The 144,179-nt window shown below is 39.6% G+C and overlaps 1 protein-coding gene across 2 annotated transcripts; it reads left to right on the top strand.

Moving 5' to 3' along the window:
* The first annotated feature begins 68,523 nt into the window (after positions 1 to 68,523).
* Positions 68,524 to 115,745, top strand: Slc39a8 (solute carrier family 39 member 8). Of its 2 annotated transcripts, XM_090356749.1 has the most exons (9): positions 68,524 to 69,166; positions 69,402 to 69,874; positions 88,232 to 88,394; positions 93,241 to 93,410; positions 95,582 to 95,704; positions 96,401 to 96,568; positions 112,712 to 112,919; positions 113,073 to 113,257; positions 115,426 to 115,745. In XM_090356749.1, the coding sequence occupies exons 2-9, from the start codon at positions 69,656 to 69,658 to the stop codon at positions 115,573 to 115,575; spliced, it is 1,386 nt and encodes a 461-aa protein (XP_090212875.1). In that variant the 5' UTR covers positions 68,524 to 69,166; positions 69,402 to 69,655; the 3' UTR covers positions 115,576 to 115,745. The 2 variants fall into 2 exon arrangements, with proteins under 2 accessions (XP_090212875.1, XP_090212874.1); XM_090356748.1 differs by having other exon boundaries at positions 68,524 to 69,874.
* The last annotated feature ends 28,434 nt before the right edge of the window (positions 115,746 to 144,179 follow it).

The raw sequence follows: 144,179 nt of genomic DNA on the forward strand, positions 1-144,179 counted from the left end.
GCCACTGTTCTACTTCTAGCTTTTTGATGGCTCATCGGGAATAAGAGTCAAAGGGCTTTTTTGTTGGCTTCAAACCACGATCCTTGGATCTAGCCACTGGGGCCCAGTTTTCTATATTATTTTAGTTATGTGGTCCTTTCATTTAAGGCAAATACAAAAAGAAAAGAAAAAGACAGCACCCACTGAAATTACTGCACAGTTAACAGTGAATGAATAAAACTGAAATAACACAAACACATGTGTTACAATTAACTTAAAATTAAGTCACCATTAAGATAAAATACTTTTTAATATTCATATTATGTTGATGCTATGAAAAAAACTTTAGCTTTTTCCTTTGAAATAGATCATAATCTTCTACATTTATGAATTGTGATAGTTAATTTTTTAAATTTTCCTATGTATTTGAGCCTAAGTGGTACAATTGTTAGACTGATTTCTCCAAACAATCAGAAAGGGTTTTTATCCTTTAAAAAAAACTTATGTTTTCCCCCCTTCCCTTTCCTATCTCAAATAAACTAATAAACATATATACAATATAACAGGTAACAAAGTCAGATGTAGTAACAATATTAGATTAACCAAAGGGCAAGAAAAGAGAAGAAAAATAACACAGTACATTAAGAACAATAATCACACAAGGTAAGATGATTGGGAGGGAGGGCGGGAGGGAAATGGGGACAAAAACATGAGAAGGGATAATGTGTTGAGAAGTAATGCACCTACTACCTGGCGAATGTAACTCGACACATTACCCCAGCAATAAAAAACATCTTGTGGTGTAAAAAAGAGAAAAAGAAAAACAAATGAAACTATCACATGATCTAAGATCCATGATATTCTGCAGCTCTGTCTTGCTCAGACCCATATTCCCAGTACTCAGAATTGTGCCTGGCACACAAAAAGGACTTGGCATGTACTCAAGTTAAATATTGCAAAAAACAAACAAACAAAAACTCTAAAAACCCACATGTTAATGAGCTTGAGGTAATCCCTTCACAAAGGGTATACAAGCTTTACCCCATGTTTATTAACTGTACAAAAATAAAACTGGGGAGGACCGGGAGTTTGGCCTAGTGGTATAGTGCCTGCCTAGCATGCACAAAGACCGGGGTTTGATTCCTCAGTACCACATACACAGAAAAAAAAAAAAAAAGCTGGAAGTGGTACTGAGGCTCAAGTGGTAGAGCTCTAGCCTTGAGAAAGTCTAAAGACAGTGCTCAGGCCCTGAGCTCAAGCCCAGGATTGACCAAAAAAAAAAAAAAAAAAACACTGGGGAGGAGGAAAATAATTTACAATCACTACTCTACTAAGATGAAACAGCAAGTTTCTCTACTTCAGTCCTCCACATGTTCGATGCCGCTTTTGAGGAAAGCTTATGGCCCTAACTGTCTCCTTCTGGCTTACTTAGTGGTTCTATTTCTAATAATATGCATAGTTCAATACTATGTACATATCTTTACTTCTTGTCTTATTAACTGTACACCTTCATTTTCCCTCTGACAGGTGAGCATTCAGTCACACCACTATCATATTTTCTTTATCCTCTTCTACAATTGAATCCACTTAGAATTCAAATGTTGAATATTTGTATTCAAGTTCTATCTGAAACTTGCCATTGATTTCTTTGGAGAAGTAGAAATGATGAAACCTCAGAAATAACTGGGAAAATAAGAAATGAATTTGGGGCCAAAAAATAATTTATTAGCCACAAAATAGATAATTTCTCATATCAAGGCATGACGAATGAAAAATTGGCTTTGTACCTACTCATGCAATTTTCTTTTATTTGACTTATTTATAGAATGCGCACTGATGTCTTCCACTTAAAACACCTGTAAATGTAACAAGAGGTGAGTATTCCTTTAGTCTAACCTCTCATTTTCTTTTGCAGAGAGAAAACAGGACCTAAAGATGTTTCATTAGCAGACCCAGTGTCTTGTAGCTTAATCAGTAAGCATATGGGTGCTGTGTAAATAAAAAGTAAATGAGAAAAATCCTTATCCTTGTTTCTCTTTGGGGCCACATTAGAAGTCAAGAGGACCCAGAATGAGACCACACCACTCCTTACTGGATAAGTCAAAGCAAGAAAGGATGAGAGACATGATGACTCTTGAAGGTGGAGTGGTTAGCAAGGTGTCGAGAAGGAACAGCGCACATACAACAGCAGTCAAGTTTAGAAAACTGATGCATTGGGATGACTTGAGAAACGAGATGAGTGAGCAATAGCAGGGCGGAGCAGGGGGGGGGGTCAAGTATGCGGGGTCCAGAAGGAGAATGACATGGGCAGTATTGCACTTGAGGAAGCAGATTATTATACTAGAATGAAGTGGAGCAGAAGAGGATTCGCCAGGAGACGAGGCAGGGGTAAAAGCTAGAAATGAGAAGAGGAAGGGATGGATGCTGGGGTTGTGGAGGGATAATGATACAGTTTGGTGAGTGAAGGAGACAGTGAGTGTAAAAGAAGAAAGGATCCTGGGATGTTGGTTTGAGAAGCCTACTGAATGAATGGCCAGCACCTCATTCCCTATGTATTGGGGGTAATTCCAGTAAGAGGAATTGGAGGGGAGATGAGTCAGATGGAACCCAAATGGGAACATTCATGCAGAGACACTGAAGTGTATTGGTTAATCAAGCTGGTTTTGGTGACTTGCCCTAAAGTGTTGGACTCCTTCAGTTTATCCGATATTTAGTAAATACAGTATGGCTACCTAAAAACTACTACCCTTCTGTTTCAACACAGGACTAAATTACCTCTCTGAACAAGCCGGACTATTTCTTGACTATTTAAATAAACGTTTGAAAAGAAACAGTCTACTTTCTCCACCCATCATAAAAGAGAACCATAATTGCAGGGTAAACGACTGATAATATAGTGTTTTTAAATAATCAGGAAATATTTAAGAGGTTATGTGTGCTTATTAAGTTTAGTTAAATGTCTCCAATGGAAAATTGGGTAAATGCATGGAGAGAAATCATGCAGATACTATTATATCTAAGGGATACTATAACCTGGCATAAGAGTAAGAAAATGAGTTCAATTGTTGGTTACTGTGCCCTTAATTTCTTAGTTGCACTTAGTCACAATTTACTTCTAACATGCTTTTATAATGTATGTGCATATGAAATATTCATTGTTCCTTTATATTTCCATCTTTGTCTCTCAATATATATCAATACATACCAATTGAAATATAATATATTTTCAGTTCAAACTAATAATAAAATTAATAATTTTTACAGAATAAAAGTAATAATTTAAAATTTTATTTTACTTCTTTAACAAAATTTTATGGAAGCCCTCAGGTTATTTTTTTCACATTGAACTCTTTCTGCAGGGGTGTGCTCAGCTTAAAACAGGTCTTTTTTTAAAATTCAAGTCTGCAAAAAGGAAATTTAACCTTAGAAATGCTAGTGAGCCTCACGAATGTGCAAAGATTCCCATCAAAGAAAATGCTAATAGTTTTACTAAGTCTAACATGAAATGTATGTGTTTTCCATGTAATTTTGACCAGGACATTAGGGATTAGGACAAAGTTAGAGTGTTGTTTCTATCCAGAGGCTACAAAATGAACTCATCAAGTCATGGGAGATAGAAGAACTTGCCATTCTCTACATCAGAGCAATGCAGTAGAGTCTTAGATTATTATTCAGTTATTTTACCTGACATTCACTGCTGCTATATTCCCTTTGAGTACTCTTCACCTGAGGCATGTTTACAGTGCCATGGTTATATATGTATGCCATTAATTTCCCAATTTGTTGGCAACTGCAAAGACATATATGCATCTATATGCTCATTTTAAACTTGGATGGATGTTGTGAGTGACATGAAGAGAGGTGAGAGTCACAGCAAGAACTAAGTGGCTATCAGCCAACTGGACTGAAATGAGTGGCAGTCAATAAAATGGTTCTGTCTTCCCACTGTCTGTCTCAGGGCCTCTGGAGCCAGAATAGCTTTAGGGTAGGAAGAAGTGTTGCCATTTTGTTTCTAATCTAGACAGTTTATTCCATTTCGTAAGTTGTATCCACAGGAGTAAATGGTCAGATACAGTTTCAAGGTCAATTTTCTGAAAAAATGCCACAATTGAGAAACAATAAACTTCCCTGTGAGGAGACTCCAGGTTATAGAGTATTGTAAAATCATTAAAACATGAAATCAGAAAGGACAGCAACTTTAACAGAGATTTGTGGGTGAAGCCATATTTACTTCTGTAGATCAGAACGTATTTGGCTTTTACACATCAGTTGATGAGTTTAAATAGTTATAACGAAACTTTGAATTAGGATGCAGTTCTTGGACCCTTGTTTCTCTTCTTCCTGTCTTTTTTTTCCTTTCTTCTTGGTAATGCTGGTATTGAAATCACAGTTTCAATGGAGAAATTCTAACTATGAGTACAAGAACCATGTATCATTTTTATTATTTTTTTGTTAGCTTGCTTGACAAATATCTCCAAAACTCAGAAACAAAAAGGCACTTTTCCAGTTCATAAGACCCTGTTGAGGAATCAAATGTTTCTCTTTTGGAAGATAATAGTTATTTTTAATAACTAATCTCTACATGCTGTGTAACTGTGTTTTTCCAAAAAAAAAAATGTAGAAGTAGAGGTGTGGCCCAACTGGTAGTGCCAGGAGTGGAAAAGTTAAGCAAAAGGACACGATGCCCTTGGGTTCTAGTCTCAGTAACAGCATGAAACCAACCAACCAATAACTGTGTTTTGCCTTCTTTTGTACCAGGCAAGAAAATATATGATTTTGTTTTGTTTCCTATTGAGAAGCGCTACTCATTAAAACAAAAATAATGCAAAAAGCACTTCATGGAAATGAGCTTTACATCTTGAGGGGCTCTGGGGAAGGGAAAGTAGGAGAAAAAGGAGGGAGTACTGATGTTCAACAAGAATTGTACTCATTACTTTACTATGTAACTTATCCATCTATCACCTTGATAATAAAATTAAATTAAAATAAAAGAACTTCATTTTATTCATCCAAAAAAACACAGTGCTAAATGTTAGCTATTTCTTTTCAGTACTGATATTATTTTTAGAATCTGGAAATATTCGATCTGATTCTTTCAATTGATGTTTCTTTTTTCCTTATTGTGATAGGCTCTTTTATAGAATAAGTTACATATAATATTTACATCCTTCTTGAAAGCTGAAAGTACTCTTTAAAATTTAAAATTTGAAGAAACAGGATTGATAGATAGCTTTATATCTTTCAGTGTCTATTGAAATTGTGGGTCACAATTAAAGCTAGTTTTTTTTTTGTGTAAACTAAAGAGAAGCAATTTGCAATGGATAATTGAACGATGTGTATGTATATTATTATTTCAATTTTAAAATCATGCAAAAAGTTAAAGTAGATGAAACTTGTTCTGCTGTTAACTAAATCTATGTTGGTTGCTACACAAAATTTAATATTGTAAACAAATATTTTTCAGCCACAATCTCTACTCTTGTGATTTCTATTAGCTTTCGCAAGTCATCTCTTACATATAATAAACCACCATTTATATTCCTTATATATAAAAGTTATGCTTTATATTCTTCATAGTAAACCAATAAAGTCTTATTTTGTGACTTATTTTCTACACTATTGGCTTATTTTCAAGGCCAGGTCTACTAACCTCATCTAAAAAAAATCTAAGACAGTGTCTTAACACTCTCTAACACATACAGATATGAAGTAATTGTATTGTCATAAAGAAAATATTGATGTTTTCCCTTAAATATAGTAAAACACTATATATATATATATATATATATATATATATATATATATAAAGAAACCTATACGAAGATCTAAAAACTCCACCAAATTATATCTCACAAACATACCCTTTCTCTCCTCTCCTCCTCTTTCATTAAACTTATAGAGGGCTCCTCACAATAGCCAAACTTTCTTTCCAAAGGTTAAATGCCTCTAGTTTTTTAAAACCATTAAGCTGGACACTGGTGGCTCTGTGTGTAATCCTAACTACTCAGAAGGCTGAGATCTGAGAATCATGGTTAAAAGCTAGCACGGGCAGGAAAGGCTGTGAGACTCTTATCCCCAGTTAACCACCAGAAAACCAAAAACAAAGTGGCGCTGTGGCTTAAAGAGGTAAAGTGGTAGCCTTGAGCATAAGAGCCTAGAGCGAGGGGCTGGGAGTTTGGCCTAGTGGTAGAGTGCTTGCCTAGCATCCATGAAAGTCTCCGGTTTGATTTCTTGGTACCATATACACAGAAAAAGCTGGAAATGGTGCTGTGACTCAAGTGGTAGAGTGCTAGCCTTGAGGAAAAAGCCCCAGAACTGGCGGGGGAAAAAAAAAGAAAGAAAGAAAAAAGAAAGAGTGCCCAGGCCTTGAATTCAAGTACCACAACCACCACTACCACCACCAGCACCACCACCAACAGCAACAACAAACCACCCCTTTCCTTAGTAGTCACAGAATCTGTTCAAAGGGATAATATGCTTCTAATTGATGATTGACCAGCTCCTTTCTAGTAATACTATAAATAGGTTCAATATTGAGTACAAGAGCACAAATCACAACTAATTTCCAGAAAACAGTGTAAATTGCCCTAGTGTGCTTTACTGAACACCAAGAAGCAAGCAGCCCTGACCGTATATAAACGTAGATGCAGAAGAACAATAGTGTCTTTTAGCACTAAAGCCCTATTATTTCTTCTGCTATCTACATGGCTCAAATATAACAATCCCATCACCTTACATAATGCATATTGTACACAGAAAGTCAACAAACAAAACACCCTCCCTGCTGAAAGAAACGTTTATGTGAAATTCTGCATCTCCATTGATTCATATACATCCATTCCTGTTGATGGGATTCCTTGAAAAGGAACTCAATTGTTAAACTAACTGCACTGTAGAGAAACTTCCTACTGTAGTTATCCCTATGTTCTGAAGAGTACATCTAATAAATTCTCAAAAGAGGATGATGCTTTGGACACATCAAAAATCCAAATAGCAGAGCTTGGGTGGGAGAAGGGAGGCGTAACTCAGCAGTAGAACATACCTGAGGCTCTAGGTTCAATCCCTAACACCAAGAAATAAACACTGTATATGGCAACTCAGATTTTTATTAACTTAGTGTCTTCAAATGTTAACTACTTTTCTTTCTTTTTCCCAAGTTCAATCTAATTGAAGGTTGTGAAGTAACCACTTCCCCTCAGAAAGCCAGAACTTTCACCTCTTCTCAGTAGGGGAATACCTCTCACAAATTAGGTGTAAATAAATAAAGGCTTATTGGCTGAATGATATTCCAAGCTCCTTGGAGCTGCCAATTTCTTATCTAAACCTCCTACCTACCACAATGAGGAATCCTTGAAAGTCCACCGAGTAGCTTACTTCAATTATCTGGAAGTCTAAAAGCAGTGGTCAAAACAGCCTGCAGACACACTAGCGTCTCCAACTAGCATCAGAAAAAAAAAAATGGCAAGGAATACGATCACTCACTCTAAAATTACATCTCTCTCTTAACCTGGTTCGGCTTTAACCAACAGCAACTCGGTCACCACAGAAGATCTTGTTTAAGAGGTAGAAGTGAAAAAGGAAGTGCAAAGATCAAAGCAGCGTTTATGGAGGGGAAGGACCACTTCTGTACGTAGACGCCAGTGTTCACCGAGTTTGAAAGGCAGGAACATTGACTCAGCTCCAAGCACTGCCATTTGCAGAACACAAGGGACAACAGACATTTCAAAACAAAGATAACAGATGGCTAAGTCACCACCAATCTTTTATAGAATTACCCTACTTTTCTTGAGAAAGTCACTTTTGAAGAAGATTACTTTTCACCAGCAAGTTGGATTTTAGTTCCAACATTAAATCTGTATATAATGTACTTTCCTTTGGACCTTAGTTCTATAGACTGAAAACTAGTAAGACATTTTATCTAAACAAGAGAGGGAGACCATTTCAGAGTCGCAGGTAGGTCAGTATGGATGAATAATTTCAGGAGCTTTCATGGTTCCATTCATTATATATGTTCTGTTTTAGCAACTAAACTAAATGATAAATGTAAAATGTTGTAGGAAACAAACATTTAAAAAAAACTTCCTAACTTCATAAACTAAAAGAATAGTCTGCTTTGCTTTCTTTTTAGTTTTATTGAATATATATAGATATAGATATACACACACCAACACCGGTGTATAAACTTAGAATCTGGATGCTGTCCCTTAGCTTTTTCTCGTAAGGTTGATGCGCTATCACTTGAGTCAAAGCTCCATTTCTGGCTCTTTGCTGGTTAAATGGAGATAAGAGTCTTATGGATGGTCCTGCCTGAGCTGGCTTTGAGCCTCAATCTTCAGATCTCAGCCTCCTGAGTAGCTAGGATTTTAGGTATAAACCAACCAGCATCCAATTGGTTTAAATTATTCACATCATTTTTAGTGTACCAAACAGTAAAAGGATTTATCTCTAGAAAAAAAAAAAAACCAACTAAAATCAAGAAAACAATGCTTAGTGAAGGACTTTATTTTAAATGAGCTTTCCTTTTAAGGTTTTGACATCTGTGACTTCAGTTTAAAATACTCAGGTGTATTCATAGGAATTCTGCTGGAAAGCCTATTCCTGAAGATCTTGCTCTTAAGCCTTTGCATTTACCAAAGATCATCAGTACACACGGGCATTTTGATGTCCTGGTTATTAAATGTTTTACTAATACCATAATCAAGTCTGTCATGAGTTTTTTTTTTTTCTTTTTAAGGCCAATTTAGAGTCATTAGTGGAGAGCTAGCAGGCAACAGAGGACTCCTGTCACAAAGCCTTACCACCCTAAATACAACTAACACATGGCTTAGTCTGCCCCAAAACCACACAAGGGAGGAATTTATCTTAACAAAATAGAAAGCAAATTTAACAAAGATGTTAAATACAGGCCAAACCAAATTCAATGTGGACACAATCAAGGGAAATCAAGAACCAATCATCTAAGGAAAGGAAGACTTTTCTGAAACTTACCAAGTCAAAACACATTTGTAAACTAAACAGGTTCACTATTATCCATGCCTTTTGCTTAGACTCAGTCTCCCTACTTCACAAGCAGCCCATTTTTCACGTGCAAGTCTTTCTGGGGGCAATGGTGTCATGAGTTTTTAAGAACAAATAAATTGAGCTAAACACAATCATTTCATAAACAGCAATGTTTAACATAGTTCACACACACACAAAACTCTTCAATCTTCACCAAATTCTTGATAATGAAGTCTCAGTTAGTTTCAGAACAGACCAAGAAACTGAGGCCAACATCCCTATCAGTGTCTAGTATCCAAGGCCAGCAGGAAACTTGTATCTATATCATTATTTATTCACACCATTATTTTTGTTTTAGAGGGCATGCCTAACACGTGGTGCCACAGTCACAGAGTTTTATGTAATCAAGTGTCTAAAAGGTGCCCTAAGTAGGTAATTTCACTCTCAGATGCCAGGCCCTGCAGGATCAGTCTCAGTCAGGCAGGGCCTTATTCTTTTGAAAATTAATGTGCAGGTCTTTTAGCAGGTGAGAGAGAGAGAGAGAGAGAGGAGAGAGAGAGAGAGAGAGAGAGAGAGAGAGGGAGGGAGGGAGGGAGGAGGGAGGGAGGGAGGGAGGGGAGGGAGGTGAGAGAGAGAGAGAGAGAGAGAGGAGAGAGAGAGAGAGAGGAGAGAGAGAGAGAGAGAGAGGAGAGAGAGAGGAGAGAGAAGAGAGAGGAGAGAGGGAGAAGCCCGGACCACTTCTTTTACAAGTGGTAGGAGGAGACCAAGGTTGCCTCCTCATTTGGGGGGCTCTGGGAAGGGCTTCTCCAGCCAGGAGGGCTGTCAGGCACTTCTGCTTTCATTTCATGCAACGCCCTTAGGTGAAATCTGGCTCTGCACTGCACCAACCACCTTCCCTCTCCCCGCGCCAAAGCGCACCCCCATCTTGTAGCAGCCCCCACCCCCACCCCCTACCCCCAGCGGAGGGGCTGGAGTCGAGATTTAAAAAAAGAAAAAAGTTTGCAAGAGTTCCCTTCGGGCTGGCGTTCCCGCGTGCAGAGGGGAACGAGGAATGACCGCCGGGGGAGGCCGCGGCCTCGGGCCGAGCAGCCCCTGCCAAGTCCGGATGTGCCCGGTCCCCGGCTTGCGGGTCGCAGGCATGCCACCCCCCCAGGTCCTGTCACACACAGATCGAGGGTCCCCCCGCCGCCTCCCCGCCAGCGATCGAGGCCGGCGGAGAGGCGGAGGGGGGGGTGTGAGGTGGGCTGGAGGGGTGCGGGGGCGGTGGGGGGCGCGCTCGGGCGCTCGTCCCGCGTGGTCCCCGCTGGCCCGCGGGGAGTTTGGACTTACCCTGGTGGCGAGGGCGGCGCGCGGCCTCTCCGCGCCTGCGGGCCGGAGGCGGTGGCTGGAGGCCGGGGACCGGGCCGAGGGCGCTCCCGGGTGGGGGGAATCGGGGTGCGCGGGGTGGCGGGGCCGAGCCGGGCGGGTCAGCGCCGCGCCATGACCGCAGCGCGGGCGGAGGGGAGCGCGGGGCGCGCGGTGGCCGGGCGGTGGTGGCGGCGGGGCCGCTTTTCTGGCCGCCGGGACTCCGGCCTGGACGGGCGCTGGGCTCTCGGAGCCGGGTGCCGGGGCTCCCCGGGGCGGGTGGCCGCGTGCAGGCCGAGGGCGGCGGCGGCGCTGGCTCGGGAACGACGGGAAGGGCAGGGGAAGCTGTCACCGCGTCGCCGGGCCGCTCGCTCCGGTGGCGAAACCTCCTCTTCCTGCCCCGGCTCGCGGCTCGACTTCTCTCTCGTTCTCTCGCTCACTCTCTCACTTCCTGGCTGGAAATTCCCACTGACGTAGAGACGGGAGACAGACAGACGGACACTAGCGCGCACGCCGCGGGGGCGGGAGGTGGGGTCGCCGCCGGGGGTGGGGGAAGCCCGTACTTTTTGGGGGTGCCTCACACCCAGCACCCCCTCCCTCGGGCCTAGCCTTCCCGCTCCTCGGGGACCGCTGGGCGAGGGGGGCGCGCATTGGGCGGCCTCGGATGCCATTGGGGTGTTCCTAACCTGACATTGCAGAGCCCCGAGGGCTGGAGAGGGTGGGGACACCTAGAAAGCCATTGCGGAGGCTGTAGAAGGGGGAAATGAGGGGGGGGATCAGAGCCACCCCCCCACCACACACACCCAGGCAGGCCTGGGCAGCTGGAGAGGATAAAGGCTGGACATGAGTCCAAGCATGCCAGCTATAAAAAGAAATCTCATCTGTATATTCCGTGTGTGTGTGTGTGTGTGTGTGTGTGTGTGTGTGTGTGTCGCCCGCGCGGCTCAGTCACACTCCTCTCTACACAGATTCAACTGGAATTTTGGTATCATCACTGATTTGTCCCGAGAAGGATCGACTCCTTACTGGTTTGGGGTGAGGTCTGAAATCTGGTTATGCAACAGTTACTCAGAACTTTCCTCCTCCTCCGGGTATTGCCAGGCCTTTGTGATCCTTGTTGCACAGGGAATTAGGGTCACAGGAGGGGGAGCCCATGGTTCGGGTTCACAGCTCATAAAGAAATCCTCAGCTATAAGAAGGGCATTTTCTTTTCTGGAGCGTCTGTGACCCCCAACCCGCTGAAAGGCCACTAAAGGGTTGACCGTTCTCTGTGGTGTGGGCCTTTTTCCCAGTCGGACACTTGTACCAGGCAGGTATCTTGGAATGATTTTTAGCTCTCCTACAACAAGTTTCCTACAGAAACCATTTGAAAAGTAATTGTTTACACTGTGTAACATTGAATTGTTTACATTTAACTTTGAAGCATCAGGAATCCAGCATTGCTATGGTGCTGAGTTTGACCCTGTCATTTTTGAACTCCTTTCTTTCAGGAACACCTCCTATCCAGCGGTTCTGTGTAGTTATAAGAACTCAATGGGTGGAATAATTATTTTTTATTGGTTGAACCTTTCCTATAATCGTGAGACAGCCCAACAACCTACTTTCAAACTATATTCCATGTCACTCCTAGAGACCTTTAAACAGCTAAAATCCAGAGGATTCATACAGATGGGAGGCAATGACTTCCCCAGTTGTTTAATTTGTGTGTGCGTGTGTGTGTGTGTGTGTGCCTGGGGACTATCCTTGAGCTTTCTCAAGGCTAGCAATCTACCACTTGAGCTGCAAACCCACTTCTGGTGCTTTTTCTGTGTATGTGGTATTGAGGAATTGAAGTTTTGTGCATGCTAGGCAAACACTCTATCACTAGGCCAAATTTTAGGCCCATTTTTTTTTTTCTTTAAGTAGTTGTACAAAGGAAGTGTCCTTGAACAAGGGTGATGACTTGGTTTTTTTATAAAAAGGAATTCTGCTGCAATTTATGTGACATTATTAGAAATTATGTCTTTTACATTTTTACGAGCTTGACATTCAGCTTCTATAAGGTGATTTTTGTTTCGGACATGAAAATAGCAATAATAAAACAAATGCCTTTATACCTGGCTCTGGTGAAACAAAGAATAAAGGGTTTTCTTTCGTTCTTCTCCCTCCCCCCCCCCCCGCTTTTGAACTAGTGTGAGTACAGATATTATATTTTTCAGGGAACAGCAGCTCTATTGCCAAAGGTATATAAACAAAAGTACAGCATTGTGTGATGTATTTGGGAGACAGTAGTTGAAGAATAGTAATTAGGATTAAGTTTCAAAGTCAAAATAATCCCATAGAATGTGCTTAAAACCAAGGATGGGGTGTTAAACAGATGTATATTAGCTTCTTAGGTGGATAGTAACAAATTCTCATAGGTGGGATGCCTTCACAGCAGGAATTTATTCTGTCACAGATCTTAGGTCTCCAAGTCTTAAATAAAGATTTCATCAAGGCTAGAGAGATCTGAAGGCTCTTTCCAGCTTCCAGTGACTGGCACTGGCTATACTCTGTCAGGTGCCTTTCTTTTCTTGTTACCCCTGTGTCTATGTCTCCTTGTTTTTCTTGTTAAGAAATTAGCCATTGGGCTTGAAGACATTTTATCTGGTAAGACCAACACTTGTCTTGACTACATGTACAGAGACACTATTTCCATAAAAGATCATGTTGGTTGGAACCTGGCTATATCCTTTCTGCAGATGTAATTCATTGCAGTACATCAGAGAACGAAGTGCCCTGAGCTTGCCTTTGCCTGACTCCCCAGCCAAACTTGTACTCTTGCTTTGAGGTTCAGTGTTTTCTCTATACTCTAGAAATCTGCTTCATGATGTTTCTGAAAAATTCTCCTACACTTATGATGTCAAATGACAAAAAAAAAGATGCTTACATGAGGGATTCAGGCACTGATATTATGGAAAAGACAAACTGTGTTTGTCTGTATAATCTCTGAAGTCACACGAATTTCCCTTCTCAGGAAGCTGAGTGTGTGAAGAGAAGTCCGAGGTTGAGATATATTCAGTCTGCACATTACCAGTAGAAATGGAGTGTGGCCTAGTGGTAAAGTGCTCGCTTAGCATGCATGAAGACCCGGGTTCGATTCTTTAGTACCACATACATCAGAAATGGTGCTTTGGCTCAAGTGGCAGAGCTGTAGCCTTAGAAAAGCCCAAAGACAGTGCTTAGCCCTGAGTTCAAGCCTCAGGGCTGGCCAAATAAATAAATAAATAGATAGATAAATAGATAGATAGATAGATAGATAGATAGATAGATAGATAGATAGATAGATTGCACTGTGTTTGAAGAGGAGTCAAAAATACAGAGACATTCACTGATGATTGCAAATCCCATGACCCACGTGAATAAGAGCAGAGGGGTTGGAGGTATAGTCCCGGTGGTAGAACATCGACCAAATGAGCAAAAGTATCAGTTTTAGTACTGAATCTCAATCTCTCTCTCTCTCTCTCTCTCTCTCTCTCTCTCTCTCTCTCTCTCTCTCTCTCTCTCTCTCTGTCTCACACACACACACACACACACACACACACACACAAAGGACAGGAGGGAATTATGTTGAGTTATGAAACTATCTCACCATGTTTAGAAACAGATGGTCACAAATTTTAGCTTTAGAAGTGAAGATGAAATGAAAAAAAGCCTCCATAGACTTGAAATCAGACATGAGATGGAGTCCTAGAGTCCTAGTTTCTCAAATTAGCTTTATAACTTTACCAAGTAGTATTTACAGCTTCAGTTTCTTCATCTGTGCAACAAGATACCATTTTACCTTATAAATGATATGCTGCTTGTAAGGAATGCTTTGCACTATTAATATTTTATCTATTTACACAACACATTGTATCTATCTTGCTTTATCTGTACATTGTGCTGTATGTATAAACACATATGTTATTATGCCACTGTAACTCACAGGTCTATAGAATAATGAGAAACAGAAAATGCAAAAGGTGTAAGTGCAAGCAGCTATTATGAGAACTTATAGATTACAATTCATTGAAATTAATTTCTACATAGTCTTAAAGGCCATCAGGCATGCACTGTCCACTACCAAAGCACACATTTTATCTGGTTACTTCCCTCCCTATTGATAGCAAAACATTTCATTTCCATTAAAACACTCACCACATTCTGGTTGCAGCTAGCAGTTAGCATTCCATTAGACACTGTAAGTGGTTATGAAAGAAAAAGAAGATACAATCTCTAGTCTTAAATCTTAGAAGAATGGTCTCTTATCTAATCGCCAGGACAAAAGTGATTTGTGCAACAGGTTTTATCACTAAGGGTGAATCGTGTGTGTGTGTGTGTGTGTGTGTGTGTGTGTGTGTGTGTGTGTGTGTGTGTGAGGGAGGGAGAGAGAGAGAGAGAGAGAGAGAGAGAGAGAGAGAGAGAGAGAGAGAGAGAGAGAGAGAAGGAGAGAGAGAGAGAGACAGAGAGAGAGAGAGAGAGAGAGAGAGAGAGAGAGAGAGAGAGAGAAGAGAGAGAGAGAGAGAGAGAGAGACAGACAGACAGACAGACAGACAGACAGACAGACAGTGGGGAGGAGAATCTTCATTGTCCAGGGAACCCAGAGTTTCATTCCCTTGGCTAATGAAGGCACAGGGAGATGGAAACAGCACTACATTTGAATTTGAAAGAAGAATGTCACAGATACTAGGATCTCTGCCATTTAAGTAGATTACTTATACACTACTGTTGCTGGCTGTGTGGAGCTGAAAAGACACAAAGGAGTACGTGTAGTTGTAGCAGGCAGAGAACAAATGCTTCCATAGAGTATAAGCAGATAAATAATCACAACACCAGGAAGATTTCCTGGTAGTGAAACTTTCAGGCTTTGGAATCTGGTGCTGCCTTCCGATTTGAAGCCAGTTCCTGATTGACTATAACTACTCTAAGCCTTTCTGTAAGTGGCATGATGATTATAACACACAGCTTACAATGTGCTACAAAGATCACATGAAACGTCCAGGCACAGGTGATCATGCCTGTAATTCTAGCTACACATGAAGTGGAGATCTGTGGATCAAAGTTCACAACCAACTGGGACAGACAAGTCCAAGGGTACACCCCTCCACTTCCAGCTTTTTGCTGATTCATTGGAGATTGTCTACCTGGGCTGGCTTCAAATTTTAATCCTCAGCTCTCTGCCTCCAAAGTCAGTAGGATTACAGGTATGAGCCACTTATGCCAGGCAGTTTTGCTATTTTTTTTGTTTTTTTTTTTTTTTTTTTTCTAAAGAAGAGGAAAGAAACTGAGTGAGCATATGGCTACTATTTGCTTTGCATTTATAAGGTTAATTGATTCTCAAGCAATCAAATAGAGTAGATGTTTATTATCTCCATCTTTTGGGCAGTGCTGGAGCTTTGATCTATTTTTTTTTTGTTTTGTTTTGTGGGTCATGGGGCTTGAACTTGGCCTGGGCACTGTCCCTGAGCTCTTCAGCTCAAGGCTACCACCTACCCTTGAGCCAAGCCCCACTTCCAGTTTTCTGGAGGTTAATAGGAGATAAGAGTCTCAGATTCTTTTGTGTCTGGGCTAGTTTTGAACCTTAATCCTTAGATCTCAGCCTCCTAAGTAGCTAGGATTACAAGTATGAGCCACTGTGCTCAGCTGATCTTCTATTTTTTTTCACAATATGAGAAAACTGGACACTTTCCCTAAGCTTTCACAGCTCTAAGCAACGGCAAGCCAAGATTTCAGTGCAGTAGATCTGACCCCAGAGTTCATGCTATTACTTTGCTAAACAATTATCAAATGAATTGAAACACAACATGCAAAAAAGTTTTAGAAGATAGAGTCTGTGAAGATGAGTTACCAGACTGTATATATGCAGGCTGAGAGAGAGGACAAGTCACAGAAAGCTCTGGGTTTTTCATCTTGATGACTAGACTGCTACGACTCTAATGGCAGATCTATGGGATGTGATACGCTCAGTTTTAGACACAGTGAGTATGATAATATCAGTATGATATCCACGTGGAAGTGAGTAATGTTTGATTGGAAATTATAGCCTTGAGGATTGCTCACTGAAAAGCAAGGCTCTGAGATTCCACATCGAAACCAAGAGATAGCTTCGAAGATGCAGTTGTGGTCATGAGAGCATTTCTAAAACACAAATGAGCAAAGAGAGGAGAGAAGGAGAAAAGAGGGCTAAGGACAGAGAGTTGCTAAACAGTATTTATTTATTTATTTGTGTGTGTGTGTGTGTGTGTGGGGGTGTGTGTGTGAGAGAGAGAGAGAGAGAGAGAGAGACAGAGAGAGACAGAGAGAGAGACAGAGAGAGAGAGACAGAGACAGAGAGAGTGAGAGAGAGAGAAAGAGAGAGTGAGAGAGAGGAAGAAGAAAAAGACACAAAATAGTGAAATAGTAAGTTTTCAGTTCATAATAAAGAACTTGTCTGGCTTGTCTGTTTAGTAGAGTCTCCAGTAAACCAAGGTGACTTTTCATATTCCACAAAGCCAATGTAACTCTTTTCAGTGGAAACAGCCCAGCTCCTATGCATTGCACTAAGACAGTGCCAGTCTTGTGAATGGTCATATATCTGGCTGTCAAATTTTTTCGTAAATGATAGTTCAATGTCTTTGTATATCCCTTCAATAGAATATCTGAGGGGTCAGAAATGAAGCCAGAAGGTGAGGGAGGTATGTTCAAACTCTCCCTGCCTGGTTTCATTTAGACTGTGATCACACTTCTCTCAAACCTGGATTGACTACTAATCTCACTGCAGAAGATCAGTGTGCGGTGGACTCACCTAGGCCTTGAATAATATTCCCAGGAAGCCTATTTCCTCTTGCATCATGTTGCTCTTGGGAAAGAGTGAGAGAGGCTCCCTTGGGGGCTGGCAGCAGGGTCCAGAGGGACCTCTGCTCTTCCCATTTCCTCCTCACCCTGAAATATATTCCTTTTTTTTTTTGCCAGACAACCTAGAGATGCACATGGGCTGTCTCATGAGGGATACATTTCTGTGGCCTATTCAGATGTAGAAGGCCAGCTGAGCCTGGCTGTCAATGGAGGAATGTGTGTTTTTTGGCCCTGTTCTAAAGCTATCCAGTGGAGGACTCTTGAAAAGGGAACTGTTCTCAGCACCAGTTGCGCACTCAATGCATGAAGAGCTTTTCTGTGAATAGGGAAATGGCCTGGACAGTAGATTACCCTCTTCTAGGTAAGATGTGATTGTTGAGAGATGCATGTTGGGAAATTTGACAGTTTCAGACAGATGACCAAAGATCTACTTAAGGCAGTTTGAAGTGAACATGTCCGCGCAGCGAATGCTGGTGGGGGTTGACTGCAGTACAGTGAAACCCGCAGGTCCTGAGTGGAAAAGACAGTACCCCAGACTCAAGATGACCAAGTACTCTTCACTTATTGGGATTCAGCTCAAATGCTGCTTTCTCAAGGGGATCTTTTTTTGAACGCTAGCATTGCCTGCGATTCTCTTCTTACTCGCTTCTTTCTTACATTGTTGATAGCTCATTAAATTGAATCACCGTGTCCTGAAACAATGCTTAAAGAACAGTAAAAGGATATGAGCATTTCAAATATATTATACAATAAGTGTTAAAACAAAGCACATCTTAAAAAGCAAAACTGACAAATTGCTAAATTGACTAATGTCTAAGATCCTAGAGGAGGCTGAGGTTTGAGAATCCAGTGTAAAGGCAGCTCATGCAGGCATATCTGAAAGCCTCTTATCTTCAGTTAACCAGCAAAAAGCTAGAAGTAGAGGGATGGCTTGAGTGTAGCGGATAAGTCTTAAGCAGAAAAAAGCAGAAAAGGAGCATAAGGTCTTTAGTTCAATCTCCAGTACCGGCACACAAAAGAACCCAAATTGACCCACGTAACTGTCTAAAATTATTTTAATAATAGCAATAGTTGACTAGAAAATAAACACCCCCCTCAGGAATACAACTAAAGGGAAGCATTTAAGGAGGGGATTATCCACTTGCAAGTAGGCAGAGTTGAGAGAACTAATTAAGGGAGGCAGTGTACCCCAGGGCTCCCCAAAACAAGAAGCCTTAACCTCCCCAAGGCCTGAAAGGACAAGTGGAAAGAATGATTGCTAAATCCAAGAAAGAGCTTGTGAATATCAAGAATTCCAAAAAGAAAGTGTGTCTTCCTTAGAGAAAACAACCAGCAACAAGATACCAAATGGTAGGGAAAACTTATTACCCAATCTCTCCTCCCATTATTCAGAAGTTGGAAGCCAGAGAAAGACACAAAACCAGATCCAAGATGACACGAAGTGAAGCGAGAATCCGAAGAACAGAATCCTAACCCGCCAGTATTTGCTATATTGTGATAAAACAAGCATCTAGGCAGTCAGTGTGCACTGGTACCATCAGCCTTGTTCTGTAGTATTGTAGCCTAACAGGAAGGGAAGGAGGCTGTGAGATGGTGTCGAGTCATGCCTGCAAATATTACATGATGAGAATGCTGTGGAGACCACAGTGTATAAGTTGAAACATCCATCAATCCAGTTCCTGTCAAAGCCCTCCCTGTGAGGTGAGATCTCCTGAAGACTGCGAAAGGACCGTATTATTTTAGCCCCCCGGGGAGGATCATTTGGTCAGATCAAGGCCCTCCTCAGATGAAAATCACCAGGGGCTTACTTGATTACTCATGGCAAACACCAAACTCCGTGGTCTCAAAGGTGCTTGGTGCTCCGAGCATGCATGAGCGTGGATTTCTTCTCTGCTTTGTGCTGACTACTCACTGTGCAACAGCAAATACTCATTGACCATAGCAAGGCCCTTTGCTGTCTTTCCACCCTCTGGAGCTCGTTCTGATGTTTTCTATGGCACAGCCTTCCTGCTACGTAGCAGTGTCCCCTTGAATGTCTGTACAAAGCTAGAAGCATGGCTGTATCTATCCATTTTACGCAATCAAGGCTTATTTTATTTTTAATGGTGTAATCTGGCCATATGCAAGTGATGGAAGCAGCAAACCTTCCACTATGGAATTTTCTTTAGTAGCCTTGGGTGGCAAGTATATTTTATCATTGTTCTTCAAATGTATAACTCTAGATCCACAGTTACTTTCTCTCTTGTTGAGAAGTTAATCTACACTGGGCAATTGATTGGTGCTATGATTATCATTTAGGAATTCATGCATTTCTGGTGTGTATGCCTAGCTAAGCAATGTGTTAGTTTTCTAAAATGTGTTCTGTAGTGTTTCTCATATTTCCATCAAAAAATTTCATTTTGGTTATTTCAGTCAGAAAGGGCATGCTGTCAGAATCATGGAATTATTACGTGCTTTTTTAACTGATACTTTATATGCTAGCACCCAGCATGTATTCAACCTCTTGAATTTTAATTATATCTTCTTGAGTGAATTTACTGCTTTTTTAGAAATGCTTTTTTTAATACCTAACTCATGCAAGTGTTGTACTGCCATGAAACACCTGTTTGAAGTGTTTATCTTGGTTCTCCTCTTTGGCTTACTGGTACTATTAGAATAAGTTGTTATTTTCTGTTTCCTGTTCTGTCCACACTGACCTATAATTATAGAGCAAGTCCTTAGGGTCTAATGCAGCAGCAAACCTTCCAGAGGAAAGTTTCTGCTCTTGTGGGCTGGCCGTGTACCAACTGGCTGGCTGTCAATCCCAGCTGGAGCTTGGGAAGGAAGTCTAACTGTTCTTGGCTCTTCTTGGATGCCTACTTGGCCAAAAGAGTGGGTTCAGATCCCTTCTGTATTGGACTAGACCAACCTTCAGAACAGCTCACATGGTCAATTGTATACAGCTCCTTCTGAATTGTATGGCTTCGACATATAGCTTCCTAAATGTGCAGCTTCTTGAATGTATAGCTCTGCAAATGGTTCTCAGGCTAGCTTCCCTCAAGAACTGAGATTCAGACTTTGGTTCTTGATCCTTGTATATCTGTATTCCACAAGCTATAGAATGCTGATCCAAATGATCCAATTAGTGACTTAATCATATTATTAACAGTGCAATGATAAAGAGAACTTCAGGGACAGTGGGGAACAAAAGGACTTTGGCTCTATTCTTTGAAGGAATCTCTGCTTATGCCTTTCTGTATCATTGTTAGCAGTTTCCTCATGCTGGTTCTCCTCTCCACTAAGACATGGTTTCCAGCTGAATTCCAGACAATACACTCCTTTTCCTTGAGACACACAAAGGAAAGGAGAGATTGAGTCATTCTTAAAACTCTCTTTTAACATCAAAGAAGTACTTCCCCAGAAGACTTCATCAATGTTTTCTTTGATTTTTGGCCAGTTTGATCATGCACATACTATTTTTTTGTTTGTTTGTTTGTTTGGTCAGTCGTGGGTCTTAAATTCAGATCCTGGGCATTGTCCCTAAGACTCTGTGCTCAAGTCTAGTGTTCTACCTCTTAAATCACAGCATCACTTCCGGTTTTTGAGTGGTTAATTGAAGGTAAGAGTCTCTGTGGGGACTTTTCTCCCTGAGCTGGCTTCAACCTGTTATCCTCAGATGTTAGGCTACCCAGTAGCTAGTGGCTACAGGCATGAGCCACTGGTACCTGGGGGCTTAATTTTATTCAAGAAAGAATATCATTTATCATTGTAGTACTTTCACTGAAAAAAATATTGAGATATGTGATCATCTATAGATCTTCTATAATTCTATGTTCTTATTGGATTACAATTCTGCACCCTGTTTGGTGAGTGTTTTGCAATTGCAGCACATTGCAATTTTGCAGTTACAGACATCAGTACATCTTGAAAAATTCAGTGGATTTTGCCGACATATAACATGAACTGATGAATACAATGCACATAATACAGCAATATAAAGTTTTATATAAAACTAATATAACATAATGAAATTAAGATATGACTATTATTAAATTATGCCATAAAATCATTTCCATCCCCATTATAAAATACTAATATAAAACGATATCATCGTTCCCCACCTTCTTTTGTAAAGAAGTGACTTCTTGTACTAACCCTCACCTTGGCCCCTGTCCTGACAACCAATGGCCTGTTGGATGTCCCTAGAGATTTGTGCCGCTTCCCAGCAGCCTCTGCTCTGTCTGGCCTACAGTTACCCCATCCCACCTACCACCCTGGGCCTGAGAACATGCCACCCAACTGTCATGGCGCCAAAGCATAGATTAGAGGGTAGTAGCCCAGGCCTTTAGATATGAAACATTCACCAAACTCACCTTTTGCTCCAAATCTTATTGAAGAAAGGGAGGCAGGGCTCTTTGCCCAAGCCTACAAACTCTTGGCGAGGCTGCCTATGGGGCGCCCGTTGGCACCGTCTGCTCTGTAGTGGGACCCTCCAGGGGATCCATGCACCACAGCCTCTTTAAGGGCAGGTTTTCCATTGTCTGCAAGTTGTATATCTTCAAAATCTTGCTGTTCCTCCATAACGTCCACCTTCATGGGGCCAGAAAGGTCTGAGGGGGCCTCGACAGCCAGCGCCTGGGTGACTGCCAGCCCAGTGCTCTTTCATCGGCCACCTACTGCATTGGGCCAGGGCAAACTGTAAATCAAATCATCTGTATTGATAGCTTGTGCTGCTTCAGTTCTTTCAGGGCTTCCTGCACACAGGCCATCTTCTTCTCCTCTTTCCCGAGTTGCTCCTGCAGCTTTTTCTTTTCCTGCTTTTGCATCTCACTCCACAGCTTCGCGTTTTGTGTTCTGGCAGAGTCCAGGGCCAGCAGCGGGTGTGGGTAAGGGCTTTCCAGGTTCTCGGTGTTATGGGGATCCGTGACACGCCTGACCCTGGCAGCTCTGACTGTGCCCAAAGGCAGGGGAGGCTCAGGGTGTGTGGGGTCTTTGGCTGCACCCTCAGTTGAATTACAGTTCTCAGCTGTGCTGGACTTGAGGTCACCTCCCTTTTTAATGTTATTTTCTTGGATTACGTGGATCCTGCAGGATAATTCTGCTGTAGATATTCTTGCAGTGGGTTTTATTTTTACTGCAGCTGATTTGTTTTCAAAGACATCCTAGCACTGGGATAGTACAGGTGTGTGTGTGTGTGTGTGTGTGTGTGTGTGTGTGTGTGTGTGTGTGCGCAGGGGGTGAGGGAGACACATTCCAGACTATTCTCTCCATCACCAGTAACTATGACTATTTCCTACGTCCCTGCACCCCAAATCACCTCCATTCTCTCTGTCATTATGTGCAGCACGGCTTTCTCTCTCAACTGCTGCTCGTGGTATAAACACCAGTGCTACTAGGCCGCGTGGAATGTGGGTGTGGTCTCAGTTATCGTATCCCATTGGTCAGAATGAAACATGGAAAAAAAATAGGAGGCGTGGCCAGGTAGCAAGGGCTCAACAGTCAGCCACGCCTTCAGACCCTCCACGACTGACTCAAGCCCACCCACATGGAGGACAGTTAGGGACCAGCTCTAGTTGGGTTCCTGCACAACTGTAATATGGGGCCTGTCCATGACCATGAGATCACTGAGTGATCCTGAGAGGTCACTCTGAGGCCACTGTCCTACACACTCGTGCTGCAGACTCTCCTGACTAGAATTGGAGGGACCCAGATCCCGGAGTTCCGGTGGTGAATAAAGACGGGACAACACTGGGTCGTCCCTTTCCTCATTCCACATGTGGGGATCAGCGGCTGCATCTCAGGAAATTCTGCAGTCTAATTTTTCACCTACTAATTTAAAAAACTGATTTTACCTAGGCCATAATAAATTATGCAGGAGTCTAGGCATTCACACACAGTGAGGCCAAAGGAAGATACTCTAAGGAGAGGAACATAAAGATACAATGCCTGTGTGCATCCGATCCAGCAAAATAATATTTATCCAAACCAACTCCAGACAACTGAAACTAGAGGATTTTTTTCGCTTGGTTTTTTTTTTCCTTTCTGTTTTCTTATATTTTTGTGTTGTCTTTGTTTAGGTTTGACCATTGTAATACTAGCTTTATAGAATAAATGAACAAGCATTCATGGTTCTGGGCTTTGAGCAGAAGGGTTTGGGGTAGAAAACTTTGCTCAAGCATTTAGCATCTTGTTATCAACAAGCTTAAGTGCTGCTGAAGGAAGGAAGTTGAATGCAGGAAATCACTCATTTAATGATGTGATACACTAAAAAATATTCTTTCTACCACCAACACCAGATCATACATCAACATGTCTTTGTGCGTAAGCGGTATAAATACGGAGTCAAAATATTGTATTGGTTTACTTGAACGATTTGCATTATCAACTGTATCTCCTGTTCTCTCACATGTAATTAGTGAGATTTATTGGCAGTTTGTAAAGCCTCTAGCATAAAAATGCTTGTCAAGCTAAAACTCACATGCAGAAAGTGCTTGTTTTTACAGCTAGCCATGTAGAAAGCTAGCCATATACAAAGAACATCTAAAATTCTTTGAGGTCTCCATCCATTAACAGGAATACTGTTAGTAGCAAAGAAATGAGCAGTGAGCAGGGGAAGATTTCACAAATCTCTATGAGAAAAAAGCAGAAATGTAACTTAAACTTCCTACCTCAGAAGTGAGTACAGTGTTCCAAGGAAGAAACAAATACCATCAGTGAGAAATATGTAAACTGGAGGGGAAAATTTTAAGGCAGTTTTTAAAATCTTATGCAAAATTTAGGAATGGAAAAGGGAGACTTTCTACACACTTAGTCTGTGAGAGAGCAAATGATTAAAACCAAAGAGACAAAACAGGAGCAGCAGCATAGAAACCTGAAAATGAAGGAAGGAAGGGAGGAAAGAAAAAAGAACAAAAGGTCCAAGATAGCACAATAAAAACATCAGTTCTGATAATAAATTTAAATGTTATGTATACTTAAATTAAAATTTAAGTTTTTAGCAATAAGATTTTAAAATTGTCATCAGATGTTGGTAGCTCAAGCTTGCAATCCTAGCTACTCAAAAGCCTGAGAGTGTTATTTTGAAATATTCATAACTACATAACTTTTCTCATCTGCATTTAAAAATTTTGAACTATCTCAATCCACCTTTGAGTTCTAAATTTTCCCTGAAACATTAATAAAAATAGATTTTGGTAGAGTTTTATAAAAAGTGTTTTGGGTCACAAGCCTGAACATATTTTTCTTCTTCTGGGAAATAACATATAACAATGACCACATCTGTTCTTTAGAATTTTGAATCATTGAAAAACATGCATGATTCACCATTCATTTTTATAAAGTTCATTCTACAAGAAGAATTTAGGTTAAAAAGAAAAAGGCATAAAACTAGTTTTAATAACATTTCTAATAAAAATGTTACTGATGATGAGGTAGAATTTTATAGGAAAAGAATGCTAGGAGTGTTAATTTATAGACTCTCAAATCTCTCAATAGAATCAATGTCTATTTTGAAAAATTAAGGTAGCTTTGTTTCTAAGATATTAATCCATAATTTTAAACAATAATCCACAACATTAAACAATGATTCTATTTTCTGAATAGCAATATGTATATAGACCAATGAATAAGATGAGAAGCCTTTATGTTTTAATTAATTAATTAATCAACTTTCTTTCTGTCAATTGTGGGGCTTGAACTCAGGTAGGACCCTGGCCATTGTTTCTGAGCTCTTTTGTTCAAGGCTAGCCCTCTACCCACTGCTCCACTTCTGTTTTTCCGGTGGTTAATTGGAGGTAAAGTCTCTCATGGGCACTTTTCTGCTTGTGGAGATGGCTTTGAATTGTGATTCTCAGATTTCTGCCTCCCAAGTATTTAGGATTACAGGTATGAGCCTCCAGTGCCCAGCTTACATTTTTACTTTAAAATTTTCATTTTTGCCCTTCCTTCCTTCCTTCCTTCCTTCCTTCCTTCCTTCCTTCCTTCCTTCCTTCCTTGTTTCTTTCCTCTGTCTCAGTCTCTGTCTTTCTGTCTGTCCCGCTCTCTTTGATATTAGTAATAGGGTTTAAATTTAGGGTCTGGGCTCTGTTCCTGAACTTTATCACTCAAGCTCATGCTCTATCACTTGAGCCACAGCTTCACTTGTTGGCTTTTTAGTGGTTAATTGAAGATAAGAGTTTCATAGACTTCCCTGCCTGAGCTGGATTTGAACTGGGATCCTTAAGATCTAAACTTCCTGCATAGGTAAGATTATAGATGTGAGCTCCTGGCTCCCATTTCTTTGACAAATGTCACTAGCATCTGTGTAATTCCACTAGCAAAGATTTGAAGACTTGAAAAGAACGTAAGTAACACTAGATTCACTTTGCTTTCAAGTACAAAATCATGTCATCCTATTGTCCTAATGCCTTTTCCACCCAGGCGCCACGCCTTTTCTTTCTCCACCCTCCTCCCTCCAAATCAGAATCTGTGCTTCAGATAGATTTGCGATTTGTTCAAATAGACATCATACTGCTTGCAATGTATGCTGCCCCCTCCTGGCAATTTTGGAAGGGTTGGGATCTGACAAGCAGAATCCTCACCTTAGTTCTAATATTATTTGTAAACCACTCCCAGACATGGCTCTTCATGCATTTTTTTTCTTCTTGCTTTAGAAACAACATCTTGAGGGAGCAAAGAAAGCTCAGGTAGACGATCCATTCATTATACTGGTGCTCTTTAAGATGCAGAGGTCTAGGAAAACATGAATGCTTTGATGAGCTTGGGCTTCTGACTGTGCATTGTGCATCCAAGCTGCAGTCAACACAAGCCATGCAAGCCAGGACAGCTCTCTGGAACAACTAGTTTTTTTTTTTTTGCCAGTCCTGGGCTTGAGCTCAGGGCCTGAGCGCTGTCCTTGGACTTTCTCAGGGCTAGAGCTCTACCACTTGAGCCTCAGCACCACTTCTGGCTTTTTTCTATGTATGTGGTACCAAGGAATTGAACCCGGGTCTTCGTGCATGCTACGCAAAGCACTCTACCACTAGGCCAAACTCCTGTCCCGAGGAACAACTAGTTTTATGATGTTAAAATCCAGTGGAAATACTTTTGCCATATTATTATACCATGTGCTTTAACTTTCACTGAAATGATCCATCAACATTTGCGAGAAAGTTGTGGCCAATAAATTATGCCACATATGTAATAATATTCATAAGTTTTGACTGGTGGCTTGGCTCAAGTGGTAGAATTCTTGTTTGGCAAAATAACACAGGGAACATGATTAGTTTATTTTGAATTGTGAGACAAAGAGTCTTTTTGTCTGTTGTTCTTTGGGAAAGCTGCTAAAAGTAGATCAATCAATGGTGTACACATGTACACACACACACACATATTTGCCTGGTGTAAAAGAGGGCCAACACCCATGTAGGTATACAAGTGCATGTGATTTTTTTAGGGTATTTGTTTATTGGTTTATTGTTTCCTTTTCTCATGAGAATGTGGTTAGTGTGGTGATGACTTGATATTTTCATGGGTCCATATTCCTCCACGTAGCATATTGCCTTTTAGGAGTTAAATGCTCAATACATGTCAGTGAGCTAGTGCCTAGGTGCTTGCCCATAGTTCAGATACTACATTATTATATTTTCTCAATCTTTACAGTGCCCTTGAAATCCAACAGGATCTAATGCTGTTCCAGACAATGTTCTAGTTTCGAAGAACATTCATTTATAAACACATCCATACACACACACACACACACACACACACACACACACACACACACACACATATTTACACTGGAGCAAAGAGTGTCATAGATTTTCCTGTCTTGGTTGGCTTCAACAGATATCCTCAGATCTCAGCCTTCTAAGTAGCTAGGATTACAGGCACGAGCCACTGAAGCCTTTCTCCATCACTTTCTGAATGAGTCTATGCAAAATAAGTTTTTCACAGATTTCTTTTCTAAGGGTAGCTCCAACTCAGAAACGGTGAGAATTTCAACTCCTGCAACTTTCAACTCTGAATCAGGGGACTTAAACATTTTTTAAAATAAGGTAAGGACAATTCATTTTCATGGCCATTTGATTAAATTGAGGAAATGGTTGCTTAAACAGTTTTCTCCTGAAAAAAAATACTTTCTGGGTGCTTACTCAGGAAGAATTCCTGACACTCATTCTGATAGCTCCAGAAGGGAAAAAAGTACTTTCCTTGAGTCAGTTTTCAAAACAAACAGAAAGCAAGCAAACACCAGCAACGAAGTATGTTTTCTGAGACCACTTTGTGAATTTATGGAGGAGGTTGGATCATTGACTTGTTAATTTTTACTGAACTTACCAACTCCATACCTGTTTATTTTTGTTTTTAATTAAAATGGATGCTGGCTGTTTATAGCTTGCCTAAAGTCAGGAAGATTTTTAGAATAGAAAACCACCTCCAGGGGAGAATTATGCAGCTTTGGATGAGTAACTTCATCTCAAATGGATAACTTCAGAGTCAGCTTTAGCATCCAAAGTCACTTTTTCCAATACATATGCTGCTGAACTTGAGCCAGCTTTCTTGTTGGGCTTAGGACAGCCTTGGGCCTGGTGACAGGAGAAAGGAAAACACCTGGTCTTCCTTTGAAACATCACTATTTATGGAAACTGTTTGCTAGAAGGTTGTAAAGGGTGGTGGAGAAGCTGAGGACTTTGAATTTAAACAGATTCAGGACTTTGACTTAACAGGTCCCCAGATCATGTTTTTAAGTTAATGGGCTAGTTTAGAGCTGGAGTTCAATAAACAATCGGCTCTACTTTCCCAGATTGACACCTCGTGGAGGACAAAGTCTTGGAGGTGTGTATTTGCCTGGTGTAGAAGAGGGCCAACACCCAAGAAGATATTCTTAAATGCCTGTGATTTTTTTAGGGTATTTATTTATTGGTTTATTGCTTTCTTTTCTCATGAGAATGTGGTTAGTGTGGTGATGACTTGATATTTTCATGGGTCCATATTCCTCCACGTAGTATATTGCCTTTTAGGAGTTCAGTGCTAGTGTCTAGGTGCTTGCCCATAGTTTAGACACTACATTATTATATTATATTTTCTCAATCCTCACAGTGCCCTTGAAATCCAACAGGATCCAACACTGTTCCAGACAATGTTTTAAAGAACATTCATTTATAAATATATCCAATGAGTTTTAGCAGCTGTTGAATGCCTGAATGTTAATAGACATTACTGTTTTCTCATTTGTAGATGAGGAAACTGAGGCACAAAAATGTTTGTCAAGCCAGGCACTGGTGACTCACACCTGTAATCCTAGTATTCAGGGGGCTGAGATCAGAGGATTGCAGTTAAAAGCCAGCCTGGCACAAAATCCATGAGACTCTTAACTCCAATTAAGTACTAGAAAACCAAAAAGTGGCACTAGCTCAAGCAGTAGAGTGCTTGCCTTGATCTGGAGAGCTCAGGGACAAGCCTGGGCCCAGAGTTCAAGTCCTATGACCCCCCAATCCCCAAATGTTGGTCAAGGGGTCACCAATAGAGAGTCCATCTAGATTTTGAATGTGTATGTTTGGTCTCCAACATCCACATTCTTCATTCTAATGGAATTGGACTTTAATTTTTCTACTGGGTAGGTAAAAACAAAGAAGTAAATAGATTTCCCAATTCACATTTTTGTAACTAGATAAAGCAGGTAACAGGACTTAAGACATCTATAAGTCAGGCTTCTTTCCATTGTACAATAATTCTAGACATCTCATTTGACCCTGCAGTCAATGATTTCCAAGAAGAGACAATGCTAATCTCCAGTGCTAGAAAGGTCAAGATTTGCCATCAGAGGCCAAGTAAAACCAAAACAAAAGTCCCTGGCTCTTCAGCACTGCTCTTTCAAGTATTTGCCTCTCTTATTCTTTGTGGCTCTGGTTGATGCATCTTAAGTATGTGAAGACATTGGGGGAAGTCCAATAGGAGGAAAAGAGAGCTCAGAGCTGCAGACACACAGGAATGCCACAGCAAATGAGGATGCTGCAGTTTACAAAGACAAGAACTGACAATGGTTACGATTGTTCCCACATTTAAGAATGGCAAATTTAGAACTGACTTACACACACACACACACACACACACACACACACGGGCTAGATGAGTAATCCTAACTACTCAGAAGGCTCATTGCCTTTCCCTGGATAGGCAAGGGATTTCTTCATTTCTCAGATGTCATGGCTGAAAACCAGCTGGTTCACAGTGGCTCACATTTCTTCAGGGGAGTGGGCCCCTCTCCTCTTCTCTCCACAAGAGACCATCTCTGGAGGAAGCCATTGGGCCCTTCTTTTTACTCTTGTGGCGAGTTCCTCCTCAAAGGCAGGAGTCTTGTTATTTCGTGGGTCATGCTGAGCAGTGACAGGTCATCCCCACGCCTCGTTAAGTGTAGGTGACATCATTGCTCAGGAATGTGAGGAGACCTATCCCTTGTCATTTGTTGACTGTGGACCTGAACTGTCCCATGCCCTTTGTCCCCCTAGTAATTAGACCAGACCAAAGATTGCCTCAGGAAGCCTCCTTTAGTCTCTAAGCCTGATAATGGGTCAATAAATCAAACCCGAGTATGCATGATGACTCAGAGATCTTCATTTCAGAGGATCATTTTTTACTATAGGGAGGCCTTAAACCCAAGGCAATTGCCCAATATGAATGACCAATGCCCTGTGTTTGAGGATTACTTGGTTTTGTCTTATAATATATATGTGTATATATATATATGTGTGTGTAATAATACCCGCTCATACTTTGTTCTTTCACCAGAGCCTTATAACAATCTTTCAGATTTTAGAATACAAAGGAAAGGAGGTAGTGGTATATTAGTAAATTGATTTTAAAATTTGTTTGTTTTTGTAACAGAAATACTCTCTTTGTGCTGCTGCTCCCCCCCTCCCCCCCTCCTCCTCCTCTTCCTCCTCCTCCTTCTTCTTCTGTTGTGGGGCTTGAACTCTGAGCCTGGGTGCTGTCCTTTAGCTCTTCAGCTCAAAACTACTGCTGTACTCCTTGAGCCACAGCCCCATTCCCAGTTTCCAGTGATTCACTGGGGATAAGAGTCTCATGTTCTTTAGTGCCTGGGCTGGTTTGAACCATGATCCACAGATCTCGGCCTCCTGAGCAGCTAGGATTATAGGCAGGAGCCACCAGCGCCTGGATCTTTGGGTTTCTTTCCAGCCCATGGACAGCCTTCCTGAGGATGCTCCCAGATCTTTAGCACCTCATAGAAGGAAGGGATGCCATTAGATCTGGAACAATTGTCCCAATCCTAAGCCTGTCTGTCATGCTTCTGCCCCTAGTTCCTAGTTTTGGACCAGGAACCCTTGACTACATGGTAGAAATTGTTGGGAGCCTGTTACATTAGATCAGAGAGGTAAGTTTGGGGTTCACTGTGTGCTAGAGTAATATCCCGGTCTTAGCTTGGGTATCTTCATAGCAAAGCTTGGGACAAAGACTTATATCCTGGAAGTTCCTTTGAAATCTGAATTTCAAGTGCAGAACCAGTATGGAGATGTTGTGTGCCAGTCATGAAGCTCTGCACAGCGGTTACCCTTTGTCAATACTGAGTGATGGAAGGGCGATCACCTCTTGTTTGGAGAGTTGACCAGGAGAAATGAGTGACTGCCTATTAAGCACAAGGCGGCCCTGAATTCAAGTCCCAGGACTAAAAACATACGGCAAGGAGCTGAGGATTGTTAGTGGCTCTTCATGGAACAGCTGACCATGGAGAGTGGAGAGGAGGTCCCATCAACCCCACTTGACCTGAGCACCCCACATTGAGTACCCCACGCTTCCAGGTCTGGTTGTGTGAACTCACATATTATATACGCTGACCTATGTTTTGTAACTTTGCAACCTAAAATTTCTAATGGCTGGACAACCACTGTTTCCAAGGTCACCTTGCCTAAAGGTTGTTAAGAGTCTTCAGCAGTAGATTGCCGTCTCCTGGATGCATGCATCTTATTCAAGTTGTATCTCTAATGCAGGTCACCTACCAAACAACAGTGAGTCACTACATGGTACATTGGAGGAGAAGGAGGAGGAGGAGGAGCAGGAGGAGGAGGAGGAGGAGGAGGAGGAGGAGGAGCAGGAGAAGGAGGAAGATATAAACACAATAAGCTGGGCACAAATGGCTCATATCTGCAATCCTAGTACTTGGGAGACTGAGATGTGTGGAATTTAGATTGAAGCCAGACTGGGAAGAAAGAGATTCTCATCTCCAGTTAATCACTGCAAAGCCAGAGGGGAACTGTTAGCTCAAGTGGTAGAGAGCTAACCTTGAGCCAATAAGCTTAAAGGACATTATTCATTATTCAGGCCCTGAGTTCAACATGCACACACACACACACACACACACACACACACACACACACACACACACACACACAGAGTCTCCTTGTAATCCTTTATATTAAGAAAACAATTAAACTATAATAAAGAACCCCACAAAATATCTTGTATTCTTGTAAATTTGATGTCAGAACATTTTAAATGGTTAAAAAAACCCTCAATTCCTTTAAAAATTAGAATGTCTTTAAAGTTCCAGAATAGGTCTTGAACTCAGAGCCTTGGGCTCTCACGTGTCTTTTACTCTCATAACCAGTGTTCTGTCATTTGACCCCCACCTTCACTTCCTGTAGTTAGCAAAAAATGGTTACAAGATCAGGGTAAGTATCCAATCAAAATGTGAGAGCAACTTCAATTAAAAGAAAAAATCCTCTTTTGATTTGAGAATCTAACTGGCTCTTGTTCACTCCTTACTTTCCCCGTCACGGTTCCTCTTGGCTTTTTTTCTGACTCTTTGCTTCTCTGTCTCTTTGTTTCCTTTCTCCCTTCCCCCTCCACACTTTTTTTGGAAGATGATTTTAGCCTGGAATAAACACTCTTGCGAAAAAGAGTGGGAATTTTGCCAGACACTGTGTGAGTACGTCAGCTGTTTTCTGGAAAACAATTGTACCATGTGACATGTCAATTATTTTAATTAGTACTGAAGAGAGAACCTAAGATGTTTCATCAGAGCAGGATTTCTTCCATTGGTAGTTGCTTTTATTTCCTGATACACTGATTAAGCAGATAGATGTCACTTGACATTTTGTAGAGGTGAGCAATATAATTGTTATAATTACTCTGCCAGAACCCACCGTAGTCATAAACATTCTCTGATATTCACAAAACTTGTAGCTTGGGGAGCTTAAAGTGTTCAGATTAACCAGAAGAAACTTCTTTCGCCCAAAAGAGGCACTCTCCAGGAAGATACCCCTTTTGCCCAACCTGTCTGAGGAACTGTGCCAAACTGGGCATCCTGGCTCATCCTGTAATCCTGGTTATTGAGGAGGCTGAAATCTGAGGATCTTGATTTGAATCCCTCACAGTTAATCTCCAATTAACCACCAAAGAGCTGAAAGTGGAGGTATGGCTCCGATGACAGCTTTGAGCAGGGGGGAGACAACTGAGTGTGAGGCCCTGAGTTTAAGACCCAGTTCAGGTGCACACACAAAAATGTTTTGCCATTTATTTTTGTCAGTGCTGGAGCTTGAACTCAGGGCTTGGGCACTATCCTTGACCTTTCTCAAGGCTACTACTTGAGCCACAGCATCACTTTCAGCTTTTTTCTATGTATGTGGTATGGAGGAATTGAACCCAGGGCTCTGTGCATGCTAGGCAAGCCACTAGGCCACACTCCCAGCCCATGTTTTGCCATTTAGTCCTGAAGCTTTCCAGGCTTACTTTGTCATGTGGGTCCTCTATTCTGTTTCTAGGGTTTTGTGCACATGTTTATGTGCTGTTTCCAAGATCTGGAGAAGACAACAAACAAACAAACAAATCCCCAAACCAAAAAGAGTCACTTTGAGGAAGCTATTAAGAACACACATTCACCAATGGGCAGAAGGCTTTTCATGGTGGCATAGTGGGGCAGGGAAGCTTTATTTCCTCTTTTCACAGTTGGCCCCCATCATCATCCTCGTGGGGTGAACAACTGCAGATGAGAAGCCAGTGCTCATGTGAAAAGGAAATGGCTTTAATATTCTGGTCCCATATCACATGCTTAACAGGGAAATGTTATTACATAACAGGACAGACATCTGTGTTTTGTTACCAAGTGTGTCTGTGTTAGTAGAGGTGGCTGGTCATTTTTTGAGGGGGGCATGTCTTGGGGACACTGGAGTCTTTATCCCTTGTGTGTGGATAAAGATTGCCTTTCTTGGGGCTGGGAGTTTGGCCTAGTGGTAGAGTGCTTGCCTAGCATGCATGAAGACGCGGGTTCAATTTCTTGGTACCACATGCATAGAAAAAAGCCGGAAGTGGTGCTGAGGCTCAAGTGGTAGAGCTCTAGCCTTGAGAAAGTCCAAGGACGGTGCTCAGGCCCTGAGCTCAAGCCCAGGTCTGGCAAAAAAAAAAAAAAAAAGAAAAGAAAAGAAAAAAAAGAAAAAAAAGATTGCCTTTCTGAGGGCTTTCCAAACTGAAGTAGGTTTTTCTAGAAGACAAAAATTCTCAACTGGGAACTGACAAGCTGCTGATTAGATAAAGGGTTTCCTCTTTTTGGGGATCTTAATCTCAGTCTAAATAAATTCAGAAACAATGACCTTGTGAGAAAGTGGCATGATATCAGACAGCTGTCACTGCTATTTACATCTGGCATTTGTTTGTTTTCTTATTTATGTATTTATTTTATGCCCATGCTGGGCTTCTACCCTTCTTTGGCCTTTTTCTTTTTCTTTTTTTTTAATTTTTTTTCTTGTGGCTGGAGCTCTGCCTCCTGACCCGTGCCTTCCTTGTGGGTTTTGCTGGTTAATTAGAAATAAGAGTTTTATGGATTTGTTTGTCTGGGCTGGCTTTGGAACCTCCATCTGAGCAGTTAGCATCAGAGGTGTGAGCCTTTCAGTGTTGGGCTACAAATAGCATTTTAAAAATGTCCTCATTAAAATAATTGCCATCCTATTTTGACTGTTCATTTGGGGCACCCTTCCGTTCCTTAGCATGGACGGGGAGCTCAGTGTTATGAAAGGGTCAGGCCATGCTCTACACTTTGTGTTGCCTGAGAAATCTGGGTCTTATGCATTCGGAAAGATGGAGGAGCTCCAAGTTTTCACTGGGTTGGTTTAGCTGCTGTTTTTCATTGCTTGGAATGAGCGAAGCTTTGTCATGTCTTCTGTTCTAAACTCAGACAGAGATTTCTGCTGAGCCTGTCAGGCCAAACCATAAGATTCTATGCTGTGTTCTGTCAACCATATCCTGTCACAGGAGAGCACTGCATCTGAGTTACCCCTCCATCTAGACAACAGTTGGCAAACATTTTGTCTACATATTTTGGCTATTGTAAATAGTGATAGAGCACCACTGCACAGAGGTATCTAAGAAGAACCGATTTCATTTTGAATATTTGCCCAGAAATACGATTGATTTAATTTTCTCTTGATAGATGATCAAAATCCAATGAAATAGTTAACAATTGTGAAACATTCATCTTGATGTAGTTAGTGGAACTTTGTTTTGTGGAGCTCTTTTTTCTATTCACTTGTCTATTTAGATGAGCTATCCTGGTTGTAGCTCTGCTTGGTTGCAGGAAAGGGAGGTTCTCTATGTAAAAATAGAATGTTGAAGATAAGCAATCATTCCTTTATTCTTTGTCTGGTGTCAGAAGTGGTAACCCTGGGGAAAATTAATCTGTCAACTACAGATGGATTCTTATGTGTTGGCTAATTTTTGTTTTAATCCTTGGACAAGTCTGGAAAGTCTGGATTTGGTTAGCACTAAGGGGGAGCAAAGTTTTATTGAAATAAAAAACAACTCATGATTTGGATATCTGTGCATTATGCAATACTGACTGGATCAAGGAAAGCCTTTTAAACTGTACATCTTGAATTTGAACTTCAAAGTGGAATATGGAGTATTTCTTTCTGATAGACAGGAAAAATGAGGAGAATCCCCTGAAATAGAAGTAGGATAAAAGGAAATGACTTTGATCATGCCCAATCTCTTTGTAGTTTTTTTTAAGTACTTGAAGACAGTATGCAAATGAACCTAAGATAAATAGTTGCCTATAGTTCTCATTTCTTTTCCTGCTTGCAAATCCTAGTAACATTTTGTTTATTATCAAGTTTTTGTATACAGTCAGTATGTTTGGATTTTATTATACTAAGCACAGAACTTTCACCAAGAGAATCTGTGACATCTATTGCCTAGGTTGGGTCATGTGCTAGTAGAGGAAACTATCGTTTTATTATTGAGAACAAGGTATTGATTAAAAGCATGAACAATGAGTCACTTTTTGCATGATTAATCTATGTTGAAAAAATTTTTCTCTAGGTTGAGTTCTTTTTCTATTTCGTTAAAATAATAATAATTGCTATTAATTATTATTATATGTCCTGGGGCTAGAACTCTGGGCCTGGGCACTGACTCATGACTCCTTTTGGTTCAAGACTAGTGCTCTATTACGTAAGCCACAGCTCCACTTCTGGCTTTTTCTTTGATTAACTGGAAATGAGTCCCACAGATTTTCCTGCTCCAAGCTTGTTTTGAACCGCAATCCACAGATTTCAGTCTAGGATACTGTCATGAGACAACAGCACCTGGCTTTAAAAATTATTGCTCCTTATCTTTCTATCTTCTTTTTTTGGTCAGATGTGGAGATTGGGTTCTGTCCCTGAACTCTTTTGCTCAAGGCAAGAGCTCTACTACTTTGACCCCACAGCTCTACTCCCAGTTATCTAGTGGTTAATTGGAGATGAATCGCATCGATTTTCCTACCTGGGCAGGCTTTGAACTGCCAACTTCAGTTTTCAGCCTCATAAGTTACTAGGATTTTCAAGTAGTAAAAACCATCTGTGATCAGCTAGTTCAGTTTTCCCTCTGTGTTTACTTATTATTATTTTTTAAATAGTTGAATGACCTTGACTGAATGTAGTTTCCACATCTATCAAGGTTCTCAAACCCTTTTCAAGGAAATCTATCGCCACCTAGTGTCCGATTCTGAGAATAACTTAGTAACAGAATAGTTGGGAGATTTGTAGGACCACTTGGTGGCGGTAAGCACGGGTACACTCCAGGCATTCTGTATTTGCCGACTCATGGTCTTCTTTTGAATCATAGAAGTGTGTTAACTGTGCCAAACACACTGTTTTCCCTTTTCAGATTAAGACATTTTATCAAAGGATAGTTAAAACAGGACAATTTCTGAGAAACTTGATACACTTTTGGAACTGTTTAAACCCTCCAAAGTCATGAAAAATTCCAATCCCTTCAGATTTCATTCCTAAGTTTTAAAATGCTTAATAATTTAGATGACATTGTTTTTTCACTTTCTTATACCCTTTACCTCTTTATCCATATATCTGTAAACAAAACAGGGATCTCAAAACAGGTAAAAATGTTCAAAACCCAACTTTTTAGGTTTTACAGAGGTATTGCATAATTTATCCAGTGCAATAACTTTCCCATAGAACCCAAAGGAAGAAAGGAAACTCACTCAGATGAAATTGGTTTACAGCAGAGCCCTATTGTGTAGAAAAAAATGTGTGAGGTGTGGGGGTCAGTGGAGAAGGTGGCAGTAACTTCTGTTTTATGCAGCAATTCTAGTGGGAGAATTTTACCTCTTAGCAAGAACACTTGCCTGAGACATTGATTCAGTATACAGGAATTCACAGCTTGAATCTAAAAAGCAAAGGATGCAACATAGGGGCAATTGTGTAATTTCATTCTGTGGTACGCTCCAGGTTTCATTTTGATTATCTCATTGTCAAATGGTACTAGAAACAGGAAAAGAAATTGATTTCATTTACCCTAATAAATTCTGAAACTGCCCACATCAACTGATTTGCCTTAGTATTCTGAAAGAGAAAGATAAAATGAATCAATATTTGTCAACATAATAGCCTGCCACAGAAACATTGTACACTAAACACTTCAGAACATCAAATGAAATTTTGGTAGTGAATACCTTGTAATATATATTATCTATAGATAGGTCTACTCTATCTTATGAATATAATATATTCATTCATAATGGTTTCTGAAATTGTCTAATATATTTTGATTGAGGATGTAGTCACAGTGATTCCATATAAATACTAATGGTAGTAAATCAGGAAGACTAATTGCCAAAATAATTTTTTTGATATGTGGTGGTGTTAGTGCTTGCCATAGTTTGAAGGCTCCCCCCAAAACTGAATTTTCATAGTTTACTGCAATAGAAATTGCAATAGAAATCTATGCAGTTTGGCATTTATTGTCTTCATTTTCCTTTTCAACATTGTGTGATTGAGTGTGTGTGTGTGTGTGTGTGTGTGTGTGTGTGTGTAGAACTCAGGGCCTGGGCCTGTCCCTGAACTTTTTTTTTTTTCCACCAGTCCTGGGCTTGAGCTCAGGGCCTGAGGACCTACCACTTGAGCCTCAGCACCACTTCCGGCTTTTTTCTATGTATATGGTACTGAGGAATCGAACCTGGGTCTTCGCGCATGCTAGGCAAGCACTCTACCACTAGGCCAAACTCCTGGCCACCTGTCCCTGAACTTTTTTTTTTTTTTGCCAGTCCTGGGCTTGAGCTCAGGGCCTGAGGACTGGCCTTGGACTTTCTTAAGGCTATAGCTCTACCACTTGAGCCTCAGCACCACTTCCAGCTTTTGCTATGTATGTGGTACCCAGGAATCGAACCAGTGCATGCTAGGCAAGCACTCTACCACTACGCCAAACTCCCGGCCCCCCTGAACTTTTTAAAAGAATTTTTTTTTAAATTTTAAAGATGAGGTACAGAGGGGTTACAGTTACATAAGTAAGGTAATGAGTACATTTCTTATTGAACATTGTTACCTCCTCCCTTGTTTTTCTGCCACTTACCCCCCAACTCTCCTCCCCAACCAAATTGCCAAGTTCATTTCCAACATAGTGTCTTGTGAATTCAGCTGTCGCATTGGTGAATCCTTTATCCTTTGTCTCATCATTTTGTTATACCCGTTTCCTTCCCCAAACCAGATAAATGAATATACATTCAAGGCTAGTGCTCTACCAATTGAACCCCAGCTTCATTTCTGCCTTTTTTCTGGGTAATCTGGATAAGAATCTCATGGACTTTCCCTCCCAGGCTGGCTTTGAAGAGTGATCTTCAGATTTCAGCCTTCTGCATAGCTAGTATTCCAGGCATGAGACACCAGTGCACAATTTATTTACCCAATTTTAAATCCTATCAAATTTAAATCCTAGTATGATTTCACAGTAGAGGCCAAACACCTTATTACTTGGTGTTTTGTAACAGTACCCTACATATAAAAATGCCTTAGAAAACTTCCCCTTTTGGCCTTATCTACCTCTTGGCTATCAACCAAGCCTGTCCCTTCCCCTAAAAAAGACACATATGGCTCTTCGGCCACCACCACATGTCTGGATTGACCCACAGATAAAAATGTCAGCTACAGATGGACTCTCCAGCCTATAATTAGTCTTTCTTAAACATGACTTCTCATTCCTTGGCTTTGGATAAAAAGTCAGGGAGTCGGATTGGAAGAATCAACATTGTGAAAATGACAATCTTGCCAAGAGCTATCTACAAATTCAATGCAATACCCATCAACATCCCAATGTCATTCTTTAAAGTAATAGAAGAGGCAATCCAAAATTTCATATGGAATAATAAAAGACCCCGTATAGCAAAAACACTTCTTAGCAGAAAGAACAGCGCTGGAGGAATTTCAATTCCAAACTTTAGACTCTATTACAGAGCTATAATTCTCAAAACAGCTTGGTACTGGCACAGGAACAGGCCTGAAGACCAATGGAATAGAACTGAGGACCCAGATATTAAACCACAGACCTATGGCCACCTAATCTTTGACAAGGGAGCCAAAAAAATAGAATGGAAGAAAGACAGCCTCTTCAACAAGTTGTGCTGGCAGAACTGGTTAAGCACCTGCAGAAAACTAAAGCTGGATCCTTCTTTGTCACCTTGCACTAGAATTAACTCCAAATGGATCAAAGACCTGGAGGTAAAAGCTGACACACTGAAAACTTTACAGGAAGGAATAGGAGATACACTAGGCCTCCTTGGCACAGGTCGAAACTTTCTTAATAAGGACCAAGAATCACAACAAATCAGAGAAAGGCTGGATAAGTGGGACTGCATTAAACTGCAGAGCTTTTGTATGGCAAAGGACATAGCTAGTAAACTAATCAGGAAGCCTACAGAGTGGGAGAAGATCTTCACCAACCAAACAACAGACAAAGGCCTCATATCTAAAATATATCAACAACTCAAAAAATTGAATCACTCCAAAACTAACCTCCAAAGTAACAACCATCCCATTAAAAAATGGGCCAAAGACTTAAAGAGAGTCTTCTCTGAAGAAGAAACAAAAATGGCCTATAGACACATGAAGAAATGCTCAACATCTCTGGTCATAAAAGAAATGCAAATCAAAACAACTCTAAGATTCCACCTCACTCCAGTTAGAATGGCCAGGATCAGGAAAATGAATGACAACAGATGCTGGAGGGGATGTGGCCAGGAGGGATCACTACTACACTGTTGGTGGGAGTGCAAACTCGTTCAACCACTATGGAAAGCAGTGTGGCAGTGCCTCAAAAGACTAAATATAGAACTCCCCTATGACCCAGCAATTCCACTACTTGGCATTTACCCAACCATCCAGAAACAAGGACATACTAAACCCACTAGCACAACAATGTTCATTGCAGCACTATTCACCATAGCAAAGATATGGAACCAACCTAGATGTCCCTCAGTTGATGAGTGGATCAACAAGTTGTGGTATTTGTACACAATGGAATTCTATGCTGCTGTCAGAAAGAATGACATTGCCCTATTTGTTAGGAAATGGAAAGACTTAGAAAAAATCATATTAAGTGAAGTAAGCCAGACTCAAAGGAGCTTAGGCTCAATGGTTTCCCTCATTTGTCATAATCAGTAGAAACCTTGGGCTCTACTAGCAGAGATTTGCAATAGAGCAAAACCTTGATACATAAGGCCATATAATGTGAAGCTAATTGAAAGGACCTCCAGGATATTGAAACAAAAGCCATATAATGAATGATTGTTGTCCTTAATGTACTATGTTGTCTCTCATCTCCTTTGCTGTCCCTTGGTTATCTCATATTGGTATAGTATCTCACTTTGTTATCTGATATATTGAATTTATTTGTATTTGGATATTTGAAATTGGATAGGGAAGGGTGGAAAACCAAGACGGGTGGGGGGTGTGGGGGGGGAGGGAAATGGGTACCAAGACATGTGAAAGGGTATCAATATATGTGAATTACTACACCTTCTATCTGGCAAATATCATGTAACCCTTTTACTAATTACAATAAAAAAAATTAAAAAAAAAAAGAAAAAAAAATCAGGGAGTGAGTGAGATAGGTTATTTTATTATCTGTCAGATGCCTTGAATCAATTATTTGGGTTATTATTTAAGCATATATATTTTATAAGTCACATACTTCCCCCCGAAATCATATTAAGTGAAGTAAGCCAGACCCAAAGAAACATAGGCCCCATGGTTTCCATCATTTGTAACAATTAGTATAAGTTTAGGATTCTCCTAAGAGGATCATAATAGCTCAAAAGCTATGTGCATATGGCCATATAGGATGAGGCTAAGTGAAACGAACTCTAGGATATGGAAACACGAGGTTTATCTTTGTGATTGTTGTTCTTAATGTACTATGTGAAGCTAGTTCTTTTTTTTCTTTTTCCCTTAAGGTTTTTTTTTTTTAATATGTCTGTTTTTTTTCTATATCTGACTTTGGTACCTGGTATGTTGTATGTATGTTTATTTGTGTATTTGAAAATGGGAAGGTAGGGGAAACACAAGATGAGGGGGAGGGACGTGAGGGAGGGAAAGTGGAAGAAAAACACGGGAAGGGGTAACGATGTTCAAGAAGTAATGTACCTGATGAAGGCAACTATAACCTCTCTGTACATCACCCCAACAGTAAAATAAAAAATCAACAGAAGGAAGTTAGCATCCCTTATGAAAATGAAGGTGGCCGGTCTTGACGTAATCTCGACATGAAGTCTCTTCCTGTCTCTGCACAGAGAAGCTGTGGGGAGCCCTATAGAAGGTTTATAGATTTTTCTCAGAAGACAATTCTGGATCTGCTCCAGAATAGTGACAAATCCATCTCCAGGGTTCCAAAGTTCTGTGATTTCAGCTTGGAAAATTTCAAAGCAGAATCACGTACAGGAAAAACAAAATCTCAGATTCATTTGTGAAAGGTCAGGATTTGAGATTTCCTCTGGGGAAAATCACGTGTGAAATAAACCCCTGACAGTAGAAAGGTTTGAGATGCTATTTAGAGTTGTTAACTGTAAACCGATTAAACTTGGGGAGATAGCTGCTAAAAATGTGAAGTTGTGTTTAGGGAGAGGTGTCAGGGTCCTTTGACAGGTTATGTGGTAGCAAAATCTGGGATGCGTCCCAGTATGACTGTAGAATATTTCTTTTCCGTTTTCCACAAGGTGAATTATAACTGAGTTAAAAATTGACATTATTTTCGCTTAACTTCTGCTCATCTCAATGTTGCGGATTGTGTATTTTTTTTTTTTTACAAATTAAGTATTAAACAACTGTAAGTATTAAAATTTCTACACAACTAGCCAAGAAGTCTGGATATTAAAATACATACTCTGAGCTGGGTGCCAGGGCTTACGCCTGTAATCCTAAGTGGGATCCAGAAGATCACAGGCCAGAGCCAGCCCAGACACACAAATCCAAGCGACTCTTACCTCCAATTAGCCAGCGAAAGACAGAACTGGGGGGATGGCTTAACTGGTAGAGCACCAGCTGTGAGCCAAAATAAGCAAGAGTAAGAGGCCCTGAGTTCAGGCCCCAATATTCACACAAAATAAAAATATGTATTTAGAGCCTTTTTAAGTTTGTGTCAGTATTTCTTCAAACGTGCATGTACATGTTTTTTGGTTGCTGATTTTTTTAAAATAAAAATAAGCTCTAGCAGGTCATGTCTATAATCCTAAATACTTAGGAGGTTTAGATTGTGAGGGTTGAAGTTCCAGGCCCATCCAGGTAAAAGAGTTTACAAAATTTCACCTAAATAGAACAAAGCTGGGCATGGTTTCTGAACCAGCCTTACTACCTCCAGCAGGAAGTATTACTAAGAGGATCAAGGTTCAAGCTTGCCTGGAGAAAAATGTCAGATCTTATGTCAAGAATAACCAGACCAGGGCTGGGAATGTGGCTTAGTGGTGGAGTGCTTGCCTAGCGTGCATGAAGCCTTGGGTTCGGTTCCTCAGTATCACATAAACAATGAATGGAAGTGGCACTGTGGCTTAAGTGGTAGAGTATCAGCCTTAAGCACAGGGAGGCTCAGGGACAGTACCCAGGCCCCAAGTTCAAGCCCTAGGACTGGCAAAAGAAAAAAGAAAAGACAAGGAATAACCAGACCCAACAAACAAACAAAGGCTGGGTCATGGCTCAAGTGGTAGAGTGTCTGCCTTGTAAAGTTACAGCCCTGAGTTCAACCTCCAGTAGAGCCAAATAAACAAAACCAAAACTCAAAGCCAAGAGTCACCACAACAACCCCCCAAAACATCAATATCTTACCATTTGCTCTAGGTTACATTTCACTTGTTTCCAAGATATATCACCAGGCTGGAACCATGCTTTCTCTTAAGTTACTATTCCATGCTGCCAGAGTATCAGAACTACTTTAGGCAGTCCCTACACTGTCTGTCTGTCTATCTATCTATCTATCTATCTATCTATCTATCTATCTATCTATCTATCTATCATTTCTATCTAACATTTCCACACCTATACTGAATAGGGATTAGATACAGGGTGAAGTTCAAATGTTGGGTATAGTTCAGCATAGTTCCTGTTAATGCCAAGAAACGTGTGTGCAAGCATGTTTAAATCTTGAAGAAATGATAGATATCTTTCTCTATTTTTTTAAGCAAAAATAAAAGCATTATAGGCTGAGGGTGAAGTGGGAAGATGAGACAATTCAGACAACACACACGGGAAACTGGAAGGCCATGCCAGTCTAGGCATAAATAGAAATCCATTTAAGTGAGTGATGGGCATAGCAGTGAAGGTTTAGATTGCGTGGGCAAGGGCATTGCATAGGCCCTTCCTTCTTCAGACTTGACCTTATAGGCAATGGAGAATCAGCAAGACAGTATAAGCAGGATTGTGACAAAATCAGATTTGTTGATCTTTATTACAAAAACACGGGAGGAAAACAGTTGTGTAAAGACAAGAAGATAAGATCAGTCAAGCTAATTAGCTGATACTAGAATTACTGACAATCTGAGTAAAGATGGAAGCAGTAGGGGGAGTAGAAGTTAATATATATATATATATGTGTGTGTGTATATATGTGTACATATATATATATATATATGTAATTTAATACCAGTTTTGGAGCTTCAATTTAGGGCCTGACACTGTCCCTGAATATTTTTGCTGATGTTCTACCATTTGAGCCACAGCTCCACTTTGAGCTTTTTGGTGATTCAGTGGAGATAAGACTGTGACAGGACTTTCCAGCCCAAGCTGGTTTTGAACTGTGATCCTCAGATCTCAGTCTCTTGAGTAGCTAGGCTTGCAGGGACAAACCACCTAGCACCCAGCTCACATATACTTTGAAGTGGATGTGAGGAACACTTGACAGCTCATTAGTGTGGAAGACTTGGCGGTGAGGTAGGGTCATGAATCTAAGATAGGAAAGACAGAAAGAGAGACATCTTATGAAAATAAGATTTGCAGCATTGATTTAGACCCTTGGATGGATATCCAAAGGAGGTAGTTGGAAATTTCCAAATATCTCTCTCTGTTTGGCATCGTAGGAGAGATAATAACACAACGGCACTCACTTAAACCAGTTTTGCTCTTTCTGTGGTTGAATTTAATTAACCCAGGGGGTTTGTCTGATCAAACTCAACTTTCTGCTTTCTGACACAAAGCTCTATTGTGTTAGAGATGCTTTTCAATACATTCTGCATTTTTATACTGGCAAACAGATGGGTCATTTCTAATAACTATCTGTCTAAAAAAGGTGGAAGAAATGGTTCTCCTCTTTACCAGAAATATGCAGGAGGCTGATGTTATGAAGAAAAGGTTTATCTTTAAATGTCATTTGGTTCCACAGTTTATTTAGCTTATTTATTAACTTAATTCATCATAGGGAGTCTGCTTGCTGCCAGCACTCTGTGGTTGAAGATAACGTGTTTAATTCACATAGTTTCTTGGTACCAAAGGATGTCAGTTTCAACGCTCGGCGGTGTTGGGTGTGATGAAGCTAGGCGAGGCATGTGTTTGCTGCATGCCCTGGAAGGATTAATATGAAAATAATGGTTTATCTAGCAGTGATTGTGGATTTGAAGAGAACATAGTGTTCAGCTGATCTGGAAACTATGAGAAGTGGGAAGGAAATCAGCCTGAAACCTAAACCACCCAAACACACATCTGCCCTAGGGAAAGCCATGGTGGGAAAGAACTTGAAGTCACCCTTAAAATTCACTTCAAGGTTTATAGATTTCAACACTCCCTTAAAAATGTCTTCTGGGGCCCTAGTGGTAGAGTGCTTGCCTAACACGCATGAAGACCCAAGTGTGTTCCCTCCATACCACATACATAGAAGTGGTACTGTGAATTAAGTGGTAGAGCTTTTGCATTGAAAAAGCCCAAGGACAGTGCTCAGGTCCTGCGTTCAAGCCCCAGGACTGGCAAACAAATAAACAAAAAAAAGTCTTCTAAGTGATAAAATCTGTGTGATGACTTCTTACTTTTCTAAATTTTAAAATTAAGTGCTAATCAGCAATGTAATTGCTACCTTTCCTCCTTGGCTTATAAATGAAAGTACTCCATTATATGCATTTAACTAGGCTTTGTTTCAGATTATAATCTCTGTTGTGAGATACAGTTGTGATCACACAACATCTACTAGATTGTCCAAACTCAACTATCTGTGAGCCCATTATACTTTTCTTACTTGATGATAAGTACCTCGAGGCCAGAAAATGCTAGCCATCCAGCCATCCAGCCAGCCAATGTGTTGTGGCTCAAATGGTGAAGTGCTAGCCTTGTGCAAAAAAGAAACAAAAAAAGCTCCGTGATAGTGCCTAGATTATAACTTCAAGTCCCAGGACCTGTATATACAAAATAGATTCAATTTATGAGAAAGTTCCTTTTCTTTTGTACCACCAAAAGTGATCATTTACTTTTCCAGCTTGGAGTTGTTCATTTCTGATTGTGTTTCCCATAATAGATTTCTATAGCTTTAAAAGTAACAAGCTAGCCAGGTGTGGTGGCTCACACCTGTAATCTTAGCTACTCAGAAGGCTCAGATCTGAGGATTGTGGTTCAAAGCCAACCCAGGCATGAAAGTCTGTGAGACTCTTATCTCCAATTAACCACCAGAAAACTGGAAGTGGCTTGATGTCCAGCTTAGAGCAAAGAAGGATCAGGGATTATAATGAGCACCAAGCTGGGACTTTGTCCCTAAGTTTTCTGACCCAGACTGTGAAGTAACAAGGAAAACATAAGTCTATGGCTGACAACGGGGAAGAATTTGAATTGTTCCAAAAAAAAAAAAAAAAAGAATTTCTTTGGCTATTGGGACTGAATGAAATAAATGAATCGTCCCTGATGAGTTTCAGATTTCCAGGTCTCTAAGGAACTTGAAAAGGGTGAAGAAATTAAGCAATCGGGGCTGGGAGTTTGGCCTAGTGGTTAAAGTGCTTGCCTAGCATGCATGAAGACCCGGGTTCGATTCCTCGGCACCACATACATAGAAAAAAGCCGGGAGTGGTGCTGAGGCTCAAGTGGTAGAGCTCTAGCCTTGAGAAAGTCCAAGGACAGTGCTCAGGCCCTGAGCCGAAGCCCAGGACTGGTAAAAAAAAAAAAAAAGAAATTAAGCAATCATGGATGATGCACATGCCAGATAAACTAAATACTTGAAGATTTGCCCAAGTTCTGAATATGGTCCAGCCATTTTCAGTAAACATTTATTAAATTTCCCAATACTGGATGACTGGAAAATGGAAAGAACAAGGAAAAGGAAATATCTACCAAGAAAGAACCAATTTATGAAAGGACAGAAAATGTTTCTGTCAGAAGACTTTCAATAAATATTTTGTAGGGACAGATTTGTTCTTGCATTCCAGTGAGCTTTATTTTTTCCTGTGGGTAGTGATTATACTTACTCACATGTAGTCATTGATTTGAAATAAGGAACAAAGAATAGTTTGGGGGATTCTAGGAAAATTAATTGGATGGGTAGCTAAGAGTGAAGCCCAATAGTGATAATTGACTTACAAGTTGTATATCTGGGAAGGTTGAGTCCCAGAAGAGAGGAGAATGAATGTAGAAGGCAGGTATATTTTTTTTCCCCTGGCCCAGGCATATCCTGTCTTTAATGATCATATTTGAAAAGTTTTACTTGACAAAGCACAATTAGACTATATATTTATATATGAGTTGGGTGCCAGTGGCTTATACCTGCAATCCTAGCTACTCAGGAGGCTGAGATCTAAGGATCAAGGTTCAAAATCAGTCTGCGCTGGAAAGTCTGTGAGATTCTTATTTGCAATTAATCACCAAAGAATTGGAAGTGAGGTTGTGGCTCAAGTGGCGGAGATCTAGCCTAGAAGAACAATGACAAAAAATGTGTATATGAATTGGTAGGTGAGAGATTATTGAATAACTTTATTTAGTCATTTTGGTTGTGTGTGTGTGTGTGTGTGTGTGTGTGTGTGATCAGTCTATACTTGGATTGCATCTCTAGTCTTTGAGTATCTATCTAGAATGTCTATTTATTTTAGAACTATTACCATGGCCTGAACTCTGGACCTCAATTTTTCACTTGACTTTCTTTCTCACTGCTCGCAGTCTTGAGCTATAAGCTTGTGGGAGATGAACATTTCATTTGAGGTCCATAAACTTGAAGGCCAGAGTCTCTATCAAGATTGTGTGTGTGAAAAGCCATATAATGAGTGATCGTTGTCCTTAATGTACTATGTTATCTCTCATCTCTTTTGCTGTCCCTTGGTTATCTCATGTTGTTACAGTATCTCACTTTGTTATCTGATATATTGGATATATTTGTATTTGGTTATTTGAAATTGGATAGGGAAGGGGGGAAAACAAGATGAGGGGTGGGGGTGAGGGGGAGAGAAATGGGGACCAAGACATGAGAAAGGGAATCAATGTATGTGAATTAATGCACCTTCTATCTGGCAAATATAATGTAACCGTTCTATTAATTACAATAAAAATATATGAAAAAAAGATTGTGTGTGTGTGTGTGTGTGTGTGTGTGTGTGTGTGTGTACATATGCCGGTACTGAGGCTTGAACTCAGGGCTTCAAAGTCTCACTTGTCTTTTTAAATTCAAGACTGATTACTATGTAAGGCCCAGCTCCATTTCTGGCTTTTTGGTGCTTAATTGGAGATAAGAGTTATAGACTTTTGGGGGAATGGGGAGGAGGCTAATGGGTACCAAGACATGTGAAAGGGAATCAATGTATGTGAATTAATGCACCTTCTATCTGGCAAATATCATGTAACCCTTTTATTAATTACAATAAAAAAAGAGTTATAGACTTTTTTGCCCAAGCGGGCTCCAAACTGCAATTCTCAGATGTCAGCCTCCTGAATATGTAGGATTACAGGTGGAAGCCACCACCACCTGGCTAGGAGGGTTTCTTGTTTGAGAAATGGACAGATTTCCTAGGGAACTTTTAACAGACAAGCTTTTGTAGGGCCACTGGGGTGACTTCACAATCCAGTAGTGATGACGTGATGTAATATCTGCAGGGCCTCTAGCCACGTCCAACCAGTAGGCTGGCCCTGATAATTCTGAGGTTGTGTGAGAACTTTGAACTACGATTCCAACTCGAAGGAAAAAGAATCCATACTCAAAGAAGAGCAAAGCAGACAATGAGCCAGGCTTTCAGGCTGTTGAGTAGGTCAGTGTGCAGCAAATAAATGCCAGGAGGTCACTCCTGGGAGTAAATTAGAGGATGAGCCTTTTGGAGATTTCAGTGAACTTTTGCCTCTTCTCTTTCCTCTTCCCTCCCCTTCCTCTCCTCTCCTCTCCTCTCTTCTCCTTTCCTCTCCTCTCTCCTCTCATCTCCTCCTTACCTCTCCCTTTCCTTTCCTTCTCTCTTTCCCATTCCTTTCTCTTTTCTTTTTTCTTCAGATCCTCTTCTTTCTTTTCCCTCTCTTTCCCATCTTCTCTCCTCTCCTTTCATCCCCTCTCTTCTTTTTTCCTCTCTCGCTCCCTCCCTCGCTCTCTCCCTCGCTCTCTCCCTCCCTCCTTCTTTCCCTCCCTCCCTTCCTCTTTTACATCTTTCAGTAGACCATGTATATTTCCATTTTGTCCAATGGAAAAAGTGGTTCTTGGCCAACTTGCCAGTTGAGTTTGGGCAACAGAAACTACCACCCACATTGGCTTGTTGGTAACTAGCTCACAAAGCTTTGCCAGTGGTCTGGCAGTCCTGCTAAATGGAGAAAAGAGGAATTTGTTTTAGCAGCTATCTTTCTTCCCCATGTTGATCTACTACCACAAAGATAAAAACAAGTCAAACACAAGAAACAAAAACAAATGTTCACGTCAGACAGTAATTTTCTACCGAGATTACATGCGGTGGAGCTGAGCTCATTGAGTAACTGGATTACATGGCTCTAAGCAGCTGCCTGTGTGAGGCTGTTAGCATTTGTTAAGCCTGGCCCCAACATGCTGTTCAATTAAATAAGGCATGGGATCTAATTATGTCCTATTGACTTTTGTGGGCATCAGGCATGACTGAACCCACAGTGAGTGGTGTAGCTCAGGGGGTCACGGCTTGCTGTGACCTCTTGTGTGAGAAAGGCTCGCCAAAGAAATCACCCCCAGAAATGGCAACTCTTCTGCTCATGAAGGGAGTGAAGTGTGTGTATGAAATTTTGAAGAGCTCTTTGGAAATTTGTATCTTGGCATGTGTATCCAATTTTGCATCTGGGTCTTGTGGACCTTGAGTTTTTTGTTAGAGCTTCTAGTTGAACTGCTTTGTGTGGTGGTGGTATATGGAGACAAAGAGAAAAGGAGTGGGGGAGAGAAAGGGGGAAATAATATTTAGTGATTATCATTTTCTTCTTTTTTTTGGTGGGACTGGTATTTGAACCCAGGGTCTTTCTTACACATGCTCTCCTACTGGTGTTCTGTCACATCTTCAGCTGATCTTTCTTGCTGGTTATTTTTGAGATTTTGGATTCCTGAAACTCAAACTTTGTTCCTCCAGTTCTTAGCCTCCTGAAGAGCTAGAATTACAGGTGTGAGCTAGTGATGCCTGGCTAATATTTTTTTCTAATAAAATATTTCTTAAAAATGTCTGCTAATTGATGATTATTTGAGAGAAAATAGATAAAAAGACACAACAGCCTGCTTGATATCTCAAAAGATAATATGTAGAAGTTAAAGAAAGCATGATGTATTTTAATTAAACTAACAATCAACTACTATTTATACAATACTCATGATGCAATAAACAATATTAACCAATTCATTTAATGCTTACAACCATCAAAACAAGCAAAGAAACGTTATTCCTACCTTTAAAGGCTAAGAAATAACTTGGGGCTTGGTGTTTAAGGTTACATAATTACCAGAAGTAGATTCATGATGAAATTTCACTGATATTCCGTGGAAGTTCTTTTGTTTTTCCAACAGAACTAACCTTTACTAAAGGTCATGTGATGATTGTGATGGTTAATGTGTGTGCACATGATAGTTAATCTTATATGTCAATGGGATTAGAGCATTTACCTAGGTATTTGGTCAAACATTATTGCAGATGTTTCTGTAAAGGCATAGTTCAGATGAGATTAACATTTAAATGGGTAGACTTTGAGTAAAGCTCTTTTTATGTCCCATAAGGTATACGGGCCAAAACCTTTCAGCTGCAGGCCCAATTTCCCATTTTCTTCCATTCCCTGTGAATGAGGAGGGAATTCTGTGAATGGATTGGCTTTGCACTTGAATTGCTGTTCTTCTGTAGGTTTCCAGGTTTCTGGCTTACTCTGTAAATTTTGGGCCAGCCAATTTCCCCAGTTACATGAGTCAGTTATTCAAAATAACTCTCCTTGCACAGAGTTGATATGTTCTGTTTTTCTAGAGAACTCTAATACACTAGTATAGAATTTTCTCCCTGAGATTTTTACTTAACTTCCTAATGATAAGTGGTAATATTTCTAGTTCTTTACTGAACCTCAGTAAAGAATTAGTCAATACACAAAAGAAAAATTCACTGAAGCGCAAAAAACTCAACTATTATGGTCCAGAATGTAGTTCAAGTGGTAGGGTGCATGATAAATGTGTGTGGCCCTGGCTTTTGTGTTTTTTTCCAGACCGACCTCAAAGTATGATCCTTCTATGACTCCTATGTAGCTGGGATTATAGAAATGTACCACCAAACCTGCCTTGTTGGTTGAGGTAGAATCTCATAAACTTTGTAACCACAGTCTTTCCAATCTCTACCTCCCCGAGTAGCTGGCATTAAAGGAATGCAACACCACACCCAGCTTTCATTTGATTTTTAAAAGCAATCTCTTTCATTTTGCTGTGGTGAAGATTTTTAAGGGGATAGGGATAAAAGCCAAGAAGTCAGGATATTGTTAGAACCTGTAGACATACTTACATGTTGGATTTTTAACTTGAATCTCTGTAAAATATTTATGATTTTAATTGCTTGGAAAGCTGATACCTGACTCAGAATGAGATAACTGATTTTAGCTGTGTACTTTGGAGGTATGAGAAGAATTTAACACCCAAGTTCTACTTACAGGAAAGAGCCCTTCATTTTAGAGCAGGGCATTAGGCAGTAAATCAATCAGGAAAAATCCTCCTTCAGGCCCCTGGTGTTTGCTCAATGAGTAATGAGTTGTCAAATGGAGCTGTATCTGGTTGTTTTTCACCAAGAAACTGAACTGTTCTTTCTTTCTTTCTTTTTCTAATTGTGAATTGAAAGCTGATGTAGAAAAAAATGTATAGAAGTGTTCTATAGCTTTGAATGATTTTAAATCATGCTCTTTTAACTACTTCCTCCCAGGCCAGGCTACACAAATTTTAGGAATTTTCAGGTGTAGTATTGTTATCACACTTAGTTGTTTTTTTTTTTAATCACTGGAGTATGCATTATTTTTAAGCATTTATTTTTTCTATTTAAAAGTTCTTTTAAAGTAATCAATCTTTATTTAAAATTTTATTATTATTAATATCATTACTATTTGGCGTTACTGGGGTTTGAATTCAGGCTTTGTACTTGTTAGGTAGGTGTTCTACCACTTGCGCCATGTCCTCAGACACCTGCCCACTTTTACAAACATTTCTGGTATATTCTTTGTCTCTTTTAACCTATATTTATCCTCCATTTCCTTCTTTGCCTTCTAGTTTAATCTGATGAAAAACCTGGGCCATTTAAAATGAGATACACTATCAGTGTGCATATATACTTTAAATAATTGGATCCCTCATGGATCCAATAATTCAATATGCCCTTTGGGCTTCTCAGTTTCCTAAGATATTGGAAGTTGGATCCAGGGACTGGATGAGACTCTGGCTTGCTTTATGGATCTCAGAAGTCCTTGTCTGGTGTTACGAGACAGCCATACTCATATATTTTTTTGTCATATATTTTTATTGTAATTAATAGAAGGGTTACATGATATTTGCCAGATAGATGGTGCATTAATTCACATACATTGATACCCTTTCACATGTCTTGGTCTCCATTTCCCTCCCCCCACCCCCACTCCTCATCTTGTTTTCCCCCCTTCCCTATCCAATTTCAAATAAACAAATACAAATATATCCGATATATCAGGTAACAAAGTGAGATACTGTAACAATATGAGATAACCAAGGGACAGCAAAAGCGATAAGAGATAACATAGTACTTTAAGGACAGCAATCATTCATTATATGGCTTATGTTTCTATATCCTAGCGATCCTTTCATTTAGTGTCCTACTATATGGCCTTTTGTATCAAGGTTTTGCTCTATTGAAAATCTCTGCTAGGAGAGCCCAAGGTTTCTACTGATTCATACTCATATATTTTAAGAGGAACAAGGAGTTTGAAAAGGATTTTAAAATATTGAAAAAAATTCTCTTTCCTGGAATACTAATTATACTAATGTCTGAAAGAAATGGCTGTTTTGTCACTATATGTGCTCTGTGAGTTCATTCGTTTGTACATGTATGTGCCAAAGAAAATCAAACAAACCCAGAGCATCTTTGGTTTATCTACTATGCAGTAACTTTTCTGTAAATTAGACAAAATTCTTGCAAACCATCGTCAGGCCTTATATAGCTTATTCTCCCTCTCTCCCTCTCTCCCTCTCTCCTTCCCCCCCCCCTCTCTCTCTCTTTTTCTTTTCTCTCTCTCACTGTCCACTGGAGCATATAATTTCAAATTTCCACAGATCAGGAGCAACGAAAGTGGAACACTCCTGCACCCCTCTCCTGAGACTCCTTAGAGGTTTATAGAGCTTTAAAATAATTGCTCTAAGTTGCCTTTCACAAGGATAAAAATATTCAGGAATTTGTGATGGGTATCTGACCCAAATTTGGACTCCATTTCTCAAAAACTTTTCACTCTCTTGGTCATAAAATATCTAAAAGCTACTTAATCTTGGTTCACATTTCAGTCAAGAGAAATGTAAAAATAAAATTTAAACGCCTCTCCAGTCTTCACCTTTAAAAAAAATCAACAAAGTCTAAAAATTTAGGAAAGTTACAAAATACTGCTGTAAATACTATTGTGTATCAAAGTTCAACCTTGAAATTCTTTGGCATTTTAGAGCTAAAATTATATCGAATTCTATTTTTGGCTTTAATGATAGGAAATTACTTCCTATATGTAGTGAATGTATAAGCACCTGGAATTAAAAAAAAACATACTTTCCAGTTAGTGTAATTAATGCTGCTTTACTTAATCAACTACCTAAATATTAATTATTAATTAGTGAATGGGCTTCTGGCTGCTGTTCAGAAGTTGCACGGATCTCAGCTAGTTTCTAGCGCTTGCATTCTGAATTGATTGAAGTGTTCATTGCTGAAGCTGACGTTTGTGAGTGTATAGGTGGTTCTAACTGAAGCAGTAGTCCATTTGAGGTACCTGGGCCCATTCTGCAACCTGCGAATCAAATGTGTCCCAAGCATGGAGGAACTGAGGTTGAAAACACTTGTTCTCCTCATTGTGGGTCAGAGAGCAATGCCAGTACACAAACTATTTCTTACTCAGTCCATCATTAAATATCTATGGAAACTTTGAATACACTTGTAGGAAAGCTTAGCAGCTAACAGAATCATTTTATGTTTGTTTGTTTTATTCTGCTAATGATTTGCTTATATTGTGTTTTTAAAAAGAAACTGAGCTGAGAATACACATCGTTCACTCCTGTAATCCTAGCTACTCAGGAGGCTAAGATCTGAGGGCTGTCTCCAGTAAAGTACTCAGAAACAACCAGAAGTAGATCACCAGCCGAAAGTAAAAGAAACCCAGGGACAGCACTCAGGCCCTGAGTTCAAGCCCCAGGAGCCCTCCACTCTACCAAAAAAAAAAAAAAAAAAAAAAAAGAAAAGGAAAGGAAAGAAAGAAAGAAACTTTTGAGACAGGTACTGGTAGCTCATGTCTGCAATCCTAGATACTCAGGAGGTGGAGATCTGAGGCTTGTAGTTCGTGAAAACTCCTGGCAGCAAAGTCGGAGAGATTCATCTTCAATTAAAATGCCAGAAATAGATTTGTGTCTCAAGTATAGAGCACCACCAGTCTTGAGCAAAAAAAAAAAAAGCTAAGGAACAGAGCTCAGGCTCCATGTTCAAGCCCTAGTACTAGCACACACAGACTCAACTCTACTGGAATGACCTGGTCAAGTGAGTCACTGTGTGGACATGCATGACTGGTTTCAAGGTCATCTAAGGCATTGTTGGGAGAGAGAAGACAGGTAGTTACTGTTCTAGCAGCACTATACATTGAGAACATACCATATTTGACATGGGCTGAAGGCATATGACTCAGTGTTGTGCCTAGAGAAGGATGCTTTCTGGCTCATTGTTGCTCCTGTGCCCAGCTTCAGTTTCTCTTGGTCAGTGGGGGCTGACATGCCACCAGGGTGATTTTCTATGAGACCCTTTAGTAGTAATAGAACATGACCATTTCATCCTTAGCTCTGAGGTGGCTATTTGCACCAGCAGTCAGTGAGTGAAGTGAAAAATGGGAGCAAAATTGTCTCAGGGTTCAGGCATCTGAGGTCAGTCTTGTAAAGAAAATTTCTCTAGAAAGGCCCATACCTTTAGATGAAAGACCATTTTTCTCTTATTTAATAATTAGAGATAGTGAATTTAAATATTTACCCGCATAGTTTGTCCTTAAAACTTTTTGTTGTTGTTGCTGTTAATTCAGAATGAATTCTAAGGAACAAGGCTGCCCATTTACTCTTCTTCAATTTACGTTTCAAGAACCAGATAAAAGGCATGGTGAGTTGCTTTCTTCTTTTTTTTAAAATTTATTATCGTTTAAGTAGTTGTACAAAGGATTTGACATTCAACAAAGCAGTTTTTGAATATGATATATCTTGATCAATGTCACCCACCCCTCCCCTTCCTATCCTTTCCTTCACTCTTTAATTTTGCAGGGTATACAGTGGACTCTTGTCTGCATTTTCCTCCTCTTCTCTACCCCCTACCTCTTGACCCCAACCCACCACCTTCTAGTATCCCCTTCCTGTGTAAGCAATCACACTATTTGGGATCTCCCTTGAATCTACTGTGTTTGAGTTAATACATTTATATATACTTGTATACCACCCAATGCATTTCCTTATGAGTTTGGAAGCTAAATATAGCTTCCACATATAAGGAAAAACATGAATTCTTTGTCTCTCTGGGCCTGACAACATAATTTTTCCCCAAGTCTTTCCAATTCTTTACCAACGACACAATATCATTCTTTATATTAGATAAGTAAAATTCCATTGTGTATATATACAAATATTTTCTGGATCCATTCATCCATTGAGGAACATCTTGAATGATTCCATACCTTTGCTATGATGAATAGTGCTCTGGTAAACATTGTTGTGCTGGTGAATTTAATGTGTCCTGGTTTATAATTTTTTTTGTTAGTTGTGGGGCTTGAACTCAGGGCCTGAGCACTATTCTTGGGCTTTTCTCAAGGCTAGCCCTCTGCCACTCGAGCCACAGCACCATTTCCAGCTTTTTCTATGTATGTGGTACTGAGGACTCGAACCCAGGTCTTTCTTCATGCTAGGCAAGCACTCTTACCACGAGGCCAAACTCCCGGCCCCTGGTTCATAATCTTTTGGGTAAAGATTCCCCAGGAATAAAACTGCTGGATAATAGGGTAGTTTTACGTTTAATTTTTTGAGGCACCTCCACACTGCTTTCCAGAGTGGCTGAACAAATTTACTTTCTCACCAACTGTTGTATTAGGGGTCCCCTTTGGCCACATGCTTCCCAGCATCTGTGAGCGTTTGTTTTCTTGGTAAGGGCCATTACAACTGCTTTCTTTTCAGAGAAACAGTCACTGGAGTACTTGTGGTGGAACCCAAGGCACTGTTCCAGGCCTGCATTTCTAATCCTATTGAGAGTTTGAGAGAGCAGGTCCATCTCTTTACCTCTTAAGACTGAAGAGAAGGCAGGATAAGTGTTATGCTCTTTCCTCACTTGCAGTGACTTTGCTAGGTGAACTGGTCTCCCAGGGAATTCCATTCGCATTGATGGGGAGAGGGGATTAGGGATCCTGTTGTGAGTCCAGGAAACCTTCGGCATTTTCAGCAATGATACCTAACCACCCCAAGAACCAAGGAGTGGTCCACAAGGATTTTGGTCCATTTAGTTCATTGATATTCTCTCAGCATATAGAAGACAATCTGTCTGGCACTCCAAAAATATTCATTAAATAAATAGAAAAATTGTATGTCTACAAGTTCATCATAGTAGATATGTGTGCTTTGTTTGAATATATGTGAACGTGTCTCCTGAATTTCTATGTTAGAACCATAGTTTGGCTCCTTCCCCATCTCCTTCTGATGAGAACAATGGTATCCTTGTTGTACTGGTGAGAATTTACGCATGCTGTTGAGAAAACACCCCTTTCTGGCTTATGTCAAAACAACTCTGACTCAGTGGCAGCAAAGCCCTGCTAAGAGACTGAGTCCTAGCTGGAAAAGTAAGGCTACCTGGGTGAGTAGTGGTTGCTGAGAATACTTCAAGGTTACATCCTGCCCTCCACATATTTCATATAGTTCTCCTAAGAGACCAACCTCTTCACTTCCCTCAGGTCCACTCAAGTGCTGGGTTTTGTTTGCATTCGACCAACTGGAATGGAGGGAAGTGGCAGTGATCACATGTTGTTTTGATGGGTGATGGAAAAGGTTAGTTCTCCATGACATCACAGGAGAATCAGATAACAAGGGGCTTCCCAAAAGGAAGACTCAAACACCCTCAGGTTTCAGAGCCTGAGTGAGGCAGGAAGTGGAGAAAAGCTTGTCACCAGGATGATTTGCTGACTTCTCGGACAGAATAGAACTTTACTTCTAGAAGCCTTCTAGAAGGCTGTTCTCACTATCTTATTGTTCCATTGGGTGAGGTCACAACAAAAAAATCATTTAAAATATCTGTTATTTAATGGGATTATTTTAATTTTTGAGGTTGTTTCATTTGTACTATGAACTTTTAAAATTGCTTTCCAAGTAACAGATTTAAAAAAACAACCTGAGTAGATGTACATCATGTTTATGATAGTGGTGGTGGAAAATATTGTGAAGTTGCCATTTTTATCATATATATATTACATATATATGTTAGAGTTTCTATTTACATTAACTTCTGATTTTTTTTTTGTTATGAAGTCTCTATGCAATCCAGGGTAACCTAAAACTTGCTAAGCTGGCAGGCTGGCTTCAAACTCAAGATCCATCTTACTCAGGCTCTCAAGTGATAGCCATACAGATAAGTACCATGACATGTAGTGTTTGCTTCTATTTTACTTTGACTCTTTCTAGATGATTTTGAAAAGTTATTTGCCGGTTTTTTTGTTGTTACAAACATTTATGACATTATTCAATAATTTTATTTATTCATTAGTCTATAATATTTAAGAAATACCTAGACTATATGAAGTACTTGAAATACTAGGGGAAATAGAAACCTTAAAAATGAATAACAAAGTAGAGGAGACAGATATAAGCAAATAATTATAACACAGTATAATCATCATGAATTGCATTTATCTCTACAATAACTCTGATTGCAGTTTCTTATCTTGAAATTACCTTAATATCCAGTAGAATGTTATTTTTTGCATTTAATATACTTAAGATAATAATCTTAAATGTCAATGAAATTATAAGGTGGGGTTGGTGATTGAGAAGTTTTTTGAAGTTAAACTGGTTGAATAGCCAGAAGTTTTTAAACTGAGTTTACATTTTATCTTTTATTTACTTAGATGACCTAGGAAGGCCCTTTGGCTCCTACAGTCCTTAATTTCCAAAGCTAGAAAGACTTCCTTTTCTCTGACATATTGGATGAATATAAAGACTAAAATCTGGTTATAAGTATGGAAGATATAACATAAAATTTAAAGACATCCTGATTTACTATGAAATAAATGGCTAGTGATAAGGTTTACTTGCAAAGCCCAAAATATTTATATTAGTAGCCTTCATATTCTTGACAAACTATGGCAAAAAATCCTTGTAAAACTTTCGGCATCCATAAACAGAGTGTTTAAATGCCAATGAACTTTTTCTGCACTTCACATAGAAAATAATGGAAAAAATCAGATGTATTTCATCAACTTACATTGAGAACTTAGTGTGCGCTGCTTAAGGCTGAACCTCAAGTGAAAACAGCCTCATTCCCTGGTCTTTCTGCCATTTTGGATTCTGGTATGCGGGAGAGGCAATGGCAACATTAAAGACTAATCTACTCTAAGAGCCTGAGGTCTTAGGATCTAAGTTCAAGCCAGCCCAGACAGACAACCCATGAAACTCATCTCCACTTAATTACCAAAAAGCTGAAAATGGAGGTGTAGCTCAAGGGTTAAGAGTACCAGCCTTTGATTAAAAAAAAGTCAAGCAAGAGCATGAGGCCCTGAGTTTAAGTACCCTTATCAGTACAGCATAACACAACAAAATAAACAATATAAAAATGCTGAACATAAAAGCTGGTGCTATTAGTTCTTGCTGGAAATCATAGCTACTCAGGAGGCTGAGACCTGGAGTATCATAGAGTATCACAGTTTGAATCCCCCCACCCCCGAACCCCGGGCCACACATAAAATCTGTGAGATTTTCTCTCCAATAAATCAGCAAAATGCTGTACTGGGGTTGTGGCTGCAGTGATAGAGTGCTGGCTATGAATGAAAACCTGAGTTCAAGACCAATGACACAAACAACCCTAAACTTATAATATTATTTGTCATAAAGGAAAATAGAGCACACATACCTTGACAAAAGTAGCGGCTGGGGAGGGTAGCGTAGAGTAAGAATCTTAATCGGAGCTGGGTGCCTGTGGCTCACACTTATAATCCTAGCTACCAAGGAGGCTGAGATCTGAGGATCTCAGTTCCAAGCCAGTCCAGGCAGGAAAGTCTGTGAGAGTCTTTTCTCCAATGAACCACCAGAAGACTGGAAGTGGCACTGTGGCTCAAAGTGGTAGAGCACTAGCCTTGAGAAAAAGAGCTCAGGGACAGCACCCAGGCTCTGAGTTCAAGCCCCACAACTGACCAAGAAAAAAAAAAAGAGAGAATTCTGATCAGAGTGAGAATTGGAGAATGGAAATGGGGTAAAATATATAAATGACATCGATCATAAAGAGAACTGTTTCAAGAACTTTACTCTCAAAAGGAAGCAAGTAGGGTGTATACCAAGAGAGATCAGATAAAGAGATATAAAAGAATATACCATCTGCTCATAGAAATAACAAAATAATAATTTTGTTTCTGAGGGCTGCTATAGCATAATGCCACAACCTGAATGATTTAGAACACAGCAATCTACTGTTGTACATAATCCAAGAAACCAGAGCCTAAAATCAAGTTTCTGGTAAGCCTGGGCTCTGTGAAATCTCTTGGGCAGTCCTCTCCCTCTCCTCTTCCGTGTCTAGCATATGGACAGCAATCTTTGGCACTTCTTGGCTCCTCGTTGCATTGCTCCAAGTTCTGCCTTCACGGTCACATGTGGTTATCCTGCTGCTTTTTTTTTCCATGTCTTTACTCGGTACTAGTGACAGAGGAGCAGGGTCCCCACTACTCCAGTGTGGTCTCATCCTTTACTAAGCCTCACTCTTCACTCAACACAGTCATCTGTCTGAGGTCTGAGATTGTAGGGGTCAAAATGCCAACTTATCTTCTTCTTCAAGCCCCAAGTGGACCTGTAATAAACAGAGTGGGGGCTTGATCAAGATAGAAGGTGAAAAGCATTTTAACAGGTAGAGATAGTGCTGTGCTCTTGGAAATCATCTACCTTACAGGTGAGAAGTGATTCTATGGCAAGAGAGAGAAGAGGAGAGCATGGAAGCCGAAGCCTTGCATAAACGAGAGAGGAAAGGCTCATTGTGTCAGCTGGTCTTTCCGGAAAAAGCAGCTTAGAACATTCATGACTATAACAGGAAAGAAAGGTAGAGTTTACACTTTTAGATAAAGGCAGATTGCAGATTGGACAATGGGGGGGGGTAAAATTTCTCAATATTTATGCAGTTATTTGGGTACATTTTTGGTCATGGTTGAGCTTCATATATAGTGGTACATTATGAGTGATATTGGGGAGCGGTTTAGTTTGTGCAAGCATAATGTGTGTTCACACAATAACAAATCACATTGTGATGCTCATCTCAGAACACATTCCTCTTGTTAGGTAACACATCTGATTTTTCATTGCAAAAATATTAAAGGTTTAGCCCAGCGACGGTGGCTCACACCTGTAATCAGAAGCTACTCAGAAGGCTGAGATCTAAGGATCACAATTCAAGGCCAGCTGTGGTGTGAAAGTCTATGAGACTCCTATCTACAATTAACTACTGCAAAACCAGAAGTGGTGCTGTGGCTCAAGTGGTAGAGCACTAGCCTTGAGCCGAAGAGCTCAGGGACAGCACCCAGGCCCAGAGTTCAACTCTCACGACCGGTGGGGAAAAAAATTATAAAGATTTTTCCTTTGAAATTCAGACCATTTTCGTGGATCATGATTGGATATTGTTTTAGGACCTTTTTCAGTGGTAGGCACTGGAAAAATAAATATCTGAAAGTATAGCAAGGTGCTAAAGATACACACACACACAGATTTTCATGTTTCACACATAACAATATTTTGTCAGTGATTTGTGTGTGTGTGTATGTGTCAGAAATGGAGTACTGGGCTTTGAATTCAGGACCTCATACTTTTGCTTGGCTTTTCAGCTCTGGGCTGGTGTTCTTACCACTTGATTCACATCGCTATTTCCAGCTTTTGACTGGTTAATTGGATATGAAAGTCTCTCAGATTTGTCTGCCTAGGTTGGCTTCAAGCTTGATCCACAGACCTCAGCTTTCTGAGTTGCTAGAATGACAGCCACCAGTGCCAGGCGTCTGTGTGCTTTTATGTTAGGTATTTGAACTATCATGGACTGCAATCCTAACAGCATTTCCTGGTAAAAGAAACCTGCTTTTTCTCTATATTGACAATGTGTAAGTATTAAGCATGCCCAGGTAGTCTGGAGTCTAACAAAGAACATTTGGGTCATGTGAACAGACTCTTGGATGGTTTTTGTGTGGTCAGTACAAAGTTGAGGAGTGGCGTTTAGGATTGCAGTGGAGTTTTTGCATGCTCTGAGATTGATTCTCAGCTTATTATTTCTTTTGAAATATTTCAGTTATGGATTCAAGATCAATGAAAAGTAAAAGCATCAGTATTACAATAGGCTTTTTTAAATGGGATCCAGAGTAAAAACCCAGTGAATGAGCACACAGGTTCATCAGACAAACTTCAGGGCTGTAATCTCTTTGGACTTCACCCTAGAATTCTTGGAAAGAAGCCCAGTCAGCAAGGTTTTCTTTTCTTTTAATTGAAGATCATTTGATAGAAGCTTGTTTTGTATGGAAAGAAGACAAACTTGAAATATATATATATATATACATATATATATGTACTTATAACTTTTAATTTTGGCTCTGTGTGTGTGTGTGTGTGTATGTGTGTGTATGTGTGTGTTTATGCATATGTGCATATGGTGCTATGGATGAAACCCAGACCTGTGTACACCAGAAAAACACTTTACCACTGAGCTATACCTCCAGCTATTGGCCTTTGTTTTAAAAAACACAAAAATTTGTTTAGAGGTGGCAAACATCTGTAATCCTAGCTACTTAGCAGGCTGAGGATTGCAGTTCAAAGCCAAACTGGACTGGAAAGTCCACAAGACTCTTATCTCCAACTAATTAGCTAGAAAAAGCTGGAAGTGGAATAGTGGCTCCAGTAATATGGTACTAGCCTTGAGCAAAAAAAGAAAAAAAACACCTGGACTATGAGTTCAAGTCCTAGGATTCACACACACACACACACACACACACACACACACACACACACCCGTTTCTTGTCTGAATTGAGTCTATCTTGGAGTAAAACCCACCCCTAATATTTGAGATATTATACAATATGCATAAATATTCAGATCTGGTTAAGACGATCCATTAAGAAATGATAAATTAATTGTCCCCATGTTCACATATAGAATGAGCACATAACAGTTCAGGCAAAAGTGATTTGAGGACAAGAACAGCTGCTAGGAAATGATGGTATTTGGTCAACTAGGTAGTAATCTGGAAGTTAAAGTGAGAAGATTGTTCATTGTTTGGCCAGACCTGCCTCCTAGAGCAAATTGCTTCAATATGATTATGTCATCATGCTTACTGGATTACAAAGAATAATTACATATCTAATTTTCCTTGTTGGCTTTGGTTTTGATTCTCATAAACACTGAATTCTAAAGTGTCAGCAAGGACATAGATGAGTAAAAAAATAATAGTAAAACGAGTATTCTTTAATTATCTTAAAACCAGATTTGGTCTGCAGAGCACCCAATCCTTTTCTTAGTTCACTGACTCCCGGCCAGAAAATATCCTTTAGAGTGACTTGAATCCATGTTGCTGGGTCATAGCCAATTGTTTTTGGCTCACAATGATCTGTTTTCTGATTTCCTTTAATGCTGAGTTGCCTTACGTTGGCTCTTTATTTTATAAAAAGCTAGGCCTTGTATTTTCTTATCTTCAAAACAAGAATTTTAATTGTTCTTACAGGATTCCATTTCCTAACAGCTCATTTTCAGTCAATCAAGCTTTGGGGCCCTGGTCTTAGAGAGGTGAGACAGGAAGGGGACCCTGTGATGAGGAGAATGATTCATGGGGGATCCACTCACGGTCAAAGACCCTGGGGGATATGGAGATTCAGAACCAAAGAGATAGTTGGATGCTTTTCAGGCAATTCTATTTTATGTTTTAAAATGAATCTACGTTTTGTGTATGTGTGTGTGTGTGTGTGTGTGTGTGTGTGTGTGTGTGTGTGTGTGTGTGTGTGGTGTTGGTACTTGAACTCAGGCCTGGACACTGTCCTGGCGTTTTCACTCAAGGATGGCACTTTAATGCTAAAGTCACAGTCCCACTTTATATAGTTTTATGGTTGTTAATTGGACATAAAGGTCTCATAGATTTTCTTGCCTGGGCTGGCTTTGAATTGTGATTCTCAGATCTCAGCATCCAGCATAACTTGGATTAAGGATTACAGATATGAGTCACTGGCCTTTAGCTTTAAGTTAAATATTTTGATACTCTATATGTGGAAGTGTATAGAGGAAAGGGTACATTCTTCTCTTTAAACTTCCTGTCCTCAAAGAACTTCCTAGAAGGAAAGCATTGCACATAGCAAAGTGCATATTTCCCCAGCCCACTGTGTTATTTTAGGTGCAAATATTTTTCACAAAGACTGACTTACACTATAAAGTGTAAACAATACATTTACCTCTTACATTTTCATTAATTAAGAGAAAAACCTTCTCACTTTAGTACAGACACATTTCATCCACGTTCTAAGAGTAACTTGAACAATGTCTACGATGTTAAATCACTGAAATCAGAGTGCAGTAATGCTGGGCAAACTGGAGGAATGAGAGCAAAAGTACCAACTATGATGGATGGCTAGGAGAAAACATGGAGAAAGGGTGAAGAAGAGCTAGAGAGAACAGAGGCTCGTGCAATTCCCAGTTTTATTTATGCACCTTAAATTAAATTGACTCATGGTTACATTACAAGAATAGAATAAATGGTAATCTGATAAACTGAAATGCCAAATTCTCTAGAACTTCAAAACTTTTCTCCTCCTTTCATGGATTTTCTTCTCTCAGGCTGGTTTCAAACCTTGATCCTCAGACCTCAGCTTTTTGAGTCGTTAGGATTATAGGCATGAGCCACCTATGCTCAACCCTTAACTAGTTTTGAGCATGACTATGATACCACAAGTTGAAAATCCTATACCACACATTTTTTTTCATGCACAAAACAATTAAGGATATGGTAAAAAAATAATTATGTTCTAGCTATGTGATTAAGGTGTATTCAAAATATAAATAGATTTTGTGTTTTGTCTTGGTTCCCATGCCCAAGATAACTCATTGCCTATATAGAAAATTCCAAAGTCTGAAAAAAAAAATCGGAAATCTGAAACACTTGTGGTCTTAAACGTTTTAGATAAGGGATACCCAGCTTGCATTCTCCTTGAAACATTTCCTTGTATTTCTGTTGTGGGGGGTAAAATGGAAAGCACAGGTTAGGGCCTGAGTTCTGTTTTTAAATGTCTGTCTTAAATATTACCATGTCACTTAACTCTCCTGAGCTTTCTATTCCTTATTGAAAAGACTGGATTAGACTTGGTGTTATCTATGGTTCTATCATTTCTGATGAGTGCTTTCATTTCCTTTAAAAAATTTCCAGGGATTTTGTTAGATATAAGGCACTCTTTGTTGTAAGATGTCTTTGGCAGTTTTGCTAGGCCTATTATTCTTCTCCCACCTTGCCCGATTTTAGTTCATGAGAATGGCTCACTTGTACATCTGGGTTTTTATGGTTATTTAGTGACGTAGTGATGGAGCAGGTATTACTTTAATCCCCATTTTATAAACTAAGAATTAAATTCAGGGAAGCCTTACAAAAGTTTGTTTCCTGCTTATATTGTACTTGGCATTAATAATGGCTGAATAGAGATGTATGCTCTAGACTAGATGTGTGATCTCTTGGTCTTAGTTTAGAATTTTCAGTACCGATACTGCAGGAAGTATTTCTTTGAGGGAATTTTTATGTTTAGTTTTGTGAAGAATCTATGGGAGCACCAGTAGACATATTTGTTCCAATGTTGAGGCTTTCTTAATTTTCTCCAGACTGAAGAAAAATCTCCTAGTTCTTGCTTTCTCAAAACTCTGGGTTTTTAGTTTACCATTTCCTTTGGAATTTTCATTCATTATTTGTCTTTCTTTCTGTCAAACTTTGACTTATCCTTCATGCTCAAGGTTTACTTGCCCTGTGAATCATTTGCCCTCTCTCCCTACTCCTCTCCTCTCTCTCCTCTCTTCCTCTCTCCTCTCTCCTCTCTCTCTCTCTCTCTCTCTCTCTCTCTCTCTCTCTCTCTCTCTCTCTCTCTCTCTCTCTCTCTCTCTCTTTCTCTCTGTCTCCCCTCCCTCCCTCCCTCCCTCCCTCCCTCCCTCCCTCCCTCCCTCCCTCCCTTCCTTCCTTCCTTCCTTCCTTCCTTCCTTCCTTCCTTCCTTCCTTCCTTCCTTCCTTCCTTTTTTCCTTCTTTTCTAGGATGAACCATGACATTTTGATCTCTGGCTCCCATGTAACTAGGATTATAGGTTTGAGCCCTACAGTTGGCTGATACACATTACTTAAATTCTTTGTGTCCATTTACTTACTTCGAAGCACAAGAAGATATTCTAGTGTCATCTTGACTGTATAGTCTCAGAATCAGACTTTCCTGTAATAATTTTAACTGTCTTTAATGGAGAAAGTGTTTACAGCCAAACTCAGTGTCCTACTTAACAATCATTACTATTGAATGATTGTTTCCAGGCTTTCCACCAAGAACAAGGCTAGGAATTTTCATCATGGTATGTGTATCTGTGCATTTATACGGACTAGAAATTTGTCATCACCACCCGATTCATTGACACCCTAGATATAGACACCCATGGATACTTCAATTTGAACCCAAGGCCATTTTTGGACAGTGAAAAATGGACTACTACAGCCTATAATATACTTACACATTTAATAAATCTCCAGTGTGGAATCTGTTTCTGCTGACATCTCCTTCCCTAACTCCTTTGTCTTCCCTGGGTTCTGATGCCCCTGTCCTGCTGCCATCCTCACTGTACAAAGCATGACACCTCACACTATAGCTCTTCAGGGTCATCTCTGTCTTTCTAGTCTGTCCTAGTCACTGTGTGTGTGGTCAATGTTCAGAATAGAGGCCTTGGCTACACAGGCTCTTTTTTCCTTATTAGTTAACTACCTCCACTCCTCCCTTGGACGTTCTTTGTTCTTCATCTTGCTCGAGCCCAACCCAACCCAACCAGGCTGAAAGCGATGCTGTCTTCATCATTCTAGAACTCTAATATGCTGTGCTGGGGTGCTGGCACATAGCCCTACAGCACTAGTGATGCATCTCTGATTTTTCTGTCCCTTCCCCAATCTGTTTGAAAAGTGCATTTTCTCTTTATTTGTCACAGTAATGAAAAGATTTGGGCTGGGAAAATGTTGACAGTAGAATGTAACATTTGACATTAGTGAATTATCTTTTCAAATGGAGAATTAGTGATTTCTCTTCTCAGTGATTCATATTTTGTGGAGAAGTGAATTTTCAAATTGGACATTAGGAAACTAAAAAAAAAACCCAGTAGAATAGATTTTTGACCTTTGTATCTCCATTGTTTTATTTCATAGGTAGTGGAATTGAATCCTGGTTAGGTCAACTAACTCTTAGGTTTCTCAGGAGGCTGAGTCAGAAAGAGAAAGGCCATCATGCAAAATTTCTGATCAATATTCTTGGCATAGTACTCTTATTGTTAATATTTTAAACCATTAGGACTTTAAGGTGAACTTCCAAGAAAAATACACCTGTATGTATTTATTATTTATGTGTTAGTGGTATTTGAGTTTGAATGCAGTGCATTGAGCATGTCAGGCAAGTACTCTATTTCTCTAGCCACACCTTCATAGCTTTTTGCTGTTGTTTGTGTTTCAGAGACAGCTTTGCATTTCTGACCAAGCTGGCTTTGCCAGCCATCTTCCCATCAGTTTCTCAAGTAGCTGGGATTACAGGTTTGTATCACCACACCTAGCCTGAATTATACCTTACATTTTAAATTGGAACTCTTTGTCTCCACATTTGTAATACAAAGGCACATTTGGATCCCCAAACTACCTGAGCAATATTTTTGTTACTGTAGTTCATTGGGATGAAACAACTAGAAATCAATCTTATTTGATAGTCAGTAACTTGTAAACTTCTGAATATGCTCTCTTAACTCTCTGCTTACGTTATGCTAACTGTGAAAAAATTTACTAAGCAGATTTACAATTACTAATTGTTATTTTCCTGATAGACTATTACTTTTTGCCCCAGCTTGGGCTGTGATCTTCCTACTTGAGCTTCTCTTGAATGGTAAGAGTGTCACGGGGCTTCCTCCGTAACTAGGATGGTAGGTATACTCTAGTATGCCCAGAAATTTATTGGCATGGAGTCTCTTGAATTTCTTCTTCTTCTTCTTCTTCTTCTTCTTCTTCTTCTTCTTCTTCTTCTTCTTCTTCTTCTTCTTCTTCTTCTTCTTCTCCCTCTCCCTCTCCCTCTCCCTCTCCCTCTCCCTCTCCCTCTCCCTCTCCCTCTCCCTCTCCCTCTCCCTCCCCTCCCCTCCCCTCCCCTCCCCTCCCCTCCCCTCCACTCCACCTCCACCTCCTCCTCCTCCTCCTCCTCCTCCTCCTCCTCCTCCTCCTCCTCCTCCTCCTCCTCCTCCTCCTCCTCCTCTTCTTCTTCTTCTTCTTCTTCTTCTTCTTCTTCTTCTTCTTCTTCTTCTTCTTCTTCTTCTTCTTCTTCTTCTTCTTCTTCTTCTTGTCTAGGCCTGGGCACTGTCCCTGAGCTCTTTAGCTCCAGGCTACGGCCCTAGCCAGCCCCTCTCCCCTTTAAATTTCTTTTTGCCCAGCTAGGCTAGAACTTTGATCACCCAATGTTTGCCTCCCCACAAAGTAGGATTACAGTCTTAAGCCATCATACTTTTCTTTAAAAAAAAAAAAAGAATCTGTATTCTTGATGATATTGGCTGAGAATTCCTACCCATCAACCCATAAGCAACAAGATCAGATAACAAGCTACTGGATGGATGGAAGTGAGCTATCTTAAAGTACTTAACTCCTGAAAGTCGTCTTGAAATATGAAAGTCCAAAGGAAAAAGAGGCAACAGCTATACTTAAAAAACCCAATAAAAGGCTTCAAGAAGTGCAACAGCTGAGTGATTTAAAAGCTCAATTGTGACACCAACTGGCCCTTAGGTGACATATTGGCCCTGTTGAGCCACTGTAATTCTGTAAATTAATGTTAGCAAAGGTAGGGATTTGGAAATGGAAAGGATCAGATCCTCCAGGCCATTTAGTACAGCTTCCTTCAAGGCAGGAATTTTGCTTCCAACCTACTTGATTGTGTGGCCAATCGTTGTTGGTTCCAGCCATAAAGAAATCATTATCTCTGTATTAAGACTGTGTTGTACTTAGGCAGAAATGTCTCCCGTGGTATCTGTGCCCCTGGTCAGGCTGCCTTCTGCCCACCTGAGTTAGCAAGTCTTTAAACTCTGTTCTGTATGACAACCCCTCAGCTGTGTCTGCCTAGATCTCCATTCTCCTGGGTCCTGTCTCCTCTTCTGCAGTTAGTGATATCCCTAATTTCCTCTGGAGAGAATTTCGATTCCTTTTGCCCTGCTCTGGATTTAACCTCTCCTTTTAGACTTGCTATTTCAGGACCCGTGCACTTGGCTCAAGGAAAGGCAGGACTAGCCCTCCAAATTCTTCTTTAGCTGTCCAGCAGCTAAGCGGCGTTTCACTTTATTTTTGGACAGCCCCATCCACCAGACACAACCTTTGTCCCCAAACACCACATTCACTTTACACAAACTTGTTGACCTCACACCTAAATCAACTTTTCTTAAATCCTCATCTGAACAAATAAACATTCCTTGTGATCGGCGGATATCCCGAGAGGCGTCAGGAAGGGCGGGCTTGGGCAGCGCTGGCTCAGCAAGCTAGCCCGCCATCAGGGCCCTCTGATTTGATTTCCTCCTTCTCCTCTGAATTTAAGAAGTGAGACAAAAAAGCAATTCCTGTTCATCTCGCTGTGACCAGCGCTGCTGCCTGCCGGGCTGGCGAGAGGGGGTGGAAAGGGGGGTTCCTTGAGAGAGTCCATGCCAGGAAGTTGGGTTTCACCCAAGGAATAGAGGAGTGGACCCCCCCCCCCCGTCAGGGCGCAGGTTCGGGGGCAGGTGGGCTGCAGGGGGGGGGGTGGCGGTGCCCAGGAAGTCCCGCCGAGGCTGGAATGGGCACGGATGGCCCCGGCCCTGCGTCCCAGGGCGGCCAGGCGCGGGAGCTCAGCCTGGGGGAGTGTGTCACCACGTGCCACAGAGGCGGGGACAGGACCCTTCTGTTATCTGTAAAAGGCGCCCGGCCGGATCCCTGAGTTTCCCAGGGGAGCAGAGATAGAGGAGGAGAGACTGAGAGATCGAGATAAGAGAGAGAGAGAGGGGAGGGGGAAGAGACAAAGAAGGATTCCTTCCTATTTAATTTGCCAAGCGCAGAGACTAGATCCCAGAAGAAGGCGAGGGGGGGACCCTTAGACGCCCCAACTTTGAGACTCCAAAGGTGGGGTGTGCCTTCTGCGGCTGCTGGAATCCTTTTAAGTTTGCCGCGGAAGGAATACAGCATAAAGACAGGAAGAGGAGGTAGGGCTCTGCCGTCAGTCCGCGTGGGGTTCGCTCTTAAAGAGAGGCGCAGGTTGGGGCTCTCTATCCGGAAGGAGCTTGTGTCACCCCGGCTCCCGGGACAGCTGGCCTGGCGCCCGGATCGGGGCGTTGGAGCTGGTGGCCACACAGTGCAGGCCAGCTGGTGACCGGTGGCCGGTGGCCGGGTGGCCTTTATCTCTGTCCCTCTTTTTTTTGTCCCCCCTCTTTATCTCAGGCTCTGCAGGAGGCCCCGAGGGGCCGCGCCGCCTATCGCCGGCTCCCCGGGGGCAGCGCCGCGTCTTCCATGTCCCCGAGGTGTCGGGCTGCTAGTGTCTGGAAGGCGGCGGAGGACTTGGGGTGTCCCGTGCTACGCTAGCTAACTCGGACGGACGCACCCCGGCGGGCACCGACGCCCCGATTCCTCTGCGCGGGTGGCTGCGGACGCCGGCGGGGACCGCGCGCCCTCGAGGGGCTGCGGGGAAGCCCAGGATGGCTCCGGGCCGGGCAGTCGCCGGGCTCCTGCTGTTGGCGGCCACCGGCCTCGGAGGGGCGACCGAGCGGACCGGGCTGGGGTTCAGCGAGGATGTGCTGAGCTTGTTCGGTGCCAACCGCAGCCTGTCGGCGCCGCAGCTCGAGCTCCTGCTGCAGCAGCTGGGCGCTGAGCCCCACAAGGGCGCCCTGGAGCTGGGCCACCTGCACTTCAACCAGGTACGCGCGGGCCCGGGGGTGGGGGGTGGCAGCCCCCTGCCGTTTGCACACGCAGGCCGGGTGCAAGGATTGCACGACTTTGTCCCCCCTCTAGTTTGAGGCTACAGCTGGCTCGGCTTCCCCCCTACCCCAGTCTCCGGCTGGTCAGGGCGGAAGGACTGGAGGCAAGGGGTGCGAGCTGGGGGCCTGTGCTTGCAAGAGTTTATTATTATTATTATTATTATTATTATTATTATTATTATTCTATAGACGTCAGTGAAATAATTGGGGGCGGGAAGCTCTCTTCATGCACGGGTTTTAGGCAAGAAGGGTGTCATAGTTAAATCTAACCCTAAAAGACCGCGCTCACTCTGCTCTCTGCCAATTCAGCAGGAAGGATATTTCACCTGCACACTGGACGCCTAACCCACTCCCTCTTGGAACCCAGCTCCACTGTGCAGGAGGGTTCCAGGGGGAGGGATAATACAGAGGGGGAAACTGAGGACAACGTGAGGCCCAGATCGGGATGGTGGTTCAGGGGAGGTGGGGTTTGGAGTGTTACCGCTGGTATCAGGTCAAATTCACTCTATCTGAAAACTACGTACATAGCTGTCTGTCTATTTATGTATATATGTGTATATGTGAATATACATACATGTGCATATACATATATGTGTATATACATATTACACACATATAATAGATATACACATATGAAGATACACACATGTATATATGAGGACATACATATGCAGATATAATACATTTGATCTCAGCATCTCCTGCAATAATATCTTGGCTTTAAGGACAGATTAAAACTACTCAAGAGTTACTAAAAATCATACTGTTGCATGGCTGGTGATATCTGTTGCATTCCCCATATTACAGGATGGGGGTGGTGTGTGCAGTGGGTTGGGATGGGATGGGATGGGGTAGAAGATGGGGAAAGACAAGTTAAATCAATATCTCCTCTCACTGCACCCCCCCCATCTAGGTTTGATTGATGACTGACACTGAATAACAGAGAGAATGAGGTTTTCCATATGCTTTGTTACTTTAGGGAAAGGATGGTTAGACAAAGTCTTCGGGGCTCCAGATGTTTGGGAAATTCCATGTAATGATTTTCCAGTCTTGGAAACAGAGTGTTTTCCAGTGAATCTGATTTTGGGAAATTTTAATCACATGGATTGCTTGTAGATTGTTATTTTTCTTAATAATACCTGACCTCATTTAAAAAGTACAGGATTTGAGAAGTAGAATTTCTGCTGAACTGGATATCAGAGGCCAGCTTTCTTTGACTTAGAAGGCATCTGTGGTTCCTCTTCTGCACACTTTTCAGAGAATGGTGTGTGGCTGCTGTTCTGTTCAACAGGTCATTTGTTATAGTTGATTAAAACTATCTGAGAAATGATATTTGAGAAGAGTAAAATGTTCAGAAATTATATCAACATTTTAGAAAAGGAGTTCATGCATTTCTAAATGTTTTGGGAGTTCTTGTATTGTTTTCTTGCCAAGTAGATGAAAACAACTGCGCTGACTCCCCTATCTTCTGGTAGGCAGAGACAGCCACATGCTTGGAAATAGGCTTAGGGACTTAAATTGCATATCTGTAGCTCCCATACTGGTTTCACTAAAGTAGTATCCTTATCTGGAAGTGTGTCCTTATCTTGAAGTGTCTGGAGGTGAACTTTAAAGGGGCAAAGACCCTTCAAGCCATCTTTGTAGAGATAGTGGAAAATGCACTTAAAGTATTTAGGAAGATTGATTACACTTGCTAGCAATAACCCTAACATTCGTAAGTATGATTGTGAATCAGCAGGTAGGATAAGTTGATAGCTGAATTATATGTTTGCTGACACTTTCGCATTCTTAACTTTGCATCTGTAACTATTCTCATTATGATCTCCATGAGCATCAAAAAAAGAGACACGGAAGAAACCCATAATTATCTTGGAAACAAAGAAAAGCCAAGAAAGTTCCCCACTTTAATCAGGGCTTACAGCTGTTTGAAGTTCTAAGAAGTCTTAATGAAAATAATAATCACTGCATAAATGATAACAAATGAAATGCTAATCCACAAGAACCCATTGATTTGCTGGTAATTAATGTAGTTGAGCCAAGACATTCTTATTCGTGCTAGCTTAAAACTGCCAACTTTGAAATAAAACTTAGGGCCTTTAATGTCTTTATACTTGAAAACCACAAGTTCAGCTCATCACCTCATGTAAATAATATACAGACTATTGTGAGAAATTTGATCTTCTGACTGTAAAAAAGGCTGACAAAGTAGAATTCGTTTCTGTGAAGCAAGAGTTTCTGGAATTTTCTATAAGACCGAAGACATTGTGATATTTAATAGGCAAGCTTCTCAGCAATACACTACTTAACTATGGAAGTCGCTCAGATTACTTTGGAAACATTTTCAATTTTGCTTTCAATATTCCTAAATACCATTAATTTGTTGCTTTGGGAAAGCAAAGAGATGTGAAGACAATACAAAAATGTAATTTATTAATTTCTTTCTCATTGCTACTAAAAGTTCAAAAAGTTAGGTGACTTAAACAGAAGTGATCCCAAAAGAAGTGATCCAAACAGCAGAAAGAAAGGAGGCTGACTGGATCTATGAGTCCTTCATGATTGACCTGGCTAAGGAAGTTTCTAGAATAACAGTGAAGCTTCAAGTGTCAGTGGTGAATCCAGCAGATTGAAGGTTATGCCTTTTGTTTGTTCACCTGCTTCTTTCTTATTCCTTTATTTTTTTCTCCTTAAGCACCTTCGCTTCAAGTTCTTTGGTGTGGAGATACTGATTAAATAGCCTGATGGAAGGATAATCTTCATTCTTTAAATAGAAAGTCTTCATTCAAATATTCTGGCTTCCCCAGAGGGTCAGGGGCCATGGAAGAGATAGTGGCTGGCAGAGAAAGGCATCTCTGCTTCCTGCCTTCTTTTGGGCTTCTTTCTACTAACTCTTCTGTGCTCTACAGTTTCATGTGACTCTGCTACTTCATACATGTTTCTTTTACCATTCATTCCTGTTATCATCATGGTGCCTGTTCCCTTTGTGCCAGTCCTGGGAGCTGAACTCAGGGCCCGAGATATTTCAAGGCTAGAGCTCTACCACTTGAGCCACAGGCACCACTTCTGGCTTTTTCTGTGAATGTGGTACTGAGGAATTGAACCTAAAGCTTCATGCATACTAGGAAAGCAGTCTATCACAAGGCCACGCTCCTGGCCTGCATCCTGTTTTTAAACTCATCTAAATTTATGTTCAGTCTTCTTAAAGCAATAGAACATTCTTTCTTTCCAAAAATCCTCCGTAAATGGTGGTGCAATGCAAATCTTGAGCTTGGCTTTGGCAGCCTAGCTCTCCTGTGGCGAAGTCCATCCTGTAGTGAATGGCCTGATGCAGCCATTCTTCTGTGATCTTGCTCAGTCATGTCTCAAGCCATTATCTTGCTAGACTCTTCCTGCCTCTGTCTAGATAATTCTCTTCCTCGGATCATTCATTTGGTTTGTGTTTATTTATTTTTTTATGTATGTATGTATTTATTTCATTCTGAAAATAATTGGCATCCATTTTGCCAATGGTTAAATTTTATCAAGAGTAAAATTTGATAACTCTATTTATGAATATGATGTACCCCTTCAATTCCCCCAAATACACATTTTAAGGATTAAACTCTGTACAAAACATTTCTGGGTTAGGATTATAGATGACTCACACCTATAATCCTAGCTATTCAGGTGGCTGAGATCTGAGGATTATGGTTCAAAGCCAGCCCAACTCATGCCCAATTAATGCCCTCCCAGAAGTGGATGTCTTGCTAAAGTGGTAGAGCACCAGTCTTGAGCAATTATGCTAAGGGATAGTGCCTTGAGTTCAAGCTTCAGTACCATAGTACTACAGCATAGACACACAGACACAGATACAGACACAGACATACACTTGCACACACACACACCAAAACAACAACAACAAGAAAATCTTTCTGGGACATCACATACCATACTGACTGGTTTCTCTTGTTTTTGAATCCCTGAAATATTATTATACTAGTGAAATGAACTATCTACAAACATTTGAATATTTAAAGTCAAAAAGTAATAATATCACTAATCCTATTAAAATTGTCCAATCCCTTCAAGATAAACTTAAAATAAGTTTATTTATTTCTTCCAGAACAGGGAACCAAACCTAGGGTGTCTCATTAGGCAGGTGCCCTATGTTTTAACTGTACTCTAGTCCTCCAACTTGAAATACTTTTATATGGCAAAAGGATATTTTATCACATGATCTCTGCATATTTTTCAAGCTTGACCTTTGCCTTAATCACACTTGCTAATGCTCAGGTATTACTTGAGACTTTATTTCTTCTTCTTTTCTACCCAAGAATTCAGTAGGAGTTCTCTCTATGTGATCCTATAGGTAAACACAAGGTATTGCAAGCACATTGCAATATGTATATAATTTTATATGTGTTACAGTTTTCTTTTTGTGTGGCTGTCCCATTTGCTGCTCCCCAAGATATTTTAAACAAATTGAGGGCAATGACTTGATTTACCCCCCAGGGGCTGGTGTGGTGGTTCATCACATATATATCAATTAGACATTTTTGTTGTTGTTTGCAGTCAGGGTCAGACTATGTAGTCCAGTCTTGCCTCAGACTTGAGCCTCTTGCCTTAGCCTCCCAAGAGCTGGGATTAGGTATGTGCTCTACCATGCTTGTCTTTCATGAGAAATTCTTCTAATTAATGTGCAAAGATTAAGATAAGTAGGACAGGTTGGTTTCTCATATGGAGACCTTATTGCAAGAGACATTTGTATAATAGAAAGATGTAAGTCTGATGAGTATAATCCAAGGTGGGATAGGGTTAAAAAAAGGAACCTGACATGAGAATATAGAATTATGGAGTAGATGCAGTGGTTTGCAGGAGAGATACTGACCACTTCAACCCGGAGACAGAGGGAAAGTAGTTGCTCTGTTTTCAGAGTCTTTTGGAAAGAACTGGCACGGGTGAAGAATATGCAAAAGTCCCCAGATATAAGCCACCTTTCCTTTCACTTGTCTAATTAATTAATGCAAAGCCTTGCATAGGATAGATAGGCAAGAACTCTGTCATGGAGCCACACCTCCTTCCTGTCTGCAATCTTCTGTCTGCACTTGCCATTTAGCTATTGTTACATACTGTCCTTTGTTATCTTCTGGTCTTATGCTACACAGAGAAGCAGTAAGGTAACTCCTGACGCGATATGTACCAAACAAAAGGGTGTGTGTGTGTGTGTGTGTGTGTGTGTGTGTGTGTGTTCATTGAAAACACATTCTTTTTCTTCTTTACATTGCTGGTTCTCATTTATGCGATTTTTTTTCCTGGGGCAAGGGCAATGGCGTGTCTATGACAGGGGACGTTCTAGTTCACATCACTGGCAGATGGAGGAGATAAAGTGCATCTGGGCTTTTTTTTCTTTCCTTTTTCTGTTAAGAAAGAGTAAACCTGCCAGGAATGCCTTCCAACCTGCTTGTTCAGATGAGAAAACTGGAAAGGTGACACAGAAAGCTGATGTTGTGCTTGATTTCTTGTCAAGTATTGCTCAACCAAGACAAGAGGCCTTTTTTGATGTATGTGTCACTCTCACATATGTTGATTGTTGCAGTGTGTGAAAATGAGGACAGTCCTGCTGCATTGGAATGAGATGATGTCAAGATCTCAATCTACCTTGGTACCAAGAGTGCTTTGAGAATTATTTTATTGCATCACAAATGTACAACAGCTTCTTAACTCTACACATGCACTTAAAAATGTGATGCAAGGAGGTTAAGGAACTGAACCAAAGTCATGAACTAAGTAATGAAATCCCAGATAGCCTAAAACATATGGTCATGGTACTATTTTCTTTCTAGGTAGATCAGTATCTGTTGAACCAATCATTAATGATCAATCATTAATCTGTCTTCATTGCTGAGTCACATTAAGGGAACGTTTCTGAAGACACAATGATTAGAGTGAAGATGATTGCTCTGTGTCCTCAGAGGTCTTTTTTTTTATATAATTAGGAAATAAGATGGAAGCTTGTGAGGTATAAGTCAAAATTGCAGTAGCTAAGTAATCAGCAACGCAAGCATATAACATATGTGATGAGGCTATATAGAATTAATGAAAGAATATTGGTTAACCTTGTTATAATCACTCCACTTGGGAAGACCAGTCAGGAGAACCACAAATTTGAGGCCAACCTTGGCTATATGGCAGGAATTGGCTCATGAGTAAAAAAGAAATAACAAAGAATAACAGGTACCATTAGCTTACACTAGTGAAAGATGCTTTGCGATTGGCAAGTCTTATAACTCAGTCAATTCTGACTCTCTGGTTTTTAAAAAAATATATATGTTAATTGAGTATCTTCTTATAACGAATGTGTCTATTTGATTTACCCCAACCTGAATTTTCCTGAGGTACATGAATTCTTATCAATTAATTGATTGATTGATTATACCACACCTGAGGCTTGGAATCAGGGTTGGGCATGGTCCCCCAGCTGCACAGTTGCCAGCCTTTTCAGAGTAGTTTATTGAAGATAAGAGCCTCACGGACTTTTCTGCCCATGATCCTCAGATTCCAGACTCCTGAGTAGCTAGGATTATAGGCATGATTAATTTTGATTAATTTTTCTCTGAGACTTCTCCCCTCCCACCCTCATTCTGAGGCTTAATCTAGCTCTCTACCTCTTCGGCAACCATGCCACTTTGGACTTTTTCTGTGATTTACTTGAGGATAAGAGTCTCAGAGACTTTCTTGTCTGGACTAGCTTTGAACTTTAATCCTAGTATCTAGGGTTACAGGCATGATCCACAGGTACTGGGCTCAAGACAGTATTTTGAGCAACAATATTTCCTTCTTCTATAGAGAGATTTCTAGAATGAGGAAGGACTGCTATGTCTAGTCCATGTTCACTTGGAGTTGAGAAAGTTCTACCAAGGAGCCCTTTGGAAGATTCTAGTGGCAATCTTCTTTCATTAGGATGAGTCCCAGATACTCAACAGTGGAGCAGCTTGAGTGTTGGAGATGAGTTGAAGCCAACAGGGAGAATAGAGAGCAGGGAACAGAATAAGGAGCTCTAAGAATAGGCAAAGTATTGCCCACAAGGCAATGTTTGAATCCTTTCACACAGTTGCCAGGAGAGGAAGAGCTAAGCTCCCCCGAGATCTTTAGATCTTGATTTCTCTTGTGGAATAGTGGGTGATAATTTGTATAAGGTTGGCTTTTCCATGGTTCATGCTGTGTTCCTGTTTTCTTGTTATAACCATCTTCAGAAGTATTGAGTGGCAGAGACTTAGTTTCCCCTCCCTCAAACCCATGTGATTCAACTGGGATTGCACTCTTCGTATTTTCTGTAAATTTAATGCATTTGGAATTCTCCTTATCAGTTTCCTTTGTTGATAGTAGAATTTGAGGACAAAGTGGAAATATAAGTAGAAATGGCAAAATATAGCCATAGATTGGGAAGAATTAATATTTATGAAGGAAAAGAAAAGGGTTTCTCAAGTGAGGTAGGTCTGTGGGTTTGGAGACAAGAGTGTGGGGCAGGGTGGTGTTTGCTCTAGGGAATCACACATTACCAAGTGCAAATAACTAATGTATGGTGTATCTTATTTTAAAAGATACATTGTTATTGTTACTACTATATCAATGTTACTAAACTCCAGACTGTCTTTAAAAAGTATGTCATGTTCAAGCCAGGTACTGGTCCCTCATGCCTGAAATCCTAGCTATTCAGGAGACTGAGATCTGTGGATCATAGTCCAAAGCCAGCCCTGGCACAAAAGTCCATGAGACTCTTATCTTCAATTAACCACCAGAAAACCAGAAGTGACACTGTGGCTCAAGTGATAGAGCACTAACCTTGAGCTGAACAGTTCAGGGATAGCACCCAGGCCCAGCATTCAAGCCCCATGACCAACCCCCTCCCCCCACAAAAGAAGTAATGTTCAGAAGATTCCAAATATTAGATTCTTATTTGTAATCAAAACTAATTTATTCTCAAACTACTGGCAGTTGTTAGTTTCAATAGCCAAACACGGTTTGCTGAGTTAAAGTTTGCTTTTTTTTTTAACTTTTAAAGAAACAAAACTATCATGAATCATCTCTGTGATGACAGGATTTGAGGGTGGAGAAAACCTTCAGAATGCAGCTTTGTGTTATCTGGTTTCTGTCTCTTTCCAAAGATCCCTGGTTACTTTTCTTGAAGTTGAAGAACAAGATCAGTGAATCTAGGTCAAAAGGCTTAATCTGAAAAGTCACTTTGTACCTTTTAAAACCAAATATTTAGCACCTTGGCTTTTATATTTTTTTATATTGAACTGAATAATTGCAGTGGGGGGGGGAGACTCAAGTAAGCATATATAAAGCCTCTAAGTCAGTTCTGGGAACCTTATTGAAAAATCTACATTTTTCCTCCTTTTCTTTAATGAATTTCTTAGACTAGTGTGACATTTACCTGGCAGGAAATTTTTATTCTGTCACCTATCAGTTTATATGAGCCCAAGACAAGTAACTTACCTTTCTAATTCTTAGTTTTTACATCTGTGAATCAAAATGAATGAATTTTTCTTGTAGGATTGTTGTGTAAACTAAGGTAAGAACAGCTATTTTTGCTGGGAATAGTGGCTCACACCTATAATCCCAGCTACTCAGGAGGCCGAGATCTGAGGATTACTGTTAACAGTCAGTCTGGGCAGGAAAGTGTGCAAGATGCTTACCTTCAATTAACTACCAAAAGTGCAAGTGGAAGTGAGCTGTGGCTCAAGTGGTAGGGTGCTTGCCTTGACCAACCAAGTTCAGAGACAGCACTCAGGTCCTGAGATCAAACCCAAGGACTGGCATGCGCGCACACACACACACACACACACACACACACACACACACACCCCAACAAATGTGCTGATAGGTTTTGTGAGTTACATGTACTCACAAAAATGGAATTCTTCATTTATTTGTATAATAAACAATAAAAAGACAATTCATGTAAAGTAGCACCATTCCTGGCTTAAACTATCTTCTCACTGCATATTTATTGTCATCATAATATTGCTTATAGATATAATATCATTGAAGACATGAGCACCTTAAGGTCAGCTGAAAAACCATCACAAAGCAGCAAGAATTTAATGGGATAAAACATTCAGGGAGATCTAATGCTGTCCTGTAACTTTGATTTTCCATTTTTGTTTCCATAGTGACTCTCACTTTGAGAAAAAATTTAACTGTTTGCCTCTACTTCCCTTTTGTCAAATACTTAACATAAAATTCTGAAGACATAAAGCTTAGGTATGGGGGTTAATAATATGATTTAAATATCTGAATGCACCTTGAAAGGATTCCTTTTTCTACAGACTTCCAAGGCTATACTTAGGAGCTAGCTGTGTCTTCTTACTTCTTTTCAAAATCTGTATCACAACTATGATGTAGATGGTCCAGATTATATTCCTAGAAATTGATAGGATTGTGTCTTGAATTTAGATCTACTTCTAAATGGATTCAATAAATATTTCTTCAAGCTAAACAATCTAGGATCCTTTTCGGTTCAGATGAATTTTGTTTATTGGAAAACAAGTGTGAATAATAAGAAAAATTTGATTTACTTGAAAAGAAAATTGAGAGACAGGGCTTTTCAAGGCATGGAGAGAAAGGTAGTCGAAGCTCTAGAGAGAAGAGGCTGGACAGATCATTACACTGCTTCTCAATTGGTCAGCAGATCCTGCTTCAATGGATATGGATGACATGCGCCATATAAAACACAGACCCCTTTGTTAAAGGATACAGGTTATCACTTGTGCCGGGTAATCAGGTTGATGTAGGAAAACAAGACACAGTACAGTCTCCTTTTCAGAATTAGTACTCTCAGGATATAAGCATATTTTTTGGCTACTGCACTCGCCTCTATGAAGATGAAAAGCCAGGTAGCGACTGTTCCTAATGTTGGCATGAGTGCCGTTGAAGTAAACTCGTGGGTAGCATCTTGGTTCCGAGGATTCTACTAGGAACAATAGCTAAGGATCCCAGGGTGTTTCTTGTATGCCAGGCATTGTGCAAACACTTCCCGAAGCCACCTTTCCTTACATCTCTTAATCCCACAGGGGCAAGAGACATTCCAACTTTGAATCCTCCCTTTATTGTCTCCTTGTGTGGATTTGTGTGCTATATTGGGGTGGAATTCTCTGAGCATGCCAGCATCTTCTTGTCTCTTGTGCGAGGATATGCGCAAGTGGTACCTCCTCCAATTTCCACATCCCCTTGTCATTCCTCAACACATTGTGCTTGGGTTTCTCCCACCATTTCCTTGAAATTATTCCACACAAGGTCATGCAGAACTTCTCATTGTTAAACACAATGAGTACTTCGTGTGCCTTGCCTCCCTTTAAGTTTTGATGGTGTTGATTATATCCTACTTAAAACATATCTTTTTCTTTCTTATATATATATTTTTTTAACTTGCAGCTGTGTCCGATGTACTTTGTTTATTTCCCTGGCTGCTTGTTTTCAATTTCAATTTCCTTCTGCTCATTCTTTAAGTGTGCCCCAGGGTTCTGAGTCAAGTTCACTTGCTTTCTACCATTCGGTACGTGCGGGGTCCAGTGTCAGTCAGCTCTGTGGTGGTGATTGTACATTGGTGATGCTTTCTGCATGGGGTGGCATGGACTGGATGTTCTTTCTTGTGATTTAGCTGATTGACAAGCCAACTGTGGCCCCTCCCCAATTCAACAAGTCAACGCTTCCCTCAAATGAACTCATCAATGGACTATCTTTCTCATCATCAAAACCTGGAAAACCTGTTTTGCCTAGCTCAGTAATGGGCATGACTCTCGTTGCTTGCCCAGGTACTTTGAGAAACTAGACATGTTTCTCAATTGCTCTATCTTCCTCCTCTTCCTTGAATTCTTCCCATTTTTCTTACCTGTATCAAATGGCTACAACACCTATCATATTGGTTTCTAAACATCTTTCATTTAATCCCCTTGAACTCTAATGACTTCTGGTGTAATGCAGAAAATTTTACTACTGATAGTGAAGACCAAATCAGGTATGTGTCTGCTAATTCTGTTTGGTGCCTGGCATGTGGTAAGTTCTCAGGAATCACCCTCATGAGACAGACCATCCTCACCTCTTCCACTTTGTTGTTAAACTTAGGTGCAAATCTGACTATGTCACCATTTTCAATTAGCTTGATAGTTATAGTTAATACATCCTTCCTGGATTTTGTGGTCTTGTGGTATCTGCTTCAACTCCCACATTTCTTCCACCCTTTTTGTTCCCCCACTCATGTTAGCATGAAAAACACCATTCTCTCTCTCTCAAATTTTATTGTAAAAATGATAAACAGAGGGGTGGGTGACAGTTGTGTAGTAAGGTACATTTCTCTTTGAACAGTGTTACCTCTTCCTTCATTTTCTCCCATTTCCCCCCTCTGCCATTATGTATGATTTAATGCAAATGCTGTGTCTGTAAGATCTGTGATCTGAGACTCTGTCGTGAGTGGTGCCAGCCACTTTCTGTGCTCACCTAAATGCATAGTGTTGAGAGCATAGTGGTGCACGCAGGAAATACTTGGTGAATAAATAACTTCAATTCCGCCCTTCTCTTTATCCTCCTCATTGTCCTTCTCCTCTTTCTTCTTTTCGTTTTTCTCTTCCTCCTCTTTTACTTAGCAATAACGTTTTAAATCTGCTCTTGAGAAACAATTTTGAGTGTCTATGTATGCATGTGAATGTATGAGTATGAATGTTTTCTAAGTATGTCTGTGTCTATATGTGAGTGAGCATGTATGTGAATGTGTATGCTTGCATGTGAGTGTTCATATGACTAGGTATGAGTGTATAGGTTGTTACATGGGAGTTCAGTTGCAAGATACAGAGAAGCCACATTGGAGAGATTGAATCCAGAATCTTTATTAGAAATCCAGTGATCATAAGCCAACACATGTCTCCCCAAAACTTGCAGCCTTGAATATAATTGATAGTGTTAAGAAGCTGAGCCATGAGAGTGGTAAAGAAAGAACAAAAAAACCCTCAACAATCCAGGTCAAACCAAATGGAGAGTGGAAAGGGGATGCCATGGTGACCTGAAGACAGCCAAGAGACACGAGAGAGAGTAAAATGGTGAAGAAGGCGATGGGGCCTAAATAGGGTCATGTGGGGGGGCGAGGTTCATGGGGAGCTCCAGAGTTCAAAGGTCTCACGAGTACATGGTACAGGTCTGGCAGATCCAGGACTGTTGTCCATGTTTTCACCTATCTGCTTCCTGTGAGTGCAGGTGACATTTCACTTCTAAGAGGTTTTGAAAAGTTCCTCTCATCTACCAAGATGCCAAGATGGCGTCAGTTAGACCAAATATCCATATTTCAAGGTGATGTGCATGTAGGTGAGTGTGAATGTGTAACAGGTAAAAAATATGTGTGGCTTTATTAACAAGCATGAGAAAATTTGGAAGGATTAGTTTCAGGAAAACATGAATTGAGATGATTCAATTAGCTACATTTTCAGAGATCATTTTTTCTAGAGTGTTCTCTGGTGAAACCTCAGAAAGTCCAGTCTTTTTTCTTGATGAAACAGTAATGCATAAACTTTGAAGAAATGCTTAAGAAGTCAAACCTTTGTGTTAAGCAAAGAGTGAAATTCCAGTTTGTTGTAATTATTGCAGCAATAAAAAGTCCTCAAGAGGCTTCCTTAATCAATTCTACTTTGAGTGCTTCTGCCATGACAGTGGAGCAAGCCGGTACCAACTTCTGCTGGGTGTGGTACTGCATGCTTGTACCTCAAGCTAACAGCCTCAGCTACAGAGGAGAACTGGTGTGAAAAGAAAAAAAAGCAACCCAGGCTTGGTTGCTTAGTGGTAAAGTTCTTCCCTAGGCTCTGGGTAGGATCACCAGCACTGAAAACAATATTATGAACAACATGACATTGCTCAGAGGCCCCTGAAGACATAAAATAATCAGACTAGTCACTTATTTCTGGGGTCAGAATGACCTCACGGTTATTAAAATCAAACCGTCTTTCAAAGTTGTTTACATTGTTCTTTAGATCTTGGCATTTTTCTTCTTTTTCCTTTTTATTTACTCATTTTTTTTCGATGATGGTATTGGAGCTTGAACTTAGGATGCTGTCCCTTAGCTTTTTTGCTCAAGATTGGTGCTCTTTCATTTGAGACACAACTCCACCTCCAGCTTTTTGCTGGTTAATTAGAAATAAGAATCACAGAGATTTTCCCACCTGGCCTGGCTTTGAACCATGATCCTCAGATCTCAGCCTCTTGTGAAGGTAGGATTACAGGTGTGAGCCATTGGGGCCCAGCTTAGTCACACTATGAAGCATGCTTCTAATGCTTCACTTTTCACACTTTGTTTCTTTGCTTTTTCTTAATTTTGCTTAAGTTACTTAATAAAGGCATTATGGTTCCAAAGATATTTTATGAAAACCAGGAGAGGTTAATTCATTTCCTTCCTCTTTCATTTATTCACCACATGTTTACTGAACCCTTTGGTGTGCCAGGCAGATGGTCTTAGCAGGATTTGTATAGGTACACAGTAAGGCAATAGGAGCTTAATGGTTCCGGAAGACTCTTTCCCATTAAATAATCATTTTGGACCTTCACCTTTTCCTTTTCTAGATCTATTCCAGCTAGTCTGGGGCCCTGTCACAGTTGTGTAGTTATGTAATGGTAGCTCTGGTGGATTTATCGACAGGCTGACCTCAGATGGAGCTATACAAACACTGTCCTAGTTTAGCATAGTAACAGGGAGACAAAGGGTGCAGGCTGTTCATTGCCTGGTGTTCAGGGTGCATGCTCTGCTCTGAGAGTCCTTTCCAGCAGTTAGTTAGTGCTAGGTCTGGGATTTTGGCTTCTATTGCTGATTGTGGATTTGTGGCTTTTTCAAGTTTTCTGCTTGATGGATTATCAGGAGTGTTTACTGGGGAGTAGGAAAGCATGACTGTCTCTCACTCTTTCCTTATTCTCACCTTGTTGAGAAAGCTGGCTGAGGTTTTAATTGGAGGATTGTTACTAGGGTTTGTTTCTCTCTCTGGGTAGGATCCTCAGTAGTGGAAGAGTAATTTAACTTTATGACTCAGCTGACTGATTGGTGCCATAAAATACACTCTGTTATGGTATGAATTTTCTCTTTATTATTTGAATTCTTTGCAGCACAGGTTTGTATTTTGTTTTTAACCATTATACACTGATCTTGGACCACTTATCTTTCTAATATATGGTTCTTTTCCTTTTTTTGGTGCCAGTCCTGGAGATGGAACTCAGGGCCTGGGTCCTACTTTGAACTTTTTATTTGCTCAAGGTTAAGCATTCTACCACTTGAGCCAGACCTCCACTTCTGGCTTTCTGGTGGTTAATTGGAGATAAGAGTCTCATAGGCTAGCTTCAAACCTTGATCCTTAGATCTCAGCCTTCTGAGTAGCTAGGATTACAGGTGTGAGACACCAGTGCCTGGAAGGAACGATATTTTATTCTCAGCCCTTGCTCACATAGGGTTGTTATTGTTTGGTTAGTGAATAATAAATGGGATAGAGGATGGAGGGGAGGGGAATGTAAGTGAGAAGAGGACAGATGAAGATCAAAGGCAAGTTTGTATTAATCTCTCTACTGTGGCATCACTGCAAAGAACTGGAGATTGTCCTTGTGATCATGGGAAGGTCTTCATCGCAGGTTCACACATGGCAAATTCCAGAAGGTAGTTGTAACCAGCCGTGGCAGAGCAGGGCAGGGTAGAGAAGCTGCAGAAAGGAAAGATGTTAGTTCTTGCTGATGTGGATTCCATCCCCAGCTTTGCCTCTCGCTTCCTTTAAAGTTTGTATTGCTCTGTCACTCTATTACCTGGACAGACAAACTGAACTTCATGTTTCTTCTAATTGTGATTGTCCATGGGCCTAGGTGCATTACACAAGTTTCTTTCACTCCTATCTTTACCAGCATGGAGAGTGCACTCACACCCAGCACGGTTCTTATCGGCTATGTGAACTTTTTAGCTTCTTCTAGAGTCCCGAACCAGGGCAAAAGTTTGTCTTTCCTTCTTTGTGCTTGCTAGCCAGGCATTCTTCCACTTGTCACAGTGATAGCCCTGGAACTCATTAGAGTGACTTTAAATTGGGGTCATGTTTCACTTCTGGTATGGTGTGGTGCTCTGGCCTAAGGAACATGAGATCTGATAACCTTGTGTTTGCATTATTGTTTGTATTATTTAATAAGCACCACCTGGCCAGACATTGAATAGAGCAAATGGCCCATGTTTTGAGAAAAGGAACAAATAAATATTAATTATTAAAGAGTAGAACACTTATCTCCCCCACCCCCTGCCTTGCCATGTTATGGATGTAGCATTTCTTAAAAAAAATTTGTGCTGAGCACCAGTTGCTCATGCCTGCAATCCTACATACTCAGGAGGTTGAGATTTGAGGATAACAGTTTGAAGCCAGCTGGGCAGAAAAGTCCCCATAATGCTCTTACCTCCAAGAAACCACTCAAAAACTGAAAGTAGAACTGTGGCTCAAACTGGTAGAGCACTAGCCTTGAGCAAAAGAGCTCAGGGACAGCACTCAGGCCTTGAGTTCAAGTCCCACAAGTGACCAAAATAAAACAAAACAAAAAGACTTTTCAACAATTAGAATATTTATCAATGAGAACACCTATTATTATCCCTAGTCACTTAGCCTGGCTAAAATTTTTACACAAATGCTTCTTAGATCCTGGAGATTGTAAGCTTCCTCATAGCATCATATTATATTTACCTGGTTTTATTCTGTTTCCTCCTTCTTTTCATTTTCTTTTTCTTCCTCCTCCTTTTCCTCTCTACCCTTCCCACAATCTCCATACAGAGCCTGGACACTGTCCCTTAGCTTTTCTTGTTCAAAAAAGGCACTCTGTCACTTGACCCACTGCTCCAACTCTGGCTTTTTGCTGGCTAATTAGAAATAAGTTTCAATGACTTTCCTGACTGGTGGATCTGGAGCCTCAGCTCTTAGCCTCCTGAGTAGTTAAGATTACAGGCATAAGCTACTAATTCCTGGCTTACTGTTTCCTTTCTATTAACTATATAAGGATGCCTACTGGACAATTAGGACATCCTCAAAGACCATGCATTAAAAGTATTATCCTGTGTTCATAGTAGGTGGCCCACATTGATTGAAGTCTGATCCAGTTTGCATGCATATTACTCATAGAATGTGTAATGGAAGCCAGAGGCTGAGTAAGCAATGCTTACGCAGATATAGTCTTTAGCGTTTCTACTAGTTTCTATTTTACTTCATTGAGAAATTCTGCTTCTTGAAAGTGGACTTCCCAACCCAGCAGTCTGTCATAATTTGTGTCTGGAAAAAAAAAACCCAGAAGAGTCATCAAGTTTTAGGAAGTCTTATGATGTGAATTCGGAGAAGTCTTTAGAGATTATCTATAGACAGCTTCTTCCTTTCCTCCAATTTCATGGCTGGAGGAACTTCAAGTTCGAATTGGTTAGGACTTCCTTGAAAAGAAAACTTCCTTGTATTTGTGTGTATATACCTAATAATTCCTGGAAGCATGGGCCTGGCTGGATATCCAGGCTCTCTGGGGGCTGGGACTAGAAATTATGCTCCTGAGTATCTTCATGGTGACAATAAACTGGATCTACTTTCTCTTCTGATTAGCTACCCAGCTGTTTTCTGCAACTATAGGACACTCAGTTTTAGTGGCTGCCAAAGGCTGCACACAGCTGGATTACCCCAAGACCCAGAGGAAAGAAAGGGTTGAATAAAGGAACAAGGAGCAGGTTTACATGCAAATTTAGACTCTAAAAGAAATCCCCCAGTGTTCATTTTCTGTAAAGTGACTATGATCTTGGCTTTGACTTTCATGTAAATCAATTTTGATGTATTTGGTGATTTTTTTTTCAATTTTTTTCTTTACAAACAATGGTGACCTTGTATCAAAATAGGACATTCAAATTTTTGCTGTGAAAGGAACGAAAACATCTTATGATAAACTATTGAACAGCAACTTTGGAGTGATTCGTGTGATTCATAATGCATTAGTTTATGCTTCCATAACAAAATACCATAGAGTATAGCGTTAACTAATTAATACAAATTTGGTTTTTCAAGAGCCAAGGCATTAGCAGGGTGTCAGTGGCTCACACTTGTAATCCTAACTACTCAGAAGGCTAGATCTGAGGTTCAAAGCCAACCGGGACATAAAAGTACCATGAGACTCTTATTTCTAATTAGCCTCAAGAAGAAGGAAGTGGAGCTGTGGCTCAAGTGGTAGAGCACTAGCCTTGAGGTGAAGAACTCAGGGACAGCGCCCAGGCCGAGAGTTCAAACCCCAGAACTGAAAGAAAAAGAAAAAAAGAGACAAGGAGCTGAATGTAAGCTGAATTATCTACAAAGACAGCATTTCCAAGTACCATCACATTGGAGAGTAAGGGTGCAGTATATGAATTTTGAGGGGTACAATTCAGATTGTGGTGTACAATTAAAGTTTTAGTGGGACTTTAAAACTTTTTCCAGTTGCATTAATTTTAATTAATTAATGAATCAAGGTTGTATTTTAGTATAACAGGATAAAGTGCTGGGGGAGAAATAGAAAAGAAAAAGAGATAAACATTTCCTACTTTTCATTCAGGAAATTGGCCTGAGAACCACCCCAATTCTATGTATATATGTATGTGTATTGTGTGTATGTATGTATGTATGTATTTTTGTATTTATTTCATCAGTTATAGGGCTTGATCTCAGGGCCTGAAGAGCTGAGCTCTTCAGCTCACGGCTAGCACTTTACCACTTTGAGTCATAGCACCATTTCTGATTTTCTGGTGGCTAATTGGAGATAAGAGTCTCTCAGACTTCTGTGCCTAGGTTGGCTTTGAACTGTGATCCTCAGATCTCAGCCTCTTGAGTAGCTAGGACTATAGGTGTGAGTCACCAATGCTTGGCATATTGCATTTTTTAAAAACTGAATTTTCTGGGGCCAGGAGTTTGGCCTAATGGTTAAAGTGCTTGCCTAGCACTTCCTTTCTTCTCTTCATTTGTCTGCAGTATTAGAGAAATCCAGGTCCTGCCTGTCTGCTGGTCAAAAGTACCACCACTGAGTTACATCTCCAGCCCAGCTTTTATTTTACACATTCATAGAGTGTACTTTAATCATTTTTCCCACTGCAGAGTGGCTTATATTTAGGTTTAAAGAAGTTTTTCTATTTTAGTGGTTCCTACATTGATGTAGTGAGCTTTGATGTAGAGTTTGTACTGTGAAATTCTCCATAAATTACTAGGTGTCTGTATATGGCCTTTGCTTGCATTCTTGTACTATATTAATGCATGTGTCACCATGGTGTTGATTCTGTTTCAGTGTTTATCAGCAGAAGAGATCTTTTCCCTTCATGGCTTTTCAAATGCCACACCGATCACCAGCTCAAACTTCTCTGCCATCTGCCCAGCAGTTTTGCAGCAGCTGAACTTCCATCCCTGTGATTCTAGGCTCAAGGGCAAAACCAAACCAAGCCTTTCAGAAGGTATGTGTACTGGAAGGGCATTCTCTGTCTCACTCCAAATGTCTAAGAGCCAATATGAGAGGAAGTTCATATGCCTCTTTCTCTGCATTGTGCTTTCAATTAATTAAACAACAAAGACCCTCTTGGTAAAATATTTATACTTTTTAAAGTATGTAAAATAAGGACAATTGGTATTCACTTCAGTTTTATAAATAATACACTTGTACTTGTGGACTCAAAAGTTTTCTTAGGTTCAAGCTCCAGGGCTGACACAGAAGAAAAATAAAGGAAAGAAAGTTTTACTTGGTGCCAAAACCCTAAATCTCTCAGGAGGCTGAAATCTGAGGATCATGGTTCAAAACCAGCCTGAGCAGAAAAGTCTGTGAGATTTCATCTCCAGTGAACCAGTTAACATAGCCCAAGTGATAGGGCACCATGCATAAGGGAAAAAGCCTACCAAGAATTCCATACTCTGAGTTCAAGCCCTCATACTGGTACCCAAAACAGAACGACCCCCCCACCGCCAATTCTGTACAATATGGCATATTGTCTCATCTTCTTGATCCCTGCTCCTTGATCTTGTGTGCTTATGTAAAGAATGCAATTCATTAAGCACAATCCATCAATCTTACTGGCAATTTTATAACTAAGAACTTAAATTTTGAAATAACAGCAATTTTGAACAACTACTGACCTTTCAAATATTTTTGAGTATGTGTGTATCTCTATACAAGTCTTTTAATGCAGTTAGTACCTTGCATCTGGAAGGAAATTTGGAAAATGCCTTAATATATGAATATCCAGTAGTCATATAGAATCATAGAAGCACAACATCCCAAAGTACCACCACCTAAACTCAACCCCAGCTCTGAAATTTTCCAGTAATAGCAGGCACATGACTTTAACCTCTTCCTGCCTCAATTTCCTATTTAAAGGAACTATTTAAAATAGTTCCTTTCTCATAAGTACTATAATGATTGAGTAACTTAATCATTGTAAAATATATAGAAGATAAGGGGCTAGGAATGTGGCCTACTGGTAGAATGCTTGCCTAGCATGCATGAAGCCCTGGGTTTGATTCCTGGGTACTACATACACAGAACAAGCTAGAAGTGGTGCTGTGGCTCATGTGGTAGTGCACAAGCTTTGAAAAAGCTCAAGGACAGTGCCCAGGCCCTGAGTTTAAGCCCCAGGACTGGCAAAAAATTACACAGAGTATTATCCTGCATATGTTATACTATGTTCAGTCTGTTAGATGTGTTGAATAAATAATGTCAATCCCAGAAAGCTAGATTTCAAAAACAAAAAATCCTCGACTCTGTACACAGAATAGAACTCATTACTGGTAGTCAAACTTTTTTTTTTAATCCCAAACGTCCAGGTTACTGTATTTCAGGGACCAGGAGGTAAAGATAGGAAAGAAGGAAACAGGAAGCTAGAGAGAATTCTGGGTTGAACATTACAAAGTCATAAAGTAGAAAAGTAAACAATTCTGAGTTAAAGATCAGAAAGGCACCAAATATTTGGAGAGAGGATATAATAGAACAGAGTGTTTACTACTCATCTTTTAATTTGGCAATCCATTGCTTTTTTCATATTTTTTATTGTGTTTTATTGTTGGGGTAACGTATTGAGGGGTTACAGTTACATTTGTCAGGTAGAGGGAGCATTAACTTCTTGAACATTGATGGCCCTTCTCATATTTTTGTCCCACTTTCCCTCTCCCCCACCCCACCATTGTCTTTTTGATGTAAAATTTCACTTCAATTTTAGTGTTGATGTGTAATCTTGGGCAACTTATTTAATGTCTCTGTGCCTTGGTTATACCATCTTTCTTGGTTATACCAGCATCTTTCTTTCTTTCTTTTTTTTTTGCCCATCCTGGGGCTTGAAGTCAGGGCTTTGTCACTGTCCTTGTGCTTTCTCAAGGCTAGTGCTCTTCCACTTGAACCACAGCACCACTTCCAACTTTTTCTGTGTTTATGGTACTGAGGAATTGAACCCGGGGGCTTCCTGCATGCTAGGCAAGCACTCTATAGGTAGGCCATATACTCAGTCTGTTTTTCTTTTTTTCTTTTTCCTTTTTGAAGTCTCCTTGTATTGGAGAATGTGGTAACTGATAGTAAATTCTCAAGGAAAGGGATTATTGCATTTTAGCAACAATTTGAGGATTCAAAATTACCTCCTTTTCTGGAGTTCATAGGGTACTACAGTAAGCGGTACTTCACCTAACAGAGAAGAATCACAGAATTTTACTCGAGAATACTTCAAGATTGCTCAACTCTGGTGACTTATACTAGTAATCCTGCTTACTGAGATGACTAAGATCTGGAGGATCGAGGTTCAAAGACAGTCTGGGCAGAAAAGTCTCTGAGGCAAAATCTCCCAAGTAACTAAGTGGAGTCACCCAGGAAGATTACCAGTATTTGTTGATTGAACAAATATGTGTTGGCTAGGACTGGGATGGCGTGTTGTTTGGGTTAAAGGAAAATACATGAAGATTCACCATGGAGGGAGGCATGGGATCTGGAAGCTTCTCGGAGGGAGAGTGTGAGAGAGTGGTCAGCGTTGTGTCAGGTGATCAGGGTGTGCATGGGAATCGTGGGGTTTGCTGAAGGACTTGTAGGGCAGGAGCGGGAGCTGATTGGGAGAGTGTTTAGAGAAGGTAGTGGTGTCCTGGTCAGTGCTGTGAAGAGTCTCATGGTCATAGGGTATCATTTGTTGTGATACACACACACACACACACACACACACACACATTCACACATACACACTTTCTACGCACCACAAGCAGAAAAGCTCCTTGTGGACAGGAGTAGTGATTTGGTACACATCTAAGCTCAATGGGCATTGGCTGTGTTTGTTTAATGATAGATAGCATTCCTGGGCCTAAAACAAGAGTGAGTAATCCTAAAGTAGAACTCAGGAGAAAAGTTTGCAGGGATGGGCTTTAGTTAATTTATTTATTTTTTATTATTCTTTTTTTTTTTCCCAGTCCTGGGCTTGAGCTCAGGGCCTGAGCACTGTCCTTGGATTTTTTTCAAGGCTAGAACTTTACCACTTGAGCCTCAGCACCATTTCTGGCTTTTTCTAAGTATGTGGTACCAAGGAATTGAACCCAGGTCTTCGTGCATGCTAGGCAAGCACTCTACCACTAGGCCAAACTCCCAGTCCAATTTATTTATTTTGTACTGGTACTGGAGCTTGAACTCTGAACCTCATGTTCTTGTTTAGTTTTTTTTAAAAGAAAGTCTGATGTTCTGCTGTGGCTTTTTACTGTGATCTTCAGGTCTCAGCTTCCTGTATAGCTAGGATGACAGGCATGAGCCACTAGTGGCCAACTAAAAACTGGGGTTTTACTGAGTTTCTGAGTCTAGTCAGCTCATGAGGAGTCAGCTGTAAAACATTTTGCAAATGAATTACAAGTGTGTCAAGGAGCCAGACAGTCTGGGTTTCAAATCCAGCCTTGTATCTGGAGGCCTTAGGCTATGAAGACGCCCTGGACTTCCTGAGGAAGCTGAAGAAGGGGGCAATGGCTGTGGAATCTCTCAGGTCTTGGTGGGGAAGTGTTGTTGTATAGCGAGTGCCTGCCACAGGGGAGCTGAGGCCTAGAAAGCAGTGTGAACTGCACACTTCTGTGATGCCACCTCTGAGAAATGTAGCCCACATTGTAAAGTATTTCCCACGTCTCTTAAAGAAGCTCAGCACAGAGGCAACATCTGGATGAGGAATTGTGTTCTGTGAATGTTGTGTGGGCAAGGCCTCCCATCACTCTTCCTGGGGACATATTGTGTCCTAGCCTGCACTGCTAGTTACTCTGCTGTTCACACGTCATTCGCAGTCCCCGTATATCATCACATCAATATCTCCAGTACCAAGAAGGGAAACGGAGGCCCAAAGACATGTATGCATACTTCTCATTAGCTAAAGAACTTTGGATAGCATTTGTTCATTTTACTCCAAGAAATTTACTGGGTATCTATTGGGCATCAGGCCTTAGCGTCCTGGGATGTTCTGTTTGGGATATTTTGGCCTTGCTCATCCAGTAAGATAGGTGCCCGTAGATCACTTCCAGTGTCTTCACGGCTGACTCCAGGTCCTGGGGGGCTCTAACTGGGGGCCTAGAGATGCTATAAGATGCTCTCAGAAGACTGCAGGTAAAGCCAAGCCAAGGTGACACATCTGCCCTCTGTTCTCTGAAACACCCTGCATCTGTCTGCCTATGAGGACTGAGGGCTTTTAAAATTAATTAATTATTATTATTATCTTTTTTTTTTATTGTGCTGACACTAGGGTTTGAACTCAGAGCCTGGGTTCTGTCTCTGAGCTTTTTTGCTCAAAGGCTAGTGCTTTACTGCTTTAGCCACAGCTCCATGTCTAGCTTTTTTTTGTTGTTGTTGGTTAATTGGACATACAAGTCTCATGGGTTTTACTGCCTAATAGCTTTGAACCATGATCCTCAGGTCTCACCCTCTTGAATAGCTAGGATTATAGGTATGAGCCACTGGTTCTTGGCTTGAAGACTGAGTTTTAAATCACACTTGGAGCCATCGATAAAGCTAGGTAGCTGGGGGCCTGTGATCACAGATTGCTTGTCACAGTCTGGGTTTTCTCCAGATCTTCTGCACTCTCTGAAACTCTTTGTTCCCATGATGAAGATTTAGAAAAGGATTTCTATTAATGCTCACCAGGCTGTGTTTGTGTTCTCGAATGTCTCTGTAGTTTTCACTGAGAACATTTTGTTTTGAAGAAATAAGGTTTCAAGATTTTAAGGAAGAAATTTGCTTCAAGCTTAATGTATGATGAAACCTCATTTGTCTCCTTGGCTTTTTGTTAATTTAGATTCTCTTTTCTTTTTGTCTCACAGTTTGGGGCTATGGCTTCCTGTCGGTGACAATAATTAACTTGGCATCTCTTCTGGGATTGGTTTTGACTCCGTTGATAAAGAAGTCATATTTTCCCAAAATCTTGACCTATTTTGTGGGACTGGCTATAGGGACTCTTTTCTCTAATGCAATTTTCCAACTGATTCCAGAGGTAAGAAGGTGGATTGTTTGTTTTTGTGACGAATGGTTTCTTTCAGACATCAGAATGCTGGCACCATCGGGTCAATGTATACTGTCTGGTTTCTTGAGTTTGGGAGCAAGAAAACGGAATCACAGCAACCAGAGACACTTGTCACAAGGTTGATGTGGCTATTTATGTTAGGCAACACTAACATTCTAAAAGGCTAGCCACACACACTTGCTCAGACAGCTCGGGACACCTTTGAGAGCCTTACAACCTTATTCTGCCTTGCATTTGGCAAATTTAATTTTTCTGCACAATGATTTAGTATTAGGTTTCCCTAAAGATCCTGCAATGAGATCCCGCAATGTTAGAATTTATTAAAGACACACCACACATGTCCCTCACGTACAGTGCGCTAGAAGACTGGAGACTATGTGTGAGTGTGATTGACAGTTTGCTTCTTCTTTTCAATGGAGGAAAACACCAATCAATCAAGTGCCAATAAATAAGAAGCAACTTATTTTTTCCTCTGATAAAATGCACTATTGATCTGTCATTGATTACAGTGCACAAGTCATTTAATCAACAAATACTGGGGAGGTTTTATTTTAGATCTATATTGTGGGCACGTTAGAAAAAAGAGAACTAGAAGAAGGAAAACGAGAAGAGACAGACTGCTGAAAAGAGAGAAGAGAAAGCCATTAATGGGAGGGGGAGGGGCATCAGGGATCACTGGAAAGATCTGTGTAGCAGGGACAGTGTCTCCCAGCACATATGCACCCACCAAGGAGGAGACATGAGCCACACAAGCTTCTCCATGTAGGATTTAAGGTTTTCTGCTTATTGAAAATGTAGCCATATCTCAAATTTTCATAGAGTTACTTGCAATTTTGCAGCCCTTTTTGTCCATTCCACTCTATCTTTATGACCTCCGTGTTAGGTATATGAAGGAAGTATTTGTAGGCCATTTTTGCACTGCATGAGCAAGCATGCAGTGGGCAAGCAGCTTAACATCCTGTATCCTCCTATTTTCTTTATTTTATCTTCATTGTGTGTTAAGGACCCCTTGACTCTCTACCCTCAAAGTCAAATTCTCATGCTTTTGTTATTTGCATAAAGATGTGTGTGTGTGTGTTTGTGTGTGTGTATGTGTGTGTGTTCACATGTACACATACAAATGAATAGGCATACTAGCAATCTTAAAAAATACAGTTTTATTGTTATGATTAAGATGTTTTAAAGAAGGAGTTACCATTTCATAAGTGAGATAGAGTATTTGGGGCAATGTCATTCCTTCCTTCATTTTCCCCTTCCCATCTCTGCCTATAGTTACACAGTTCATTTTCTACAGAGTATATACTGAATAGCATGATTGCATGGATTCACCTTTCCTCCCTACCTTTTTGCCCACCCCCGAAAAAACCACAAAAGCAAAACAAATACTTCCACCACCACAACCAAAGCAACAATGACAACAAAAAGTCCGGGCTTCCATTTCCTAAAATTCCTTTACACAAATAGTATGTCAGCATTCAGAGAAATTATACTTTTGGGATCCTTCTGAGTGTTGTCTTTGAGTTTATTTGTGTGTGAATGTCTGGAGTCCTGGGCAGGTTATCATGTCCAGTTATATTTTTGATTTAGTTTTTACATATGAGAGCAATTCTGCACCATTTATCCTTTTTTCAAGCTTCGATTACTTCACTTAGCATGATTTGTTCTAGGTTTATCCATTTCTCTGCAAATGACATAATCCTAATCTTTTAATGGATGAGTAAAATTCCATAGTGTGTGTGTGTGTGTGTGTGTGTGTGTGTGTGTGTGTGTGTGTGTGTGTATCTGTGATAGCAGTCTTAAATCTTATTTAGTTCTTGGTCTTAGTCCTTGATGTTTAGGGCTCTCTAGAGAAAATATTCACTCAGATGAATGTTGTATTAGCTTCTAAAAATGTTTGTGCGGGTTTGGCCAGCAAGTATATTACTTTTGGAGATGATGTGTAATTAACATGGCCTTTATCTTCATTACCTAGGCCAAATACAATCTCCTAAAGACTGGAATCAATGAAGGTTATCTATAGAGAGCTGCTCTCCCAAAGCAAATATTGCTGTAGGTGGTGCAGAAAGGACACTGTTGGATCCTCTGCTGGCTTATTATCATAAGCCTTGGTTTTATCCATGTTGTCTCTTTTCCTTTCCTAGGCCTTTGGATTTAATCCCAAAAGCGACAACTATGTGGAGAAAGCAGTTGCTATCTTTGGTGGGTTTTACCTACTTTTCTTTTTTGAAAGAACACTCAAGATGTTACTGAAGACATACGGTCAGGTAAATAGACCTGAATGCCAACTTTAGTACTTCCTGAATATAATCAGAAAGATTTACCCTTAGAATTATTTAAGCAATGGTTATGAAATTAAAAACTCAGTATATTGATAAGTATATGAAAAACACTTGATTAATATCACAGAATCAAAGAATAAGTACCAATAGTATATTTTCTTTATGATAGTATTGGGGCTTGAACACAGGACCTCTTACTCTTCCTTAGCTTTTTTTGCTCAAGATTGGTGCTCTACCACTTGGACCACATCTCCATTTCCAGATTTTTGGTATTTAATTGAAGATCAAAATCTTGTGGCTTTGTTTTTCTGGGTTAGCTTTGAGCCTTTATTCTTGACTCTCAATCTTCCAAGTAGCCAGGATTATAGGAATAAGCCAACGACGCCTGGCTCAGATACAAATAATTTAATAGGAAAGGATATGTACCAACAGAGAAGAACAGAACATATGAGATTACATTTGAAGAAGGAGAAACTTTATCATGATATGCACATCTATGTATATATATATATATATATACAGACACATAGGTACATATATGCTATATCTATGCATATAGAATTGATACAAAACCATTTTTATAAGCAGTAGACCATCATAAGGCATCAGGTTTTCTTCCTACAACTTTATTCTTTATTCTTTTGATTCATCCTTTATTCTTTTGATTTCCCATACATACAGAATGATCATACGCATTTTGGAAATAATGACTTTGGTCCTCAAGAAAAAACGCATCAACCTAAAGCATTGCCCGTGGTCAATGGTGTGACCTGTTATGCCAACCCTGCTGCTGTCACTGAGCCTAATGGACACATCCATTTCGATACCGTCAGTGTAGTGTCTCTCCAGGTATATCACGGCGATTGTGTTCATTATTCTGCATGCCTTTCATTATCTATAGAAGACTGTGAATGCGGCCAGGTAGATACATTATACTTTTACTTGTGCCAGACTAACTTCTGTACATGTGGGTAAGTATGATGGAAGTCTGCATTCTTCTTCCTCCCTTCCTCTGTGGGTTTACTTTGAACAAGTGAGTTAATGAAGAGATTGTGAATTTCTGGATCTAGGGCTCCAGTGCTCTGAGAGTAACTATATTAGAGTCTGTTAAGTAGATTTATAGAATACAAGTAGATTTATAGAATACATGTAGCAAATGCCAGAACATTTCAGTTACTGGATTCTGTTATGGTAATTGAGCGATTCTAAAATTACAAGAAGAAAGTTTACAAAGCTATTTATATTGTGTTCATTAATGTAGTGTTTATATTTGTATCGTCTAACAATGTTAATGGGAACTATTTCTTGAGCAAGTATTATATGCTAGGTAATATGCTAGACAATGAATGATTTCATTTACTTTTGATAACAACAATTCAAGGAAGGATTTTTTTCCTCTTGGTATTATAACTATTTTGGTGTCCAGCTATGGAAACCAAACTCAAAGGGTTTGTAAATAAAGAGGTTATTGGAGAGAGCATGGATATGTAATGGAAAAATCCAGGCCACTCATTCTTCTTAATGAGTTAAAACCCAGGAACTACCAGGATTTCTCCCATTCTGAGCTATATTAAAAATTCATTCTTTTCTTTCACTTGACCACCTTCTACTAAGTGGGACCTGTCAACACTGACAATTCCTAAAATTTATGTTTATAATCTCAGCTATTAGGACACAATTGACTTTGCTTATCTCTACATTCAAAATTCCTTGAGTATCTTTCTGATGCACCTTAAATTTGATGTTTGCCTTTAGGCTAATCTAAGTGTTTAGATGATTGGGCTCTTTGTCTGACTCCATGGGGTCTCAATGGAAGAGAAGTTACTGAAAAGGAATGCTTGGGGGATAGAAACATTAGTGTGCACGTAATCTCACTGGATAGAAAGAAAGTGGATCTTTAGAGGTTAAATAACATTTCCGGTATTGTGCAGTAGATAACAGAGACACAAGCTACAAACTTAACTGCAATAGAAAAGCAAATAAGTACAATCAATAAGAAAGCCAATGAAGGAAACAAAGCTAACAAGAGCTATCCGAAAGAGGTTATTGTGACAAATGGTCTGTATTTCCTTCTGAAAAGAAAATATGATCCATTGCATACTTTCCCCACCTGCTGAAGGACAATTCTCAGGTGTGGTTGAAGAAGAAATTTGCATGAGAATGAAGGTGGCAGGGAACTCTTTTGTGAAAGGTAATGAATGATGTTTTGGGCCCAGGTTTTATAGTTCCTGGGAATGTTCAGTAAATAATTTCAGTAGTAGATGGTTTTCGTAATGACAAGTACAACTAACACTTACTAAACAGTAGCCACTGTGTGTAGAGCTTTAAATGAATGAGCTTTTGTGAAGCTCAGGTCCTAGGAGACAAGTCCCGGGTGACTATGGCTCCTAGAAGTTGAGCAGTCAACCCAGACACTCAGCTTCTTAGTAGCGCAGGTTTTGTGAGCATGGATCCTGTGTGATACTAAAGCCTCTGTTTTTACACTTTCTTAACTTGACCTCGTGTTGTTTTACTACAAGACCATATTAACTCTTCAATATTTATTTTGTCAGGAGAGGGATAGTTTGGCCCAGTCATATTGTTTGTGTTTGAGGATAAAGTTCAATGCAGGGTTCAGGCAGGGAGAACCTTAAAGAATGCTAGAACTCTTCCTTATATTATGGGTCTAAATTCTAGTGGCTTTAAGAATGTTTTGGCCAATACCTGGTCATAGTGGCATCATATTATACTCTAATGGTGAGTAAAGCAGTGTCAGTCAGTTGTGTTAGAGAATAGTGTCATTGATGTGCACCAGAATTTCAGTGGACAGGAAGAAAGTGGATCTTTAGATGTTAAGTAACATCTCCAGTATTGCTCAGTAGATGGCAGAGGCACAAGCTACCAAGTTAACGACAATATAAAAGCAAATAAATAAGAAAGCCAATGAAGTTATGTTGCCAACTGAAATGCTATTGAATAATTCTTCATATGTCTAGTGGGAAATGTAGTAAAAAATACTTGACTAAATATCCATCTTCAGCACCATACCTGACTCCAGCCTCTCATTTACTTTGTCCTTACAGGATAGTTCAAATTCCCCAGAGTTGTGTATTATTTTTGATGACTATTTTGTAGCATTGTCTTGAACAAAAGATCCTATGAGTCCAAGAGTTTGAAACCAATCCAAGCAACAAAACGTGACACTGTCTTGAAAGTTAATTTATTATGAACACATAATTTATTTGTGAACACATATGAGAAATGTACACCTACCCCTGTCTTCCACTGACCACTTTTCTTTGCTTGGTTTTTATTTTTAATGACTATAATACGGTCAAATCCTATCACTTTAAATTTCATTTCTCAGGAAGGGATCTCAAACTTCATATGCTTAATTATGTAGAGATTGCTATAGAAAAGAAAGCTTCGGCTGGGTGCTGGTGGCTCACACCTGTAATCCTAGTTAATCATTAAGGTGAGAGCTGAGGATTGAGGTTTGAAGTCAATCTGGACAGGAAAATCCATGAGACTCTTAACTCCATCAAACTACTCAGAAAAACCTGCAAGTGGCACTGTGGCTCAAGTGGTAAAGTGCTAGCCTTGAGCAAAAAAAGGCTCAGGGAAAGCACTCAGGCCTGAGTTTAAGCCCCAGGACTGGCAAAACAAAAGAACAAAACAAAACAAAACCAACAACATAAAGAAAGCATCTACTGAACCACATAGGAGCTAGAATCTATTTGTCTATTTTCCCGCAAAGGCCAATACTACAAAGAAAAGATAAAAAGTTTTCTGCTTTCTCATGTTCATTGTGTACTGTTTCATATAATTTTGCTAGAAAGTAAAATATGATTTTAAAACTTGTAGTTCATTTAGTAATAGAAACATCCTCCTGAAGTAAATGCCTGCCAGCCTGCCACTGATCTGTCATATAGATTAAGAGAACTGAGAACATTTACTCTCACTTAATGGAACAGAACTTTCAAGTCTAATTGAATTTGCCACTTGAATGATGGTAGAAGCAGGCATTGTACCAGGTTCTCCAATGGCATTGCCCAGCTCTGCACCCCAATAAGTGCAGTTGTACCTGTTAAAATCTGACACACAGGAATATGCTTATGCCTTGATTATGTAGGAAGGACATGCAATTGTTTCATTATTGTAATGTTGGAGCCCATCCCCTCTCTTTAAAATATCAAATCAAGGGCTGGGAGTTTGGCCTAGTGGTAGAGTGCTTGCCTAGCATGCACAAAGATCCGGGTTCAATTCCTTGGTACCACATGCATAGAAAAAGCCAGCAATGGTGCTGTGGCTCAAGTGGCAGAGTTCTAGCTTTGAGGAAAAAGCCCAAGCACAGTGCTCAGGCCCTGAGTTTAAGCCCCAGGATCTGGCACCAATAAAATGATCAAATTAAGGGTTCTAGTTAGCACTGTTAGTTTTTTCACTCTTGATATAGAAATGTTATAACAGGCTATGTGTTAAAATGAAAATCTTGGTGATGCAAAATGTAACAAGAGTCATTTGAAAGAGTAGATAGAGCAGCTATGAGAAATGTCATATTAAATGAGTTCTCAAGTTAAGAATCACTTTTACTTTGTCAGAAAAAAAAACAAGTATTGGATATATAAATTTACCAAAAAACATTTGATTAAATACCAAACATTCGGAGGAATTTGGGGACTCTCTGCTGTGACAATTAAATAACATAATGTCTGTGGAAGTCTGTCTAAGGATTTGAATGTCTTTAATATTTGATCTGCATGAAGGACTTACATTTTTTAAGGACTTATTTTTCTTGTTTCCTTATATTGGTAAAGATTCAGTTTGTTGTAGAGAATTAACGATAATTCATATTTTGTGCTGTTTCTGACTTTGTTGAAAATGGTGTTAAGTCTAGCAGGAAGATATCTTTAGTTTTCTCTTTTAAAGAAGAGAAGATTGGGGTTGGGGATTTAGCTCAGCAGAAGAGCCCTTGAGTGGCAAGTGCAAGGCCCTGAGTTCAGTCCTCAGCTCTAGAAAAATAAAAAACTATAAAAGACCCCAAAAATAAATAAAGAAGAGAAGAAGGTTTTAAAGAGGGTCAAGGAAGTTCCCTTTGAATGTGTTTTTCAGTGTTGGAGTTTTTTTTTCTATACTGTAATCTAGTGCATGTCCAGATATGAAGCACACATTTCCATCTATTAGACAGTACTGTTTTCAGGGTCACAAGAAGGAATAAAGGCAATAATGGTCAGAGGACGGGATAGTGAATTAGTTACTTCTTCATTTTCACGACCAGATATTTAATATAAGCAATGTAAAGGAGAGGAAGGATTGATTTTGTCTCCTAGACTCAAAGATTTAAGTCTATGCTTATTTGGCCTAATGCGCTTGGGCAGTGTATCACCGTGGTGGGACCGTGAGGCAGAAGAGGAAGTTTTTACCTCCATGGTGGACAGGAAGTAGAGATAAGATGAAGCCAGGGACAAGATATCTTGAGGGTGTAATTTAGTGACCTACTTCCTCCAGCTAAGACCCACCTCTTAAAGTTTCTAAAGCTCTTCAAATAGCACCACAAACTGGAGACCAAACATTCAAACCATGAATCGTTAGGTGGGGAGAGGGAAGCATGTTTCATGATCAAATCATAGCAGGTGACAGGAAGGTGGTATTGTTTTTCTAGCTGTGAGTAGAAGAGATTGTACAGGCTCACAGTGTACCTTAGAAAAATAGACTTGGAAAGACGTATCTTTGCAATGACTTAACCTAGACCAGTGACAGAAATAATGAATCAACTTCCAAAAGAATGAATTTAGTGAAAAGAGCAAAGTGGGTTGGAGTGAGGAAGCAACATTTTGGAAGAAATTTCATGAAACTGGAGATTGACTTCACCATGAAAAGTTTAAACTGTGGGCTAGTAAGAACTTGGAAGGATATTTAGGTAGTGTGTGTGTGTGTGTGTGTGTGTGTGTGTGTGTGTGTATACACATGTATATGAAGAATGACTTCTTACCTTATACATAAAAGAAAAGACATTTTTGGGAGGTAAAGAATGAATAAATGCCACTGGCACTTATTTCGAAGATTACTTCTGCAAAAAATTTGGGGCATGATTGTCTCTAAAATTTTAAAATGGACTAAGGACCTACGAAATTGTTATTGTGGATTGATGTGCTGCATTTGTCTTATCCATAGACCCTGGCAGAGTTTTGTAAGGATCTCTGCACACCTGCACTTCCTGCCAGAGCCCAAGCTGTTTGTGTAAATTTTGAAAAGCAATGAAAGTGCATTTATCTACACATGCTCCATACTAAATTACTTTCACCAATCAAGCAGGACTTATCCCTATTTAGAAGAATTAGTGAGGTTTTACTCAATTAGGCTTGATGTTGAGTTAATTATCCTCCCATTAGTATAATGAAAAATTGTATGTTACTCTGTTATGCATGCTGAGTGATAAAAAATAGAGAATAAGTGCTAACACCATTTCCTTTGAAAAACAAGGCCAAAAAATATAAGAGGTTTAAGTTGTTCTGGATACCAGAAAGTGTTATTTAATTCTATTGTGCAAATCATCATAAAGAACACAGCAGTTAGATATATTTTCTTTTAAAGAGGGGTTTATAACATTGATGTCACCACAATTTTTTTTAGATTGCATTTTAAAAGATTTCTACTTCTTGATTTTTGGGCTTGCTGCAGTAGGCCCTTTTCTTTCCCTAGATTTCTGCAATTTGTGCTTTTAATATACATGTATATTGTGTTCTGTTCTTTACATGCTACCTTTTGCAGCTTGGGAATACTGAAGCAACACCTGGTAAGTTTTCCTCAGTGGATTGCATGATGGATGTTTACTGAGGACCTTGTAATGAACGAAATTTATGTTTGTAACTTAGAAAGACACAACTTAGTCTCTGTTCTATTACTCTATGTTACATTCACTCCTATATATGAACAATAAAGATCCTATACCAAAGAATATTTAAAAAATTAAAGCATCCTACAAACAAAAGGTAGTCTTGCTAAAATGCTTTAGGGTCTAATGCTATTATGCTATGAAGTCTTGGCAGCGGGTTACATCACACCCAAATCCACATACATCCATTCATCCATCTTTCTTCATAATCCCATCTATTCACTTTTATAACTGAGACCATTGTCCAAAGCATAAGTCTTACTTTTATATAATAATTACTGTGCCATTACTATATTAGTGAATGAAGACAAAGCATTAGTGTTTGAAGACCAATTTAAATGCCATCTCTGAATACATGTACCTTTAGGTTAGTGTCAGATTATTGACTGGGTAGTAAAATTTGATTCTATTGTGTCTGCTGTTTTAGGTAAGGAATTTATGTCCTTTCTGAATCTCTCAAATCAATGAAGGTAATGGCTCCTCATTTATTTCAACTAAGTGGTAATTTTCTCTGGCCTTCAACTTTGCTCAATGTACTTATGGGTAGCCCAATTTATTCAGAAGTATTCTGTTTTGAATTCTAATCAGGAGGAAGGACAGAACAATGTGTTGGCCCAATTCTCTTTGAAGTGGCTGGGATATTCTTTCTTTGTATTTTTGTTGGCAGGTGTTGAAAGATTAAAAGTAAAATCTCCTAGAATTTATTAGATTGAATGTTCCACTCCATGAGACTATCAAAGAGTTTAAAGAACAAGAATTTATTAAACCTTTAATCAGTGAAGGCAGATAGAAGTTGGAAACATTTAATAGTGGAGGAAGTACCAATAAGATTATCTTTGAAGGTTTATAAAACTACTTGCATTTCTGGTTTGATATCTTCTGGTTTATACTGCAAAGGTTTTGGAAAAAAAAATCCCTCCATCAAAAAATAACCATTATTAGTAACAAATGCCTGAATACAGAGATTGTGCTGCATTTTGAAAGTAGAATCAGGAATCTTTATTTATTTTTAGGTAGGCATCCTTATTGCAGGAATGACATACTTTCTGCATAATTTTTTAAATATTGACTGAAATTCCATGTGCAAAGCAACTCTTGTATTAAAACAATAACAATCTTAAGTTCATCATCAAAAATGCATCAGGATATTTTTTTTTCCTTTTCTTTAGGTCCTGGGGTTTGAACTCGGCTTGAGAGCTGTCCCTGAGCTGCTTTTGTTCAAGGCTAGAGCTCTACCACTTGAGCAATAGTGCCAATTTGAGCTTTTTCTGAGCAGTTTCTGAGCAGTTTATGGGAGATAAGAACGTCACAGACTTTCCTGCCTGGGTTGGCTTTGAATTGCAGTTCTCAGATCTCAACCTCTTTTGTAGCTAGGATTACAGGTGTGAGCCACTGGTGCCCAGAACATCAGGCTACTTTTGTGGTAACATTTTATATTCTAAGTGCCATCTCTTGTTTGTGCATTAAATCAATAAAGCTGTCTGAAAAGGTAGGAAAATGTCATTTGCTCTCTCATTTTGTCATCCATTTAATCATCAAGTGATCTCCTGTCAAGTGCCAAGCTGTCTTCTATACACTAGAGATATTATGGCAATACTAAGATACTAAAACATAATGTTCTTTTTTGTGTGTGGGGGGGGCTTCAACTCAGGCAGGGCCTGGGTGCTGTCCCTGAGTTCTTTTGCTCAGTAGAAGAAATGTTCTATAATCTAAAGATAGTAAACAAAACAACAACAAAAATAGTCCTGCTTCCTGGTTCTTTGTTTGGTTCTAGTAGGAAACAGAGCCCAGTATGACAGAATTATAACTCTGTGCAGGCAATTAAAATGTGGTCATGTGAAAATATCTGACTCACCATATGGGATGGTCAGAGAGACCTCTTTTAAGAAAAACATTTTTAAGCTAAGCTAAACTTTGACTTGGATGAATCCACTGTCTTTGCTGACATTAGAGAGAAAATATTTTGGCTGAGAAAACCACCAGAGAGTCTCTGAGTAAGAAAGAATCTAGAGGGCCTCAGGAAGAGAGAGACAGTCTGAGTGACTAAGGCACAGTGGATGCTACTGTAAAATGGCATTGGAGAAAGTTCTAGATAGAAACCTTTTTTTTTCAAGTAAGCATTACTGTCTTCTATCATTTCATTAATATTGATAATCTAAAGACTTTGGTTCCCAAATTAATTTTTATTCAGCATGTGAAGGTGAGAGAGGGCCAGCCAGAAGACATTTGTCATTTTCCATCCATTCTTGTGATCTGTAAACATCAGATGATGCAGAATAGATTTGGAAGCTCAGCACGATCTTTTCTTCTCAGTGATCGGAGGTATTATTTTCAGGAGTCGAAAGTGTGAATGAACCTTTGAAACCTTAGACAACTTGGCATATTCTAGTTCTAGCAAGATGTGTGTGGATCACTTTACAGTGGCTGCTCCCAAATATGAGCAGGGCAAACCACTATTATAGCAATAACAAACTCAATCAGGAAAGTCTCTTTTTCAAACCTCAGCTCTCTTGAGCAAGCTAGTGTCTTTCATGGCTTGGCCTAGTGTTCAAGTCCTGGCTTTCCCATCTTTAATAACTTGGTAGTTCTGGTTAAGTCCTTATCTCAAATATTATATTTTATTTATTTATTTATTTTGCCAGTCTTGGGGTTTAAACTCAGGGCCTGGGCACTGTCCTTGGGCTTTCTCAAGGCTAGAGCTCTACTATTTGAGCCACAGCACCTGTTCTGGCTTTTTCTATGTACGTGGTACCGAGTAATCAAACCCTGGTTTTGTGCATGCTAGGCAAGCATTCTACCTCTAGGACAAACTCCCATCCCCTCAAATCTTGTTTATTTACTTCTGTAGTCAGGATAATCACCTCTCAGGGGTTTAGGAGATGACTTTGCAAACAATAAGCTTTTATCAATTAATTGTAGTGGTTGTGACTATTCTTGGTTTTATGTGTCTCCTCTCTAGGCATCAAAAATGCTATGGCCTTTTGCCCACTTATTCATTCCACTTATTCATTCATTTCAGCAAAACAATGCTTATCTTACTTATTCAGAATATATATTTGTTGAAATTTTACTCTTTTGAAATGAGATCTTAATATGGATTTTCAACTTGAAGGGCTAAAGATAGCATATAGCTAACACACTTCTATGCTTCTGAGTCTTTTATTCTATTGACAAATCAAAATGGAAGTAATATGGAAGTGGGTAATGCGTGTTTTAATGCATGTTCTTTCTGTTCTGTGGGTAAGTTGCAGGCAAATTTCCATGTTTTGTATGTTTGCTCTTTGGAAGGATATAAATAGATTTTCACAAGACAATGATTTGTGAGTTTGTCAAGATAGAAAATGTACCTTTGCTCTGATTATATCTTTATTCATTCAACAAATACCACTGAGTGCCCTACACAGGTAGTTACTTGGTGAACAGGAGTGGGCCACACAGAAAATAAAAGCCTGCAATTTCAAAAGGTGTCAGAGGCTTAGCTCATTTGGCATAGGGGAGTGGATCCTGTTTCAGCCCTTGACATCCCTATGATTTACTTGCCTCATCTGTAAAATGGGGAGAATGACTGCACTAGGTTGTCCTGAAGAACAGAAAATAAAGAACTGTCATGGATATAGTGAATGACAATGCTGTCAGGACTATGTTGTTGCTAAGATGGAATCCAGGTTGTAGACTCTCAGGCCCAAAGTCCAGAAATCCCATGCTAGGTCTATTTGCTCCCTAGGGTAAACAAAGAGACTTGGAGGGTGGAGGAAACAGATTTATTGTACTGCAGCTGTAGGAAGACAGTATGTAGTCAATTACCTTTGAGGTTAGAAACGTTGGTCGCAGGTTGAAGAGGGAGAATTCAGCGCGGAGGATTAGAAATAAATGGGTAGATAATCAAACAGCCTCACTCACGTTCCATGTATGGCGTGGTTGCTCTTCAGTTCCGTCTTTGGCCTTGGAGGAGATGTGGAGAAGTTGTCATTGCTTCAGCATGGGACAGGTGCAGATCGGCTGGTGTGTCCTCTCCTGAGCTTTGGGCTGTTGTCTTAAGATGATCAGAAGATGGTACTGCTTGTTTCTGTCACAAGATGCTTTATCAATAAACTTCCTTCTTCCTGGAGCCCAAGGTGACTGTGAAGTGACTGCAGCAGGGACCAAATCAGCTCAAAATGGTCTGATTGTGGGTTCTGTCACAGTGGCACAGCTCCTACTGGCTCTCATCCTTCTCCTCATCTGTCATTCTTTGCCACTTATCACTTTCTCCATGCTTCTTGCCCTAAGTGACTCATGTTTCTAATCTCCCTGCATTCCCCCATTGCTTTTTTTTTTTTTTGGATAAGGCCAGACAATCAGTCCTTTGTATTATACTTGGTGAGGTATATTGCAGTGCCTGGCATAATTCGAATTCAATGTTAAATGCACAAAAGACAGGCAAGGGCACAGGGCGGGACATGGATGGGACACGGATGGGACACGAATGGGACATGGGGTGGGTTCCACCATACAACTTTTCCTACTCCCGTTTCGTCATCTGAATTTTTGAGGCTGCTTCCTGTGCCCACTTGTAGCGTGCACAATCCCATCAGTTAGTGTCAGAGGGAAATATATGACACATTTAAGCTAGTGTAATTTGAGGAAGGCTTGCTTATGGGGTATAAAGAGAGAACAGTAGTGGCAAAGTTGTTACTCCCCTCAAATACAAAGATGGAGGAGAGGAAACACTTACAAGAGCCTGAATAGAATTTTGCTGAGAGGAGCTATGATCTTTACTTTAAGATCATAGGCTTAGGTGAACCCACAAAGGGGCACTGAGGAATAAATCCTCTGAGCTCTCAAACTGTTCCAAGTCTCCCCAAGAGCCAATGTCCAATGGAGGCCAGAAAGCTAGGAGAACCACAGGACAGAGAACAGAGAGAAGCAAAGAGTAGAGAGGGGAAATAGGACCTAGGCCTGAAATAGGAAGGGGATTATCTTCCTTCCTTCCTTCCTTCCTTCCTTCCTTCCTTCCTTCCTTCCTTCCTTCCTTCCTTCCTTCCTTCTTTCCTTCCTTTCTCCCTTCCTGCCTCCCTCCCTCTCTCCCTCTGTCATTTTCTCCCTTCTTCCCTCCCTCCTTTCTTTCCCTTCCTCCCTCCCACTCCCTCCCTTCTTTCTTTCTTTTTCTATTATTGTTATTTCAAAGTTGATGTACACGGGAGTTACAGTTACATAAGTCAAGTAGAAAGTACATTTCTTTTTGGACATGTCACCCCTTCCTTTGCTCTCTCCCAGTGTTTCCCTCTCAATACCACCCACAAGTTGTACAATTCATTTTCTTTATTTCTGTCTCTGTCCTCACTTAGCCATTTCTACCCACTAAAAAAATAAGTGCTATAAAATAAGTGCTCAGTGAATAATGGCCTAACATAAACCCAACACTTCCCATATGTCTTTAACGGTGTTTATATTCTTAGAGTGCCTTTTCTATATCTTTAAAATTCTGTATCTTTAAAGTTAAGATAGTGGCGTATGTCCTCTTTTACTCTTGAGGATGTTAGAAGGTTCAAGGAAGGATGAGGAAGCTAATGACTGAAAGTGCTTTGTAAACTGCGAAGAGCTGTGAGTGTGAAACCCAGGATTACTTCCCACCACTCACATTCCTTCCCTCACACCATCAAACCTCTGACTTGTGTGAACTTATTAACTTAGATTTTATGCTTGACACAATAAGTTTACTTTCTGGCTAATTAATCTCTCGATACCTTCATACATCTAAAGTTGGAGTGTGCTGGTGTCCAAGTTCCTGTAGCTTTACTATAATTTCCCTCTTTTCTATTTAACACCTCTCTGTACCCCAACACATTTCAAAAGCTCTCTTTCTCTCTCTCCCTCTCTCCCTCCTCCTCCCACCCTTCCTCCTTCCCCCCTTCTCTCTTCCTCTCCCCTCCCTCCTCTCTGGAAGTCTAATTTTTCTTCCTTTTTATTTTTCTTTGACAAATTTGGTCAGTAGGGGTTTGTTGAATATGTTCAAGGACCATACGTGATAAAAAACATATCATTTGTCTTGCATGCATATAGGCAGTTTTCCTCTGTTTGCATTTTGACAGTGTTGAGTTCTCCTGGGCTGGGGTGACATAGGAAAGAACCCCTTACAGAGCACTGATTGACTAAATAGTATCTCCACGAATGTTACCATCTTCTGCCATTCTCTAGACACGTCCTGGGTGGTAATTGTTTACTAGGCTGTACACTCAAGATATAGCTGTAATGCCCAAGGCAGGTGGGATTTGCTTCTATTCCTGAGAAGATTCTGTGGCAAGGGACAGGAGTTGTGTGCGTGAGTTGCTCTCACTTCTCTATTACACAGAAGAATCCCTCATCCCATTATTTTGCAGCAGCAATACAAAAAAAAGTTACCCTTTTCCTTTATGGCATTGGGTAATTGAGCAACCTTTTTGTGTTTTAATTTCTTCTGTTCTAAATGATAATAACAGTTGTACTGAGGTATTGAATAGCTGGAATGGAAGAAACTATTGGAAGGGTTTATGTCAGTGTCTAGAGGATAACAGATTCTGGATGCCTTTGCTGTACCAGCTGTGATAGACACACGACAGTGGTTGCAAACATGGCTGTGAATGTGCCTAAACCCTGCCATGGTGGTGCAAGAACTCATTTGCGCCAAATGATCTTAGCTTTTTATAACGATCAAAGAAGTCCCACGAAAGACGCAGGTCTCCCAGCAATGGAGCAAATGGAAAAAATGATTACAAGATCTACAGCCACTTCTGACAGTGTTGGTCCCCAGAATGTTTTGACGCAGTGTGGGGGCAATGTCAGACCTCTTAGAGGAGCACTCTCGAGGAAGCCCCTTCTCCACTGGCTAAGGACACATCATCCCAGAAACTCACCCCACAGTCTGCCCGTGTTTCTTCAGGGGTGCTGTGTTCCTGGAGGCCGGAACTGCCTCCCCTTCACTGTCTTCCCCATAGCAGTCGGTACCGTAGTGTTTTTCTTTTTTTGATTCTTTTTTTTTTTCATATATTTTTATTGTAATTAATGGAAGGTTACATGATATTCACCAGATAGAAGGTGCATTACTTCACACACATTGATACCCTTTCTCCTGTCTTGGTCCCCATTTCCCTCCCCACACCCCTGCCCCCATCTGGTTTTCCTTCCTTCCTTATCTGACTTCAAATAACCTAATACACATATATTCAATATATCAGATAACCAGAAGAAATACTGTAACAATATGAGATAAGCAAGGGACAGCAGAAGAGATGAGGGATAACATAGTACATTAAGGACAACAATTACTCGTTATATGGCTTTTGTTTCTATATCCTGGAGGTCCTTTCATTTAGTGTCATACTGTATGGCCCTGTGTATCTAGGTTTTGTTCTATTGCAAATCTCTGCTAGGAGAGCCCAAGGTTTCTACTGATTATGACAAATGAGGGAAACCATTGAGCCTATGTTTCTTTGAGTCTGGCTTACTTCACTTAATACGATTTTTTCTAAGTCTTTCTATTTCCTCACAAATGGGGCGATGTTGTTCTTTCTGACAGCAGCATAGAATTCCATTGTGTACAAATACCACATCTTGTTGATCCACTCATCAACTGAGAAGCATCTGGGTTGGTTCCATATCTTTGCTATGGTAAAAAGTTCAGCACCGTAGTTTTATTTTATTTCATTTTTTTAAAGGCTGGCAAATGTATTTTTTTCTGATCTTTGTATTGACTAATAATATGAAGGTTTTCATTGTGGTGACACCATGCATGGGTACACTGATTTTGAAAATTTTTACACCCTTGTTTAAAGTCCCATTCTGTTTCTTCTCCCTTACTCAAACTATGTTTCATGGATTTCATTGTGGTGATATGTATGTATACATATATGCATTATGTTTTTATCCTTTTCATGCCCCATTACCTTTATTTTTTTCTTTTTTCCCCATTGATTCCTTCCTCAGAAAGCTCCTTCTTCAAATCTATGTCATGTGATGATAAAATAAGAAAGAATGTGATATATGGCTTATCTATCTATCATTGTATGCATGTACACAAAATTTTATTATTATTTTCTTTGTGTTGTACTGAGGAATTGAACCCAGGGTATCATGCATGCTAGGTAAGCACTCTGCCACTAAGCCACATTCCCAGCCCCTACGTGGCCTATCTTTCTCAGTAACATGAGCTCCAGTTCAATTCATTTCCTCAAAATGACATTATTTGCTTTTCTTTATGGCTGAGTAATATTATATGGTATATGCACACCGTATTTCTTTTTCCATTCATTGTTGACCACTTTGGTTTTTTCCACAATTGACTATGGTGATACAAAATTTTATAAAATTACAGTTGTTCAACCAATATGTTGATTAGATGCTTAAATGGGGATGAGGGAGAAAAATTAGAAATATAATGTTCTCCAATTAAATGAAAGCTGCTGCCCTGCTTAAACAATAAATTTGCATTGTATCATCTTTGCCCACAACTTCTGAAAAAATGATTTAGTTGGCACTTATCATTTGACTTTGTATAGCTTGTCAATTTCTTTTTTTTTTAAGTCTGAAACTTATCACTTTATTTCATTAGCAGATTTGTATTGGGCAGGTGTTAGCTAATTTACAATCCTAGAATCATTTTCACTTTGTTCTACATTCTATCAGTGGTAAATATATATATATATATATATTAATAAGAACACATTCTCGAACAATCATAAGGTACACATGGTATGCACCTACAGTAAAAAGTTTTGAAAGTGATTACATTGATTTTGAATATTTTTCACATGTGTTTATTATATTTTTCTACTTAACCTTTCCAAGGTACCACACAAATTATTATATTATGCAAGTTTCATCAAAACTTGTCTCTGTAGTAGGAATATAAGTTCTTTCTTTCTTTCTTTCTTTCTTTCTTTCTTTCTTTCTTTCTTTCTTTCTTTCTTTCTTTCTTTTTTATTGTGATTAGTAAAAGGGTTACATGATATTTGCCAGATAGAGGGTGCATTAATTCACATACATTGATACCCTTTCACATGTCTTGGTACCCATTTTCCTCCCCCCCCCACACCCCCCACCCGTCTTGGTTTTACCCCCTTCCCTATCAAATTTCAAATATCCAAATACAAATAAATTCAATATATCAGATAACAAAATGAGATACTATAACAATATGAGATAACCAAGGGACAGCAAAGGAGATGAGAGACATCATAGTTAGCTTGTCAATTTCATGGAACTTGAACGTCCTTCAAACTGTCATAGGACTTTCTTTTTAATATTGCTTCAAAATGGCAATAAGTGTTAGCATAAAGGCAAACCTTCTTCAATCAAGCTTAATAAAATTTGTTGCCAGTAATTAAAATTTTGGGTACATTGTTAGAGTTTTAACATGGGCATATTTACTGAAACTGAGTGGAGATCTAATTAAGTTGTTGAACAAGGAATAAATACGACAGTATGTTCATTTCACTTCACAGGTGCAGAAACTGGCTGAGATAGTTTGCTCATGCCGACACAGTGACATTGGAGGGCTTGGAACCAAATGTTCCCTGATCTCACCAGGCTTTAATTATGAATTTCACATTGAAATTGTAACTACTAGAAGAATTTATTTAGTCTTTGCATACCTTTATTTTAAAGTAAAGATACAAATCGAATTATTAGATTCGTTCAGACTAGTCTAAAGGACTGATTTCTTCTCTGAGGTGTATCAGTTAATTCATTTGCTTTCTCATGCCATAAGTTTTATTTTTCGAATATATTTATTATCTTTGCATTGTAGAAAGGAGTTGGCACTCAGGAAACTAGTTTAGACAATGTCACTTTTACATATCCCTCCCAGCCCACTGCTTCCCTAATTTCCTTAATGTTTTTTTGGATATGTATTGAATTTGTTTTGCCATTTAACAAACTTGTGTATGTATACAATGCATCTTGATCTGTGCCATCTCTTCTAAGTTTCCCTTTTCTCTGTTACCTACCGTGGAAGTTTCCCATCAACTCTAGAGATTTCCAGGTAGAACCATTTGTCTGTCTCTCAAGACACGGCCCATCTCCTACTTCTTTCTCTGTATTTCTTAGACTTCCAGAAAAAAAAAAGAGTTGCATATCCTGGTGCTTTATTTTCTGCTGTTTGACAGGATGGAAAAAAGGAGTCAAGTTCATGCACCTGCTTGAAGGGGCCTAAGTTGTCAGAAATTGGGACAATTGCCTGGATGATAACTCTCAGTGATGCCCTCCACAACTTCATTGATGGCCTGGCAATCGGAGCCTCCTGCACCTTATCTCTTCTCCAGGGCCTCAGTACTTCTATAGCAATCCTGTGTGAGGAGTTTCCGCACGAGCTAGGTGAGACACCTTGTCCCTTCATCTTGTTTTCAGCATGCACTGCTCATGCACTGAATGGAAGGAACCATGGATGGATGATTATCTTCTATCTCAGTCCAAGACAGAGAGGAAAAAAAGTCATTTGCTTTCTTTTTCCCTTTTGCTTTTTTCTAGGGGACTTTGTGATCTTGCTCAATGCAGGCATGAGCACTCGACAGGCCCTGCTATTCAACTTCCTTTCTGCCTGTTCCTGCTATGTTGGGCTGGCATTTGGCATTTTGGTGGGCAACAATTTCGCTCCAAACATTATATTTGCACTCGCTGGAGGCATGTTCCTCTACATTTCTCTGGCAGATATGGTAAGAAATTGAATCTTTTTATTTTTTAAAAAATTAAAATCAAAATCGACAAAGGAATGTATTGTCCACTGTGCACCAAGTCTTTTGTAACATCCCCATGTCAGTAGGTTAGCTTGCACACATGGGCATCTGAGGTGAGTTTTGCTGATCCTTTTATCTTCGATCTTAAGAATACCAGTGGCATATTTATTTCAGTCTCTTTTTCTCTTGTGGGACACAAAACTCTATGCCCTGTATAATCTTTCCCCCTGTTTTGTGAGGATGTAAGAACCTGGAGAGGAGTGAACTGGTAAGATAAATAGCATTTAGTTATTTCAAAGGTCAGAGCAGTGACTTTTAGGACAAATAAGAAGTTAGTACATAGAGATTGGGAAAATAGAATTTGGCAATATTTCTTTGGGTCAGTCTGTATTTAGATCTATATTTATGTCAATGTCTTTATTTATAACTGTGTGCGAGTATACATGTGTGCTTAAGATATGTCCTGTACATTTCAAAGTAAGTCACAGCTAGACATCTAGAAAATGAAAATTGAGTGTATGAAAAACAAGGGATCGTTTTATTATATCTGGAGTTGAATTACACATATAATTACAGAAACAAGAATTTAATATGAATTACATACTTATTATATTCACATGAAAGTTTTAGTCCTATAAGTTACGTTGTGTGAAGTTACATTTATATGACTTATACAAATGAATACACATATGTAATTACATGTGTAATTCATATAACGCATCTATGGATTCATGTAACATACATGAATTACATATATAATTTAAGAACTTAATCTCCTTTATATGAATTCTTATCTCCAAATTATAGCTGCCTGGGTTCTTGGTTCTTTGTAGACCCTTTAAAGAACAAAGATTTTATCTTTTTAGTCCACTGCTGCATTTGTAGTTTTCTCCACAGAATGAACATTACACTATCTTGTCTGTGGGTGGTCATTTGTCCTTACCCTGATCTAAGAGCAGACTCTGCCAGAGATATTCATTTTAAAGAAGAGATACTAATACATGATGCTGTGTGTCCATACAGTGGATTTGCTTTTTAAAGTATTGGCACACAGCTTTCATCTATTATATCCAATTGAATTTTCTTAAGTCAAGGACTTGACAGGTCAAGATTTCTTAAGAATCTACATTGACTGTAGATTTTGAGCATTTTATATATGGAAAAAACACCCCGGAGCATGTACAGAAAGTAATATTGGAATGGGTTTCGAAAAGCTGACATTTCCCTCTATCCTTACATAGCAGCGTCTCCATGTTATCTGCTGAGAAGGGCTGCATTTTAAGTAAAACCACCTAGGGTATTAATTACTCTCACTGTACTGGCTTTGTCTTCTTCAACCCTAGAACAATGTGTCATTTATTTAAGGACTTTGTGAAGGCAGAACAAGCAGCAGGAAACACATTGAAGAAAAGAGGAAATAAATACATGGTTATTTTTGAAAGTTGTGCAATAAGCTAATATATATATATATATATATATATATATATATATATATATATTGTGCCAAGCCTGGAAATGGTCAAGCCCTTGGGAGCCTGGAGAGAAGAAATATAGGCCCAGGCTCTATATTCATTCTAGAGTGAGGCAAACCAGAAACCGACCAAATAGAAGCCAAGCATATGCTCCAAAAATTACAAATTGTTTGAAAATGTGGTGAATAGAGGTGGTGATCAAAGGGACACCTAATATAAATTAGGATAATTTATGGGAAACCTGTGGAGTTTTATCTGCTGGAAAATTGGAGTGGAGTGTAGGGGAAACGTCATGAAGTGTGTAGAAAGGCCCAGTGCATTTGGATGTTGAAAAAATGGTGTAGGGGGAAGAGAGAATGTGTGTGTGTTTGTGTGTGTGTGTGTGTGTGTGTGTGTGTGTGTGTGTGTGAGAGAGAGAGAGAGAGAGAGAGAGAGAGAGAGAGAGAGAGAGAGAGAATAAAATGAGAAGAATCTCAACTGATTCACTTTGAAGAACACCATTTCAGTTCTTTTACTCTTATTGATGGTTGAAGTGTTAGTTACCCCTACCACACAAGATCTATTAAAACATCAAAGCAGCTAAGTCAATGCTAAGTTCTCCTGTAGAAATCTATAGGTGACCATTTTATGCTTGACCACAAGATGGCAACAGTAATCTAACAATTGATCTTCTAGTTTCCAGAGATGAATGATATGCTGAGAGAAAAGGTAACTGGGAGGAAAAAGGATTTCACCTTCTTCATGATTCAGAATGCTGGAATGTTAACTGGCTTCACAGCCATTCTGCTCATTACCTTGTATGCGGGAGAAATAGACCTGGAGTGATGTGAAATCGAAGATGTCTTGTTCATGAAGGCATTTCAGAAATTAAAAGAAAACATCTCCAAAGAAATTTTTCAGCCTACCCCGTCTTGTTAAAAGATACATTTGTTTTCAAGATAATCTAATTACTGCTTTCAGACCATTATTTGTTGTTTGAATTGTTTCAAAAGGTTTTTGGTTCCAGTCTGAAATACTTGGTATATGGGTCTTCTGTAAAAATCTTGTTTTTGTTTTTTTTTTCCCAGTGTCTTATACATACATTAAAGTCATCATGAAGCAAGGCCCATGCATTCTATAGTCATGCAAACATCTAGACCCAGAGAAAAATACAAGATGTGTCATGTATAGGTCACATAAAGCTTTAGTAGTAGAGTGGAAGTTTCAAGTGGCTTCAAAATGGTTTTCTTGCAATCAATTTGTTCTCATGCATTCAAAAGCAGGTACAGCCAAAACGTGGAAGAGGATAAAAACATTTTCATTATAGACACAAATGATACCCAGGTATTAATGAACCCTAGAAAGGATTGCTCATATTTTGGTTTAGAAAATTGTAGGAGTGTTCTGAAAATGATATTACAGTACTGTGAATTTGGAAATCACTAAAGCCTTACTTAACCTATGAAGTTTGCGTTTAGAGCTTTATCTTTGAGTATAAACTCCACGAGACTTCACAAAAGACCAGAATTCCTCTTATTTTGACTTAAGTTATGGGTACACATTGTCACAGACTAGTCTGTGAGGCTGTTGACAACTGTTTCAATGTAGCCTGTGTTTGCTTTGCGACAGTGAAGAGTATGTTGTTTGGGAGAAAGAGATGGAATATAATTTTTGAGCAATTTGTCTTTAAGATGAAGGTAATTATTTAGCAGAGACTATTTTGCTAAATGTTGAATAATAGCTGGCCTGCTCTACATCAAGGACTGTTTAAGTGGAAAATAGACATTCCTTATGGTGCATTGAGACTCATTCAGGAGAGACTATTGTACCCAGTGTACTTTTTTTTCCTTGGAAAGGTCATCACATCATGGTTATTTTTTTTACCTTTTCTAAAAGACAGAGTCTGTTTATTCATTTCATAGATAATGGGAAATTAGCTCAAAATTGAATATTCTAACCTCAAGGAACACTCCCAAGTAACTTAAGGAAAGATGATTTGACAATGAGGAAAACAACCAATAAAAACCAGCAATTATCTCAGGAATACTATTTTCCTGCAACAGTTATGCATATTTGATGAACATTTTATGTAGATGCTTATGTACACGTAACTTTATGATTGACAATGTCAGAAATTTTCATTTGACCAATAGTAAATACCTTTGAAACCATGTATTATGTCATTCATTATTCATTTCATATATGTCTTTTTTAAAAGTGACTACTATGTATCTGGTGTTATGGGGGGGTAGCGGATAAATAGGAAATTGATGTGGTTATTTCAAAGATGTCTAGCAAATAAATGCTACAACAATTTATTATTCATCTTCATGAATAAAATCTATTTTTATCAATTCATCTTTTACATTTGATTTTAATAAATAATCTTTGTCTTTTTAAATATAATCTATCTTAAGAAACTATTGATATCATTATATAAAAACCAGTTTAATGATCCTTGTTGTTTATGTGGATTATAGTCTTCATTTATTTATTTCATTTTTACTACCCATTCTGGGAATTGAAATCAGGGCCTGGATATTGTCCCTGAGCTTTTTTTTCTGTGCAAAAGTAGGTCTTCACCAGTTGAACTATAGCTCCACCTGGGCTTTTTAGAGATAAGGGTCTCATGGAGTTTCCTGCCCAGGCTGGCTTTGAACTCCAGTCCTTAGATCTCAGCCTCCTGAGTAGCTAGGATTACAGACGTGAGTCACTAGTACCTGGCTTGTATGAGCGGCTCTTGCTACTCCCTTTCCATGTGCATGTTTTGTGTTGTTCCGATCATTTTCCTTAGAAGAGACACCAGAGGCAACAATGCAATGAAGACTCAAAAGAAAATGGTCACTTATTAGAGATTACAGTTGAATGTAAAAAGTAGCAAATAGGAGGTTATGATTATATTTAAGTGACCCTTGGTAACTGTTTCAACAAGCTAAACCTTTTCATTAAGGTATCTTAGGCCTCAGCTTTCATTTTACCAGCTAAATAAAATATTTGGATTAGAATGGGCTGCTGGAACAAACTAGAAATGATTTAAACATATTCTGCATTTGATTATCAGGTACTTTTTAACTTTATTTATTTATTTATTTATTTTTGGTGCAAGTACTGGGGCTTGAACTCAGGGCCTTGTGTACTCAAAGCTTTTTCTGTTCAAGACTGGCACTCTACGACAATTAGAACCACAGCTCCACTTCTGGCTTTTTGCTAGCTAACTGGACATAAGATTTTCTCAGATTTATATACCCGGGATGACTCCAAAATGGTATTCTCAGATGGACTGTAGGATTTCATGTTTGCCGGGAGTCCTATGTTAGAACATCCCCTGCCCCACTGCAAACTTCATCCAGGTAGAGAAGAGCTATAGCTGCTCCCTATCCCCCAACACACGCTTAAAAGGTCAGTAAGGAATAAAATACCCTCTGATTATATGCACCCTCTGAGAACTTCATGTGTTGCTTTTTGTTGCTTATTAATATTTATTTTTTTATTTAACTGATAAATTCATGTTTGCAGTTCTGGAGATCAAATACAAGGATCTCTAAATGTTAACCAAGCACTCCACCCCTGGACCACACTCTAAGCCCATACTTAAAAAAAAAATAAAACCTAGAACTATCTTTTCTTGCCTGAAACTCGAAAGTTTTGGGCAAGCAGAGCCAGTTGCTTCAGTCTTTGGGAATGTGATTTCTGTTTCAGAGGGTGGAAGGGATGTGTCAGTAGATCTCAGTCCTTAATAATGTAGCTCTGTATTTATCATCCTTTATTAGATTAAGAAGACTATCATATGACAACAGAATGATCTTCCACTGAATGTTTGTCCCCATAGTCAAGTGCTTCCATTCTCACAAATGTGCTGCCTCCTGCCTCTGTGTGCCTTCCGGTGTGCTTGGACCACACTAGTTTTTGCTTTACCTCACATGGTTTAGGCTTTGCTTACATACGAACCCCTACTTGTTATTCCAGTTGAGAAGGGAAATCTGTCAGAGGAAGCATATGTCCATCTATGACCAAAATGCAGTTGTGTTCACAAACTAAGGCTTTTTTGTTTAAAAGAATTGTATTTTATTTGTTGGGGTTTTGCATAGAGGGTTTACAGTGATGTTTGTCAGGTAGTGGGTACATTACTTCTTGAACTGGTAAACTGGGAGTGTGAGAGCCAAACCACTTCCCACTGCATGTGTGTAGTGAGTTCCTTGGTGAATAAATGAATATACATCTTAATAGGAACTGGCCATAGGTTTTTCACTATAAGTGATCTGCGGTACATGTCTTTTCTTGGAACAGGAGGTGGTGATGTATGGATTTTGTGGGGAAAAATAAGACACAAAAGTGAGGTAAGTGGGTAGAGTTGGTACTTTGTCTAAACCAAGTGAAAGTTTATAAGGAATGGGGAAAACTGATTAGAAGTCCTCCATGAAATATTCTTCATAGGGTAGAAGATAAATTTGCTAGATAAATTTGAATGAGCTAACAAGTCAGACATAGAATACCTGGACTGTTTTGAGAGTCTAGCTAAAAGGGAGGCTTACAATTACAGCAGGTAATGCTATTCTGAATAGATAACATATTCTAGATATCTGTCTGGCAACACTTCTTTAAGCTTTGACCACTACTTTAAAATCCACTGGTTCTAGGAGGGGTGGAGAGAGCGTTTCTCCATGTGTCTACTGAATAAACAGTTGGTGTCTTGTGAGAATTTTCTATTGCAGATGTGTCTGTAAGGTCACATTCCTTCACTCAACATGTCCCGTATCTTACTCTGAGATATCCCAAGTACAAAACCAGCATCTGTAGAGACAACTACAGAGCCAAGAGGCTCTGATTACTCATCGCCCATGCTTGTAAATAGATGTTTTCCCTTTGGGAGTCATTACATTTGTTAATTTTAAAGTTGCTGCTCTTATAATTAGGTATGAGCTTGTTAATGAATTGGAAACATTGATTTTTAGAAATCCAAGGAACATGATAGTACATCTATGCAGCTTTCTCCTTGCTTCATGCTTTCTCTTTGTGTTTCAATTTCTGAAAAGCTAAGCCTCAAAATTTCTTTGTGTGTGTATTTTACAGAAGAAAACACAAGAAAACAATTACCATCATCATCCTAGCAATCTGTTTATCATTTAAGGCTAAAGAAAATTCACTGTATGTTAGAATACTACTAGAGATGACATCTTATAGAGTGGGAATCAGTTTGCCCTGAAAATGTAGGGCCAAGGTGGCAAAAGTCATTTTAAGATCATTTGTGCAACATGGCTGGAGTACTGCACTTTGAGTGCTTTTTCCTGTTTGTCTTGTGTCCCAACTTCACTCCTCCTCCTCCATAAACTTATCCCCACAGCCAGTGGTTCGGGAGGACTTTTTATTGTTATTATAGAGATGTGACAGTTACATAAGTCAGGTACTGAGTACATTTCTTTTTGGATAGTGTCACCCCTTCCCTTACTTTCTCCGTGTTTCCTCCCATCCCCTCGCAGAAGTTGTGTAGTTCCTTTTCAACATAGCGTCCACTGAGTACCCCTGCTGCGTCTATGCACTCTTAGTCCTTTTGGGAAGGCTTTTCCACGAGAGCCACCAGTGGGTCAGCCATGCAGTGTGGGCCGCAATCTGTCAACAGATCTTTCCAAAGAGTGAGGGAGCCAAAGCTCTTGCTCTGTGTCTATGACTCCAGAATTACTGCCGGTCTTTGAGGTATTGAGGTCTTTGGGGGTATTTAAGGAGGTGGAGCGTCCTTCCTTATTTATCCCAATTCTCCATAAATGTCAGAGAAAACAGGAGGAGACACTGAAATGGGAAGAACTGCTGAATGGCCCTTGGTCAGAGTCCTTGGCATCCTTGGTCCTATTTTTTCTTACTCTTTCCATTGTGTGAGTTTTTCAGGTTATTTTGATGTTTCAGTTAACATTGTTTGGCGGCTTTAGATAGTTTGATCTGGATTTCTGTTACTTGTAATTAATTTTTTTCTATACAATTATTTAAAAGTATTTATTTCAAGCATAAATTCTTAATTCTTGAGTTTAGTATGGTGCCTCAGTGGATTGTGGACTATCTCTGTTGGCAGGTAATATAACTATTTCTGAGAGAGAATAGCAAAAGAATTCCTGTAGTGGTGAAGAGGAGAATTTCTGATTTCCTTTTTCTAAAACTTTGGAGTACACAGAAACATTGTTCTTGTTTTAGACTCTGCATTTAGCACATTGATGCTGGCTATCGGAAGGGTACCATTTGATGCCACTGATGCCACTTTAGAACTGAAGGGATTATCACTCTGACATATAACCCACCTAGCTAATGGCATTGGAAAAATATTCTAAGTATAGAACTGTATGATTTTTAATAGCAACAGCAGGATAACTGAGGGAGTAGCTTATACACCTTGACAAGCCATGCAAAATTAGACTTTTTAGATAACTCCAAGGAAGGTGTTTAATGTAGGCTGTAAATCTAGGCCACACTTCACATGCCATGTGATTACAAAAAATTACCGTTTCTTGCCAACCCTCACCTGCTTGTCAAGTTATTACTTATTTTTTTCTTCTATAATTATTACTTATTATTTTTATAGACACTAGATTTTTTTAGAGCCTTATTTCTCTGTTAGTTATGCTTATCATCTAGGTTAGTTTGGGGAGATAATTTCTATTTTCTTTTAAAGGATGTTTGAAAACTAAACTTCACAACTTTTTAAAACTTAGATAAGCAATTTTAGGAAGTCATTGGAGATGACGAGAAAAAGAATTTTGTGCTGTGAATGTATGAATGAGTGAATGAATGAAATGAACCCATAAATGGACTTATAAAATGCATATTTATTGGCTGTAGAAACCAGGCTTGGAGAATGCAAAGGTGGAACAGAACTCACCTCAGCAGTCTATTCAGTCTACTCAGCAGAATGTGTGACAAGATATCAATTTCTGCCACTTCAGCATGTATAAAAATACATAAATGGGGAAGACATTTTCTGATACATTGGTAGGCGATAACTGTCAGCTATGAATCATTTTTAGCTGGCCATTTTTAAATGTTGCTGTTTAAAACTTTTGCCCCCAATAAACATGCCTATCAACACATGGGATGAAGAAATCTCTGGGTGGTGGGATTTTGAATTATTCATCATTTGAAGTTCATTCTTTTATTTATTTATTTATTTATTTAGCCAGTCCTGGGCTTGAGCTCAGGGCCTGAGCACTGTCCTTGGACTTTCTCAAGGCTAGAGCTCTACCACTTGAGCCTCAGCACCACTTCCAGCTTTTTTTTTTGTATGTATGTGGTACCAAGGAATCAAACTCGGGTCTTCGCACATGCTAGGCAAGCACTTTAACCACTAGGCCAAACTCCCGGCCCAAGTTCATTCTTTTTAATATCTTCTAGTTTTCCAATGAGCATATAGTCTAAAAAATCATATATCTAGTAGTTAATAATTTAAAGGACTTAAGTCTTAAGGGAGCATTGTAGTTGACCTACTTAATAACTTCAAGTCTTACTATGTTCTACTGAATTATCTATTCATCAAGTTAGTAGTTTCTTTCACTGGAACATTTTACCTCCAACTTCCTGCGAGCCTACTTTCTTCACTGGTGATACATGAAAGGCAAGTGTATAACTGATCTGATCACTGAGAGATTGCGGGCTGTGTGTTAGAAAATGACTTAAGAGATTGCACGCTGTTACAGAGTGGGAGAAGATCTTCACCAACCAAACAACGGACAAAGGCCTCATATCTAAAATATATCAACAACTCAAAAAATTGGATCACTCCAAAACTAAACTCCAAAGTAACAACCATCCCATTAAAAAATGGGCCAAAGACTTAAAGAGAGTCTTCTCTGAAGAAGAAACAAAAATGGCCTATAGAGACATGAAGAAATGCTCAACATCTCTGGTCATAAAAGAAATGCAAATCAAAACAACTCTAAGATTCCACCTCACTCCACTTATAATGGCCAGGATCAGGAAAACGAATAATAACAGATGCTGGAGGGGATGTGGCCAGGAGGGATCACTACTACACTGTTGGTGGGGTGCAAACTCGGTCAACCACTATGGAAAGCAGTATGGCAGTACCTCAAAAGGCTAAACATAGAACTCCTCTATGACCCAGCAATTCCACTACTTGGCATTTACCCAACCATCCAGAAACAAGGGCATACTAAATCCACTAGCACAACAATGTTCGTTGCAGCACTATTCACCATAGCAAAGATATGGAACCAACCTAGATGTCCCTCAGTTGATGAGTGGATCAACAAGTTGTGGTATTTGTACACAATGGAATTCTATGCTGCTGTCAGAAAGAATGACATTGCCCCATTTGTTAGGAAATGGAAAGACTTAGAAAAAAATCATATTAAGTGAAGTAAGCCAGACTCAAAGGAACTTAGGCTCAATGGTTTCCCTCATTTGTCATAATCAGTAGAAACCTTGGGCTCTACTAGCAGAGATCTGCAACAGAGCAAAACCTTGATACATAAGGCCATATAGTATGAAGCTAATTGAAAGGACCTCCAGGATATTGAAACAAAAGCCATATAACGAATGATTGTTGTCCTTAATGTACTATGTTATCTCTCATCTCCTTTGCTGTCCCTTGGGTATCTCATATTGTTACAGTATCTCATTTTGTTATCTGATATATTGAATTTATTTGTATTTGGTTATTTGAAATTTGATAGGGAAGGGGGGAAAACCAAGACGGGTGGGGGGTGGGGGGAGGGTAATGGGTACCAAGACATGTGAAAGGATATCAATGTATGTGAATTAATGTACCTTCTATCTGGCAAATATCATGTAACCCTTTTATTAATTACAATAAAAATACATTAATTGTAAAAAAAAGAGACAACAAACAAAAAAAGAGATTGCAGGCTGTGTGTTAGGAAATGACTTAAAAATTCAGTAGGAAGAATACATCCTTCCTTGCAATATTCCAATTTTCTGTGATTTTTTTGGGAAGCTTTCTTTTGTGTAGAGTCTTGTGAAGGTCTAGAAAAATGGCTCCAAAAGCCAAGGGAATTTAGATTGACATTTTTTTTCTGTTCTATGCTCATTTCTTGTCATTTCTGTTCTTCCATCCTTTCTTGGGACTGTTTGCTCAGTAGTTCTCTGTGAGAAGTAATTAGTATGATTCACATTACTTTCCTTTATATTGGTATACTGATACCAATATAAATTTATTTGTTTTGATCAATAGCAGTGATTCATCAATTAGGCACTTTCAGAAAGTGGAGCGATTTTATTTGTCAGGTTGGAAGTTTATTGTGAACTATTATTGCCTCTGAATGAAGACATGTAAAATAAACCTTCCTTGGTGTGAGGGAAGTAGGAAGCAAACAAACAAAGCAAAACAAAACAAAGCAGAAAGACTATGTACATGAAAACTTGTTTGGAATCCAAACTTAAGAGATAATAAAATGGCGGGTTTTTCTCCTCCTTTTTCTCCCAAGACTTTATTTGGAGGAGCTGAGAGCTCTAGATTTGAAAATCTGATATGCAGAACATAGGACTACTTTTGTTAAATGCATAACTTTAATATATCAAATGAAATTTTAAGAGTATATTCAAATTTTTATATTGTTTATAGACACTCCTGAGGAAAGGTTGTGAAAATTCCCTACATTCTGATAGTGACTGGGGGTGTCTCATGTTAATTCTAGCATGTGGAACTTAGCCTTGCATGCAGTAGGTACTTAATATTGACATTTGAATACTGAAATGCCTGAAAAAATTTGGACTGAATGTCAGTGTAACTTTCACAACTTTCCAGGGGTCTTTTGCATTAAGGTTATTGATATAAGACATTTTATCAAACTGTAAGCTGTACTCTTAATAATAGAAATTAAATGCTTATTATTTTTCCAAAATATAGTTTTGTTTCCTTGCCCTTTAGTGATTTTTTTAAAAAAATGCTTCTCTCTGTTTTTGACCTCAAAATGAATTATCCCTGTAGGTCATCTAGAAAGTAGAGTCTGTCATATTTATAAATGATCTTTTGAATGTCAACACAAATAAAAAGGGGAAAATTAATCCAAATTTAGTTGTTTTGAACCACAGGGCTCACACCCTTGGAGTTGCTTGGTAAATACAAGTTCCTTGGCTCCATTCCAGATTAGCTTTGCTTGAATCTTTGAAGATCAATCCTGGGACTGTGTGCCTTAAAAATGCTCTCAGGGATTCCAAAGCAGGAGCTCTGAGAGTCTTGCTTTGATCTTTCAAATGATGATCAGGATCTTCCCTAGAAATCAAGCAGAGGCCTCCAGTAAGGAGAAAAATAGCATAGATTTCATTCCTGTGGAGACCAATTATCTTAACTCTCCACTGTGGCTTGTCTGTAAGCTGTCCAGCCTCACCCTGGTGACATTTTGCTTATGTGCTTTGGCAAAAGGGGAAAGCAGTAATGTCAACTAAGCTTTGCTTGATCAATATTAACCTATCACTCTTACTGGAAAGAAAAACTATTCTAAAAAAATTGTCACATAATCCTAGGTATGGATTACACTGGCTGGCTTGTCACCATCAACTCCACAAATGAATACACACACACACACACACACACACACACACACACACACACACAAAAATGTGTGTGTCTTAAGGCTTTTTGCTCCTTGCTTTATTCTAAGAAAATCAAGTGATTAAAGGGGTTAGAATATGGCATGTGTTACCATGGAGACCAGAAGTTATTTGGCTCCTGTACACATTGCTTTTTCTTCCTATTCTAGCCAGTTGTTCTTTCGTCCTTCCTTTCTTCCTTCCTTTCTTTCTTTCTTTCTTTCTTTCTTTCTTTCTTTCTTTCTTCCTTTCTTTCTTCTTTCCATTCTTCCTTTCCTCCCTTCCTCTCCCTCTCCCTCTTCCTCTCTCTCCATAAAAGTGGATATTCAAACCCTTAAAATCTTTTTCTTTAGTTCCAGGTTTCAGTCTCAACAGCTAACCACTTAGGATCTGTGATGGTGAGCTGAGCCCAAATGAATCTCTGAATGAACTCTTGATTCGTTTGCCTTTAGGTACTTGCTTTCGTCATGGATTTTAGAAGTAAAATACCTAAACAACAAAATACGAGACTTTGATATACAGTCGCAAAGATAATGGTTATGCCATTTACCTGCTTGCAAAAGCTATAAACTTGTCACATGAGTCCCTTTTTCTCCTTGGTTTCTAGCAGTGAGATCCAAATTAAGTGTCTAGTTGTTTGGATTAGTCTATATGTCTAGGACAGTCCTAGCAGAGGATCACAGTAGCTATGTATATATGATCATATAAAATGATGCTAATTGAAATGAATTCTAAGATATGGAAACAAGAGGTTTTTTTTTTCTTCCCCCATTTTCTTTTTGATGTACTGTGTAAAGTGGTTTCCTTTTCCTTCTCCCCCACCCTCACCCTTTGCTTTATTCCCTGTTGTTGCTGTTTTCTATTTTGGTACCCTGTATCTTGTATGTACATTTATGAAAATTAGGGAGAGGAAGGGGTACAACAAAATGGTGAGACAAAGGACAAAAAGTGAACCAATGAACAGCACACTCACAAGACAATATGTTGGAAATGAACTTTACAACTTAGTGGGGGCACTAGAGAAGGGAAAGTGGGAGCAAAAGAGTGGGGGTTCCAGTGTTCAACAAGAAATGTACTCATTACCTTACTTTTGTAGCTGCAATCCCTCTGTTCATCACCCTTACAATAAAATCTCTGATAAAAAAATAAAAGAGAAGAAAGAAGATTCACTTGCCTATGACTGAACATGTCCAGAATTGTTCTGGATGCTTCTAGACAAGGAAATGATGATATCTGGGGATTTAAATTATATTTATTTCTAGCCTTACCATATGATGTTAGCATTTACCTTTAATAGTTAGAATAAAAGACTTAGAGTAATCAAAGCAGGTAAGCAAAAATTCACAGTATTTTTATGGACTTCAGATAACTGGGTAATTCCTCAACAAAGTAATAACACTCAATTAAATGTGGGATACCAAAAAGTTTTAATCATAGAGAAGACTGTCCTTTATTTAATTTTCAGTTTGGTTTTCTTTGACGATTAGGATACAAAATGGAAAGTGCAGGCCAGTAAATGATTATTTCAGGAAAAACTTCCTACTTAATTGACATAATAATTTTTCACCATCCTTCTCAAGGTTCTCTTTGTTACTAACATGTTTGTGTTCCTAGTTAGTGATTCTGATTAAATTGCTTTTCCCAATGCTATGCCCCTGGGGATTTTTCTTTGAAATACATATTCTAGAATCACTTTGTTAGTCTTTAGCTGTCTCTTACAAAGATTTATATTACATATATTAGTATATATAATTAAAAATAATTGCTAAAGTAGCTTGCATACTGGAACTTCCCCTAGCAATCCTAATTTTCTTTTCAGAATATTGATGAGAATGCAATTTGTCCCCACTGATGAGATCAAACATTGTTTTTGTCTCTTTCCCAAAGAGATCCATTAAAGGAGAGAAAGAAAATGTCTTCAGAAATAAAACACCACTTAAACTTTCAGGAACAGGAATAGCAATAAATAAATAACAGCAAAGTAGAGAAGACTGTAATATTTAGGAAGGTGAATGTATAAGAACACTTAGAAGGAGAGAACTGATTTCTCTGGCACATCGGTCATGATTTCTTCTTTTTAGATACCTCATGTATTAAGCAATATAGATCTCATGGACTTTCAGAAAAAGTAGGAAGTTTGATCTCTACTCTTTGTTTATGCATCCCAGGGGCTAGCTTGCTCATTCATCATGGCCTGTAATATCCATATATTATTTGAGATCTGCCTTTTTTTCATATCAAGAGCATCTTTGGAGAGCCTGCTGGGACAAACAGTTTTCTTATCATCAGCAAAATGTATGACAACAATTTCCTAGAGAGTTAAGTAAGAAAGCAAGGTACTATTTCTAAAACAAGCTTTTCATGTCTTCTCCCTCCTATCGTTTAAACCTTTAGATGGTAATAGATGCCTAAGAATTTTGTTTTATAAGTCACACTAGGCTGGTTTTTCCTGGACTGGTAAATTTGAAACTGTTCATTTGGATGGCAAAATTAGCTGTGTAGGAGTTCATGTAAAGCAGCTGTTTTTTGATCACATGCTTTATGGGATTCCCAGTGGTATCGATGAAATTCCCTGAGTACAGAAAGAGGGTGATAGCTGTATTTTATGTTTTCTTGGTCAGATTGTACAGCTGGCAGAGAGTTTTCTCCCTTCATGTAGGCTGCCTCTCCAGTTTAGTGACTATTTCTTTTCTTGTGCAGAAACCATTGCCCTTCCACGGTGAGCTATTTAGTTCAGGAGTTACTTCCTCTATGTTCTAGTATTCACCTTATTCTTTTCTGTGGGTAGTTTCAAAGTTCCAGGTCTTATTTTATGATCTTTGAGCAGTAATATGTTGGGGTCTATTACTTCAGTTCTTAGTTTCTCCAGAGCTTTTATCATGAAAGAATGTTGAGATTTCTCAAAGGATGAGACGATCATAAGACTCTTGCCTTTGAGTTTGTTTTGGTGCTCTTATGTGTATTGATTTATTCACAGTGAATGAAGGTTGCATCTGTTCTGTGTATTAAGAACAGAATCAGATGCCAAAAATTAATGAGAAAGAATCAGGGAGGACGAATCAAGTGATCAGCAAAATCATGAAAAATGTTCCTTCGGATCTGACCCTTTCAGTAAAAAGAGTTGGACTCCCTTCATGTATTGAGAAGTTGAAGGACAAGCTTTATATCTGCTCTCTTCATGGCTATCCATTATTGCTATTTTATGCATTCTTTGAAGGGTGTCTTTCAAACAAGGTCATTATTTAGACAATGACCCACAGAACTGTGGTGACGGAGACTAATTCATTTGAGGATGCTGAGAAAATAATAGTGCAATTTTACTTTCTAAACTTGGGGAACTTAGGTATTGGCCAAGTAGCTGTCTTCTTCCAGTTAAGCACAATAATGGAGGAGGTTAGGATGGTAGAGCTCTATACCAATAATTTAGGGACTCTGCTGTGTTGCATTGCCCGAGAGCTACCTTTGGAAGTTTACTAAATTTGGATTTTGAATTTATTTTTCTTCCTTAAGTGCTCCCACTTCAAGTGGCAGTGCCATAAGGAACCTATATCATCAAACTGTGGAATATTGAGTACTCTATTTAACCACATACAGAGACATACAGAAAGGATATATGGCCTCTTTCTGGTAGGAGGTCAAAATGAAAGGAGATGCCATGGGGGACGGCAGAAGGAAAGCAAATAGCAGCACAAAAGAATGGTATAAACCCTAGAATTATGTTAGAATTTTGCCTTTTGTTGTACTTCTGCATAGGAAGTATGAAGAAAAAAAGGGCCTCAGGCAATCCCACTTATTTATTACTTTCTTTTTGCATGTATTCAGGTGTGGGCGGAGGTATCAGGCCATGAGTTCATATAATAAACAAATTTCTATAAAAGAATATTTGATATGAGGAGCTCAATGAATCATCAAGAAGTGAAATTGGTTTCTTTTTTAATAAAATGTCAAATGTGGATGACATTACCAAAGATGGAATGTTATAAGAATTAGAAACCTTTTTCAAAATCAATCTTTAATAAAATAGAATCTAGATAATAGAATCTAGATAATGAGTAATGACTTCACATTAAAAGCTATTTAACAAAGAGTCATCATGAAAAGTTGATAATAAGTTATTCCTTGATCGTCACACTCTTGGTATTCCACTTTACATAATTACATTGTAGTGAGGACTAAGAAAAATAAAGTAGTATAAAATGGGATCTTTTGGCTTTGGTTCATATTGAATTGATTTATTCTGGCAGAAGTAAATCCAAACCTATAATATTGAAATGGAATCCCTGCTTATCCATTAGATATATTTGAAATTCTGGTTACAGTTTATTTCTTCAAAGGAAAATCTTAATTATGAAACATATCATGATATTTCAAATTTAATAAAAAGCAGGGGTCTGATTTTATACGTATGTGTATCAGTGAATGTATGTATTATATATGTATTTATATATACATAATATACCTATACACATGTACACACATATATCAACATGTACATGTAATAGTTGAATTTAAAGCTTTAGGGAAGATTATATAGCTAACTCAAGGAAGCCAAGTGAGTGTGAAACCCTGAGTTTAAATCAACAAGAAACTTGAGCAAAAATAACAAACACAAATTACTTATTTGCTAACAAGTACAGCTTCCATTAAAAAATTACATTTCTGTTGAACACTTTTTACTTTGGGCCATTATCAAAATATAGGATGACATTTCTAATTGAAGAGTAATTTAAGTAAAAAAATATATTCCACATGCTTCCTCTCTTAGCATATGACTCATGTGAAGAGAAGACATTCATAGAGAAGCAAGAATACTGAGAGAATACTATACATGGTACTTTCATGCTCATTTTATCTAATAGACATTATTAAAGCAAGCCTTTCATCTGACAGATTAGGTCACAGTAAGCTAGAAGGTCTTTTAAATTTTGTTTTTCAGCTTGCTTTAACTATGCCATTTCCTTTCTTTCCTATAAATGGTATTGGTTCATAGACCTCCTGTTACTTTCAAAGGGTTTCACTGTCTAAATATACATCAGGACCTGAAAATGTGTCCTAGTAAGGAAAACTTTCTATAGTCTCATGCAAGAGAACTTCAGGGTAATCCTTCCAAAAGATTAACTAGTAATTCTGCCTCCACCAATGACTACAAAGGGAAACAATGTGACTTAAAAATGAACCAACTACATAGATCTTCCTTAAGTGAGAAATTTCTTATCTTAAATCTTGGTATAAAGAATTAAAGTAAAATAGAAGGTACTGCAGATATTCCAAAACAAAGTTGAATCAGGCTTTAAGTAATAAAAATATAACCCACCCCATGAATTTAAACATTAATTCATTCAACTAATAATCTGTTTGCCAGGAATTGCTACTGAATAACTCTGTTACTATAGTGAAATATCTGATTGCTTTTCAAATGTTTAAAAACACTTGTGTTCCTGGGTAAAATACCAAGTGAATGATTTTGCATTTTTCTTTATATAAAAATTGATTTGTTTGGCCTGTTTTTCTCTTAACTTTTTAAATGTAGGTCCATGAGTGGGACTGATATATAGTTTTCTTTCTCATATGCTGCTTTATTTTGTTATTAAGAATTTATGACAGCATTAAAATAAATTTGCAAATATCATTGTCTGTATTAATCACCTACTACTGTGTAACAAATTACACAGCAAGTTTTGTTTAAAACAGTAACTTTAGTGTTTTGAAACAAAATGATACATTAGCCATTTTAAAGGTTACCTTAGTTATGGGAGGAGAGATTCCACTGTACTTTTCCACATGTTCTTACAATATACATCTATAGATGCCATACAATCTCACTTTTTTTTTGGCCAGTTCTGGGGCTTGAATTCACAGGCTTAGCACTGTCCCTGAGCCCCTTTTGCTCAAGGATAGCTAGCCACACACAGCTCCACTTCCAGCTTTTTCTGTGTAAGTTGTACCAAGAATCAAACCCAGGGTTTCATGCATGCTAGGCAAGCACTCTACCTGTAGGCCAAACTCCTGGCCCTTATCTCACTTTTATCATTCTTCATTCCCCTCTCCCTCCTTTTCCCAAATACTTTCACTCTGTTTGCTTGTTCTGTTTCCATAGATGCAATCTTCTTTGACTGTATTCATCCCCTTACATCTTCTTGGAAGGCCAACCCCTCTTGTTGGCACTTACCAAGAGGTAGCCTTGGTTTCTCTTCCTCTACCTCCATATTGATTAACAGACTTCATTATTTATGTTGTTTTCCTACATAGTTGGAATGCATTTTAAACTTTCAAAATGTTATATTTATTTATAGATTCTGTGGACCAAGACAGGCTTTCTAGATACTAGACTTATAAGTTATAGTCCTCTCTAGTTTCCACTGGGTTCATTTCTGGCTCACTGCAAGATGATGATGATGATGATGATGATGATGATGATGATGATGATGATGAGATGACAATGATGCAAGATTCATAACCTTGATGGATGTTGGATTAAGTCTTTAGTGTCTCATGAGCTCTGTTCCTACCATGTGATATTCTCCATAGGGCATCACATAAGAAAGACATTCATCAAAATTAATCAGGAGAGAGATATGTAAGAGAATGTCAGCAAGAGAAAGCTCACTGATAAGTCAGAAGTCACAGTCTTGTAGCCTAGTCTTGGGAGTTACAGCCAATCACTTTTCTCTATTTTGTTTCCTAGAAGTGAGTCACTGGCCAAATCCAAACTCAAGGGGGAAGTGATTGAACATATTCATACCAGGAAATGGAGATCTTTGTCAAACTTCAGATTTCTAATATACCTTCACTCTATTCTCTACAAAAAAAACTTCTGCAAGACTTGAGTAATTTTGTTTCTTGTGTATTTCGGTATGAAAAATTTCATTTTATTTTTTAAATTGTGACAAAAATTGATTCTCATTTCTTGAGTAGTTGAAAGTATTTTATATTTTTTCCTCTTGTCGGTGATGACAAATGTTTCTTAAGTATTTTTGAACTTATTAGCCTAAAGCTCCTTATGGTAGTCACATTGGATATGGATTACAGAATCTGCAAAAATGATGGTGCCATGTTTGTTTCTGATATTGGCTATTTATGACTTATCTCAGACTTGTTTCCCTTGTGGTGATTAGTTATGCCAAAAGTTTATAAGCTCTAGAATTTAAGTTCAGACTTCTATAGTTACAATGGCTACCTCAGGCTTCCTCTGAAATTTAGAACTAATAAAAAGCATACTTAGTCCCCTTTCCTCCAACTGAATAATGTCTTTTCTTTGGGTCCTGGGTCATCTTAGGGCCTGGACACTGTCTCTGAGCTTCTTTCACTCAAGGTTCGTGCTCTACTACTTGAATCATAGGACCATTTCCTGCTTTTTCTGTTTATGTGGTTCTGAGGAATCATGCATGCTGGGCAAGCACGCTACCATTAAGCCATGTTCCAAGCCCCATAATGTCTTTTTTTAAGTCCTTGTTTCCTAAGTTTTTGATAGAACTTATGGATTTGCCAGATATACTCCCAATTTTACATCTGTAGCCATTGCTGAACAAATAAATCCAAGGTTGCTGCATAGTGACAATTATTGTCCCCAGTTTTGTCAAACAACTCTGACTAAGCCTAATGACTCTGAATAAATGGAACACAGAACTGTTTTGGCCGGTCTTGGCACAGGCTGTTATGATATTTCTTAATGTTCCCTGAGGGTTCATTGCTGGATAGACTGTACCTATGTAGGCCAACAACACTAGAAGCACCTTAATAATGCACATTCTATAATAAGTTAGCACTTGGAATTCATATATGGGTATTCAACCATCATTATTATAAACAAGTACAGCTCAACTTATATGGTTGTTATATATTGTCAGGCCATATGACTGGGTATTAGCACTGGTGGCTAGTAGGCAGTGATGATCATTGGCTATTTGTGTGTGTGTGTGTGTGTGTGTGTGTGTGTGTGTGTGTGCGCACGGCGTGTGCATGTGTACATGTGTATGTGTGTGTGTGAGAAAGAGAGACACAGACAGACAGTTCTGGAGCTTGAACTTAGGGTCTCAGGTTTTCTTTTGGTGTTTTCACTCAAGGCTAGCATTCTACTGCATAAGCCACATCTCTATTTCCAGCTTTTTGCTGGTTAATTGGAGGTAAGAGTCTCATGGATTTCCCTGCCCAATCTGGCTTTGACCCTTAAACCACATATCTCAGCATCCTGAATAGCGAGGATTATAGGAGTGAGACATCAGCACCCAATTAAGATTTACTCTTGAGTTTCAAGTTACTTTACTGATTTTTTTTTTGCCAGTCCTGGGCTTGGGCTCAGGGCTTGAGCATTGTCCTTGGACTTTCTCAAGGCTAGCACTCCACCACTTGAGCCTCAGCACCACTTCCGGCTTTTTTCTATGTATGTGGTACTGAGGAATTGAACCCGGATCTTCGTGCATGCTAGCAAGCACTCTACCACTAGGCCAAACTCCTGGCCCCTACTTTACTGTCCAAGCACAACTAATTAGCTTTACTGATTTTATCAAATGCTAAATAGTCATATTGTATGGTATCTGATGAAATCTTTTGCTATTCATTGATGATTGTTCAGAATAGGGCATTCTAAATAATTACAGGGGAAAGATCTTTTGGGGAAGGAGGCAAAAAGTAGTTTCTAATATATGTACCTTTTGGTATGTGTTATTGGCATTAGGTGAAATTCTGTTTTATTCAATTAAAAACCAGAAGGCATGGTATGTAAATGCTGATGTTGGATAGAATAGAGGTATTTGAACATAAGTCTGTTTATCTGAAAAGCTCTGCAAATATAGAGAGCTGGACTGAGAATATAAGTGAAAGGAAATAGTAATGAATTTCCCGGGGCTAGAGGTGCAGCTCAGGAGGTAGAGTGCATGCCTAGCATGTACAAAGGCCTTAAGTCTTATCCTCAGCTACAAAAAAAAACAACATAAAAATTCACTCATACAAAATAAATTTAAAAACTTCTAATGTGCTATTGTTTTTGACTCTCCCAAGACCTCTGACCAATTTACGTTAGCAATCTGATTTCCTGGAGCTTGATGGTGGGTAAAGGAAGTAGAAATTTTAATGTTAGGGAAAGAAATAGCAATAACAGACTAAGAAAACAGTTAGCCTGGCATTATGCTATCCTCTGATCTTATGGCAGGATCAGAGAGTTGCAATATGGCCTTGAGATAAGCTTTTTTCTCATTTCCTTTATGTTCTATTCCCACAAACATATGTCAAGGATCTAGTTTAGGGAGGACTCTGCCACGGAGATAGAGCAGCTTATCATGAAGACCTGGCTAGAGACCATACGGTATCAGTATCAACTCTTCCAAGCCTCTTGACACTCGCAGGCAAATGAGTATTTCATCCCCATTTTACAGTTGAGAAACCTGGGATTCAGCATCAGTTACTAATGTATCTGAGGTGGTACAGCCAGTGAGCTGCAGAGCTGAACTGGGCTGTTTGGATTGAATGCCTCAAAAGCAGGTGACAGGGAGGACATAGAAGGCAGGTAGCTTTGCATCCTGCAAACTATACAGAATGATGAAATCATTAACCTCAAACTCAGTTGTCAGAAGAAAGTATATCCAGTGTGGTCAGAAGAGAGCTTACAGGTAGCTGCCTTCAGGGAATAAGGTGGGAAGCTAAACTGAGAGCAGAAAGGCCACCAGAGCAAGAGTTTGGGTCCACAAAGGCTCAGGGACTGCAAGATCTCTGCAGAGATCCCAGGCAATGGGAACAGGATGGCAAGGATCAGCTAATTAGGACTTGATGTTGGCAAAGCCAGAGGAGACTAAAACCAAGAGTCCCACATTCACACCAGCTTTTCCAGCCTGCAGCAGGGAAGACAGCACCCAGGGGCCTGAGGTTGCCATGGAAACATGGGCAAACAGCATGCATGACACAGAGATGCTAGCTGCTAGCTCTTTTCCTTCTCCAGCAGAATTGGAAGCCTTATTCTTTGTCCTCACTCTCCCACACAATTCCCCAAATGCCTCTGAAAGGGAGCAATGTAGGAGAATGGGGATGGCTCAGGCACAGAGGGATCTTTCAGGAGAGATTTCATGTCCTCTGATGGAATCAGAACCATGGGGTTAGAGGACATTTTCCCTTAATTTTGGTTAGCTTTTTTTTTTTTTTCTCATGAGTGTGGATGGGACCAACCAAGATAAAGTTCAACACTGAAAAGAACAACACTGCAAAGAACTTTCATTTTTTTTTCTTAATCTGAGTTATAGTAGGATTTAAAATTTACAAGCCTGCAGCAAAGAATGGCTAAGGAGAAAAGAATAATGAAAAAGGTGGGGAACCACAAAAAGATATATGGTTGTCAATGGTCTGGATAATGGAAAAGTATGTGTAAACAAAACCCTCAAAAAACCAAACAGCAGAGATGGAATTACTGAAGGAAGGCAAAAAGATAATCATAATTTTACTGGTGCTATCTAGTTACACTAGCACCTCATTTAGCAAAAGCGTTTGCTGTTATAGAAATATATGTGGTTGTAAAAAAAAAAGAGAACAACGAAACAGGATGGGAGGGGGGCAAAGGAAATTGAAGGGCGAGAATCACAATTTCTCTCAGTAGGCTGTTCCAGGGCCACCCACACCCTTCTTTGTCAGACTGTACTCATTGCCCTTCTGAGCCTGGGCTGCAGGGGGGTGCCCGAGGCAGAGCATTCTAAGGCTGCACTTTGCTCCACAGAGCCAGTTCTCTCTTCCCGGCATCTGTCCTGGTCTTCATTTGCTGTTGTTTGGGGAATGGGTAATACTTCCTGATTGCTTTTCCTGATTACTGTTTCCCTCTCCTCTGCCTCATCTTAGACATTTTTGTCAGATTCATCTTCCATGAATCTGATTTCCTTACATGCCCTCTTACACACAGGACTGTATTGGGTAAAATCCCCTCTCTGGTATTCAGCATGCTTCATAATGAGATCACAGCTACTCTTTCACCGAAGGTCCCCTTACTCTTTGGGGCAAACTTTGTAATTATGGTAGGGCTGATTTTGCTCTTAGAATATATCCAGCTTTGATTATTCAACCACCATAGACATTTGAATGATCAAGTAAATAGATGGGAAGTAGAAAAACCCTCAACGTTGATAGCCATATAATAAGACTACTAGACGGGATCAAGTGAGTTGCCAGAGGATGTGAATTACTGAAAATGTGTCTAGAGCAACTAAAAGAAGAGGCTTAATCTAGAACTGCAGCTCATCTGAAAGGTGGTCCAGGGGCTGGACTACATGCTTAGAAGACTCTGTGTCTGATGAATATAAATGGCACTGCTCATCCCTCCTACCCTCTGATATTTGTAGCCACCATTTTCTTTCTTTGCCATACCAGACTCTCTTTTTCTCTCTGTCTCATTCTCTTTGTCTCTGACCTCTTGTTAGTGTTTTTGAAATATAATTTATATCTAACAAAATCTATTAACTTTAGGTTCATGGTTCAATGAGTTTAATAAGTGACTATACTCATGTTACTCATGTACAATCATGACAAAACCTTTTCACTAGCCTCAAATTGCCCTCTCGCCTTTCTGAAGCTAATGTCTTTTTTGATCCTTTGTCTGCACGTTTGACTTTGCCTTGTATAGTTTTCCATATATTTTACTTTCCTGAGGTTTTTATGTACACAGAATCACACCCTACTCTGGTATATGAGGCTTTTGTAACTTAACATCATGCATTTGAGCTCAGAGAACATGTTTTTATGAGTCAACAGCAGTTAGAACTAGGGCTGTGAAAAAACAAGTCTCTGGTTTCAAGCAAAAACATTGAATTTGGTTATTTGGCACAATCTGTGTGGTTAGGAGCAACTTGAACAACTTCTCTGAGCATTTTAGAGGCACAAAATGAACTTCTGTTATAAGGATTGGTAAGTTATAAGTATTTTATAAAATTAGCAGAAAACCAAGTGACTACTATATGCTTTATAAATGTTAACCAGTATTATGAAATTATTATTATTTGATGCAATACTGGGACTTGAACTCACGATGTCACACCCTGCTCCACTTGCTTTCTTGGGCCGGTACTCTACCACTTGAACCATATCACCACTCTGGCATTTTGCTAGTTAACTGGAATGGAGTCTTATGGACTTTACTGCCCAAGTTTTGAACTGTAAACCTCCAGATTTCAGTCTCCTAAGCAGCTAAGATTAGAGGTCTTAGCTTGCAGTGATTTGAAAAGATTAATTGGAGCATCTGATATTTGAGTCTCTAGTGCAGCCTCTAGTGCAAGACATGGTTAGTCTTGCTCTAATTACCAATGGTATTCTCTTGTCCTTCATTAGTGCTTCAGTTTGGAAGATGCATTTTGTAGTTACTCTAGTTCTTCCATTTTTCCTCAGTAGCGGAATCCCCTAGTGCCAATTTTAACATGTGGTCAAACAGAATAAAGACTGGTTCATGTTGTAATTCCCTTGTAATTAAGTGATCATTTAATTAAATTTGTGCCAATGAAAAGGAAAAGGAACTTATAGGAAAATTTCAGGAGGCATTCTTGTGGAATGCCTAATTTTTTTACTTTTGCTAGCTAGAGGTCACAGTGCCCAGAGCTGGTGTAGTCATTTAAACCATAATGCATTTTTTTGCCAGTCCTGGGACTTGAACTCAGGGCCTGGGCATTGTCTTTAAACTTCAAAGCTAGCATTCTATCCCTTGAGCCACAGTGCCACTTTCAACTTCGCCTGTGTATGTGGTACAGAGGAGTCAAACCCAAGGCTTCATGCATACTATGATTGCACTCTACCACAAAGTTACATTCCCAGCTGCCAAGTGGTCCAGAGAATTCTACTGAATTCTACTTGAAGAAAAGAAGCTTATTTGGTTTTTTTAAGCATTGTTTTTTTAAAAGCATTAAAAAATCCATAACAACTATATATATATATGTAATAAGACCAACATATACAGAAAACATGTTTTGTGAGTTGGAATTGGGGTCAGGAGGAGGGGGATTCCACATTCCTCCAGGTGGGGATTCCACATCTCACCAGAGTCCACCACACAGAGACAGTCTCCTATAAAAAGGGGAATTTATTGGGGAAGTAGGTGGTGAACTGACCGGCCAGGGACACAGTGCAGACTCTGGAGGTGACACCGTGACCCTGAGCAGCTCTCATGCTGGGTTTTTAAGGACAAAACGCATGGGGTCGAACCTGGCTGCACACAGGTGGCCAATGGGATAGTGACATACACAGGGACCACAGCCAGCTCCAGCCACGCGCAGGTAGCCAATAGGGTTACAACCCAGTGTTTGAGTTTACCTATCACCTTAGCTGGAGTTGGCGGGCACATTGGGCAGATCTCCACACAAAGAAGGCCCACCCTCCACCCAAGTGGATATCCCTCCTCTTGGGGGGTGGGGAGGCCAAGATTGCCCCTCCCTAGAACGGCAAAGGTGGCTGGGCTGCTTTACCATTGTTGACCTTCTACAATGGGGCAGGGAACTCCTAGGCATTCAGGATGGTGCCAGTCCCTGCTCCCCTTAAAGAATCTTGGAGTCTTTATTTTTTTTTCATATAATTTTTATTGTAATTAATAGAAGGGTTACACTACATTCGCCAGATGGAAGGTGCATTAATTCACATACAGTGATACCCTTTCTCATGTCTTGGTCCCCATTTCCCTCCCCTTCACCCCCACCCTCATCTTGTTTTCCCCCCTTTCCTACCCAATTTCAAATAACCAAATACAAATATATCCAATATATCAGATAACAAAGTGAGATACTGTAACAATATGAGATAACCAAGGGACAACAAAAAGATGAGAAATAACATAGTACCTTAAGGACAACAATCACTCATTATATGGCTTTTGTTTTTATATCCTAGAGGTCCTTTCATTTAGCGTCATACTGTATGGCCTTATGTATCTAGGTTTTGCTCTATTGTAAATCTCTGCCAGAAGAGTCCAAGGATTCTACTGATTAAATCTTGGAGTCTTTATTAAAAGGCAGTGACTTCATAGCAGACTCCCTCCTCAAAGGCCAGAAGCCAGAAAACCCACTCAGTATAGTCAGGAAACTGGTTAGAGAAGACAGAAACAACAGATACGGTACTAGCAGGCCAATTCAGCTGGAGTTCAGATGGAGTGCTGCATTGGGACGCCATATGACAGAGACCAGCCAGGAGGCAGGACACAGGGCATGGACATGGAGACAGGTGGTATAGCGTCTTGGTACCTAAGCTGGTTCAGGCCTAAATAGGTTTTGGGCAGGAGGCAGGGTCACAGGAAGCTCCCCATCCTAGCTATTGGACTGACAGGTCTGGTAACCTATCAGCCATGTGCCCATCTCTGTCTCGAGGGATGCAGGCACCACCCATTGCCTTGGGGCGGGGCTTCAACTTCCCTCACCATGAGGACAAGAGGTAAGACCCTAAATTACCTAATGTAAGGCTTTCCTGAGGCTTTGTTCTCTCTTAAGCAGCGCCCTCATCTGCATTTAATGAATACCCCCTCCCCCACCTCCAGGCCTTTCCAGCACTGGGTGAATTGCCCCCTATCTCCTGCTGAGGTACCAGGATGTCTGAGAAGCCAACAGCCCCAGTTCTTGGCCAGGTGCTGGTATGACTGCCTCAGTTTCCTTACTTAGGCTCATTTTAGATATTGTTAATGATCTGTTTTCATATGCCAGCCTTGAGCCTAGAAGTCCTAACATGCCCCAGGCAAAGTACCTTAAAAGAACGTTCCAGTAGAAGATAATTTTCCCCTGTGCTCTCTGTGAAATATAAGCAAACTAATTATCTTTTATCATTTTGCTGTTCTTCAAGTAAAAGAAATGTTTATGTTCTGGCTGCAAGGTGGAAGATTGGATTTTATGAACAGCTGAGGATGTGTCTGGGCTAATGAGTTTGTTAGTTGAAGACATGGGAAACTTGGTTATAAAATAAGCTGTTCTTCTAGCAGCACTGTCTCATTACCCAGCTCTTCACTTAGATCTGTGGAGCAAAGGTCCCTCAGGTTTTCTAAGACCGGGTCTGAGATCCTATGATGTGGTAAAGGACCTTAACAAAGTCATTTTTCTTAACCCTTAAAAGGAATAATGTTTCAATGGTTTTCAGCTATTCCTTGACTGAAGTAGGAAAGGTTTATTTTATTCTATTTTTTAAAAAAATCTAGGTAAGAGTTTCCTTTTTTTTTTAGGCAGTATTTGAATCCTCTCTCTTGCTCCTGGCATTTCTCAAGATCAAACAAATACCACAAGGATTTAGATCATGAAAGTTGTAATAGATCAGCTTTACAACTGTTGATTTGGAATAGCCATGGAGTTGGCTACCCGTGTTGTGTTCTATAAGCTTTTCAATTATGTATGTATGCTGACCTTTACACCAGGTCAACCTTCTGAGCAGTACTTTATATGAATCTTCTGTGGTCATGAAGTTCAGCTATCCTCACAGGACTATACTTGCAAATCGCTTAGGAATCCCCAAATCCCATTGGCTTTGAGTGTTTGATGATGTTTGACTTGACCTTTAATCCTGGCTTTGGGCTTATCTACTCTGTGCATTTGTTGCTTATTTTATTTTGTTGAAGACAGGATCTCCTGATGTACCTCAGGATAGCATGGAACTTACTATGTAGCCCAGGTTGTCCTTGAACTTGAGATCTTCCAGTCTGCCACATGAGTTTGGAATTGTAAGTATTTCCTCGTACTTACACCATAATGTATTTACTGTCTTTGTAAGTGGCTCTCAGCTTTACTCAACACTACCTGAGAGAGCTCTGTGTATAGAGTGGCCCTGTGGTATAAAATCCTGCGCTCAGTGGAGAAACCTTATGGTATTTGGGAGGATCTGGACCCAAAATGAATGAATGAACCATGTAAAATATGAAGGGTTCTGGAAGAGTTCTTTTGAGATGTCCAATCCCTTTTCCTATCCTTATTGCATTCTATTGGATGCTTCCCCCTTTTTTTTGTTTTAAAATTAGTCTTCCTTGTGAAATCTTTTACTTGTCTTCTGTGTTCAATGTGAATCATCTGAATTCTATCTCTCTATCGTTCTTTTAATGTTTTGAAGCATCTTGTGGGATTCCTGCCCAGTTTTGCTCTTTGATGGCTTTTAATAACTTACAAGCCTTTGATTTCTTTATCTCAAAAGAACGTGGGCTATTTTTGTGACTTCCTTACCCATTTTACTGTTTATTGCCAAATAACTAATCTTTCAGTTTGGGGCAAGCTTCTTCATGTCTGTGATGCACCTGGTTAAGTTAAATGGCACACAGATTTGAAACACCCATCTGTTTTCATTATCAGGATTTGGAGCAATGCCCAAAGAATTATGATAGGGATGAGATTAGGCCCATGTAGAGGGGAGTCTTTCACAGAGGAAATCCAGAGCCTCTTGTTTGTCATCTTTTACTCATGTAATTTCTGTTTTATTTTCAATCTTTGGGACTGATCAGACATTCACTTCTGTGGCCCATTTACTATCGTTCAGTAAGACTATGTCCCTTCCTTCCTTGACATTTATCACAGATATCATAAGCTGCCTTTTCTGACTCAGTATGTTTATTTAGGTCCTTAGACTTTTGAATTTGAAAGGTAGATTCAAAATCATCTGTTTAAAGACTTGTTTCATACCTGTTTGATTACTTTCTGCTACGAATGGAGATTTCTCACTCTGCAGTCATTCTGTAAGAACAGATTCCCATGCTCATTTGGCATAGGTAAACTATTTTCTTTTTTTAATTTATTGAAGAGTAATTCATGTGAGAGAAATACTAAACAGAAACAAATTCCTAAGAGGGCCATGGAAGCGATGCATTAATTCAGAGATACTTTGCCAACAGGCTCATCTAAAGTTAGTGATAAGTCAAGTGTGGTTGGGTAATTTTGTAGGCACAGTGATTGAATATCTAATTTGTACTTAATTACATGGGGAAAATTAATCCCTATAAAATAAGTATTTAAGCATCATAAAAATGCAGAGATAGAAACTCTTTCTCAATGGCCCATGACTGGCACCTTAAAATATGGATACTTAGCTGGGCACAGTGGCCTATAATCCTAGCTACTCAGGAGGCTGAAATCTGAGGATCAAGTTTCAAAGCCACCCAGGCACAAAAGGACCTGAAACTCTTATCTCCAATTAATCTCTAGAAAACGGGAAGTGGGGCTTGGCTCAAGGGTAGGGCAGTAGCCTTGAGCTGAAGAGCTCAGGGACAGTGCCCAGGCCGAGTTCAAACCCCGTGACCCAGAAAAACAAAACAAAACAGATAAAAAAAACCATGGATGCTTGTAGCAAGTACCACATACAGACAGGTTATCACACTTTATAAAATGTCAGCAATATAAGAGGAAGACCAGAGTTGTATAACCCAGAGACAATTGTCTCTGCATTGTAAGTACATGAAGATATATAACCTTCTCATTTGTTTATCCACTCATTTATTTCTTCACTCATTCATACATTCACTCAAATAGTGTTCATGAGGATATTGAATTTATTGCCATTTCTCAGACTAAAACAAAGCTAAATCTATCATGGTGCATTGTATTCATAAACTTCTTTGTTCGATGTCTTTGTACAACTAAAGATAATAAAAATATTTTAAAAATTATCCATTTTCAAAGATAACAGAGAATCATGGCTAATGTGTTAAACCAGCTGGCTGTTTAGCTAGTGATCATGTTTTTGTATTGCTTTGAGAGTCTATATAAGTAATGGATCTTTTTATTAGTTTTAGTTGGTTAAAAGAGAGTGTTACTCTGGCACCGGTGACTTATGCCTGTAATCTTAGCTACTCAGGAGGTTGAGTCTGAGTCTAAAGTCATCTGGAAGGTCTGTGAAACTTTTATCTCCAAACTAAAATCAGAAGTGGAGCTGTGGCTCAAGTGGTAGAATACTAACTAGCCTTAAGCAAAAGAATGTCACAGATAGCATCCAGGCCCCAAGTTCAAGCCCTAGCCTGGGCACACACAAAAAGAAGATGGTAAATTAATAGCGGGTAGGAAGATTATGTCTGTCTGTCTGTCTGTGTATGTATGCATGCATACATCCATGCATGTGTGTATGCATGTATGCATGCATGTATGTATGTATGTATGTATGTATGTATGTATGTATGTATGTGTGTGTGTGTGTGTGTGTTTGTCTATTGAATTACTAGCTATTTACTCTCTTCGTTTTATTTTCATTGACAGAGTAATTAAGTATATTTATGAGGTACAGTGTGATATTCTGTTATTTGTGTACCATGTAAGTATTTTTGGTATTACTTTGGTGAAATTCCTGTGGTAGGCTACTATATAAAGAAAAAAGGTTATTTTGGTTTACGGTTTAAGAGTTGCAGAGTTGAATGGCTGAATCTGATAGTGGTCTTCTTGCTGGTAGTCCTGAGGCAAGCAAGTCATCCACACAGGAGTGTGTGTGTGTGTGTGTGTGTGTGTGTGTGTGTGTGTGATTTCTCTACTTTTATTTTGTTGTTGTTATCCAAGGCCTCGACTTGAACTCAGAATCTGATGCTTGCTTTGACTCACTGGCTGAGCTATGCCTCCAACTTCATCTACCACTTTCATACAGCAATCCGTAATTCAATAGCAGCATTTATCCTTGGCGGTATCATCTAAACAAGGTCCAGCTCCTATTTGCTTGTGCAATGTGATATGTATATGTACTCTTTCCCTAATTCTACCTTCCTTGCCATTACCTTTTCACATGACATACAGTGTTGTCATTACATGCCACTTACGAGTGTCTGATTACTGACTTCTGCAAAGATTTGTGAAATCTGTGGTGACAGTGATCAACTCAAGACTTTGTCTTTGTGCTTGGCTTTCTTGTCTGTGGCCAGAGCTCTGCCACCTAATCCATGACTCTAAGCCCAGTGTTTTCTTTCTTTGTTTTTGTTTTTGTTAATTGGAGGTGTTAACTGGAGTCTATGAGTGGACTTTTTT

The sequence above is a fragment of the Megascapheus bottae genome, chromosome 23 (assembly GCF_031878675.1).
Source record: "Megascapheus bottae isolate mThoBot1 chromosome 23, mThoBot2.hap1, whole genome shotgun sequence".
NCBI classification, from domain to species: domain Eukaryota; kingdom Metazoa; phylum Chordata; class Mammalia; order Rodentia; family Geomyidae; genus Megascapheus; species Megascapheus bottae.

Coding starts and splice junctions, on each gene's coding strand:
- Slc39a8 (XM_090356748.1), top strand. CDS start 69,656: ATGGCTCCGGGCCGGGCAGTCGCCGGGCTCCTGCTGTTGGCGGCCACC. Junction 93,411..95,581: donor TTTTCCAACTGATTCCAGAG/GTAAGAAGGTGG, acceptor TTCCTTTCCTAG/GCCTTTGGATTTAATCCCAA. Junction 113,258..115,425: donor ACATTTCTCTGGCAGATATG/GTAAGAAATTGA, acceptor TTGATCTTCTAG/TTTCCAGAGATGAATGATAT.